Raw genomic sequence first — 144,179 nt, forward strand, 5'->3', positions numbered from 1 at the left:
CATCTCCTAACTCAGTGCAAAAGAAGGGAAGGAGAGGTTAAGTCATACCTCTAGTTGAGGTATGAAACAAGCATAGGTTATAATGATATTTATCTGCTGTTCTTGTTATTCTCCTATTCATACTGTGTGCTTCATAATACAGTACGTGATACAGTATGTTTACAATTATTTCAATGATTACAGTTTGAGTTCCCCTCTGCCTGACAGGACCCTGACTGCCTCAGCCCACTTCCCACACCAAACCCACTTGAATTACAGCAAACTTCTGCTGAAGTGTCTTCTCCTTTTTGGATACAAACGGCTGTTCAGTGTTTGGGGTCTTAATGGAAGTTTCCTTCAAGAAGAAAAATTAATGTTGAAGTCATCTTTTTTCTGACTGCATCTTTCTTCTGACTATTAAAACACAAGGACTAAAATAGAAGTCAAGAAATAAAGGCAAGCACTTTCTTCTCAATTTCAAAATTCTTTCACCAGAGATCTCACAGAAAGATATTTAGCTATAGACTTTTTTTACAAGGCCATGTGTCTTGTGCTTGGTCTGGTTTTCTCCTTGCTTTTCTGATGTCTCTCTTAGCTGCCATATGGGGTTTATATGGCAAGGTTTTGGTACTGAGGTGTCTGCAGAGGTGGCCTCTGTGAGCAGAGCCCAGCAGCTGTCCCATGTCAGATCAGAGCCAGCTCCAGATGGCTCCAAAAGGGACGTGCTGCTGGCCAGAGCCGAGCCAGTGAGTGACGCTGGTTGGGCCTCTGGGAGAGCAGATTGGAGAAATGGAGAAAAAACAAACAAACAAAAACTGCTGCACAACAGCACCTGGGAGAGAGGAGTGAGAAAACGTGAGAGAAGCAGCCCTGCAGCCCCCAAGGTCAGTGCAGCAGGAGGGCAGGAGGTGCTTCAAGCACGCAGCACAAGTTCCCCTGCGGCCTGTGGAGAGGCCCCTGGTGGAGCAGGCTGTCCCCCTGCAGCCCACGGGTCCCACACGGAGCAGATCTCCACGCTGCAGCCCGTGGAGGAGCCCCCGGTGGAGCAGGTGGATGTGGCCTGGAGGAGGCTGCGGCCCATGGAGAGCCCCCGCAGGAGCAGGCCCCGGGCCGGAGCTGCAGCCCGTGGAGAGGAGCCCACGCAGGAGCAGGGGGTCTGGGGGGAGCTGCCGCCCGTGGGGGACCCGTGCTGGAGCAGTTTGCTCCTGGGGGATGGACCCCGTGGTACGGAGCCAGGTGGGAGCAGTTCTTGAAGAGCTGCTGCCTGTGGGCAGCCCTCGCAGGCTCAGTTCGGGCAGGATGGCATCCCGTGGGAGGGACCCCGCGTGGAGCAGGGGCAGAGAGTGACCATGAAGGAGCTGAAGGAGCGGTGGAGATGAAGATTCAGGGACTGACTGCAGCCTCTATTCCCTGTTCCCCTGCATGGCTCAGGGGAGGAGGGAGAAGAGGGTAGATGGGGGAAAGGTGGTTTTAGTTTGTTTTTAGTTTCTCACTGCCCAAGTCTGTTAGTAATAGGCAATAAATTACTTTAATCTCCCTGCATTGAGTCTGTTTTGCCCATGACAGTAATTGGTGAGCAACCTCCCTGTACACATCTCAGCCTTTGAACCCTTTTTTATTGTATTTTCTCCCCCTATTCCTTTCAGGAGGGGGAGTGAGAGAGTGGTTGTGGTGGAGCTCAGCTGCCCATCAGGGTGGAACCACCACACCTGTGGTAGTTTTGCTGCTTCTCTTCCTGCTTAGCTCCACCAAACTGCCCAGACCTCTGCATTTATAATCAGCCCAAAGAAAACCTTCTCTTTTATCTGGGATCCTTGCAATGGTGTATATTTCTTTGTTCTTGGCAATAGCCGATTTTGTTTCAGCTATCTAATTCCATGAAGGAGCTTTACTGTTTCTTACATTTTGTCTCAAATGAAAAACAGCTGTTATAACTACAGCTGCAAGGATATTTTGTCCAAGCTCTAGGCTAATGCAACCTAACCCTCACTGAACCCATCTTTCAAAATGAAATTTTGACTTAGAGATTTGATCTTTACAAAGGTCTAAGGTTCCTAGAGAAAACTTCTTGTATGAACTGATTGTCAAAGTTGAAAGTTCAGACTATAGAGTCAGAAATGTTCTTCTTCTACAAAAGGAAATATAAAACCTGACCAAAATACAGCATCATGTTACTGAAAGGCAGAAGTTACGGCCTGCCTGGGAATTCAGGGCTTGTAGCTGGAGGTGGCTCAGCACCTCAGTTGGTTCACTTTGTCACCACAGGAGGCTCTTGTCTTACACGTGGCTCCTTCCACCACTGACCTACCCATCAGCACATCATTCTCAGCTCACAACTTGATGTGCCTGGTTGTGATTTTAAAGAGCGGTTCTGTCTAATGTGTCAGTGTGGCAGCACACTGATACACAGAGCATATCACAGAGCACCACTGCTCCTTCATCCCTAGAAGGCCACACCAGGAGGATCATCCCCAGAAACAACCCCAAAGGGCCCTTTGTGGGACTGGGAGAGGTGTATGTCAAAGGCCACAAGCACCAAAAATGTGTGGAGGGCCCTAAGCAGAGGGGCATGTTTGGAAGTGGGATGGCACCTCACTGCACCTGGAAGAGTAGGATGCTGGAGCCTGGCTTGGCCTGGATCTGAGATGCTTGGCCGGTGGGCACAGGTAGGTCTGTTCCCAAGTGAAAAGAAGCTGCTACAACACAAATGGTACAAAACAAACAGATTTACTTAAATCTTCCCCCAGCTAATGAAATTAAGCCAAGCCCAAACAAACCAAATCAAAATGAATTTTATGTATGCTGAGGTGAACTGAAGAAGGTGTAGAGGTTCAGAAGAAGATTCTTGCTGCAAACTGAAAGGGCAGATCACTGCCAAGACAGCCCTCTGTCCTCATGCCTGGCTAAAATGCTGTGCTTTTCTTCTCCAGTGCTTGACTTCGTGTTAAGAACTATTACCAACCGTTGTCAGCTCTGAAATTTGTACGAATCTGCTAAATCACAGCATAAATATGCACTGGCAAGTGCAAAGGAAGTTAACAGTGCTGCATCCACAGATAGCTGCAATATGTGTGCATTGATGAATAAGGCTCCTCAAGAATCACCAGTCGCATTTGGAAACACAAAACTCATCATGCAGATGCAACTGAATCCAGTGTGGAGCGAGACATCAATTTTCAGTGGCTGAGAATAAAAGTAGCTACAACATATTCTGTGGCATTTCAGTGGCCGAGGTCTATCACTCACGGAAACAATTAGGGAAATTATTTCATAGAAGTTTCCCTCTCTGTTGTAAATGATGCAAATGCTGTATGTATAATCTAAACCAGTTTGTATGACACACACAAAAAGAGTGGTGTTGAAAACATAAAAAGAAAAAAAAAAAAAAACCTTGGGATTTGTAAGATTAGGGATCTACAAGTTGGAAAAGTCCTTTGCAACCTACAATATGACCCAAATTGCAGTTACATTACAAAATGCTATTTTTTCCAAGGGACCTTTGCTTCATTCACTAGACAGAATGGGTGACCCACTCAGATAATAAACTGCTCAGTGCTTTGCTGCAGCCAAACTGTCATGCATGTACATTTTGGTGTTCAGGACTGGTTTTAACCTATTTTCTCATGGGCTCAGCTCTGACACTCCTTCTTTGAAGTGACTCTGCCAGGATCACTTATTGATACAGCTTCCCATTACAGGGCTGTAATGTTATCTTGTAGCTAGATGAGGCTCAATTCCTGAACACTAGTTATTATGTGGATTGGATAAGATTTATGGGGAAAAAGTAACATGTGATGCTGTTTTACGGGGAGTAAACTAAAGTACATTCTCACTGGGTAAACCCACTAAAGAAGTGCAGCCAGCCAACATTTTGGAATCTCCTAAATTCTTCTTAATTAATATCACAGCCATTTAATGTTGTTTAATTATTTTCAGAGTCATTTTACAAAGAGTGACAAATAGTTTAACATGCTACATTCCTACAGCCAAGCCAAGTTTCCCCTGGCTAAATAACTGCACCAGAAAATAGTGGAGTATTAAAAAGAAATTTACCAGAAACTTACTTTAACAGAATTAATATTAGTCTAGTCCAGTTAAGGGGGAAGGAGGTTAAAAGAAACAGATGTTTGCAGTTTAGGGATGGATAATTAGAAAGAAGGTAATCTTCCAGCAAAGAAGTAAGTAAAGGTTAGTCAGCCAGGCCCCATATCAGTCTCTGCTGAAACAGTGCAAGTACAGAAATTTGGAGTATATCACTCACCAAAAAAAGATCACTAAGAGTAACACAAACTCTTGGTGGGTCTGGAGGCACAGCCAATCCTCATGGCACCACATTCCTACTAAGGTGAAGGCAATGCTGCAGTATTTTCACAGAATTTACTGTACCAGTTTAGGAAATTAACTTCATAATTTATGCAATACTAAAGTATGCTGGTGAAATTCCAAAAAAGTAGGTCATAAAGGTGTAGATAGATATTTCTGAAGTGAACTGCAAGTTAATGTAAGCAAAGTTGATTTTTCCTCTTGCTAGTTAACAATAAAAGGCTGTTGCTCTGCAGGGTATGCACAAAATTGATCAATGCAGAGGTGAGCACTTCACTTGAGCTACAGTTACTGAACACCATCATCTGCTTTCAGGAGAAAGAAAGTTGCTGATGGCAGTACAAACACAGTAAAAGCATCCCGGGTGTCTTGTAGGGATATCACATAATGGGGAACCGACTGATCATTGAACAGCAGTTTCCACAGATGTGTTACTGTGAGAGTTAGCATGATTTAATGGGCTATCCAGTGTGGACGAAGCATGCCCCAAACAACCTGAATTCTATCACCTGAATGCAATGATCTAAACTGCTTTTGAAAGGGCTGCAGCAATTGTACAATTTAATTTCTGCATACTACAGTAAAAAGTGGAAAATAATATGCAGGGATATTTTGGGTTGCAAGGGCACATTGGCTTAGACAGTAATAGCAGTACATCAGGCATGCTACCATGTTTATATAGTTCCTGGACTGACTGACTGGCATCTAGTCAGCTCATAGCTTGGGCAAAATAAGCTTAAATCTGTTCACAGCCTTCTGTGCATTGGCAGTGATGTGTCTCCACTCACATCCCAGTACTGAAACATCAAATTTAACTAAAAATATTCTTGTGGTATTTGACTTTAGATTTACTGTTTAATAATTTTGCTTCAGAGTGGAAGGTTAAGAGAAGTAAAAATGAAGAAGCAGGAGTTGTACTGATTTGGTGCATCAGATCCACTTCTGAGGATGGTCAATGTAAATGTAAATGAGGAGGAAGATTTCTTACTCTGAGGCATTTGTTTCCAATTGCAATGAGCATAGTTACTGTTCACCAAGCAATCGCAATGGCTTCAAATTGCAGATCTGGAAAATTGCTGAAAAGTGTGAAATAGGCTTTCTAGTACTCTGCAGGATCACAATATGGCCTTGATCGTTTTGTGATCATTGGACTAGATGATCTTGGACGTCTCTTCCAACCTAGATGATTCTGTGATTCTGTGATCCACTGGTTCGTCAGTATCCTGGACAATATGGTTAGGCACCTTGTTTCTGCAAGGTGGTTATAGCACCGTTCAGAAGGAAACTAGCTTTGAGATGGAAGGGAAAAGGTCAGGCTACAGAAAAGTTTTATGGATTTGCTATATTTCTTCTGGCCCAAATACAATACCTGATGTGAGGATGCTTTTGCTGCAGTGTGTGTGGTGACAAAGAGGAGGAACTTCAGGGCTTCACACACCACTCTAAGAAACGTTTCTATTTTTTCTCAGAGGAAGTCACCAAGTTCCCCGTCTGGATTATTAGCCTTTGATCCCACAGTGCTTGAACCTGACTAGCTGATTTCAGGCACCTGGCAGTCAGGAAAAATGCTTGTGCTATTTCTTATTCTTTTCCCACAATGATCCCTGAGCCATTTCTAAATACAGGATACCGGCACAGTCACTCCTTTTGTTTGACCAGCTACTGCTGTTTTTGTGGTCTGGTGTGCTTTTCTCCTCAAACATCAGGTGAATGCCTTCTTATTCATGAAATTTTACCTGAGTTTGTGGGAGAACACGATTTCACATTATTCTTGTTTAGCTTACTCCTGAGTTTCTGCAGGTTGGTAGTATGTCAAAGGCAAGACGTTTGTAAGCCGTCATTTCACAATTCAGTTGTGGGCATATTAATGTAAAGCTATATCCTGCCCTTGTTTACACTCTGGAGCTCCACCGATTTCACCAGGGATTTCATAGAGGAAATAAGGTCAGGATTCAGCTCTCTGAGTCAAATCCTACTGAACTTACTCAGGTAAAAAGCTTGTGGATTTCCTCCTACTGATACACAATGCAATGGGAGGAAACATATGCTCTTCTAAGTGACCATGGTAACTGGTACTTGGGTTTCCTAGGTGATTTTCTGGCAAGTGGCCAAAGGAGGAAACTGTAACAAAATCAGATCCTAAGCACCAAAAAGCATTGAGGTTCCTGGCTGTACAGCAGCCTGTACGAGGAGCCTGAAGTGACAAGCTGTAGAAACAAACACACCAAAGTCCTCGCTTTAAAATCATAGTAGGTGTCAAACACAAGGAAAAAGGAAGGTTAAGTAAGTCTGTGGTCCCAGCTTCCTTGAGAAACTAGTAAGCCTGATATGTTTCCTCTCCTATATCTGTCTGGTAAATAATATGAACATGAGCCAGCAGTGTGCCCTTGCTGCTAAGGCTGAGGGTGTCCTGGGCTGCATGAGGTCCATGGGCTGCTATCTCCATCAGATGTAGGGAGGTGATCCTTCCCCTCTGCTGGTGAGGCTGCACCTCCAGTTCTGGAGCCTCCAGTCTGAGAGAGATGCGGACATACTGGAGAGACACCAGTGAAGGGCCACCAAGGTGATGAAGGGAGTGGAGCACTTCTCCTGTGAGGAGACTTTGGGAGAGCTGGGGCTGTTCGGCCTGACACAGGCTGCCCAGAGAGGCTGTGAGGTCTCCTCCTTGGAGATCTTCAGAAACCTGGACGTGGCCCTGGGCAGCCTGCTCTGGGTGTCCCTGCTTGGGCAGGAGCTGGAGTAGGTGGGCTCCTGAGGGCCTGCCAGCCCCAGCCATTCTGGGGTTCTGGGACATCAGTCTTATCCAACCAGCTTCTTAAGGTTCACATAAGCTACTTTTTTTTTTTATACAAACAAAAGATCAAAATGACACAGGGAAAGAAAAAAAGAAGCTGCTTAAAACTGACTCATACCTTGAAGTTAGGGAAGTCTCTCACAGTGTGTATATATATACAAATATATATACTTGAAATGCTTTATAGTAGTAAATAAGAATGTTTATCTACCTTACATTTTGATACATGAAAAAGTATCAATTTCTCTTTCAAGTGCAATACAGAGACTTTGCAGAGCACATCAGTATTCCCTCCTGGGGCTCCAAACCAGCATGAAGAAGTCCCCCTCCTTCCACCTCTTTAAGAATGATAAGGAGTCTCCTTATCTGCCTATCAAAATCCCTTCAGGAATAAAGATGAAATGCAGTGAAGTGCAACATGTCACAAGAGAGTGAAGAAGGAGGAAGGACTGGTGACAAGACCATTTCTTTCCACAGAACAGGGGAAGGAGAGTTCATATGCGTGTATAGACATATGCTCCTCCAGCTCTTGTGCAAGCATTAAAGCCCAGCTGTCACAGCAAGCTCTCACATCACGGATTGTGGAGTCTACTGATGTACACAACTACAGCAGAACAATCCAGCAACAGGGATGTTGCTGCAGATTAGATTAGAGACCATTGCAAATAAATAAAGACCTACCTCAGCAGGAGAACTACCCATACTGACACCAAAAAAAAAAAAATCGGATCTGGAAATAGCAGAAAGAAATTATTTGTCTTCTGTTGGAAAAGAGCCGAAGGAGTTTGAAGCATCCCTCTACAAAAGACCACCTGCTGCACCTGTTGTGAGGAACTGCTGAGTATCAAAACCACAAACATGAATCAAACAGTAGCTAAGTGTTTACTTGTGTGTTTATATTCGTGCTTTCAGCTATAAGTAAAGAGTTACGAAGCTTGATTGCTAGTTTTTTCATTAAAGCCAGAAGGTCCTATTCTATCCCTGCAGGCTACAGTTATTGACAAGTTATTTTAAGATCGTTTCACAGTCACAGTGTAGAACCAAATTGTCCTTAAAAGTACCGTGAAGTATTTCTGGAATTAACTCTTCACTTATCTAATCGCAGGGTTGATTTCAGAATTATTCTTTCTTCCCCTCTCTTCAACTTGTAATGGAAAATCTGTGCCTGCAAGTAGTAGGGGAGATGCGCAGTAGCAGCCACTGAAAGCACTTTGCTTAACCAAAAAGCACAGAGCCCTTCTGAAAACACACGTAGGGAGCACTTGCTTGCTGCGCCCTTGGAAGTGCAGCAAAAATGAACAACAGCTGCAGTGTGGATGCACCAGCCACCGCAGTGAGGGGAGATGGTGATGATGAGCAGAGGGGATGCAGCCTGTATTAGTTAGTCTGGCTGTGTCATAACTCCTCCTGACCTTAACACCTATCAAATCTGGACAAAAGTACAATATCTGTTTATAGTCTCACAAGCGTGGGGCATACCTCCTCCATCAGTCAAGCATGATGCCCAGATGCCTCAGCTCATTCTAAGCAGTCCACCCATGTGAAGGGCAGCACCGTGCAGAGGGACTCACACCAGCTTTAAAAAGAGTTGTTGTGTCAGTAACATACTGTACGTGAACTAATGAGCCAGAGCAGGTGACTTTGCCCTCCACAACATCTACCTATAGGAATTTTTCTGGTGTAGTAAAGGCTTGCACTGGATAACTGAGAATGTGCTCTCTCGGGGAATGAGTAAGATTTGCTAGAGTCATTTCCTGTAAATTCAGGATACCCAGACAGATAGGGGACTAAAATTCTTTTTGTAAGTGTAATTAAAACATCATAAAACTATTATGGTACACTACAAATGAAATGACTGTATGCAATTGTTCATAATTCACCTGATGAAATAACCCCATTAACTCCCTGAATTTTACATATTCTAAACTATTTGAATTGAGGCATTTACATTAGAAAAATAAAACTGCTTGAACTCTGAGTCTATTATTCTAAGATATACACAGGCCAAGTACAGACCTTCCCTAGGAATTAAAAGCTCTGTATTAAACATGTTAAAAATATCAGGCTGAAAGTTTGTCATAAAATAGCCATGTGTATATCCTATACTATGGGCAGATACTGAAAGAAGGTAAAACGAACACATAGGTAGGAGCCAGCAGAAGATTTGGCAGCACTTATGAGACTTCTACATAAAGTAATTACACACGCCAGTAGTCTGAGATCAATTATTCATATCCTCCTTTACATATTGTAACTCACATTTTATTGGCAATTGTTATTACCAATTCACTTCAATAGAGGGCAAGAGAGACTGAAGTTGTCATCTCAGACTGGAGGTTGCATGCAAGAGCGAGAATTAAGAAGTCTGGCAGGATTACGTACAATTGGAAACACGACCAAAATGAAAGAAAAATACTGCAGCTGTACAAGGTCTGAGTAATTTCAATTTCCCCTAATGTTTCATTGTTCTCCTTATCTGTGAATCATACTGAAATAAAGAAAAGTACTTGATGAAACAAAATGAACTCAAAACTCTTCACAGTGCTTTTTTTTTTTTTTTTTTTTTCTCTCTCTAGACTTGAGCAGATTGCAAGCACTAACTTAACAGGACCAGGAAACACTCGTGGTTTGGGGAACTGAAAGTACATTCTTCTACGCCTTCTTTTACTGACTTCTAATGCAGCAAAATTTATGAAAAGCTTGGTGCACCTATGGGAATTTCTTGTGGTGAATGAACATTTTATTTTTTTTATTATTTCTGTATCTTTTCTCTCTGAATTTATTTCTGCATTAGAACAGGAGCTTTGCAGGCTATCTAATATTGTATTTCAAACACCCTCTTTTCTTTTACTGAGTTTCGAACTGTTTCTGTAATGTTTTAAAATTCACCCACTATAGGGTACGATATCCCAGCAGTTATTAAAGAAGTGTAATGTCTTATGAAATAATAAACTTTGGTTTGGTCTCTGGGATAATTACTTCTTTCAGTCTACCTAAGAATGCAAAATAGGAAGACCACCATGTTCTCTGTTCTGCAATGAATCCCACAATGATGGACCACTTTGATCTTCATACACTTAAAGAGTACCTTATGGAATGATACTTGTCCACTGCTATTCTTCCTAAATTTTGTCTGTACTGATATGAGTTGCTATAGTGGCCTTAATACAGTATCTTTCGATGATTGAGAGCTTTCCCACAAAACTCTTTCTCTCCACGTTTTTTTAAGTACACTTGACCTACCAGACCTGCAAATCTGCTGACCGTATGCTTTTTTGCTGCTCCTGGTCTTTATTCTGCAATGACTGTGGTTTAAGCAGCATGCATTTTGTCCCTCAGCAGTTCACAAGCATGGTGAAAGACATTTGAATTCAATATTACCTTGACAAATGAGAAGGAGTTGATCAAAGGAGGAAATATAACAAAAGTAAGGGCAACAAATGCCCTTTCAGGAGCAAATCAAATACAGAAATACAAAATGGAAAATAGCCTGACAACAGAACTGCAGAAATTAATCTAAGATTTATGGCAGAGTGCAATATAAATATGAGTTGACAAGGTGATACTGCTGCAAAAAAAAAAGCAGTTGTTACTCTGGGACATATTAGAAGGAGCATCACATTCAAAATGATACAAAAATTGTATTCATTTTTTTTGGATGAGTTCTTACGTTGAATTCTGCAATTGCTGCTGGGCAGTGTATCTTTTGGGAAAGGGTCAGGTGATGAAGAAAGATATACAAAGATACAGGCTTGTAATAGGAATATTAAGATAGTAAGGAAATATATATATGTATATATATATATATATAAGTTCATAAAGAAGGACATAGTCCACAGCAGTAAAATTGAGGAATTTTGTATACAGGCTATGACCTGAAGGCAGACTTAGCTAAAGGTGGAAATAACCAAAACTCTCAAAACTCTGATCCAAAAGAATCATGCCATACTAATCTTTAGCTCTTGTGAGTTATGAGAGACCTGTCCAAAAATCAGTTTGTCATTGCCCAAGAGATGTGATGAGTGCTTGACACCTGGCATCCCTCTACAGAATGGTTGAGACTGGACCTCTGAAGGCCACCTGCCCCAGCCCCTGCCCAAGCAGGGACACCCAGAGCAGGCTGCCCAGGACCACGTCCAGGTGGCTTTGGAAGGGCTCCAAGGTGGGAGACTCCACAGCCACCTTGTCCTGTGTTGCACATAAGTGGCTGTGGACAGACGACCTAAACACATACATCTTGGCTCCTGTGAGTGTGTAGGAGTGGGAGTGTAAGTGAGGGAAATCATTGAGAAAATGACTGTGAGTGGGTAAAACCAATATGTTTACAGATTTTGTAAAGTAATGTCACCTTTTCCTTTCATAGAGTCTCACATGGGACTTGTACACTAATTTCTTACCAAGAGGAAGGCACATACAGTGATATATGTTGAAAGGCTGAAAGAAATGGGTTTTGTATTCTGGATGAGAAAAGCTCTGGGGAATTAAGGTGATAGTTTTCCATTTGGAATATGTTATTAAGAGGACAACAACCAGCTGTTCTCAATGGATGCTCGGAGAAGGACGAGAAAAAAGCTTCAACTGCAGGAAAATGATTTTGTGTGGCTATTGACAGAATACCCTGCAAAGAGCTCACCTTGGGGCATTACAGGATCCTTACATGACCAGCAAGTATTTGTCACTGACTGCTCGTATACATCCAAACCTGATGCAGTGCTGGCGGCCAGACTAACCCAGTGACTGACAGGATATTTCTGGTGCTTAGCGCCAAACTTATTGTCACTGTGACTCAGAGGCCCCGGTGCCAGCCCAAATCTATGTCAGTTATAGACCTGGTGTCTGTGCCAAAGTGTTGTCACCACCGGACTAAACAATCTCTTGAAGTCCCTTCCTGACCTCTGTTTTGCTGGTTGCCATGAAACCCCTGCTCATGGAGGCGATTTTTCCACTGGCTCCATGGGCTCCTGCGCTGTTTCTCACTACCAGGAATGTTCAAATGTTTTTATTGTTTTCCTATTTCTTTTTCAATAAAATTGAAAACAGCCATGCTTGAACTGGAAAAAAATTTTTACCCTAAATTTTTCATTTCAGCTAACTTTTGAAAAAATATACTTTTTTTTTTTTTTTTTTAGCTAAAAATTACATAACTGCATCTCTCTGAGCAGATCTTCTGCTATTATACATTTGACAAAGAGATGGCAGCAGGGTGGTGCTGTTGCGTTTTTCTCTTCATTTGCTTTTTTTTTTTTTATCTCTATTTTTCAGGAGTATCAAAACCAAGCTTCTGAAGCATTGGTACTTTGCCAAAAGTACACAAGTACACATGGAAATATTTGCATCAGTTATAAAATTTGAAAAAAAAAATAGCTATGCTTTTTCATAAAGTTTTATGGGAATTTTAGACACAGTACTCCCTTTTTCTTGTCAAGTAACTGCAATACTCTGCCTTAAAGTCATCTCTGAAACCCAGAGTTCAGGTTTTGAGAGCTGAATGAAACCTGCAAAATCTTTATGTTCTGTAATTGCTGGGGGATGCTTTGCAGTGAGAGTAGGACTGAGAGGGTAGATCCTCTACTTGTGTTTTTAGTAGGATCCAGTTAAAAAAATAATCTTGTGTGCAGCCTGTTTTTGAAATGCTCCTCTACCCTGCACATTTTTAAGCACTTTGCCTTTTAATTGCATTGACAAGTGGTTGTGATGATGTGTGAGGCACATGTTCAAGATTTTCAGAAGCAGACTTGCTGTGCCATGCCGTATTTCAAACCTGGGATACAAGAAAACTTGTGTCTTACTATGCAGCATCACCCATTCCTAGGACTGCCCTCTTGCCCCGGTCCATGTCCGTGATGCTTTTTTTATCTGTCCGACAGTGAGAAAAACAGGCAGGGCCAGGTGGTGCTGACAGTGCAGGTTTGCTGACACTGGTGCTTGCATTGAGAAGCTTGAGAGAGGTATTCACAGTTCTGCAGAATTCACGGATGTCCTTACAGACAACTTCTCTTTTCAAGGGATCGGTGTGGTAGGGCCTTTACTAAGCAGAGCTGCTCCAAAACTGAAGTTAAATATCTCATTCATTTTTGTCAGAAGGTCCTTGCACTTAGATTCACTGCAATGCCAGGCCCTGCTGTGACTCTGACTCACAGCCACTTGCCAACAGTTGATGACGAGAGGCAAGTTTATCTGACAAATGGCTTTGGTCCACCTCCTTGTTTGCACACTTTAAACATCCTGGGTACTGTGGTGTTTGTGTTCGTTTTTTTTTTTTTTTTTTGGTGTCAGCAGTAGAGATTGCAAACAGATTGCTTATAGGTTACTTAATGCAGACTAAGAAGATTATCTTGCTTGTTTCTCCTTTTCCTAAGCCAGACTTTCCTGTTCCTTCAATCCATTTTCCCAGTCTTTCTCAGCTAACATTTGCCCCTTCAGTTTTATTGTTTCCAATTCTTCCCACTGCTCACTTCTGGGCACTCCTCCAGACGCCTTCCAGTTTCAGCAAATCTCTGCTCTCCCCCGGAACCAGGACATGTGAGCAGGCTGGGATATTGCTGAGCACTTCAAATCCTCTCTTTGCGAGCACTTCTGCCCCTGAGGCATTTCTGCACAGTGACGGTTCTGCATGCCCTGTATTGCAAAATTCTCCTATTTCCTACCTGCAGACTGAGATGGCGATGAGGACAACGGCTCACCTGCAAAACAGCCAAGTGGGCTGAATACATCTGTAAAGCTCGAAAGATTGTCATTTTGTCTAGTTCAGTCCTTGAGCTTTCCTTCTCCAACTTCTGCAACTTTTTCCGAATAACCCTGCCAACGTGTGGATTATTATTATTTATTTATTTATTGCGTGCTTCACGTTTTATGAAGAATCGAGCAACGCTGACTTCTTCAATGACCGAGTGCATACTCTGACATCCTGGTTTTAAAGACCCTGGGGGTTAAACTCCTGGCACAATTTTCAAAGAGTAAACATAGGGGTGGAAGCAGAGTCAGCTGGGGCAAACCTTTGCTCTGGATCCTGTTAGGAAAAAGAAAAAAAATAATAAAATAAAACCGTTTCCTAATTAGTTTTAAGATGACGTTTGACCCACTTATGACACTTTGATGAACATGAATTGTCTGATATAGCCAAACGCAAAAAAAAATAGGGAGGGGGAGGGGTTGTCAAAAAACACATCGATTAACACGATGCTCTACCCACGTTCCCCTTGCAGTGGCTCGGGATGCTGCTGACGAGGTAGGTGAGGTTTCCAGCTCCCTCCGCCTCCACCCCGCGGGGGTCGCCCCCTGTTCTGTAAAGGACACTTGGGGAGGGGGCTGCGGGGGCCGAGGGGGGGCAGCCCCGGGACGCCGCCGGCCCCGGGGCGGCTGCCGGGAAGGTGCCGGGGCCGCCCCCTCCCCCCCCCCCCGCCCCTCCCCGCCCCGCAGCCCGGGGCCGCCGCCGCCGCCGGTCGGGCTCCGCCTGGGCTCCGCGCTCGGCGCCCGGGGCACGGGGCACGGGCAGGGGCCGGGGGAGCTCGGGGCCGGGGGCAGAGGGCACCAGGGGCGAGATGCAGGCGGCGAACGCGGACGTGCTGCTGGATCTGGAGGAGGAGGAGGAGGAGGAGGAAGAGGAAGAAGAGGATGGGGAGACCGGTGAGTACCGGGGAGACGCCGGCACGGAGGGGGAAAGTTCAGTGCTGCTGCGAGGGTCTGTGGGGGTGGCTTGTCCCCGGGCTGCCTTGTCCCAAAGCTCACCTTCAGCTTCGGCTGCTGGTCCCGGACCCAAGACCCGAGCGGTCTGTCCGGGCGGGTGGCGTTGGTCCCACCGGGAGGGTGGCCGAGGTCCTCCCCTCTGGCAGCACCGGCACCCGGCAGCCCTGCTGTTTCCCTGCCTGGGGAGGGAAGGGCACCGGGGGGCAGGGGGAAGGCTGCCGGAGCCGGGCACCCGAGGAGTGGCAGCGAGAGATGAGAGCAGCCTCCCCCCGAGCCTGGGTGCCTGGCATCTTTGGAAAACGGGAGGAATGCTCTTGTGCTGCTCCCCCCGTGCTCCGAGCATCCTCCCAGCCTGATCCCGTTGTTGGCGTCAGCCTCAAGGGCCAGCAGCTCGCCGACCCCGCACCGCCAGGCTTAGCTGGAGAGCCGAGAGAGGGAGGAGGGGGAAATGACGGGAAATAAAAGATAATGAAGGGAGAAAACTGGCAGAGCGCAGAAAGAAGGTCATTTCACTGGAAAAAATGTGTGTTGTGTCTGCCAGAGATGCAGACCGTAAAAAGACCAGAGGGTTTTCCGTGCAAAGACAGTGTCTGTTGGTCTTGTCCCGACAGAAGCAGTCCGGGACAATTACTGTTGTATTTGCTGGGGGAATGAATTCTGGTAAAGTATTTCCAGAAAAACAGCCCCGAAGGGGCTGGTGCTCGGCTGGTTCAAACTGAAGGGTCTATTCATTCCAGTAAAGGCACCCTGATTCACTTCAGTTCAAAAGCTGTTTTCAGCTGCAAGACCCAAGAAGTCTTTTATTTCTGCTTGTTAGGTCTAACAAACAAGGAATGCAGGCAAATGTCAGTTAGAAAAGCATGTAGAATACAGGTTTGTATATATGAATGTTATCGGATGGAAAGGGCTCCTGCTCATTATGGTTCAAAAAGTGCAGAATTTTGGTAAGTTTTGAATAGGGGGGCTGAATTTCTGCATGTCAAAAGTTCTGGTGACATGAACTCTCTGGTACTCGTGCTGCCTTCAAATAGTGATCCTCAGCCATGGCCAGCACAGCTTGCCTCAGTTATTCAGTTAGTTTAGTCCAAAAGTGTACAAAGGTTGAACCTCACCCAGTGCCTGTGGAAACCAGGGAATGGCTTTTCTCCGGCATCAATAGCCTTTGTTTCAGATGCTGTGGGAGTATCCATGGCTTTATAGTAACAGTCCAAAGATAAATTCAGTTTTCCATATGAAGTGAGGCAGAGGAATTGTTTGACTCCACACCCCTAATTAAAGAAAGGGTGGATCAGTGCTGCAATGAATTAATCAACACATGCCTTTTCCTTTCTATTCTTCACCCCAGAGAACAATTAAATTGTTTCCTACTCATGACTCAAATTTGGGGTTAGTTCAGCTCCTACAGCCAGCAAGTCATGAGCTGCATGTCCTGCTTGCAGGATGCAGCACTTTGGAAAACATAAAATGTGGTAAAATTAAATAAAAATCGATGATTTCGTAAGTTGCTATGCAAAGGAATTTCAGTGCACAGCTCATTTGTTATTCTGCCTTGTAAAATCTATGAGTAACAGTCTCGAGGTTTTTACATCAGGTATAATTAGAGGAGAGATAGTTTATTAGTCTGAGAAGCTTGTCGATCGCTCATTTGCCTCCAGTTTTATGGTAACACTTGCATCCGCATTTTTACCAAGAAGGTCATCCCTGCTTTAGTAAGTAAGCAGGACTTCTGAGCTCTTTCCAGTTCTACTCGAGATCAGCCCAAAGCGTGCACAGCTCATCAGGAAAGCATTACCATGGCATATCCAAGTTTGTAGTCATGGCACACAAAGGGAGTGCTCTGGCTTGTGCTGGCACACAGCTGGGTTTGGTTCTCCAGCAAACCACTCGTGCCAGAAGCAGACTTAGGCAGGAGTCCAGATGAAGAACTGGACTCAAGAGTCCAAATCTACTGCAGAGCACCATAACCACGCTGCCTGCCACACATAGCTTTGAAAACGATTGTCCAGGCAGACTTTTGTATAAGGAAGTAAGTTTTGTCCCAGAATTAGGCTTTCTTGAGAAGTTGAAAACCTTTTTTTTTTTTTTTTTTTTTCTGGCACTTAAGCTTTTTATTTTGGATTCAGACTGTTTTCAAGGAGAGTGTTACATTAGTGACACCAATTTGTTTCTGAGTTATCTTGTTACCGGGCAGAGATGGTGGGAAGCACATTGAGCTGTGGTTGCCGCAGAATTAAAATTCTCCAAACCCATTATTTTCTGCCTAGAAACTGTCAGACAGTTCCATAAACTGTAAAGTTTTTCTTTCCCTGGTGCCAAACCTCATACTACATCTAAATTAGTTTGCTTGTGTTTGGGGATTTACAGAGTATCTGAGTGTGCTTTCCAGAAAAACTGACTTCTGAGGACAATATCCAGGGGCATTTGCTCTGACTAACCATGGTGCACAAAATGCTTTTCTGTTTATTGGGATACGTTAACATCTTGCTCACACTTTTCTGCCTCTTTTTTTTTTTCTCATATATAACTTGTAGCTGTTCCTTAACCTCGCATGTACAGTATCTTTTCCTGCCTTTTGAAACTGCTGCAGTAACCAAGACACGTTGTATAGCTGGCCAAGAAATGGATGTTCATGTTAACCTTTTCCTTGTCACACAGCCTAGATGATGTGTTGATGAGGATTCCAGCTCTTCTTTCTGTAAAGTATTTCATGCTGTTTTCCAGCACACATTTTTTTTTACCAACTCCAGTGAAAATGTACAACAGTAGTGGCTTATCCAAGCAGCAGTATTTGTGGAATTACAGCCTCAGATCATCTGTGAGGAGGCATTCTTCTCCAGCTTCTTTTCTTCCAGTTTCGTGCAGCCTGCTGTACAATGGGAACCCTGTCCTAGGGGCTGATGTTGTAACACAGATGGTGAAGAGCAGGCACAGCTATTCTTCACCTCATTACTTTTGCTCACTCTTCTGTTCCCTGCTTGGTTCCTCATGGCATATACTGTATTTTATTATTTTGCCTGTTAGAGCTTCTAATTTTTCCTATTCAATAGCTTCATTAACTTGACCTGCATCTTATTTCCACCCTGCAAACATTATTGATATATACTCCAAAATGAATGCACTGACAGTGTTCTACAAATAAGTCCAATATTTTCCGTCATGATTCTGAAAAATGGTCAATTATATATTGAAGTGTCCGAAAGGCAACAGAAAGTCTGAATAGTTGGATTACTCAACTGAAAAATGTGGCATTGTCCTCCAACTTATTAATTGCAATCCTCGCACAGTGGGAAATCAAAAATTGGCGTGGGGGTAGATCTGATAATTTGTAGCATGTAAGCGGATTTTTTGAAATGATATTTCTGTTTCTGAAGGGAAAATACCTCCCCTTTTAATCTACCTAACGTATCAAGAAGGACTGCCCCAGTCCACTCTTTCATACCTGGTTTTCTTCTCTTTTTCGTCTCTGTTTTATAATCAAACTAAAAGTTACCAGGGCACTTTCAGTCTTCCACCATCCTAAAGAAGACTGTGGGTTGGATATGTCTCATGAGCTGAAAATCAGGAATTTCTGCTCCCCAATTCAGTGCTCTGTTTACAACACAGAAGAAGGTAGAAATGTGATGGCAGGCAACTCCGTATGCACAAGTTTGATTTCAGTCTTTTGTTTTGGTTTGGTTTGTACTGCTGCAAAGCAGAACATCTTGTACTTGTGCATCTAGGAGATGAAGAACATGAATAAGTAGGAACATCATCTCCATAGGGGTAGGCACATCAACACTCGGTCTACCATTTGCTGTCACTTGCTATTGAGGCAGTAAGAGGATCTTCATCGTGAACTGACACATCATTACACTACACCACGTAGAAATCAAGGAAATGCTAGCCTGTAATACTGGTCAAAATTTAAATTACTTTTCACGCCTCCCTGTCCTACCTCATCTTTCTGTTGCCCTAATGGTTTACATACATTTCATCCTCTCTTCATACTTCAGTCATTTTATTTTCTGACTTTCCACCCACTTCACTTTGCTGAAGCCCAGCTACACTGGAGCACAGCTGGGTCACAGAGTATGGCTGTATTTGAGCCATACACTGTGGGAACCACTCACTTTTAAATTTTGATGTAATGATTTTTCTACAAAACTCCTAAAAAAAACCACGTAAATATTTAACCACAATATAATTACTGCTTTGTAGCTATTTATAATTCATAAACTCTGGAGGAGATCAGAATATTTCAAGAAACAGGAAATTAGGGGTCAGATAAAATTCACAAACTCGCCAGATATTGCTCTTTTTCAAGTTTTTCTACCATAACAGCTTTGCCAGTTGCCCATTAGAAACTTCCTGTACATTGAGAGTATTTTTGTGAGATCCTGTATTTCAGATTTCTGCTGAACATATGAGTGCAGCTTACAGATAAGTCTGTAGTCTGTAGGACAGATTTGTTATCTGCCACTGAACCAACTAGTGCTATTTGCACAACTTTAAAAGTAGTAGGGTTTGTAAGGTTTGATGGTGCTTTTTATTTATTTGTTTGTTTTTTATCTCTTTCTATTTATTAAGACATTAAGATATATATCACAGGCAATTCCATAAAGTTTTCATAGAATCATAGAACAGTTTGGGTTGGAAGAGACCTTAAAGATCATGCAGTTCCAACCCCCCTGCCATGGCATGGATGCCACAAGCTAGATCAAAAGCAAAGTTTCACCTTTATTTACACAGCAGATCATGAATTCTTTTCAAAGTAAAAAATCATTAAAACTTATTTAATTGATATGTAAGGCTTGTGTTACATAGTGCAGGACTCTTGACCAGCAATTCCATAGTGTTATGGTTATTGGAAGTAATGTACTCAAAAATTCACAAAAAAAATGTACTAATATCATATGATTTGCAACTTATGCAGTACATCAAATTTTGCACCCCAGATTTCAATGCAGTTGTTATCATTTAAATCACTTCATCTTAGTATTTCTTGGTACCTGTCATTTCCTAAGAAACCCTGGGTTGCATGCTGTGGAATTAAGGTCTGCTTTGCCACTAGACGTGTGGTGAACACCAAGGGGAACTGATATTAAAGCTCTCTGTCATGGTAGAGAAGAAGAAAAAAAAAAAAGATGATTTTGCATGATAAAAATTACATGTAGTAAATTAAATAGTCTTTGTAATGCCTTCCAGTTCATCCCTTGAAAAGAAATATTTTTTTCTGTTTGTTTGTTTTTAGTTTGAGATGGCATATTCTTGTACCCAACTAAAGAAGTCAAATTTTTAAAAAAGCATTAGACTTGGGATTAACTAGGGAAGGTCAGGGAAAAGGGTTGCTTATTTTTTTAAGTTAGGTACAAGGCAAGACAACTGAATACCCTATGCCTATCCTCTTCCTACATGAGAAGAACTTTGAAAAAGAAAAGCTTGAGACCTTGAAGCATGTAGAGCCCTTGCAGGTATGTAAAAAGATAATACAATTAACAGGACATGAATGTCAAGGTGGAGAGACATGGAAGAATGGTGCTGTGGTTTTGGGTTGTTTATAGTTCTTATACTCAGAAAACAAATGTGGGACAGAAGTCATGCACAAGTGCTGAGCCCTGTATCCTAATGAATAGAAAAAATCATGTATTCTTCTACTGGGCTGTTGTTATTGCTTTTAGTGCTCATCCCTGGCATTCTCCTACATAACAATGTGTGAAGTATTTCCCTATGGAACAGATATGCTATTTAACTAATATTTGATTTATATTTTTAATCTAAAAGCAAACAAATAACAACAACAACAAAAATCATGGGCCTAATATCACTTGTAACTTTTTATTGGACTTTTGATTCAAATTCAGGCCTCACTGTGAATGTAGGTAGAGCAGTTTTCCCACTGGACAGAGCATGTGTTCGTCTGCTGAACCAGCTGAGATGCAAGCCCATAAGGACACCGTTAACATTTTGTGTTAGAATTCAGGTTTGATTAATCTGAAAGTTGAAATGGAAGCCTTAGGCTGTAAAGCCATAAACAAGTCAAGCCAGCATAAATTGGATTGGCTACCAAAAGAAGTATTTCCCTCTAAACTACCCGACAGTGCCGTCTTAAGTGTTCATGGCTTTTTGGCCTTCTAATTCACTGGGTGTATTATTGGCAGCATGGTGGCAATCCAAACCTGGAGACAAGTACACAGTACCCTTTAGTGTCTTATTGCCATGATCTTCTGTGAGAAATGAAAACTGGCAGTCATGCTAATTGCCATCAAACAATGAATTTCGTTTGATAATAAATCTAAGAAAGCAAACCTCTGAATGTATAATCCTTTGTCTTCTCTACCCTTCAAAAAACACTTTACTCAGGCATCCCACATCTATCTGAGGGCTTCATGAGGGGATGAGATTAAAAAAAAAACCAAAAAACTTATGTTTTTGTTAGCATCAGGCAACCTGGTACATATTCTTTAACTGCATGATACAATCAAATGGGAGAATGATCCCTTTCTCCCATTCATAGCCTGCAAACCTGTCAGAGCAGCTTCCTCTTCACAAGCCTTTCAGTTCCAAGCCTTATCAATACAGATGGCCCATTTCCTGTGCGGTGATTGATCTTGTGAAGGTCATAATATTACTGAATACAAATAGGCAGAGCCTTGTTATTTTTGTCAATGAAAATAGCCATATTAATAAAATATGTATGTTATGTTTGAAAAAGGGTAAGATTCAGACCAGCATGGACGCTGTGAGCAGGAAGAAACAAGAAGATCATATGGTTTTGGAAGGAGACCACATTTAAACTTCTTTAATTAATACCAGATTCAGACTGGAAAATTAACAAAAATATTTTAAAACACAAACCGACTGAACTTTAAGCAGTGCAGTTACAAGTCTGCTGGAGCATAAACATTCTTCTTTAATTGATTTTATGCCTCATGTGGTAGAAACTGCAGCTTAGTTTCAAAGTATCATGTAAAGACTAAATAAGACTGAACCGTTCACTTTGGTGTTTATATTAAATAACTTCCAGCTAAACCACTAATCATCAATATTCTTTAGACATGGCTGAAAATCAAAGTTTTGTAGTAACAGACACCAATTTTTGCTTTTCTTTTATAGCTTCCCTCACTTTTTTTTTTTTTTCTGTTGTTGATGTATTTCCCCTGACCCCATTAATCTAGTTAGTCAGGTTCTTCGGCATTTTTTAGATGTGATTTATCATGGGACATTAAATATTTGCATAGGAGTCTGCGTATAGTAAAGCCATCAGAAACAAGCACTGTGCCAGTGCACTTCTGCAGAAAGCAGCCACCTCTTTTCTGTTCAAGCTGGGGGCAGCTGCTGCAGCAGGTTTAATGTCTGACACCTGAAGTGTTCAGAGTGTTCCCATCCTGTAGGCTTGTAGCTTGGGTGGATCTTTTGCGAAGGCATTAGACATTCGGTGGCTACGGGGAGCCCTTGGGTTTTGTCCTACTGCTGCAGCAGAGACATATGACCCATGACCCCAGGTGCTACTGCTTGGGAAACTGCAGGAAGATCAATCTTCTCTGGGTGAGGAATAGGAGAAATAGAAAGAGGGGGAATAAGGAGCACTTGTGTTATTACTCACTCAGTCTCCTATGCTGTGGTGGGGCTAGAGAGTATGAATTTTGATCAGGGGAAGCGGATGAGATTAATGACTTCAGTGGGTGCAACGCTGAGGGTTCTTTCCTTCCTCTGTGGGCAGGATGTTTAACTGAGAACCTTTCATATGAATTATAAATCACAGTGGAAGGTACAAGAGATAATTATAAAATGTTGTCAGTGTAGCAGCCCTGCTAAGGATGCTAGGAACTGGTTCTAGGAGTAAAAGGACACACTTCTGTGGTCTGGCACAGTGGAAGAGCAGAAGAGCCACGTCCTGACTACAGAGAAGCTGGGGTGGGTTGCAGTCAATAGAGGGAGCCTCAGATAAACACCAAATACCAGAATTTATATCAATGGAAAGAATCCTGGAGCACAGACCAGGGTCTTGGCTGAAGAGTGCAGTAAAATAAGGAATGCTGAAGAGATGGGAGGAGGTAGTTCTGAGTAAAGAGATGGAAGTAAAGGCAAAACATCCACTGAGACCAAGGTATAGACTGAAGAGAAAAAAAAAAAAAAAAGTAAAAGGGAAAGAAGAAGAACTGGGTATTCCTAAGGGTAAAACCCACCAATACAACTATTCACCTACTTATCTGGTAAGGAACTCATGAGCAATGGCATAAAGATTTTTCCAAGTCAGTTCATCAGGAAAATAAACTACAGCATGGGGCTAAGGTAATGTACCTTTGTGTGTAGTGAATTGAAACAATTCATCTGTGGCATTTTCAAGCATATTTTTAATATATAGTAAAAATCACAATGTGTCTGTAGGTAATTTATCCAGCAGAGAAAATCCTATGTTTATACCATTAATTATTTACCAAAAAAAAAAAAAAAAAAGATAATCCACTGCTGTAGGCTTAGCACTGCAGTTAGAGATAATAACATTTAAGAAAACAAGACTGAGGTGATGATCCAGAGGGCTCTAGTGTTGCCAGAGAGTTTTATTAGTTTGCATGTAATATTACTAAAATTATTTGATCTCTCTATATGTTATTTTTCTTATGTTGTCTAATGGAGTTTTTATAGACATTAATGAGCAAGGATCAGGTCAAACAATGCACACTTTACCCTTGTGAGCTGTCCCATTGACTACAGTGGGAATAGCATTATTTTTGTAAATGCTGTTCTTAGCAGGGAATGCAGAACTAGTCCCTAATGAAGGAAATATCTTTATTAAATCTTTCATCATTTCAGTACCTACTGACCCATTCTAGGGAAAATAATTAAATTCATTTAATTATTCTACTGCCTATAAAAGACAAGTAGGAATTTGCACAAAAGGACAGCTTAATCTATAAACTGATGGCTATGCTTAAGACAAAGAGCCCAGCAAAAACTCCTTTAATATTTGGTAAAACTAAAACAAGTGGTGTATTTAAAAAAAAAAAAAAAAAAAAAGTGAAGAAATCAATATGACCTGAAGAATAAATGAGTCAGTGCTTAATTTTACATTTTGGTTGTTGGTATTTTTTCTTTGTTTTTAATATATTCATTACTGCTAAAAAAATTTACAAGAGAGGAAGCTTCAATGGCAATGCTGTTCAGCCAAATGGAACTCCAGGTGTTTTAGTAAGGTTATTTTATTGGTGTTTGCAACAAAAGCAAGTTCTCCTTTAGACCTCTCCTTCACAGAAGGTTTTAAGTGGAAGTTGGTTATTAAGCATGATGCAGTTGGTTACAAAAATAATCTGAGGAGTCCCTCAACTGGTAAGTTTACTCTTTTTATTTTTTTTTTATTTTATATCTTTTTTATTTTCTTTATTTTTCTGTATTTTCTTTTTTTATATATATATCTTTTTTATTTTCTGGTTAGGAAAACCAAAGTATGCAGTGTCTTTCTAAAGTCCATGTCCAATACTGGGAATGCTTACAGATGTGAGCCTGTGCAACTACACATGCAATGCTCAAAAATTCTCATAGGTTCAGCCTTTAAATGTAATATTTTCATGGTCAAATTAACTAAAAGTATCTTTTGGGGACTCTCCTGTATATACAGTGTATAACAGCTGAGTATAAGAAATACTTCAAAGCAAACACTGAGAAACTCGTTACAGAAATTCAAATATATCTCTTCTGAGACATGTAAATTTGAGAGCAAGGGATATGATTTTATAAATATACTTCAAATTCCTTGTTAGGCAATTCATTGATACACAGGCACTTAAGTCTAACCAAACAGCCATTTGCAATTACGATTTGGTTAATCATTTCACTTCCCAATGAGAAAGTCCCACAGCTGCCTGGAGGCTTGGCATTGGTGACAAACACCATGGGATCTTCTCTGCTGCTAAAAAGGCTGTGTTTGTAGCTTGGGACAACTCCTGTGCATGGGTCACCCTCCTGTAAAACACGCTGAAGGCAAGGTACACTAGTTTTCCATGTAGTTGGACGGTCATTTGACAGTATTCTTGGGGTTGATCTTGGCAAGTCTGTTGCATGGCAAAAGCAAAAGTGGCTTATTTGTTCTTATAAGCTTCCTGCCTAAGGACAGCTGGTTTGGTTTGGTTGCTCTGGAATTAAAAAAAAAAAAAAAAAAAAAAAAAACTCACATTATTTTAAGAAATGAAGAAAAAGTCTTCAGGCTATAGAAGGCAGTCTGAGACTGACAGAAATGCACATGCAGTTGTGGAATAATGTACTTCAGCTCTGGAGCAGGTGAAAAAATAACATCATACTGTTGACCAGAGGGTTAGTTATACTATCCCTGCTAGTCACAGTCCTTCAGCAAATCAGTGTTCAGAAATACATGTTTGTTAGGCCAGGTCCTCGGCACACGTGGTCTAGACAGGGAAGTCTTACCTGCTTACAACAGCTTACACCACTTCTTGTTTTTATCCTTTGTACCTCTTACAATATGTATATTTTAAATATACCTGTTTAAACCTGTACAAATGTCTGGTATATAAACCAATATTTTGGTTTAACAGAGCTGAGTTAAATTATATTTCACTAACTGCTCATCTGAAATGTCTTGGGCAAAGAAAACACACATAACCAGTAACAATTGATGATGTTTGGACCCAAGTCGTGTAGTGCTACTGGTAGGTGTTACATTGTCAAAATTTGCTTTACTCAGCCCATGGTAGGAATCCTGATTTTTTACAGGTTTCCCTGCAGTTTGCTCACACAACAGCATAAGCTTCTGGAGCAGCAGGCTGCTGTTCATCCCTGTGCACCAGCCTGTGTAGGGACATATGACAAGCCTGTTACACAAACAAGAGAACAACACTTTTGAGTTAAGTGGAACTGTCAACATCCATAAAGTTATTTAAGTGTGTAAATGCTGCAGTCTCAGCCCCCAGAGACTGTATATTACTATTCAGAGTGTTGGTTTTTATTTCAGTGGGTTTTTGGTGTTGCTTTTTTTTTTTTCTTCCAGTTTTTCCAAAGCTATTCATGATGGAAGTATAAATATCTGTCTAAACAACAGTACTCCATATTACAGTTGTGGTTGGTGTATCCTGTTCTTTCTTTTTGTTCCTTTCCTCTGAATGGAGGGGAGTTTAATTAAATGTTTTGGGGATAGATGTTTATCCTGTACTCTAAGACAAGACTGAAGGTGTCCATCAAGGCATTGCCATGTCTGTCACTGGGTATGGTTCACGGAACAAACCCAGTGACCCTTCTACTCATCAGGATTTTCCCGAGGAACATCTTGCATGCAGAAATAAACTCCAGAGAAATCCTCTTTCTTTTCAGGAGGAGTCCTTCAGTTCCTTTTCATCTCCTTCACTGTTCTTCACACCTTTTTATTCTGGCACCTTAGTGTCAGTGATTCTCTCTTGGCCTTTGGAGTGCCAAGCTCAACTCCACATGAACACCAAAGACAAATGTCCCTCAGACATAGGTCAGAAGTGGTATGAGGTGCCCTCAGTGTCCAGCCTGCACAGGCAAAGTGCCAGCCTGCAGCAAAGAGAGAGAGGAGAGTCACCCCGTGATTTTATGTTCTAGAACTTTTTTTTTTTTTGTGAATTATGTGCCTAGAATAAAGTGTAAATAGAAGATTTTTTTTTGTGTTAATTTACTGGATCCTAATTTGCTGTCAGTTTCTAGAGATCTCCTTCTTGATATCTTTCTACCAGTTTGCAATTCACTAAAAATATTTGGAATGGAGAAGTTTGTTCTCCTTCAGCCAGAAGCTGGAGTTGACACAAGAGATGGGAGGTGAACTGCTCTGGTTTGTGTTACAGGGATCAGATGGCCTCACTGCTACCTTCTTGCCTTACAGCCTATGAGCTGGATCCATACATTTCAAAAGGTCATTTTTATTCCCCTTCCACACAAAAAGTAGACCATGCAGTCAAGTCACTGTGATCTCTTTTTAAAAATAAAACAAAATTTAGCATAGTCACTATCAAGGGATTATGACTAGCCTCTTAACAGCCCAGCATGCTCACTTTTGGCCTACTGTTACAATAAGGTGTGTAAGCAGTCTTACCTAAGCTTAAATGAAAGGTAACCGTAGAGGCTGCTTTATGTTCCTCATCTGAAAAATGATTTTTTTTCTTTCACCCTCTTTCATGGTTCTAAATAATTAAAGTCTCAGTAGAAATTAGTTTGCTAAGAAAAGTATGGCTGGATCTCTCAGTACTGGTTGTAAGTTCATAAAAATCTGTAATGCTATACAAAAAGAGCAATCCCTATGGCTTTTACCTAGGTTACTGCCATCTGATCTATTCATACCATAATAAAACAGTTTAGCAGGACTCTTTAGACACCAAAGTAAATTCTTTCCATGCATTCCAAAGGGTTCCCCCTGTGTTCCCCCCCACACCCTTTCCTTTCCTTTCCTTTCCTTTCCTTTCCTTTCCTTTCCTTTCCTTTCCTTTCCTTTCCTTTCCTTTCCTTTCCTTTCCTTTCCTTTCCTTTCCTTTCCTTTCCTTTCCTTTCCTTTCCTTTCCTTTCCTTTCCTTTCCTTTCCTTTCCTTTCCTTTCCTTTCCTTTCCTTTCCTTTCCTTTCCTTTCCTTTCCTTTCCTTTCCTTTCCTTTCCTTTCCTTTCCTTTCCTTTCCTTTCCTTTCCTTTCCTTTCCTTTCCTTTCCTTTCCTTTCCTTTCCTTTCCTTTCCTTTCCTTTCCTTTCCTTTCCTTTCCTTTCCTTTCCTTTCCTTTCCTTTCCTTTCCTTTCCTTTCCTTTCCTTTCATTTTGTGGGATTACACTGTGGTGTAGATGAAAGTGTAGGAAAACAAAAGAATTTCTGTTTGGCTTTTTACTTCTTTTTATTCTTGCTGCTTGGTTTTGTTATAACTGAATAGTACCCAAGATTCAAAGCCACTTATTTTTCATCAGCATATTTAGTGTGTAGTCCTTACTTCTTTTTGCTTCCTCCTGAGATAAGCTACCAAAATACATATTTTCCATGTTTTTGTCCTACCTGCAAATCAAAAGGAGGCTTGCACTTTTAAATGCACTTGCCTTCTTTCCTGATGTGTTCTAAGACTGAATTTAATCACTCTATGATGGCCAATATTCTGGGAAGGTGCAACAAGTATTAAAGAAAAACTACAAAGGGCACTTTACACCAGACTATCATGTGTTTACTTTGGTGGGCCTAAAGCTGCCTCCACTGTTAGCTCTGAAACATTCGCAATGATTTTAGGTGCCCACATTGAAATCTGAATTATGACATTACCCAGGGAGTTATCCTACTATATGTGTTGCTTATAAATCAGCATAAATCTTAAGGTAAAATAATAAGTAGATATCTAATATATGATTAACATCATTGCACATCAAGCACTCACTCAAAAAGTGCTTGCTATCCCCTAGGAAGCACTGTTGATCTTTTTTCTCAGGTATCTATGGTGTCTGCCTCAGAGTGTGTAGCAACAGGTAATACATCTCAGATTTCTACTGAGGCACCTCATAGAGTGGAGGGGAATCAAAACTTATGGGTTCTTACTCTTCAAACTGCCAAGAAGTGTAAGAAATAGTTGCAGGTTCAAAAGACATAGAGAGAAATACATGAATTAAAAAGCCATGAGATCATTTAAAACAAAAAGGTATTGCTTCTCTCTGATCATGTACTTTGGGAGTTTGACTAAGCCAATGCCCTCATCTTACACTTTGGGACATGGAATGACTGTTTTGACCCAGAGTATCACTGGCCCCTCTTGGGGACTGGAAACTGGGCTAAGTAGACCTTTAAGATGATCTATAAGTACAGTCTAGTGTTCTTTTCTGTTCTTGTTATTCTTTGACTTCACAAACATTGTGTTTCTTAAAAAAACACTGATCTTGTACAAAACTAGTGGACAGCCTTATAGTCAAAAGGCAAGACAAGGCAAGAACATGGACAGACTGCAAGCTGCTGGCCAAAGGCTCCATTGTAAAATAAAGTTGAGAAATGGGGGCGTGGGCTGTGTCAAAGACACCCCCCCCTCCAAAAAAAAAAAAAAAAACAAACAGGAGCTAGCACTAAGATCTGTAGCTGAATTACCACAGGCAAGCAGTGAGTTTCCTTCTTATGGTAGATAGACAGGACAAATCACAAATCAGGCTCACAAGACAGGTCACAGATCAGTAGTCCCAACAAGGGCTGATAATGTTACAATGCCACCATCAGGCATCCTTCCCGTTAACACCTCCTTTCTCAGAAATTAATTTAGAAACCTCTGTATCTTCAAAGTCACAGCTGTTTAGCACATAGCTGTCAGACATCGCCTAGCTGTAGTTGTTGAGTATCATGAACTGAATTGTCAGCAGAATCCAGAGCTTCGTATTGATAGTGACTGCCATAAGCTAAAATCTACTGTTTTGTTTTTCCATCATGGTACTGAATTTACACTAATTACATTATTCTGAACTGATTTTTAAAACTTAATAAATTTGATACACAACTTGCTAAGGGAAAGTGTGCATAGTTATTATGATTACTTTTCTTACAGTACACTTTTGAAATTACTCATCAGCACTGCAGAGTGCTCCTACACAAGGACCACTAATCAAATTGTCTGATTAGGTGAAATTCTAGGCTTACAGCAGTTTCCTCGTGCCAAATTGCAGTGATAATTGTTCCGTCACTTCTGCTCAAGGGAATCTCTCAAATGCTTCAGATATAATTTCATTTCTAAACTGACTGTATAATTAAATAATACAGTATAGCCAGCAGTAATCTTTCTCCAAATTTAAATGTAAATATTATGGGTTACCAACAGGAGCCATAGCATCCCTAATTGGCTGTGGCTAATTATATATTATGTCTAAAAAATGTTAACATTAAGGTTGCAAAGTCGAGCACTTATAAGTTGGGCAATGTCAGAATTAACGTTGCCGAGGCAACTTCAATTTTCCTGCCATTTGTTTGCATGCATGTTACACTTTTTAATTACACAATCATGCTGTTCTTTTAGTCTTCTTAAGTCCCCTGCCTCATTCAGTAAACTGGTAGTAAGTGAAGATTTCTTTTTATCTTTCTCATTAAGAGCATGGCTCCAAGCCTTGTTTAACTCAGATTATCCAAGCCTTGCACAGCAAGTGTATTTGTATTCGTCTCTTCCTCTGTGTTTCTAGGATGCTTTTAGTGTATCTGAGCATTGTATCCAAAGAGATGTGAGTGTCAGGTTGCCTAACTTCCCATTTAGGGAGGGCTGGAGTTTCAGCAATCCAGATTGGTGATAGGAATGCAGGGTGCTTAAGTGATAAGAAGTGAGGAATGTGAAGCATTCACATGAATGAGATCTGCAACGGGGCACTAGACTAAGACCCACATGCCACCAGCAAGCCTCCCTGTGACACATCCATGCAGGTCCACATGAAAATAAATCATTTTCAAGCACTTCTATACAACCTAGTAGCGTCACCATTCTGTGTTTATGGCTGACAAACTTTCATACGAAGTTGCTAAATGCTGACCAATCACAAGTGCTTTGCGGTGATTTTTATGAAATTTCATTTCCAAGTCTTGTTATTCCAAGTATTCTTGCTCCGTACTTCTGCAACTGACTTAGTGACAAATGCTCAGCTCTGCTGCAACAGTGCTGAGCTTGCTGGTTGTAGCACCCTGGCCAGTTAGCTCAATAATTCTGCTGGGGAAAGCGAGGCAAAACATTGCTCAAGCAGCTTGCTCAGCATCATGTATACCAGATGCTGAAGCTGGGACATAGGCCATTTCTCCAAGGCTGCGAGCTCTGACAGTCTGATAATCCTTCTGCCTTTCCGTCTTCCTGCAGTCTCTATATCCCACCCAACTTATGCAAAAAGAAATCTCTAAACAGACAATTCCTCATCCTTGACCAAACCTGGACTTGCCCTCACTGCAACCCCATCTGGTATAAAAAGTGAGATATGGTCCTGAAGAAGAAAGTGTAGCAACTTGGGTTTTATAACAAAAAAATATTTCTTGTGCTTTAAAATTTAAATTTTAAAATCCATCTCATATCATGGATCAAGTGGTATGGTGCGCCTTTTACCTTTTATGTAGGAAGAAACATGTTTGAACTGGGAAGACCAGGATCTAGTTCCTTCCTGTGTCTTCCTTAATATAGGCATTACTGATGACAGTCTTGAACAAGTCTTGAACACCTTCAGTGTTTGTGAGTTTGAGTTTGGAGCTGTTAATCTTCTAACTTGACATATTAAGCTTTAAATTTCTACTTATTTTTATTTTTTTGAAAAACTGAAAACTGGATTTTGCCATGTCGTGTAGTATTAGCCAAAACAGAATGATTAAACTGAGTGACTTAATTTACTTTAGTTTAGACTTTTAGGTTGTAATAAGTAGGTAACCTGTGTACAGTTTTTAATCATGTTTTCAATTTATATTTAAAAATCTTCCTAAGAGAAAGAGGTTTGGTGTTTTTTGTTTTGGTTTGGTTTTGTGGATCAGTAGAGTAGCTCAGACAGTAAAAACAGTTGCATTCTGCTTAATAACAATGTTGTGAACTGAGAGGGCACAACCGGGGCTACACCCAGTCCGGTCCCTGGTGACCCAGCAGGGAAATGCCTGCAGTGCATTACAGTCACGTAGGAAGGCTCCTCTTAGCCTGCAGCTGCGGTTCATAGTTCTGGTCCTGACTGTTTTGGTTACTCCCAAATCCTGTTTGAGGCCCCTATATCCTTTATTTAATTCCAAAGACGCATGCTCGTTTCAGCAGGTATATAGCTCAATGCGCATTTTGATTTTTAATTTGCTGTTAAATGATTTCTTTCTTATCTAATAGATAATTACTGTTTACTCAGAATTTGTATTAAGATACATTTTGTTGGTAAGTAGAGTTAATAAACCATGGAGCAAAACAACATTTAAACATGTTTATTAGTTATATTAGATATGCTGTATACATAAGAAGAAAGTACATTTGTAAAACATTTTGCATTTAAATTAGTTAAGCAAGGGAAATATTAACTGTAGTTAATGAAATTGAAGGATTAGTTAATGAAATTGATGTATTGATTCTGGTCACTGAGAGCCACATGCTGTGTCTTGTATGTATTTGATATAATTAGGCATAAAACTGTCAGTGTGCTTGGACACTCTTGAGTAAATATCTCAGCAGGAATTTATCTGTAACTTTACATGCCCAACACCTTCTGCAAATCTGTCCATATGCCCTTTGCGTTTTTAGAATTAGTGGATCTCATTCTCTGCCACCTGGATTTCATTCACTGCAAGGGGAAAAAAAGAAAAAAGGAAAGAAAAAAAATCCCATTCCTCTTGATCACTTTTTTAGCCTTAAACAGATTATTCCAAGTAGAGAAGAATTTCTCTCAGAATTTACGAACACAACTAAAAACTAGAGTTGCCTTTAAGGTGTTGCCACTTCACTCAGTGACCCAGGTGATCCTTTATGTGTTATGTACTTAATGGGATTGAGGTAGTTATTTTTCTTAACCCTAGAGACTGGAAGAATTTGCAGTTTGGGCAGCAGGAATAATAACATTTGCAAAATTGTTAAAAATGAAGGAAATAAAGTATGTGCATATGGGTGTTTCAGTATATGACAATGTGACATAGTTGGAGTCCAGCATAAAATAGGCTCATTTAACAGCCAACATTACTGCAGTTTCCTACCTGACTCCCTATACAATTAAAACAAAAAGCTCCTAACTGAAAAAAAATAGGAAGAATCACATGTTGCATAATTTTAGTATAGTTAGTATAGTAAGTCATTTAATAGATTATTAAAAGGTGGAAGGTGGTAAGTGGAAGAAAGAGAAGGATTCAAGCCCATATTCCAACCTGAAAATAATGCATGGAAAGATTATCACTCTGAAGCATTCTGGCTTAGGCAGTTTATTCCATTACTTTATATTCTGACAAAGCTAGCTTGCTATTTGACATGTCTACAACCAGTACATGGAGAAAAAGTATACCAAATCTCATTGAAAATTATAGTTAGCTGTAATTCTAAAAACATTCTAAAATGAAAAATTATTTCTTTGTCTATATAGTGCCTATTGATAGATAAAAGCCAAAATAATTCTTATCAACAGCCATTTCAGATGGTGGTGGATAAACTGAAATTGTTTAGCTTCATTAAAAAAAATAGTCTAATTAAGTCTAATTAGCAACAATTCTGCACTGATTTACAGTCAGCTGTTTTTCGTTGTACTTGCAACTGAGGAATGTACATGGACTGTTGGGCTCTGGTGTTCTCTGCAGCAGTGAGAACCAGGAGCCAGCATTTGCATTTCAGTGGATTACTCTGGATTCACAGAATTGTAACTAAAAAGACATTAGCCCAGTGTTTGTTTTCTAAAGTGAAGCTGGGGCTAATCCAGGTCTCACAGAAATGTGGGATTTCTGCCACAGGTTTTGGGCAAGAGTCCCATTTTCAGTGGAAGGTGATCTTTTTGTCCATTTGAGCTCTGGATACATAAGAACTGATTGAAAATTTGGTTACTGAGCCCGTAAATCTTCCAACTCAATTCCTCTTAAATGTTTAGACACTGCTATCAACAAAAGACTTTCCACAAAGTCTAATTTGTTGTTCTGTAAGTGTCTGCTAATTACATAGGTTTTTCGGTGAGCTACCTCGACTCTGGGCTGGCTGCCTCAGGAAGCAGAGTGTTAGATTAGCAGTGCTCTTTCTATTATATTACCAAGTGAACACGCTTTCTCTTTAGGGTTAGTCATGGAATTGTATTTATTTTTGAAAGTCATACCACATGTTCCCAAAACTTTGTTTGCACAGCTGTAAGAAAAGATAACTGAATGGAAAGAATAGGCTTTCAAACAAGAAAGAATCATCTTCCAAGACAGCCACTTTACTTTCTTTGTAGTACAACAGTATATGTATAGCTTTGTATTGGACATACTTGTACATCAGAAATTAAAATCAATGTTTTTCTTATTATGTGGCATAGTTTAGGTTTCGGTTTGACAATACCTGTATATCTGCTCTGTGTGACTGCACAAAGAACATAATTTTTTGACAGCTTGGAAATTCATTTTGGCATTACTAATTGTCATCAGTTTTCTCATGTACTGTAAATCCATAGGCAACCATAGGACTTCCACACCGACAGCAGCTGTATAGATCTCTTATTAACTCTGAACAACAGGTTATAATGTATAGTTTGTTATGAAAATAATTCAATTTTACTTTAAATATATACTTTTTTAAGAAAAACTAAGAAATTTTAGTAGCATATATTCTTCAAATAAGGTCCACAAATATGAAATAAAACTAAAAAATATTCCAGTGAAATAACTGAATTTAAAAGAATGGATCCAACTAAGTGCAAGACAATGGTCTTTTGGTGAAATGAAGTGAAACCATTCATAACCTATGATCCTAATGGCTGCCCTCACACGTGAGTGGTGGAAAGCCTTTATCCCAGAGAACACCTGGTCTGCAACAGTCACTTCAACACAGACAGAGCTCTGATCATTGTTTCTTAAATTGTCAAGTGATTAAATTATACTATCTTATATGTGGGTTGGTATATAAGAATCAAGACCATCAGGAATAGTTTATGTTTAGGACCAATTTTTAAACAAGGGAAGTAGTTCAGAGAAGTTGGGTGCCTTGATTAATTCTGTTTTAGAACTCTAGATCTCATTGTCTCTCACTTTCTTTGATTCATGAGATTTTAAAAGGAAAATACATATTCCTGCTTTTTCAATACCTAGAGTTTCTTAGATCTGAAAGAACTCCTATAGATTGAACTGAACATTAAAAATAAAATACAATAAAGAAGTACTCTGCACTAGGAAAAGAGATTTTGGCTGTCAAAAAACAGCATATCAGTCCAACAGTTTCAGTTTCAGAAAAATTCCACTTTTGCAATGGTTTTACCTGAACTGCAAAAATAATTTATGCAAAGATCAGCCCTGAAAACAAATTGTGATCAGTTCTGAGAGGCTTTTTAATTAATAGCTATTAGATTAATGTATATGGGGAAAGATATACAATCTAATATAAATTAACAGGAAGGAAGGCAGTTTTTTGTCTAGTTTAAATACCACATAATCAAACCTTTCTTTGTTCATAGCCTGGGAGCTCATATTCAAGTTTAGAATATCTTCATTTTCTGGTTAAGCGTTAAGAATCAGAAAAGCAAAATCTTTCTTCAGCTGGGCAACTCCTTTTTAGTGTCTGTTCACCTCCTCTTTGATCTTCCAGAGCATTTGAAACAACATGACATAAATTTGTCTGTAGTCTTTCTTCCCCCTTCTCTCCTCAAAAGCCAGGACAGAATCTTCTACTTCAATACCATTATTTTACTACATTTGGACCAAGGGACAGAGAGCTGGATGTTCTTCTTAAGAAAGCTGACATCTACATTAAGTCCCTTTTGGGATGGTGGCTTCACTTCAGTTCCCTTCTGGGAGTCAGAGACTACTCCAGCTCTTTAGTCTCATTTACCTGCTAATGATGCTCTCCGCTCATTATTATTTCCACAGTTTTGATACAGACAGTGGCTGCCATTTCCTCATGTGGTACTCTGTCTTGGATATGTCAATAGGCGTCATTTTGAGAAGATGATTCTCTCTGAAACGTTAGTTTTATGCAAGACAGCAGGAGTTTGTTCTTTTTTGAGAAATAAGGTGAAAGCAAATTGACTTGATTAGAAATTGGGATTCAAAGCAGTTTTCATTCACTTCAGGACTCAGTTCATATCCAGGATTTTCCTTCATGCTTTCCTGTGGCTTCTGATGCAGGACCTGTGAGGTGGAGCTTCTTGCTTGCTTGCCTCTCAGGTTCCTATGAGTGATGGTATCACAAAACTGGTCTTCAGCTAACACAGCTGCAGAGTGCTGAGGTAAGGAGACCCTACCAGCATTTGTCCAGTTCTTAAGAAGCTGTATGGCGTAGCTCTGGCAGGACTCTAGACATTGCTTCCTGGCTTTGCAGGCATGGTTGCTCAAGAGGTACCGTATTCAGTGCCAGGGCTAAGATCTTGTCCTTTGCAATGTCTCACAGGTTTGTTGAGGGAAGTGAAGCAACAGGTGCTATGAGTTTGGTGTTGTAAAACCATTCTTGCTTCTCAGAACAATTGTCTATTAGATTGGCTTATGTAGTGATTTTCAAGCTTAGAGACTGCTGCTGCCCCTTTTCACCTTTGATTATTTCCATTAGAGAAGAAATCAATGATAGCCAAGAAGTTCTTTGGCACAAAAAGTTTGGCAGCCTCAGGCATGTTTGGCAATGTCTTTGCTTATAGAGCCAAGCCCAGCGGTCTTTTCAAACATCAGCCTATTCAGTATCTTTGTGGTTTTCTTGTCATTAATATTTTTTGGACAATGTCTTTCTTTTCCCTTCTGAGTATTGTTTTTTCCCTGTTCTCAGGCCTCTTAATTTGCACTCTCAAAAAACTTTTATCCCCATTGCTTGTGTCTTGAGTGGCTCTTATTATTTCACTATTCAGACTCCAAGGAAAGGTTTAATTCTTCTTTATATTTATTCAAAAGGGAGAGCAGCTTCCATGTCTATCAGTGTGTGATTGTCTCTCACCTCTGCCATATCAATAGGTAGAAATTGCTAGTAGTATTATTTGTGAAAGCCTTTGAAATTGAATTATTCAATTGGTACATTGCTGAACTTCCAGAACAATTCACAGTCAAAATCAAATTACTAAGGCAAAGACTAGACATTTTACTCTGCCTCTTAAGAAATTTTAGGGTCTTTATTCAATCTAGTCAGAAATGTTGGCCAACCTGTGAGAAAGCAAAGCCCATAAAGCTCATAAATTAAACCACTCATAGATTCAACAGAAGGATTCATTCCTTGGCCAGCCCCAAAGTGTGGAATGGACACAGGCTGTAAAGGAGAACATGAGATTAACACAGACTTGTTAGTACTTCTGTATGGGCACATTTGAGGTGAGGTGTGAAATGTTGGCAGTGCCGTTCAGTATCCTGGTTTGCGGATCAGTCTGTGGGCAGCTGGGAAAAGGTTGTGCCTTATCAGACAGCCTCTTGTATGTGAGGTCACAGTGTAGTGTTTGGCTGCTATCTCTTCAATTTGTTCCTTATCTTCACATGAATTGTTATAAAGCAGGCTCTAAATGAAAGCAGTTCCTAGGGCTACATAGTTTTATTATGGTTTGGTTTTTTTTTTTTTTTTCAACACCTGAGATTCTGCAAAAAGCAGGAACTCCATAAAATTAATTACTGGCCTCAACTGCTCTGTACAATGCCCTCCCAGTTTTATCTTTCAGAAGATGGAGTAAAAAATCTGGGCTTAGTTTCAATTTTCCAGACTATATTTCCAGCTTGTAGTGGGTTTCAGATACTACCGAGATCATAGAATCACAGAATGGTTTGGATAGGAAAGGACCTTAAAGATCATCTGATTCCACCCCCCTGCCACGGGCAGGGACACCTTTCACTAGACCAGGTTGCCCAAAGCCCCATCCAGCCTGGCCTTGAACACCTCCAGGGATGGGGCATCCACAGCTTCTCTGGGCAACCTTTTTCAGTGTCTCACCACCCTTATAGTAAAGAACTTCTTCATAATGTCTAATCTAAATCTACCCTCCTTTCTTTTAAAACCATTACCCCTTGTTCTATTGATGTTCTTGTAAAGTAGCATGCACAGATTTAGTACTTCAAATTTTTACAACAATCAGCATCCTGTGTAAGAACAAAGACTGACTATTGTCACTAAGCAGGAACTCAAAATCTATTATTACAATTGAAATAAATTAGATAAAATGTTCTGACAAAAGCATATGTTCCTATGATTGCTTGAAGGTAGAAAATGATGTATCAGTCAGTTAAAGTCAGAGTATGCCAGCACAAATCTGGTAGATTTCTTTGCTCCCTTACCCTTCCTTTGATTTACTGGCTAAGTGGTAGAATGTTATAAGCATCTGCACTTGATGAGCTCTGACCCAAATATTAACAGGAGTGATAATGCTTCCGAAGACGAAATATATCAGCAGAAATGCTTTTTAACATAAAATATTTTTTTGGCCACAACTATGAGAACACTATGAGGTCTGGAAAGGAGCTCAAAAGCTAATGCAGGCCATCCTCCTAAGGTACAAGCCAGGTTTAACTTGGCTCAGAATTTTCCAGCACATTTAATTAATCTGTGCTGAAGAATCTCTGATGTTGAAGATGTCACGTGACCCCACCTGCCTCTTTAGGCAGTCTGTTCTACTGTTTTCACTGTTAGAAAGTGTTTCATAATGTCCATCCCCAGACCTTCTTGGTGCAGTTTTCTTTCATGTCCTCTCTTCTTCAAACTGATCTTATTATAATGCTAGAACGGAGGTGGGAGAAATAAATGGAGTGAGTTTGGAGGTAGGGAAAAGCACTTTGTGTGGTTGCAGTCTTTTCCGACAAAGCTGAGTTTTTGCAGGTACCATTTCTATCTCTCTGAGACTGCAATCACCTCTTCCAGCCAAAACCACAACTGCCCAGATTGGAATTGCTGTCCTAGCAAACCACTGTCAGAATACATCTGACCTAAACACACATTCAGGCAGTGTCAAGGCACTTTATTTTTGGTTCCACACAGACATTTTTGCTTGTAAGTAGAGAAGGACTTGAGGGTGATGTGAAAACTGGAGGCTGTCTTGGGTATAGCGATCATGAATTAATAGAGGTTTTGATTCTTGGAAAAGTAAGGAGGGGGTTTAGCAGAACTGCCACCCTGGATTTCCAGAGGGCAGACTTTGGTCTGTTTAGAAGGCTGGTTGGCAGAGTCCCTTGGGAGGCAGTCCTGAAGGGCAAAGGAGTGCTGCACTGAATTTGAGAGAAGTCCTGGGCTAATTATCTTAGAAGAACTGAGAACAGCAAACCCCTTTTGCTTGAGTCCTTTCATTATACCAATGGCCCAGGGATTGTATTGGGCTGTATTTCATGTGAAAATGTGTTAAAATTAGAAATATTGATAAAATGATAAAGTATGCTTGACATTTACCATATTATGAGGAAGATATGCTGGCCATAGACACTGAGGCAGAAGCAAATTTTACTCACGTATAAATTTCTCTAGAGGATATTCCTTGCCAGTCCCAGATACATCAGGATTTGGGAGATCTGGAGTTATCCTTCCCGCTGTGAATGCCATGTTTCCCCCTTCCTTTCAGTTCTGGCTGAAGGAATTTCTAGACAGCACTGAGGAGGGTGTGTTTGCACACCACAGGGACTTCACGAACAGGCCATTTCAAAGCACGATTCTTGTCACTGTAGTTCAGTGGCTGACATAAGTCTTCATGTCTGGAGATGTTGCTGTCCACATCTGTTTGCCTTGTGTAATGGCATGCAGAGTTTCAGAACAGTCGCTTAGGTTTCAAAGCAACATGCTTATATATTTCTCCTTCACCCTACCCATTATGTGTGAGCAGAAATATTCCCTCTTCTGTGGGTTTTCAGAAGCACTTTGTATTTGGATGTCTTTGTGTCCAGATAGAGAATAAAGAATGCCAAAGGAAAGTAGGGTGATGCCCATTACACTGACATCAGGAGTATGTATTTTCCCTTCTCACGTTAGATTGAGTTGAACACATTAAAATGTAATGGTGTGCGGATACAGCAATCTTACAGCTGAGATGTGCCCATGTTTTCTTAGTTCTCACGTTATGGTCTCAGCATGTGATGTTTGTGTGCTGCTCTAGTCCACATTTCACTGCTTTCTTTTTAAATGCTGGCAAATGTTTCTAAAGATGCTAATGCTTTTGGGAGGTCACAGACTTTGGTTATTCAACTGGGCCACCCTTGAGATTATGACTCAGATGTTTCTGAAGCTATGTTGATGGAAAAAATCACGGAGCTCCTTTTTTCTCCTCCCCATATTATGCACTATCACCACAGTAGAGATCTGGAAACTGACAGTTCAACATCTGGAACAAAGTCCTTACCAAACTGTAAGAAATTGTACTTAAACCAGAGAATTTAGCCACTTAGAAACCATGAGGGAGTTCTGTTGACTTGTAGAGCTGAACAAACACAATCTTGTTGTGCTCTAAGTGTTTTGACATATCTTCAGCTGGTAAAAGCGAACATCATCAGTGAAAATATATATCTTTTTTAAATTCTTGAGTATTGTGTATTCTATATGTATTTTGCTACTTATCAATGAAGTTTTTAAGCCAAAAAAAGTTCAGGCATATAAGTGTTGTTGTTTCTAGCATTGTAACTAATGTGCATTTAATTATCCTTCTAAGTGTACTACAGATTAGATTATTTTCAAGTACTTTTTATTTATTTATGTTTTGAAGTATTGGAGTGGTTTTTTTAATTGGAGGCTATCCTTTCCAGACAACACTGGGTATCATTTACATCCATGACCTTTTCCTCAGTGCAGGACAGACTTGGCTAAAACACTTCAGAAGCTGTATTTTAAGCATCTAAAAATAGCATGAGGCCCATTTACCCACCAAGCATAGGCAAAAAGCAGTCTTCCCCTCAGCCACTTGATATTATCTTCAGCTTCAGGATGTTACCTGACCTCTACTTAAGGCCCCTCCCCACCCCCAAGTTGTTAAGAAACTAAAACCAAAATGTTGCAGAAATTGTAGACCTTCTAGTAATTTATTTCCAGGAGCTTTATTAGGATGAATTTGTATGGTATCCATCCAGTGCTGCATCTGGTAGTCAGTTTTCCCAGCATAATGTAGTCAGTTTTTTCAGCATAATTGACAATGGTATCACAAAGTAGCATACTTCACAAGATCATTTCTAATTTGTGCTTTATTTTCAGGAAAACAAGTTAGTTTTCAGGTGTTTCTTTTTTTGTTTGTTTGTTTTGTTTTGTTTTTCTTTGTTTTGTTTTGTTTTGTTTCCTAATAGGTATTACTAGGGAAATGGGTAAGAAGCCACTGGGGCACCAATACACATTGAACCTGTAGTTGTGACTTTATGTTATGTGAAAGGCGTTCCTGTTATGTAGTGACTTTTTTAAACATCACTACCTCTGTCACACTCATTGCTGGACTTCTGAAAAATTCCCTGGTACTGTTAATTAATGTTGCCTATGTACAGTCAGCATGAGCTAGGGTTATTTGTTCAGGTGGAGCCAGTTCTGGTCCTCTTATTCATGGAACGATACTACTCACTGCAGCTAGTCTACAGACAGAGTTTTCTGAAACACTAAATAACACATGTTAACGAAGAGGTGCATGACATTACTAGGTTGGTTGGCAGGATCACCAAACATTAACTTGTCATCATGGTGAAATCTGTTTTGCTCTCTTGCTACCTGTTGGTTACTACTGAAGTCTGAGGGACAACTATTCTTCTGAGACAGTAAGTGTAATAAAGTGGCTTCTCTGCAAAACATTAATTAAAAAAAAAAATGACTTTTTTTGTTTGTTTGTTTATTTTTAGTCTTGGAATTGAACCAGGTGATTATTCCCACTTACGGAACTGTGCCAGAGCAGCAAAACCTTCATACTCCAGAATGGGTGGGTACTTCTTTGTTTTAACTATGAGTAGCAATAATTTTTTCTTGTATACAACAGGTAGAGCTGTTCTAACAGATTATCATTCTGTTGCATTTGCAGCACACAGTTCATCTGCGTGACTGAATCTGAGTTTCTGTACCTACTTCCCTAAAGATACCTGAAGTCATTGGCTCAGGTGTGAGAGTACAGGTTGACACGGTCACCGAACTCAACTAAAAGTGACAGGTCACTAGATTAGTTACAAATACATATTCACTATAAACTGATATACACACATACACCTCCTTTCTATATATAAAATTTTGTGTATGCATGTATAGGATTTCTGTGTGTGTTCTTATATCTATGAATATATCTATTAATATAGGAACACACCCTACATATAAACATATATACCTTATAAATTCAAACACACCCAGGTATTCGTTGGCCAACAAGTGAGTTCAGGACTCTTTTTTCAAAGAAGGCTTGGAGGAAAAGAAATGCCTTGCTCCAGTCAGAGACTTAGGTGGCAAAAAAGGAAGAAGACCTAGAGGTCTCCATTCCCTTAGCCAAATTTAAAGTTCCCCAGCTCACCTAATGTTTTCTGCAGCTAACAGGCTTCTGGCTCTAGACGAAGATCTCCTGTCTCAGATCTCATTTTCTCTAAGGACTAGCTAGTTGACTCCAGCAAACCCGCCACTGGGTGTGCCATGGCACATGCTTTGCCAATCTGATGCCCAAATGGCATGCTGATGAGTCCAATTTCATTTTTCCCCTAGTGCAACAGAAGTGCAGCCTGCAGTTGCACAGGGAGCTATAAGCCTGGATTCAAAAAGGTATAAAGTCATATGCTTATCCTAAAGCTATTGGAAAAGCCCCACAGAAATCAAAAAAAGACATCTCTGTACTTCATTTCTCTAATGACAGAGGTCAGTGTCATTGGCTTTAGGTGTGTATTGCCTATTCAGGCTACATCTACAAGTGGGTCAGTGTTATGGGAGGACAAAGCTTAAAGGAACAGGTTAAACAGTGTCAAGAGTTACTTGCTGGGACAATTAATTTTGAGCACCTGAGCTGGTGATGGTTTTTGCATACAGGAATCTATTCAAGAAACTGCTGCAATGGTGCCACCAAGTAATGAGAGCTGGAGCTGGTTCCCAGACAGCCCTGTCCAAAACATTGACCTGTAAACTGACTATTTACAAGTAACTGAGATGGCTTGTGCATTTCTCTCACTGCTGTCTACTAAATACTACTCAAGGAATGACAGCCTGCTGCTGCTGATATTAGCTACCCCTTCAGTTTGCACAGAGGAGAACTGTATTATGTATGTGGAGATACAGGTCCTGCTGATTTATTTGTGTATGAGGAAGTATGCTGTTTTCTTCATACATCCAGAAGAGCATACCATACAAGAAAAAATGAGCTAAAAAGTTGTGAGATGGAAATCAAACATTCATATTCAGGCATTTGGATTAAGCCTGCCTTGTCTTATATGTAGATACTATGAATGGAGCTGTTTAGATCATTTATTTTTCATCCTGGCCACCAAAGAGAAAGCTCTTTTTCTTCACATCAAGCTGAAATTGGAAACAGAATCATAGAAGAAAGAAACAAAGAGTTTCCATAGTGATAGAGTTTGGAAAGCAGTGTAAATGAAGGGATAGATTTAGCCCAAAGTACACCAAGGTGCACCAGAGCTGTAGGGGAGCTGCTTCAGACCTTAGGTGGAAAAGTACTTGTCATAGTGAAGGGTTGTGGTGGTTTTGTTCCTGCCTCTGCTGTAGGAAACAAATGCTAAATCTACCAGAAATTGAGTTTCCTTCCGGGATCTGAATACCCACCTGACCCTGCCTCTGAGAATTGTGACAGAGTTTTCTTCATTTGATGCTGCTTTGGTCTCTGGAAAAAGTATTTAATCATTTTCTGGAGCATGCAGTGGAACCAAGACATTACATTTCCCTACTGAGGGCCCTGACTAACATGTTATAAAAATCCTCCTTAGACTCTTTTTGTGGTTCGATGAATTTTATTTTTTATGTATTTATATGAAATGAGGTAGCATCAGAACAAACAGAGTGTCGTATACCTTGTGGTTAGAGCAGTCTCCTGTAAGCAGTCATGGTAGAATTTATTTTTATTTCTACTAAAAATCAACTGTCAAAATCAATTTTTATTTTTGGTTACTCATGTTTACCAGCAGTTGTAATTTCTGCTCAGTTTTAGCAGCATCTTTTCCACACTGCTCCTTCCACGTCACAGCCTCCTTGTCTGCCACCAGTCACTTTCAGTGGCTAGAAAGCTTGAATAAAATTCGGTTCTACCAAGCCTGCCCATGAGATAGATGTGTGCTAATTCACTCAGGTGTAGCTAGAAATAGAAACTGCGCTTCCCGCTCTACTCTGCACTCCCGCTCTACTCTGTGCTGGTGCGGCCTCTCCTTGAGTACTGTGTGCAGTTCTGGGCACCACAGTACAAAAAGGACATTGAACTGTTGGAGAGTGTGCAGAGGAGGTCAACAAAGATGGTGAAGGGCCTAGAGGGGAAGACATACGAGGAGCGGCTGAAGTCATTGGGCCTGTTCAGCCTGGAGAAGAGGAGGCTGAGGGGGGACCTCATCTCAGTCTACAACTTCCTTGCGAGGGGCAGTGGAGGGGCAGGGGGTCTATTCTCCATAATCACCAGTGATAGGGCCCGCGGGAATGGTGTTAAGCTGAGGCAGGGGAAGTTTAGGCTGGACATCAGGAAGAGGTTCTTCACCGAGAGGGTGGTCGCACACTGGAACAGGCTCCCCAATGAAGCAGTCACTGCACCAAGCCTGTCTGAATTTAAGAAGCGTTTGGACTGTGCACTTAGTCACATGGTCTAAACTTTTGGGCAGACCTGTGCGGTGCCAGGAGTTGGACTTGATGATCCTTATGGGTCCCTTCCAACTCGGGATATTCTATGATTCTATGAATAGGAAATCTAACCTAAAACTGAATAGTTTGTAGATTTGAAGGAAGTGCTGTGCCAGTTCTCTAAACTTAAATTATGTTTTCCAGCTGAAAGTATGTTGTGAATTTAATATTGCAGTTCATCTTGGAGAAGGCAAAACTGAATAAGCTGTTGACTAATAACAATTGTCGTGTTCTTATTATGATGCTGTCTCAAATTACAGGATCACGTGCTAACTTTGTCACGGGATCCCTGCCCCATTCAGCATGAGTAGGACATTAATCTCCACAAAGTCCAGATTCTGTGAAGAAGAATGTTGTCTGTAGTACTTCAGCAAGGTGTAAATGTGGCAGAAAAATGCAGGAAAAGAATTAGAGGTCTTATGACTAGAGAAACTTAATGTGGTCCTAGATACTTGGATTTTACCCCTGACTGTAGTATAGGGCTTCTGTGCAAGGCTAACAAGTTTACATGCATCCAACTTTTTTTTTATTTGCCCAGTGTCAAAGGGGGACGTCTGTAACCTGTTTGCATTAGCACAAAGTAGTCACATATGGGCCTGAAGGTATTGCTCTCTGAAGAAAAGGACTTGCCAAGCCCTCTAGAAAAACTTGATGTCCCGGTTTCTCAAGCTGGAACTCCAGATCTGGGAGACAGGCAGCCATTTCTGGCATAAATCCTTAGGTGCCTCATGCAGTCACTGAGTTAGTGCTGCCCCTCATGTGCAATTTCTGTAGTAGGAAAGCTTCAGAGGATTCTGAAAGAGTGAACTTCCCGGCTTCTGTATCCAGAAAAGGGTGAGAGGTGCTGAAAAGAGGGTTTTCAGGGGAGTACTGTCTTCACCTTTGTTCAAAATTTAGGACGTTTGGTCTGTCTGTAATCAAGAGTAGCTGGAATTCCTCTTGCAGCCAGCAGTTGCACGCAGGCTCAGGCAGGAAGTCCAGTGGGTGTCTCATCTAAAGTTAGCTCCGGGGACGAGGCTTCCCAATGCCTGGCCAGTTCCCAACTGCTTTCTGCTGACAGAAATATATGACCGCAATGACACCCCGTGTATTTCCACTTTGCACAAAACCTTCAGTCTCGGTTTGCTTCGATTTACTACATGCCAAAAACGTCTTTGCATGTTGGGGTACAGAAAAAAACACTTCTGATTGTGATCTTGCTAATAATCTCATTGTTGCTAAAGACAGATCTGACACAGCCCTCTGTTTTTATTAGCAAATGTGAGTCACAAGGAAAAATGTTAAATGCACAACAGTTTTATTGCCCTATGGAGACACACCAACGTTAGTTTCTTGTGGTATGCAAATAAATTTATATCCTGAGGAAGCAAATACTTGTGTTGGTCTTGGTGTCAGAGCAGTTGTCTCTATTGGTCACTCAGAATGTAAAGTAATTACAGATCTTATGAAATAGCTGCTGCAATAAGAACTTTACATTTCTGTATCATTCCCAGACGAGCTCAACGCGCTTTACGAACAATGATGTTTCGTGATATCCTGGCAATATCATGTGTTTCCTTTTTAATTACTTGGTTGGAGGAGAAGGTTCCTGAGGCCTGTAGAAAGAAATAAACGTGTCCCTAAACAGGCACAGTGACGTTTTCATGGAGGTAAAACCCACAGCTGACAGGTAACCCATGGGTGCTCTGCCGGGCGGGCTCCGTGCTCGAGCATGAGGACTCTCCGCAGGTGCCGTCAACAGAGGTGATGTTACACAGGCTGTACTCAGCTCTCCTTTCCCAGCACTGATTTACCTCCTGCTATGTTGCGGGAACCTGCTTTGAGGCTATCTGAAAACTATGTGAGCTTGTAGACAAGTAGTTTATCCCTCCAGTAATGATTACATTTGCTGCTATTGACAGTCACACCAAAGGCTCATGCAGACAAAACAAAGCATGTCTTTTATCCTCCCTGTGGAAGAGATTCCTGTAGAATCTCTTGCTATTTAAAAAATCAATTTACAATACCATGCTTGTTCAGGATGTAGTAAGTAACAAATAACTGCAAATCCTATTCACATATATTTTTTTCATTCTTGCCTCTGTGCTGCCCTTCCCACCATTATTCCCACCATTTGTTTAACAATGTAATGCCCCGAGGAACCTGGAGAAGTGAAGGCTGTGTAACGCCACTGCTTCTCCTCCCCTGGAATGCAGCATTGCTGCTGCTGAAGGTAGCTTCAGGTCTACTTTCATCTTCTGCCGCAGCAAACGCGTGTAGCCATGGCTACGGGCGCAGTCTCCAGAGTCAGGCACGGCAACTCCCCTTCGATACCAGCAAGCCTGGTTACACGTGGAGAAGGGCAGGCAGCAGCCCCCCTCCTGAGAAGCTCTGAGGGTCTGAGGGTCAGCTCCACCACTGGTTTTTGGTCACTTAGTTTTGGATGCCAGACCTCTGGGGACCAGGGTCAGGGAATGCTTATTGCAGGCACCTCCCGAGGACATGTGCATCAGCAGCAGCGCAGGGTTTCCCAGCCTCGCTTCCCGCTATGTGCACAGCAGCTGCTTGCAAGGACCAGAGCTCCAGGTCTATAAAACCGCACTTTTGATGCTGAGGATGTAACGTCTGCATTATACACATTTCTGGGCTGTTTGTTAACAAAGACCACCACCGGTCTCATCCCCCGGAGCTAATATCCACTGATCTGGTCCCTGATGTGGCCTGAAACACAGGGGTGCACCCACACGAAGGTGGGTGCCCTGCCTCTGGGCTAGCTCAGGCAGAGGTACCCGAAGTGATCCAAACAACTGCAGGTTCCTCCTGCTAATAATACAGCTAATGGCTCCCTGTCTCACTGTGGCTGGCAAGCAATTGATGTACAGCACTTGGAGATTGTACAGCACTGCGGAGTATGTGCTAAATATCATTAGTATTTTACAGCTAAATGTATTTTTTTTATTCATTAATGATGTTAATCAATATTAACCTGCTATCCACTCAGGTATTATTATAACATTAAAGTGCAAAAATGATTGTCTCCCTTAGTACTTAAAATGTGATTATGCTGAAGCTAAGAAAATTAGAAAGTGCCATAAATAGACCCCATGTTTGTTTCTTCCATAACAAAGAGGTATCAATGGGCCTGTTCATTATTTTTGGTTGTAATGTGCTACTGATACTTAAGCAAAATTATGTATTGGAATTTCAGCCCTATTAATGTACGTGTGTGTGTGTGTATGCACACAAACTTGTATTCATTTGCCTGATAATAACATTTGTAATGTTGTCAAATAATATTGCATATTAACAAAGCAAACATTGTCTCCAAGGAATTATTAACTTCAGTGTACAGCACATGTTTTTTGTTTCCAGTCCTGTTTTTCCTCTGGTAATTACATTGAATAATATATGATTTTTCATTACAAACTATCCAGTGGGGATTATAAGACACATCACACATCTAAGTTAATGTGACTGTCAGAACTTTAACTATTACGTTCCCTTTCACATTTTACTTCTTACTTTTAATTAAGCAACATTAAATTTTATGTTACAATTGATCTGCGTGGGTCTTAATCTTGATCTCTTAAGTATTCAGGCTTAATGAGCCAACTCTTTATTACTTTATTGATATATAAAGTGTCTATTGATAGGTCAATAGGACATTGCCCTAGTAATTAAAAACAATGGAGATTACATCTAAGAAGTTACCTTCAGGAGTATGAAATTCTGTGTATCTGGGTTCAGGCAGTCCAATTCTGATTAATCTTTTGACTGTATTCAATTATATATATTCATAGTCTGATATGTATAAAAAGGTGCATGTATATGGTAACATGCATGTATTAATGTGTACAAAAACACATACATAAGTAAATTCGTGAGTCAGGATGCTGATTAATAGGCAGCATCAGCATCTGGTTATTGTCTATCCATTTAAGCCAGTTGCCACTAAGTTACACATAAGTTTTATATGCTTAAAGGAGACAAGGTTCAAAGGAAAAAAATACTTAGTGAAGTTATGTAATCACAAATTAGGAAAAGCTTGATCTTACATTTGCTGTTTGCTATTTCTTTCTTTTCTATCCTGTGCATAGGTCATATAGGGAAAATAACTAAAAGCTGTAGGAAAAAACACTTGAAAGCTCTTACTATTTTTACGCTTTCAAGTGCTTAAATTTCACAGCAAAACTCTTTCTCTTTAGACAAAATCATTAGGCTGCTGTTTCTAAGATTCAAAAGAAGAAGAGGCACAATTAAAAATCCTTCCATTTTAGGCACTGGTAACACTTCCCCTTGTTACTCATTATCACAAGGCTGGGTTCTGTGTTTCCAGCATTGCAACACAGGGCAATTTTAGCCAGGAACAGATTGCTGGGGCCCCAGAGGAGCACGGAGGCTGCAGGGGCTGTGCTCATGCTCAGGGTCTGGCTGCCCTCAGTTCTCCTTGCACCCTTGCGCTGCTGCGCCAGCACCTCCCAGGCAGGCCCTCAGCAGGGGCTGTAGATGCTAGTGAAAAGTGAGAAGAGGATGATGGTGACTTTTTAACTTGGTTCATACCACTTTCTGCTTCAGTGGTGCCTGGTGTCTGTGTATTTCTGGTGTGATGCACAGGCTTTCTCAGCCTCATCGTTGACCAGTCCCATCTGCAGCCCTGGAGCTAGGGAGAGGCATCAGCTGTGCAGCCAAGGGTTAGCAGCTCTGTGTGTAGCAGGGCTTCAGGACGTCACATTTTTCATGACTGCATCTCTGCTAAGCACAGCATGTGGTGCTCACACTCAAAACAACACCTAATGGCAGGCAGCTCATGGATGGAGACCATACACAAGCATCTATGTCTATGGCTAGTCCTCAGTAGGAAGAAATCTCATCAGGGTCAAGTCTGGTTGCTTGTTGGGACTTCTCCAGCTCTAGTTCTCAAGAATTTAGAAATTTGGGTCTGTGACTTGTTTTGTGTGATGGAGATGCTCACTGCCATTGTAGTCTGTTGATGCCATCTGAAAGCTTAAACCATTTTTCCTAAACCATTACTGTGTGCAGCTGTCTGTTGATTTGGTGACTGCTTAGGTGTTTCCCGAGGCCTAGGCCAGGCTGTGAAATAACATATGACATATCTGTATAGCAGCCGTATGTCACCATGTATATATATATATATATATATATATGTAAGTATGTCAGCAGCTGCTTGCTGTCAGGGTTGTCACAAATCTCTCAGCACATGTGGGATTCAAAGAGAACTGTTCTAACCAAGAATCTGTTTAAACTGTTGAAGCAAGTATGTTAACAGAACCTCCTTTGCAACAGTTTCTAGCCTTTGTACATACAACATAAAAAGTATTGAGTTTAAACTCCCCTCAGTTTATTTAAAATATGGAATTTTTGTCTTAATTATGGGGAGACACTTCTCAGTCAAGCCTTGTTTTGACCCAGCCAATAAGCAGTAACAAAACAGTCTACAGGGAGAGGTATAGAATAGAACTCATAGGGAAACTTTGTTTTGGAAACACTGATGTGTTATTCCTAAAATGTTGCCTGTCCCTTGGAACCGGGATGCTCCTGACTGACAGCTGCCATTCTCGCCAGTTTTATTACAGTTGAAGAATAACCTCTGCAGGTAGGGAGTCTCTGACACCAAAGCCACATTTCTCTGAACCCTCCTGTGGACCAGACATTCCCCAAACTCTACCCCATGTGGCCGGAATGCCTGGCAGCCCTCATGAGGCTTGGTCTGCACTGACAGGGAGATTTCAGGGAGATGACATCGGAGAATCTTTTCCATGAACCCAAAGGCACAGCATGTTCTAGAGATTACTCTGGGTCATTTTGCCTGGCCTGAGTCTGTACTAGGCCACCCTGCATGCCCAGATGTCTGGAAGCCAAAGCTCCTCTGCAGTTCTGTATGGGAATCTTGCTAGTTTTTGAGATCTTACTATCTGTAACGCAACACTGAGTCCTCTTGATATCCTCTAAACTCAGTGGCACTACCCTTATTAATCCCATGTAAAGATCCAGCCAAATAACTTAGTCTTTGGTACTCATTACATAACATGACATTTCTGATAGCATTACAATTATATATTAACTGAGAGGGGGGTTGTTACTTGTGACAGTGCCCACAGAGTATTCTAATAATCTACGAAAATGTTACTTGAAAATTCAGGCTACCCCATCATCAATGTGTCTGTGTTGTTACACACATGAAATAACACATTAAGATGTTATTAGTGGGTATGACAAACTTTTCTACTTTCCTCTGGGGACTAGATAATAGCTTATGGATATATTAATCCTTTTTATTTTGGCATATATTTTAACATGATGGATGTGTAGCATACAACAACGTTTTCTGCTTGCTAAGATTTTGCTAATAAAAAGAGAAATAAATAAATCTGTGTAGAATGTGTCCATTCTGAGAACTCATCTGCAGCCTGGCCATGTTCTTTATTCTCTGGGCAATGATTGTTCTGAATCAACGTGCATGAAACTGCTGCTTTTTTTTTTTTTTTTTTTTTTTTAATTGCAGAGATGCTGAAACTTCTGGCAGGTAAGAAGACAGATGGGTATGCTTTAATTCTGAGATTCCCATCAGGAGACAACATATCTTGTAGACAGAATATTGTATCATTACAGGATGTAAATTACTTGACAGATGCATTATTTAGAAATGGTGCTACAGCCCAATGCTCCTCCCATCGCCAAAAGCTAATGCACAATTTTTAAAGAAGAAAATTAGGTCAAAGTACTGCTGTCCTCATGTCGTGCAGAGACCTGCCAAACTCCTCTGGACAGATTTTTTCTGCAGCCTACTCCATGCTAATTTTCATGTCACTTTCGACTCCTTGTTATATGTCTAATATGTGCTGAATTTCTCTTTTCACTGATGTTCTGTGTAACATGAAGCAAGTAAGGAAGCAGTGAATAAAATCCTTCATGTTAACCTATCCTACCTGTCTTACAGGCTGATTTTGACAATAAGCCTGACTCCTTGTTCTTCAGTGATGGGCAGCGAAGAATTGACTTTGTTTTGGTGTACGAAGATGAAACCAAAAAAATGACTCATAAGAGGATTGATCGTAAAAAGCAAAAGGTAAGTTATTTTACTATAAATCTGGGTCATTTGTTGGGTGTTAGAGCAGTGTGCAGAAAAGATAGTGCCCTCACCCAGAGTGGCAATGGCATTGCCCTGCCTTAGGAGTGCTCCTAAGCCCATTGGACTGAGCAGTGAAGAGAGGGGAGTTCAAGCCAATAGACTTGTGTGAATGGGCAGAATAGTGCATATTGTGTCTGCCAGTGTGTGCTGGGTGACCTCAGGGCATGCTCCTGGGAAGGAACCCTTCAGGAGGTGTGGGCAGAAAAATGCTGGTGTCAGGATCCCAGTTAGAATTAGACAACAAGATCTTCAGACTAGGACAATTTTCTATATTTACAGTGTTTAAATTAGGCCCCTAGGGGACTTTGGTATTAAAATCAGGGTATTCAGGGGAAACCTTGGAAGGAGGCAGCTGACCAGGTGATCTAGATGAGAGTCATGTACATAGGTACATTCGGCCCAGTAAAGTATCTAAGTCTTTTATGGGAAACACCTGTATGTAACTTTGCTACCATGACTTCTCCAGGTATCACTCTTTCCCTTGACACTTTAACAACCTGGCCCTCCCTAAGGACCTTGCAAAAAAAAAAAAAAATTAACTCAGGCCAGTGACTGCTTGATGCTTCTTAGCAGCTGTGAACAACAAGCATGTATTATTTTTTAAAAATTATTTTTTAATTACTTTGGTAAGTCTATCAGTGGACTTTATTCCTTATGGCATCTGAAGCCACAAAAACAAGCTCAGTCATGCCACTGAACTTTTTAAATTGTGAACTGCCTGAGAAATGTGCATCCACTGGACTGTAGTCCCCTTGGAATCTGCGCTCTCCCACCCACCACTTCCTCCTCTGATTTAGCAATTCCCCATGTTCCAGCAGCCTCTGGTAGAGACAGGCAAGGACAAAGACACCACTGAAAGCAGCTCATATACAAACAATGATTTGCCGTTTGGAAAGAGGAGAGTAGGAGTAAAAAGGCCTGTAGCTTGCTGGTTGATATTCATTTCACAGCGTTATCATTGGCATTACCAGGGCAGCTATAAGGAATGTGGTTAGTAGGGTTTAAGAGAGTCCTGCAGTGGGTGGATGTTGCATTACACATGACCACAGGATCAGCGATAAAAATAAATTGAAAGAGGTCATTAGAAACAAGAAGCTGCCCCTTTAGAAACTTTATATATATATATATATATGTATATGTGCAACATTAATTTTAGGATATTAGTCAGAACTAAACCATGAATAATTAGACCAGAAAATCATGGGTAATGCACTTAGAGTTTGCTTTCAAAGGTCTAGGGCAAGTTCAGTGGTGGGAAACCATGATGGTCAGGAGCTGGAGCACTAGCCCTGTGAGGAAAGGCTGAGAGAGTTGTCCTTGTTCAGCCTGGAGAAGAGAAGGTTTTGGGGTGATCTAACAGCAGCTCCTGAGTAGCTACAAGGAGGTAACCAGGAAGACAATGCCAGGTTCTTCATAGTAGGGCATGGAAGAACAACAAAAAACAACAGGCACAAACTGAAACAAGAGGTTCAGACTGGATAAGGATAAACTTTGAAGATGGTGCAGCAGGTTGCCACAGCGAAGCTGTGCAGTCTCCATCCTTCGACTTTTCAAGACCTGAACAATTACTCCCTGACCAACATGGTCTGACCTCAGAGGTGACCCTGCTTTCAATTACCTAACAACTCTGCCATTACCACTCTCTGAGATTGCAAGGGATGGCGAAGATGTGTCAGCAGGAAGATGATTACAGAGGTGCCAGCAATTGTCACAGCTGGGATTTCCATGGACAGGGAGAATCTGAAGCCATAGGAGTACTGAGGAAGGCATGGGCAAGAATTTTGATATTGGGAACATATACAGCGCTGAAAGGGCAGAAGAAAGCAGAGTAGGAGACAGAGTAGGAGACTAGGATGAAGAGGATTTTCAAGGACGAGAACAATGGATACAAGTATGATGACATTGAGCTGGAGAACTAATGACCAAATCCAAAGCTGATCATGAAACAGACAAAATATTACACGAACAAAGGGTAAGGTACCAGAGGACACTGAACGGTAAAGGAAGGAGAAGAGGGAATGAAGAAAGGATTATGTTCAATGAGTCTGTAATATAAGCTGAAATGAGTCACCTGGTCATAACCAAGCTCTTGTGATACAGCTCAGAACTACTGACTCCCTCCTCCCAGTGCTTCACATACAGGCATCATTAGTTTAGAAATACATTTCCCTTATCTATTGTTGAGGGAACAATCTTTTAAGACTTAAATAGATTCAGATTTTCTAACTTTTTAGCGTGGGATCGGTGCAGGTCAGCTCCAAGCATGAAAGCACTTCAGTCACCTCAGAAATAGAGAGTTGCACACTCTCTCTTGAGGTCACTTTCTATGCAAGTAGAGGAAGCTGTATTCCTATGACAGAATTAACATTTTGGTCTACCACAATTCCCAGAAAGATTTGGAGATGCTGCTGCCCAAGATGTATATAGATATCATTACTGTAAGCATAAAACCTAATTGATAACTTGTCTTCAATGACAAGGTTGTTTATTTGGTTATATATTTAGGGGGGGCAAATAAGTTCTGCTCCTGTGATGAAATACAAGGTACCAAACTGAGGAGTGTTGTCATTTACAATCATCTTTAACTACTGCATATGTCACTGTCTCTGATCAATGACAAACTAAAAATGACAAATTTTATAAACAGTATCTCTTGTAATTCAAGGTGCTTTAGGCCTGAATAGGTCCCTTGCTCATACTACTCTTTCTTTGACTCCCCTGATGGATTTATATGGGGTTTACTGTTCACAGACTTTTGAAACTCCAACTTATTAAGGATTAGCAGATCCAGTGAAGTCTGTTCTCACAGGGTGAAATCCTCACCTCACTGAGGCTGCCATCAAAGTCTTCATTGCCAAGCACGCCATTACAGGTCTGTGCAAGGTAGGGACCAGGAAATGTAGTCACTGGGATGAATTCTGTCTGACTCGCGCTACACCCCACCTGACTGCATGATGTAGATGTCAGGGCAGAACTGAAATTGCCAGAGGACATCTGTAGATTCCCTTTTCTGAAATGAAAAATTTGGGGAGTTGCCCTTGGCTGTTTTGTTAATAGTAAAAGTAGAGGAGTCCTCAAATGCCTACTGAAGTTAGGGGAAAGATTTGAAAATGTGACCTCAACCTAGGTATCCAGCTTACTGGGTTCACAGAAATGGGATACAGATCCGTGTATTCCTCAGTAGCAAGAGGAGAATCAGATCCTAATACCATCATTATATTAAATGGCTTTCTGTCCTTTTTAAAAAGAAGTGCATAAGTGTAATTGAGAAAATGGCCTAGTGTTAATTTATATTAATTAATAACATCATTTGGAAAATGGTTCAGAGGAGACAAAGGAAAAAATTATCTAAAAACACAAGGGTAGTTTGAATAGAAGGAACAAAAATGTGGTGTTCTGAAGCACTCAGAGATGTTCAGTGGTGTTGTGCTTCCCTCATTCTCATGTGCTTCTGAAATCTGGTTTAAAGGAGACAAAACCAAACTACCAAAATCACATCTTCATGGGAGTTTCTAACATAATTTACAGATACAAAAGTTACCAGATAAAGTTCATGTAGGTAACTCGATTTGAACTCCAAACCTTTCTAAGTTGGTATACAATTACTTTTGCAAGCACAAGCAAAAATCAGACTGTCAGGAGCAGATTTCAGAAACTCTGCCTTGTAAGTAATTGAAATCCCTGCCCAAAGCATGTTTTTTAAACTTAACAATTTATGTACACTATTTGTCTGGATAGGATGCCATCAGAATAGAAATTAAATATCACCATCCTTTCTCAGAATGCTCCAAAATGCCAGTTTTATCTTTCAGGATCCTCAAGTAGCTCATTGTTGAAAGTTAAAGGGTCAATGCCAGTCAGACATATTCAAAATAAATCAATGTGGAGTGTCATTCTAGTCCATCTGCTTCTCCCCAGCAGAAATAAACTGAAAGGCTGTCTAACTTAAGAAGGAATGTGGGCAAAACCTTCATTTCCAGCCATGAAGTAATCTGTGCTTTGTAGAAATAGCCAAATTTTCTTTGCAAATTAAATGAAAACCTGAGATTCACAGACAGTGTTATATACTCGTCTTTTTTTATTTTTATTTTTATTTTTTTATTTTTATTTTTATTTTTATTTAATGTACAGTTGTACAGGGAACTTCAGCAAAGCTGGAGAAGTTTGCCTTCATAAGCAAACAGTTCCTGCCTCTAGACTTATTTAGATTAGATAGCCAAAAACAAAAAGCTTGAATAGCTCAATGAATCAATTGTACATCTCGTGTTGTCTCACATGTGACACACCCATGGAGAAAGAACAATATTTGGGGTTACAGAACGAGCAATAGCTCAGTGCCATTTCATGCTGTAATTTGACACAGTAGAGGATGGCAGGCTCTATATGCCTGTGGTGTTCCCAGCCAACCTACCCAGGAAGTTTGATAACAAAGATGAAAGAGACCTTTGAAACTGAAGGACGTCAACCACACCTGCTCTGATCTCTGCTGGTTGGATAGGTTTTGAAGCAGGAACTCACCAAAATTAAATCTCTGTTCCTGAGTTAACCCCAGACCAAAACTGCTTGGTGGATGGAAGGACAAATGGAAGGAGGGAATTACTCTGAAGTTACTGCATACGTTCATGGGACCAGAAATGAGTCTTTCCAAACAGGGTGGCTAGGACACACTGTTGAGAGTAAGTATAGGCTGGAATATTGACATTTCTGTGTGGCCGTGAGCCAGGTTTCAAACAACTGTGAGGCTGGCTTAAAATCATAGGGTATCTCAGAAAATACGCATTTGGAGTTCTCTGGGTTTACTCTTCTGCATCAGAGCCTTTATAGCATATTCTGCTTCACGTTTTTATGATTACCCTCAAATACAAGGGAAAGAAGCTGACTTTAAAAACACAAGAGAAGTAGAGCTTCTCAATCAATTAATTTCCTGATGCTGGCAGTTAGGACTGGCAGAAAAGCCTCCAAATATCATTAAATAAACTCTGAGAGTTAGCATCTAATATTGATACAGTGATCCTCTCTACTCCCTTTAGCTGATTTCCATGGGGGAGTCTGTGGGCCCGGCGTTCTTTCTGTTGCTGTTTTATCTGTTGCCTGCCAGGTAAGGCACAGGTGGCTATTCAAACACTCCTTTCTTGTTAGGATTGTTCCCCTGAAGCCACACTGATACTGTTACAGGGAACTTTTCTCTTTGCTCAAAAGAAACTAAACAAAAATATGAGTTGGCATTCTTCTATTGCTGTAATCAAAGCAAGTGCTCCCTACCATTTATGAAACACAGAGAAAAAACTGCTAGTGATCTACTACCAATTTCCAGACTCTGACAAGACAATGGTGAAACATTGGAAGCACTGTGGTGAAAAAGGAGCTCCCAAGAGCTAACCCTTCTGTATGCCTGTAACACTTGGTATTTATTTACATTAAGCTTTCCATTTCATAAGACTGTGTATGATTATATGTCATAGTGTCTCAGCCTATTGGCTAGCTATTCAATTATCAAAATCAATGTCAGTTTTAGATCAGCAACATTACCATGGTTACGTTATTATTACAACTTAACCTTGCAGGTGGCTGAGCAAAATGCTGTATACCAAAATAAACTTGGAACAGTCCCACAATCCAGCCAAATAAGCCATCACATCTTTACACAGTATTCCCCACTCAATGCAAAACCACTATAGACTCCTTTGGGTAAAAGACTAGTTTCTCCATAGACTATCATACACATAATTCAATCATTTATATAAAATAGCAAAGCCCCTAATTAGCAAAGGTTCCCAGGGGCTTTGTTTCTCACTACTTGCATTAATGCATTATTAGAAACCTTAATATTGTCAACATTCCTCTAAGATTTTGAGGGCATAATTAATTTAGGGAACTCCTTGCCATAATAAATTATTAAAGCAATCTGAACAGTAAGATTAAAAAAAAAAAAAAAAAAAAGCATTAGACTTATACAAATGAGAATTGCCCAGCATCCGTCTCTGTGTTATTTTGTAAGAAACGAAACGGGTATTTAGACCTGTGCCTTTTTTATTAATTGAAACAAAGCAGAACTCATGTTGAAATGTTTTCGTAATTCATTATTATTCACCTTACAAAAAAACACATGTATAGGGAAGATGCAAAGAGGTAGGATGAAATTAATAATTTTCATCATGGTGGAAGAATTAATAGTGGAATAACAAACAACTCCTGTGCACTACATTTTTTAATGATCTGGTAAGGGGATTGAGTTATGATATAGCAAAAATCACAGAGGAAATAGTTATGTAGTTTACTCGGAAGCCAAAACAACATGAACATTTAGCTTTGAAGGAGAATGGAGAATGCTATTACACATGAAATGTTAACAAATGCAAAGAAATATATTGCTGTGAGGAAAAACCTCATTCTCATTTGGGATTCTAAGTTGGTACTCTCAGTAAAAGGAGAAGACTTAGATTTCATGGGAAACACCTATGCTAAGTGTCCTCATCAAGGTACAGTTACCTTGATTCTAGGTAACAACATAGTATATATATTATATTATAAATATGCATTGTATAGGTGCAATTTTATATATACATAGAAAAAAAAACATGAAGAACATTATGAGGTCATCAAAAAACAAATAAATTAGTAGGACATGGAGAGATATCTCTGTGAAGAGTGCTTTGAAAGTTTGGGATTGTGTTTTTATCCTGAGAAAGGAGACAAATAAGCAGAAATGTGGTAGGTATTGATGAAAGAAGAATACAGATTGAAATATTTGGATCTCCCTGTCCCTAACCCAAGAAGAAGATGATATTAAGTGGAACAAAAAGGCAGAAAAATTTAAAAGATATCAAAGAAATATCTTTTTACAAAATATGAAATGAGTCCATCATGACCATTGCTACATGCAGATGGTGCTGTTAAGAACTAACAAGATATAAATTATTAATTCCAAGAATTGCTAGAGAACCCCTGAAGACTTTTGCTCTTTTTGCCTCCTAGAGTGGGTGGGTCTTGAATGTGGTCCTGAAGACCAGTTTCCATGTACCTATCAAAGTTTCTAAGACTTCATCTAATGGATCATTCATTGACTGTGATCCTTCACAGTAACAAGAAGACTGGATCTTAAGCACTGATCTTAAGACAGTTATCCTGGTTGAAGAGAACCAGGCTACAGAAACCATTGGACTGCTCCCTCTTAAAAACTCAAAGTTGTTGTACAGGAGGCACAGAATCCCTTAAGCACAGAATATATAAACACAAAAAACAATGTCCGAATGGCATAAAAACAGTCAGGGAGTAAAAAAGTAGTATCGCCAAGTCACTTTGAGAACTGCGCTGCATGCCTAGCTTTTATTCATGAATAAAGAAATGAGTTCCAATTTGTTAATGTTATCTCCTTCTGGCAATTCTATTCTTCTGTGCATATGTATTCAGAACAGATGCTTTACAATTTTCAATACCTTTTAACAGAGGAAGAGACAAGTATATGAATCAAACCTGATAAACAACGGCTTGCAACTCGAAGCAACAAGATCGGTGAGTGCTCTTTTCTTTGCCTGCACTCCTTTGTCTGTGCCTGAGAGCAGAAGCTTCCTCTATATGGATAAGGAATTGGATAGATAAATTGAACTTAACAGTTTTCTACTCTAAGGAATAACAAAAAATTAGTGTTTTTTTGTTTTGTTTTGTTTTGTTTTGTTTTCTGTCAGTAGTATCTCTCTGACCTGATGCAAAGTCATGTAAACCTTGCATCTGTTTCTCCCTCTACAAAATAAAAGCTGGGAAGTGGGGATGTGGGGTTGTTAGTTGGTGTTTACTTGTGACTCAGAAGATAAATAGGGCTGGCCATGCTCCAAGGAGGGTCTCCGCTTCCAGAAAGACAGTGCAGGGCTCCTGTAAGTGACCCAGCTCCTCGTGAGCCATGGCACAGTAAGAGTAGTTGTAACTGCCACAGTCTGTGTATTTTGGGCTACAACACTGTCTGTGGGCAGCTCAGGAGACCGCTACGATGTATGGCAGCTGTCAGAGCTGCTGTCTGCACTGTGAGGGCTGCTCAACCCGCAGGGCAGTGCAGAATCCAGGCAGAATAAAAATGTCATGAAGCCACCTTTCCTTCCTCTCCTGCAGGGCCACAGCTTTAGGCCTGAGTCTGTCAGGAGACGAGCAAGACAGCCACTTCCAGTGTTCATTTACTGTTGCTTGGTAATCTAGTGGGCACCTGAAAAGGTCCTTTTGCCCCTTCCTCCCAAGTTGGACCCAAGAGTCCATGACCTCACGGTGTTTGTTTGATTTATGCCGTGAGAGCTCTTGCTGCACGTACAAGGAACCAGTCTGGCTGTTCACATTCATGAGGAAGTAAACCATTTCCTGACAGCCTGACATGGCTCTGTTGCCGTACTAACTTTTGTAATTCCATAATTCAGCAGTCTGGTCTGACTCCCTTCTCTCTCCACCCATTCTCCCTACAAAACTGGGGGTTCGTATTGCCCATCAGCATCCATAGCTGCATGGCCATTCTCTCTGGCATGCTCCCACCTCATATCAGTGTCTTTTCATAAGCTAATGGTATATTTGCTAAGATGGACAGTAAATGCATCTTCAAATAGATCATTTGTGAGCCATTGCTAGCTAGCTATGAGCTAGCTATTAGGTCAAGAGAAAGAAAGGTCTGGATAGTTTAAGAAGTGTTATGAAAAATGCTTTCATTTTCTTATGCATATATTTTTAATATTCTTGCATTTAGGTTTTGGATGAAAAACTTATTTTTGTGAAAGTGCACGCACCTTGGGAAGTGCTATGCACATATGCAGAGGTTATGCACATTAAATTGCCGTTGCAGCCCGATGACCTGAAAACCCGAGAGTCAGCATTCAACTGGTTTACTAGTCTCTTCAGAGTGGATGAAAATATCATCAAGCCTGAGCAAGAGTTTTTCACTGCCCCCTTTGAAAAGGAACATTTGTCCAACTTTTATATTCAAGACAAAGACACATTCTTCAATCCTGCAACTAGAAGCCGAATTGTAAGTCTACAAATATTTCTAGCTTTTAATCTTTTAAAGGCAAAAAATATTTTAATCAAATTGGTGCAATTACCCTCATGAAAACTTCCTGAAAAATTATAAATATGTGGGACATTATGGTCCTGTGTTATTTATGAAACGGTCTGTACATCTGTTCCACCAGAATTTAAATGGGGAAATTTGAATTTGGTTCGTCTAGCCAGTGCAATCAAAGGTGTCTACACTGCTTACCTTTTCATAACTCACTTACATCTTGAAACAGGTATTGTTGTGCATGATTACTTTCACATTGCAAGAGACAAAAAGTATTTTGTAAATTTCAGGTTCATTTCATCCTGTCCCGTGTGGAATACGCAACCAAAAACAATGTGAAGAAGTTTGGCATTAACAAATTACTGGACTCTGGAATCTACAAAGCAGCATTTCCCCTTCATGATGTAAGTCCAGTTTTGTCACAATGATGTATTTAGAAATAGAAGTCTGCAGCTCAAGAGTTTATGTGTGTTCTTCATAGCAAAAAATACAAGCACGATTGACTGTCTTACTGCTCGACTGTTTTTTCTCTCCACATAGTAGAATATGACAGTTTGGCTTAAGAGGTTTTTCTCCAAAACACTGCTGGTTAAAAATGTATCTCCATAACTGAAACATGATATATTTTATTTAGGAGATGTTAATCTTGTATTCTCTGGAAGATGTAGGTCAGTAAAGTGTCTGGCCAAAAGAGGAACCTGGGAGCACTCGAGTGATGCTTTCCCATGATGCACTGTGTCATCACTTCTAAATCAGTTTTAGCAATTTTATTGGTATTCTGTTTTTCAGCATTAAAATCCCTATCAAATAACATTTTAATAAAGATGTAGAATACAAGTCTCATTTTAGGATGTATGACAGTCTTACACAGTGAGAAACATTCCCACAGTTCCCAAACATCACAATCACTGCCGTGAAACCCACATTTTTGCAAGAATCCCAGTACAACACCTCAGTAAATGATGTCAGTCAAATGTTTCACTGGATTGGATTTCACCTTGCAATAATATGAATTCTGACTTTTGTAGCTACACTTCTAAAGCTTTTTTATTTTTAAAGTATACCATTTAAGCACAAGTAAGCAAATTGTACTGAAAATTGTTTTGCATATAAAGACTAGCAATACCACAGAAAAGAAAATGAAGGAGGAAAAAAAATCAGATCAGGGTATTTGACAACAAAAACTCAGTGTGAGGCTGCAAATGGGATACAGTGAGCAAAGACAGATCTGATTTTGTGCGTTGTATCTACACCTCCAATCCCCATCGGAACCACTCTTCTGTGTCTGAGGTGTGTTCTGCTGAGAAGAAATGGAGAAAGTGGGAGGTCAGGAATGGGAACTACTCGAGATGTTTCGACTCTACTTAAAATATTCAGGAGGCCTTAAAGGATTTCAAGAAAATCTTTAAGTCAGAATCAAGACAAATCATGTTTCTTGGAAGTAACCCAAAGCTTTACAGGACAGAATTAATAGCATTCGTGACTATCCATTTTTAAGGTTGTCTTTTAAAGATTTAAAACCTGCCTTGCAAGCTATTTCTATCATGGCGTGGGGAATTTGGACTCAATATGCCTTATAATTAATGACTGTCTTTTTATACAATTAAAATTATATATCACGGCTACTCTGAAAATCAAGAGTAACTTATATATTTCTAGAAAAGTGACTTTTCTTGCCACATCACAGATACAGAATGGAAAATTCCACCAAATAAAACAGCCTTTATTGAAATAGATTTTCCAATAACCTGGTAAAAAACACAAGGATTACCTCTGTGTCAACTCTCTTTTAAATATAAATATAAAACAGAGACTAGACTCCCTGTATGTATCCCTTGGACTTTCCAGCCTTCATTCCAGAACAATATTGTTTTAAAGCAAATTACATTAACATGTTAGAGCTACTTAAAATCCATTTTAATGAAGTTCTGTTCTCTAATTAGACTGGATCCTTTTCTGTTTTCTATTGCTGAGTGCCAAGACACTGACATGGGCTTAGATTTAAGTTCATGGAGAGTGTCTGTTACTTTCAACCCACATATGTAAAGCTCTTGCTTTAGTATTCAGTGTCTTTCTGAAAACCTTCCATCCTGAATCCTGATGCATTCTTAGAGATGCTTACTGATCCTTTTCCTGGCTTGCAGTGACAAAAAGGCTATTCCAGGCTTTGGGTTCGTGGCACTGGGTCTGAGGAGATGAGAACTGATCCATGCTGTTTAGATTAATGGTGTCTTCTTCCCATGGTCCTTCTGTTTTGCAGTCTAGTTTTCGGCACCCATCAACAGATCCTGCCTGCCCAAGTGAACGATACCTCCTGTACAGAGAATGGGCTCACCCTAAAAACATTTTCAAGCTGCAACCCCTGGATTTTATCAGGTTAGTGCACATGAGGCAATGGCATGGAGCTGGGACAGGGGAGGGTCAGGCTGAAAGGGACTGTGTTAGGGAAAGGTTCTGCACCCAGAAGGTGGTCGGGCACTGGGACAGGCTGCCCAGGGAAGTGGTCACAGCACTGAGCCTGCTGGAGTTCAAGAAACATTTGTACAACGCTCTCAGACATACAGTCTGATTTTTGGGTGATCCTGTGCAGAGCCAGGAGCTGGACTCAATGATCCTTGTGGGTACCTTCCAGCTCAGGATATTCTGTGATTCAGTGACCCTGTGGTGTGACTAGGGCTTGACTAATGCAGAGGGAGCTAGGAATTTACATGACAGGTCTGGGTTTCGGGTGTCAGAAAGACACAGGCAGGTACATATACCTGTATCAGCTCATGCATGGAAGTATGCTTTGAACTTAGTTTCATGATAATTGGTTTCCAATTCATGAAAAGTCATCCATTTAAATTTTTTCTCTGCAAGGTATGATCTTTCTCTCTTTTTCCTTTTCTTTCCCTTCTTACCCTCTTATACAAGCATAAAAGTGGTGGTAGAAACACCATACTTCTGCAATACCAGTGTTCTGACCAGAGGAATGTGACAATAAGAGTTGGCACAAAATGTATGAAATGAAGAGTCATTTGAAATTTACTTGCATTTCATTTAAAAAACAAACAAATAAACAAAACCGTAAACCTTTCTCCTCCACAGGAAATACTACGGAGAGAAAATTGGAATCTATTTTGCTTGGCTGGGCTTTTACACTAATATGCTGATAGTAGCTGCAGTTGTAGGAGTTGGCTGCTTTCTGTATGGATGCCTGACAAAAGACAACTGCACATGGAGGTATTTGATCAGGCCTATTTTAATATTACACACAGTTTTGATCCATCCCCTACTGTACAAAGTTTGCAAGACATGGCATAATAAAAGAGACAAAATAAAAGAGCCTGAGAACAACAATGGTTATGGATTTGCAAGTCAAGGTATAAAATATGAGATAGAAGAGTAATAGATGTCCATGAACCATTAGAGTGCTAGACATCTGAGTTTATTATTTCTGGATTGTCTTCATATTTTGCTCTAGGTTACCACACCTAGTGTAGAAATAAAAAGAAAAGAACGATCATCAGAAGCCAATACAAATTTCTGTAACATCATTTTCAATGTGGGAATCCTTAAAGAATGTATCCAAAGACCATGATAAAACCCCTGAACTTTCTTTGCTCTGTTCTGAGAGAAGAAAACAGGAAGAGCAACAGCACAGGGGGCTTCAGCTGCCCAGGATACATTGGGAACAGAATCATAGTCATGACACAGATTTCCTCATCAGAATATGGTGAGATTGAGTCACGGCACAATGACCAAGGAAAAAACACTTGGGTCATTGTGCCAAATCACATATAGGACATCACACTGTACAGCCCCACTCAGGAATGGAGTTTACTTTTATAAATCATGCAGAAAAGCTCTTCCAGAGCTCCATTCCAGTGGCCACTTTATACTAATTTAGCCTTATTATCATTTAGTTAAATGGTTCATCTACCTCCCTGGTGTTTGTGTTGCTGATGTATTTACAGAAAGCAATTACATCACCTTTTAGCTTCCACCATACTGCATTAAAGGAGCCAAACTCTTTTGCCACCTCTTAGGAGACAGATCTACCATACCCATTTTCCAATTTGAGCCTCTTTACAGGACCACAGGGACTAGGTAGCCATTTCGGTTCTGCCATTTCGGTCCTTGCTCCAGAAGGCAGCCTTACTTTTCCTTCTCCTCTCGGGCTTGCCATGATAGCCCACCTGAGTGTGCAGCTGTGGGTTTCCTACTGAAGAGCATGAGATCTTTGAAGAGTTGTTTTGTTTTTAGTGTGAAAAATCCTGAGAAATACTACCATGTATAAGGGATGGAAGTTATTTTCCCTCCAGGTCATCCACTTTTGAGATGAGGGCTAAAAATGGAAACTGGGATACATTTGTGGGAGCGGGAAGGAGGGGAATTCTTGAGAGCAGATCCCTGGTTACTTATTTCTCACTTCCCTGACATTATTGCACTGTCCTTATGTGCACATAAGGACTAAAGAATTTAGAGTGACTGACTAGTTTTGTTTTTAGCCAAGAAGTATGTGATCCCAACATAGGAGGTAATATCATAATGTGCCCTCAGTGTGATAAAGTATGTACCTACTGGAACCTCACCAGCACTTGTGAATCATCCAAGGTAACTACATTTGCAGCTTATAGGCATGCTATTGAACTTTAGTTGCACTTTCCCTAGTACTACATCTAAAACAATGTTGTTCTTCACTAATCCCCTGCATAACTACTAGAGCTGTGCAAATACTTGTGCCTTTTGATACAGCAACTGAACTGAAAAAAAGTTAAAACAACAACTAAAAAAAAGGTCCACTTCGATCTAAAATGAAAAAAGTTGCTCCTTTTTTTTTATGTCACATAGCCCCCAAATATTTGATATGGGTCTAAAATATTTTTGATTGAAAATGAAATACCGTGGCTTCATTTTGAGTTTCTTCTTTCTTTTTTGCAAAGCAAAACAGAACAAAACAAACATTCAATCACTAAAGTCTTGATTCAGTAACTGAGTTTATTTTGCCTAGGAAATGTTTAAAGCATGTTTTGACATTTCTAAATACTCCTTCCTCCCTCCCCAAAGAAGTTAGCTGAAGCTGTGCCTTGAATTTGACCTGAGTTGTCAAGGAGGATATCAGTACCTGGAGAGGCTGATGTTAGCCATGACAGGAGTTGTGACTTAGTCGTGTCCTGTTAGCCATGACATGGCCAGGATTTTCCTCTAAATTTCTGTCTGGGGACTTGCCTTTCTTTCCCCATTAACTTGTGTCACAAGGCCAGTGTTAGCCTTTTGTCATTCCTTCCATAGATTCTGTCATTCCAAAGTGGCAATTTTTCAGCTGTTCATTAAAAATATTTTGCCCAGCTATACTGAATAGCATTGCTTGAGCACACTCAAAGGACAAAAGAAAGAAAACATGGAAAAAGATACGATGGAAATAAAAGGCAAATTGTCACCACTGAGGTATCTCATCAGAATGTGTTTTTACTAACTAGCTTGATTTGTTGTCATCTCACTCATGCAAAGCAGATGTGTCCATTGCCTTTTTGTGTCTGTATTAAAAATACATAGCTGTATACTGATCTCCCAAACCAGAAGCATTGTTTCCCTCTTCCTATGCAACAGATGGAAGGAAGTTTGATAGTACACTATTTTACTATCCTCTTGCTGTATATTTGGCTTATACTTTTAATTCCAGGCTTTGCATTTAATTTCCTTACTTTACTGGAGAGTATATTGAAAGAAATTGAGGAAACACTATCAATAAAGATTGTTTATTAAACTACACAAAAGCTAAAAATCAACTCGTTCAGTAAGCAGCTTCAGTTCTGGGTCAGTGTAGAAGTAAATACTAGTCAACTATATTTCAAGCCTTTTTTTTCTGTTCTCTTTTTTTTTTTTTTTTCCAGAAACTCTGTATATTTGATAGCTTTGGAACCCTGGTGTTTGCAGTATTTATGGGAATATGGGGTAAGTCAATTTCAACAACAGTGGTTTGTCATCTAATTTTGGCCAAGCCTACAGCATCAGCCAAGAAAATGTAGATAAATTTACAACTACTTCATTTTCTAACACTCAGCAATTCACCAGTAGGTAGTTCAGCAAAAGATATATATGTTCACAATACCTCTTTTTAGCATCACAAGAAAACAACAAATTGTAGAACTTAAATATTGGTCTTCTGAGTCTGTTTTGTTTGGTTTGACTTGGAGAACAGTCTGAGAGAAGTGAGTAGATGTTCATCCAGCAGGAGCCACATGCTTAAGTACATCTGGCAAAGGAGCTGTTTTTCTCCAAAGAGACTTGGAGCTGCCTATGCCTATTAAACTGCTCCGAAAAATAGTCTTTTATTGTATTTCCCAGACATTTTCCTCCTGTCTTCATTTAAGAAACTGATTTTGTAAAAATGTAGTAGTTGCAAGCACTAGAGATACCTTTTATCTGAGAAAATGTATCTGAAACCAGGATATCTCCTGCGAGTGAAACCACTTGGTACTGCATTTAAGGGATTAGGCAAGGTTTATTTTCACATACTGGGTTTTGTTTGTTCATATCAGCAACCTTGTTAACTGCCTTTTATTGCACTGTCTTATCCAGAAATTGCCAAAGTAAGCTAATGTTATGTGTGTATATGTTAGGTGTGTGTTTTCTTTGTAAAACACATTATATCTTTATTTTCCTATGATGACCTAACATTCTTTAAAATGGCTACATCTTTAAATAATTTTAAAATGAAAGGTATCACTTCAAGAAGATTTCTTTCAAAATACATGTAAAAATCAACTTTCACCTAAATTAAAAAAAAAAAAAGAACTAAAATGTAATCTTCTGTCTATTGTGGTCTTCTTCTGTCATCAGAGCAGTTGATTTATTTGTAATTTGCTTTTTAATTAAAAATTGTGTTTCCTGTTTTGAAGAATAGCTCCAAGAGTAATAATTGCAAAGCTAAGCTGCTTGGTTATAGTGATGGCTGCAAGGTCTATTAGTATTCTCATCCCAAGTCCACTGTACAAAGAGGTGAATTGTATTACAGTAATTTGGTCAAAGCTGTACTGAATCCAAATGACCCAGGGTCCTGGTGCAATTCCAGCTGTAATTTCCATTGCTCTAATACATTTGTAGACCTCCTGGTCCAAAATAATTAAAAGACTATTAGATTTTGAGATATATTATTGCATCATTAACACCAATGCACTTTTTAAGAAGTTGATTTTTTTTTTTTTTGGTATAATCCCTTCAAAGATGTTAAAGCACCATAAAACATCAGGGAATTTGGCCTCAGGAATTAACCCCCTGTACATTAAAGCTCTGGATGAGCGCTTCTGACAGCTCTCCCATGATAGCTCGAGCAGGTTGGCAAAGCTCCTGAACAAGGAGCAGCTTCCACTTCACTTGCTGCCATCACTGGAGACCCTTCCTGAGTGAGATCAGTTACACAAACACGTGTTCTCCAAAACAGCGATTCAAAATAAAAGAAAAAGCATCAAATACAGCAGCAGCTCCTTCCCTGTTCAGAAAGATGCAACTTGGCTACTGGGGTACTTTGGCCAGTAGAAGGTGTTTTTGTACTGGGGCTGTGGGAGCTGCCCCTGTGTTATGAGCCCTCCTTTTGCTGTTACCACAGGTGGGGGCCCTGCACCCCTGCCCTCCCCAGCAGCAGCTGGATTTACAGCTGGAGCAAATCAGGGCAGCACGAAGTTTCCTGTGAGTGGGCTGGGGCCCCAGCTGGCACTCATAAGTTCCTATAAGAAGCTCTGCTTGCTCTGCAGGCAGAGGCAGATGTGATCTTCTGGCCAACTGCTTGGAGCAGTCTTTGTGCTTGTAAGCATGAGGTAGCAGAGAAATCCTTGTGAAAGAGGCTCCTGAGTAATCAGGGTGGGAGGATTTCCTGAGGTTTGGCCTGTATGCAGATGGCAAGGTCATCTCACAGCTCAGCCCGTGGAGGTTACTGATTTTTAAATGCTTCAGTCTGGGATTTATTGACCACACCTGATTTTCGAATCGACCTTTAATGTTCGGACATGTAACTGCATGCCATCGATGTTTCATCATTCGGGATGAGGTGCCAAACTTTTGGAAAAAGAAACAACAATAAAAAAATTAGGGGTTAATTACTCCCAGATAATGGGAGAAATGAGAGAAGTGGTGAAGGGATGCTCACTCCTCCTGGAGGCAGTGCTGCAGAGCCGTTAAATCTGAGGATGTGCTGTTGTCAGTAGTAAAGCATCCCCTTGCTCTGGGGAGCATTGCCCTGACACCCATGTCCTGAGCCTCCAGCCTTCTCAGCCGGGTCTGTCATTGCCACTGATGCCAGGCCTGTCTGTATCACATCTCAGGCTGAGATAATGAGTTTGGCTGGACTGATGTCTTTTGAGCACCGCTTAGGCATCTGTGTACCTGATCCCCCTAGTGCTTGCAGCCCCATCTGTGTATCCGATCCCCTTAGTGCTTCCAGCCCCAGGAGCACAGTCCAGGGAAACTCCTGCCCCAGCCCAAAGGGTTTCAAAGCTCCATGCCATGCAAAAAGATCTGCAGCTGCCTCAGATTCATGCTAGCAGAGGAAGAAAGTTGTGTTTAAGCAGTTTTGCCTGAGCTAGCATCATTGGTTCACATAGTCTGTGAGCTGATCATTTGTCCACACAAAAATTGCAGATTGAACAAATACAAGCTTTTACCTGTGGCAATTTTTGGCATACTGAGGTTTTCTTTTTGAGAAATCCAGCATTCTCCAGCATTTTGTCTTCATCTATCCAAACAGCTTGCTTTCTTATGTATCCCATGATAAACTTTTTCAAAAATAGTCAGTAATATGAAATCCAAAGTGTTTATATTTCAGCTTTAGGCAGAAAGAAAATAAATGTACGTGAGTTCTTTAGCATGTGCTTGCAACAGCACTTGTCCCAGGTTTCTCTTATTAGAGTACCTAAACATCCAAAGCAGTAATTCCATAAAGAAGCAGGTCCAGTTATTTTCTCCCCCACAGGTACTTGGCACCATCACGCCAGTCAATAAGGGTTTAACTCCATGTCTGTCGAAAATTGTATGGAAAACTGAGCCACATGTTATAGCCCAGAGGTTCAGTGTCCAGCAACCACATGATATTGCTCTCTTTGTTTGTCTCCTGGACAGTTACTTTGTTTTTGGAGTTTTGGAAACGAAGGCAGGCTGAACTGGAGTATGAATGGGACACGGTTGAGTATTTAGAGCAAGAAGAACAAGTGCGCCCCGAATATGAAGCTCAATGTACTCATGTGGTAATGAATGAAATCACACAGGTAAGGAATAATTTGGTAACCGGTCACAGCTACTGCAATAGGCATGTTTTGAGAGTGTGCTATGAAAATGATGAATCTGGACTGGAGCTGTATAAGGTGATTCAGGGAGAGCTGATAAGCTGGCCTGAGAATAGTGAGCTTATAAATTCCAGATGTGTGGAAAGGAATTAGTACCTGATTCTAGGCACCTTGTAGGTGCTTGTTGGAGGAGCTACTGAGGCTCCTGTGTCATTAATGAAGAGAAGTAGGCGTTGTACCTAGCTTAGGAGACTAAGTCTACCTTATTGAATGCCCAAATCAAAGATTCTGTGCTGCTGCAAGAGACCAAGATCACAGAGCACTTGCTATCTTTAACTAAGAATACATCAGGAAAAAGAGTGAAATGGAGCAAAGGATGTTACACTATGTATAAAGACAAGACTTACTTTTTTTAACCAAAAATATTTCTGTTTGAAACATGTATAAATAGTTATTGTTGCCAAGTGCATGTGGATGCAACTACAATTAATAACAGTAAACTCACGAGGACAAGGGTAATCCTCAATTCAATGAAGTAGGATTCATATCTATGAGGATCTTAGTTTAAATCTCTATTTATTATACATTTTGAGTAGCTTCAACTTCTGTAGCTCACTCCAGCTCAGCTTCACTTTTTATTGTTCTCTGTCAATATATTACTCTGGTATTTATCAGATCATTTGCATTGCTTTCACATTCCATCCATATTACACTAATGTTTATTAGACAGCACTTGAAAAGTTTCAAAATTAACTGGCATAGTTGAAACTATCCAATATAGCTCTTCTTTTTATATCTTGTACTACAAAAAAAGAAAAAAATTATTCTATTTAAAAGCTTATAAACCTATGCCACTTTTAATATATAAAGTCTTAGCTAGAAAGTTCCTTTCAGACAATTCAAAGAGTGATGAATATGTTAAAAGATAATGGTTTTGCTCTTCAGAGATCCTATAGAGACTCATTGATTTTTCACACCACCACATTGAAGTAGACATTTTCCCTTTGAGAAATATAAAGATCGAGAAGCAAAATTTTAGTGAATGCTAATTTCAGCCCATGAAGTTTGAAAGCCAATGGTGTGGATACCATGGCCAGCCAAGAAGGATGGGTCCATTCAAAAGGACTATGCAGCCAGGCATAGCTGAAGTCAGTACGAGCTGAGCACACACAGCCACTGTGGAAGTCATTTTTATCTTAGAATGGACAGTAAAAAGAGACACCTGTAATCAGATAGGACTTTTGAAATCATGAATAAATGTGGGTTCCATGGATAACAAAGCAGGAAAGAAAAAAAAGGCAGGGATTTCTTTTCTCTTCTTTTTTTCTACCCTCAGTATCACAAAGGGCTAATTAGAGTAAAAAAGAAAATACGAAGAAAAGATCGGGTGCATCCTTGATCTGTTTCTGAATCTTTTACAGCAAGAAGAACATGTGCCATACACTGCCTGTGGGAAGTGCATACGTATGACTTTCTGTGCAAGTGCAGTCTTCTTCTGGGTAAAGTTCCTTTATTCTTTCACCTCATGAATTCACTTCTTCAGTAAATGTCTTAAAAAAAAAAAAAACTTAACCTGAACAAAAGGTATCAAAAGAATAGGATCAGCTGGATTTCCATCTGATGCATAAGACAAGACCATAAAGTATGGACCCACATGGACAAGGTAGTTTTAGTCACCATTAGAATACAGTCAATAGAAAATATGTATCAAAATATCCCACAGCTGTAGCTTGTGAATGTGGTCCATTGTTTTTTCCCTCATTACTTTAAGATAAATGTCTTTACTTTCGTGGGGGAAGTAGTGGCAAGGGGTTTTTTTATATGCTGTCCTCCCTGCCGGTGTCCGTCCTACTTGCTCCAGCCATTTGGTTCAGTATTGTGTCTCACAGCACTGAACCTCTTTCAGGTTTTTTGTTTCACTTAGAAGAGCAAAGCTGGGAGCTCTTTAATCTTCCAGAGCTGCTGCTTTAATTAAAACTAAAACTTGAAAGAAATCCAGTCACCCATGAAACAATAGATAACACGGTGAGCATGTCCAGAGAAGTTGTTGCCTTGAAAAGCTCAGTGTTTTAGCATGCTGCTTGTTCTCCTCGCCTGTAGCACAAGCAGCAGCTGGGAAAGAACTCGTCCTAGATAACACAAGACAGGGCAGCACCAAGGCAGTGGTGGCTGGCAGCCTGGGGGAGCCTCAGTTAACACAACTGAAACACAAAGAGAAGAAGACTGGCTTGCTGTTGGGTTTAAATAAACTTCAGGACTTCAGACTGAAAGGAAGAGATTTGATCTACTTTTGTCATTGTGTTACTGTACTCTCTTATTATGTGCTGGGAGTGTGGAAGTAGGCAAATTTATGGCATTTTGCAGCAAGGATAGTAAGTAAAAGATTCCCAGCTCCTAGGATCTTAATCTGAATGAGAACTAGCAAGAAAGAGAAGCAGAAAGAAAAGAGATGGCAAGTAATATGGGGTGTCTGGATTACAACTCTTGCATGTCACATCACTTGGCTTAAAATGTGTCTGTTTCTTCAACGGGTCTGTAGTCTGCAATATTATCAGGTGTAAGAGCATCTACAGCCCCCTCCATGGTCAGGGCAGACCTAGCACATTTGCCGCCCTGCTAGCACATTTGCAGTCCTGACAATTGCCTGGTGTCAAGAGAGGGAGGTTTCTTCCTAACTCCTGGAGCCATTGCATGCCTCGAGGCATTAGATTTGATTACGCATCTCATTATCTTAGCTCGCATGGCAACAAGGCTTGTTATTAGTCATAAAACAGACCATCTCTTTTTGTTACTGCAGATTGACTGTGATACATGAAAAATGCTTCTTTTATGGATTCTAGATTTATTGCCTTCTATTTTATTTGAGACTCCTCTTGCACTCATCTTGTGTGATGGAATAAAAGGCACACAATCACTTTCTTTTGCCTATTGTAAAATGCATTTCAGACTAACTTTTCCCCAAAGCCAGTGGTTCAACATTAACATATTTCTTACATTCTCTTGGCAGATTCTTTTGATTATTGCTTCAGTTATTGGAATCATTGTCTACAGGCTCTCCGTTTTCCTGGTGTTTTCTGCCACATTGTCACGGCACATTAATGGCACACAAGCAATCCACAAGTACCTGACTCCACAGACAGCCACCTCAGTAACTGCTTCACTCATCAGCTTTGTAGTCATTATGGTTCTCAACATCATCTATGAAAAAGTAGCAATCCTGATTACTGACTTCGGTATGTCTCTTCTATGCCTCAGATTGAAATTTTGGCTTAAATAACAAGCAAAAAGAACATTTATATCTAAAGGAAGAATGCCAGTGAATGAATACCTCTACCACGTATTTCAGAATTTTCCCACCAAATTATACAATGCCATACAGAATTTTTCAAATACAGATTTTTCTCAGTATCAAAGGAATATGATATTCTGCTCTTTGCCTGAAAACTCCTTGTATAGCCAGCATGGAAGATGAAAGATGCTTGTAAAACAGACAAAGCAAAGAAAATTACTATAATAACCAAGCTTTATGAAAACAGATCAGTAACGCATAACACATTCGATTACATTAGCTTTTGTTTATGAGGAGAATAGCTATTTTCTTGTAAATAAATGAAATAGGGTCACTGTTCCAAAGCTAGATACTATTCCCTTGTTATTAAATAGATAAACAGTAACAAATATTATTATTCTTTATATCCAGGCCATCAGCATTAAAGTAGGTATTTACTTCAGATGTGTGTGGTGTTTTAATATAGTTTCATTTAATACTGTTTCATCAGTTCAAAGTGTTACACTTGCATCTCTCCCAAGTGTGCTGGATTTGGAAGAGTCTTTTCCTGAGTTATTAGTATTTTTGCTTGCTCTTTTTCTTTATCATCAGAGAACAAATTCTTTCCTTTTTACAACCCATATAGTTTTAGAATTAGCATAATAGGTACGGTATACATAGGGATTATATACAATCTAATTCATAATGCTCTCAGTCATATTAAGGAATACAAGGCACACACATACTTTTCCAGCTGAGGCTCCAAAGCAGCTTGTAGGTAACTTGTAGGTTGGGCTTTTTTTTTTTCTTTTAATTATTTGTTGTGGTTTTTTAATTGCAGAGCTTCCAAGGACACAAACCGATTATGAAAACAGTCTGACCACAAAGATGTTCTTGTTCCAGTTTGTCAACTACTATTCTTCGTGCTTCTACATAGCCTTCTTTAAGGGTAAATTCGTAGGTCACCCTGGAAATCCTGTCTATTGGCTAGGAAAGTATCGCAATGAAGAGGTAAGAATATATCCTACTGCTTGCTTTTAAAAACAAGAGCCATTAGTCCAGGTATTCTTCTGCACTTTGGGTTGTATAATGTGGTAGTATGTATTTAACATGAGGGTTCAAAAAGTGACTGCTTCCCAAGCCACTTGCCTCCTTAGTATAAATGAAAATGATGCAAGACCAGCTGGGCTTAGAAACGTATTATTTGTACCCAGAGAAGCTCATTTTCCTCTGGTCCAACTATCTGTAAATCAGCACACAGGGGAACAGGAGCACATGCAGGAACATCAGTAGATGCACTCCTGTTCTGATCCTCACCTGATGACAGTGCAGTACAAAGCTGCATGGCTTCACCTGGTATTTCATGCTTTTAGTAGTGTCCTGTCAACCTATCACATGTGATCATATTTGGCCTGCAATTGGCTCTTGTATTAATTGCTGGAAAGGTTTGCCTAAATAGCCTTCCTGTATAGCTTAAAGAAATGTTATCACAATAAACCAGGAATTCATTATTTTAAATGCTTCATTCATGCCTGAAAAGTTTCCCAACTTCTTTTTTTTTTTCATGTTTCTCCCAACCTTTAGTGTGATCCAGGTGGATGTCTCCTTGAACTCACAACTCAGCTTGCCATCATAGTAGGAGGTAAAGCAATCTGGAACAACATTCAAGAAGTGCTTCTTCCGTAAGTTCAAACTATTAAGGAATCTGCTCTTTCATATTTGAAAGATGCTGCTTTTACTTGACGTGTTCGGGCATTTGGCCACTAAATTTGAAGTGAGCATATTGTATTCTGAAAGAACAAGACTAGTCTTTTGGGGCCTTTTTAGACAGTTTGGATATTTTCGCTCTGGTAGTTTTGAGCTCCTGTCTCTGTCATTTTGACTGATTTTAGTTCTAATCAGAAGTGTTTCCCTTGTCTGCAGATCAGATTTAACGTGTTTCAGGCTGTATACTTAAAAATGAGGCAACAGAAGTGCTGAAAATATTGAACTAAGTACGGTTGCTTAATATTGAATGGAATGACTGGTTATACATTTAAAAATTATGCATACTTTACTAATTTAACTCATTTAGTTTTATGGTTAGTTTTGAATTTCATAGTCCATAAATATTCTCTTTTAGAGTCGCAGATCTTTGGAAGGTCATGTTTAATGTAAACAAGAAGCAAAGATGCAAAGATCTTCTCTAGATGAAGATACTATCCAGGGCTCTGTTCCAGCTCCCAGGACTTGCTGTTTATTTTATGCTGATCAGTGACTATTTATATCACTTGGAGTAGGGAACTCCCAGTTTGCTTATGCCCTCCTGAATGCCATAAACACCAGACCACAACATCATATTCCCTCTGGTTGCAGTTCTTCCAAGCCCTTTTGCTGCACAGCAAAGGGACTTCAAAGCATATCATAAATACTGTGTAGGGTTGAGACTAGGGTGCTTTGCTGAGTTATGGTTCCTCCATACCCAAATGCTCTGTATATGCTTATATTTTTTTGATTGTAGTCTATTGACTACTGAAAATACCTACATCCAGTTCACCAGTTTTCTTAAATTTGCATGTAAGCCTTTCAGTCACAAATATCAATCCCAGAGAAAGTGACGGAGCAGCTAATCCAGGCACAAGAAAGTCATCGGGAGTAGCCTTTGACACTGTCACCTGTAAGATCCTCACAGACAAACTGTTGATGTACGGGATGAACAGACAGTGAGGTGGATCACGTCTAACTAGAGGTCTACATTTAGCTTCATTTTCTGCTACCCTGAATTTTTTGTGGTCATTCACTTGTACAACATAAGTATAAACCACTACAATTCTGATTTGTTACCCTTTTACATTGTGGTTACATATAACTACTTTCAGGGTAAGACAACAGAAAATTATACTCATGTTTGAAGGAAGTTTTCAGTAATTCAAGAAAGAATAACTGAAAATCACTGTTCAAAGCTATAACAGCACAAAAGCCTTTTTTTTTTCCTTTTTTTTTCTCTTTTTTTTGCATTTACTGAACTTTGTAGGCTATTTTACCAATTTTAGTGGTCTTTTTCCCTCTGACTGACAGTTGGGTTAAGAATCTAATTGGAAGATACTGTGCAGATGCTAGATCAGAAAAGATTGTTCCACGCTGGGAACACGACTACCACCTGCAGCCCATTGGAAAACTTGGATTGTTTTATGAGTATCTCGAAATGGGTAAGTACTCACTTAGTTCCAATTTTCTTATCTGTGCTAGATACAAATATGCTCTGAAGAAAATTTTCATGCAAGCAATGCTTAATACGTTTAAAGACACAGATGATATGAAGTTTTTAGAGAGCAAGTTTTGATTTGTCATTGTAGTTTGCAAGTTTTTATTAAGCAGCTATGGCTCAATTTGACTTATAGCTAAGAAACAGAGCAAGTGATTGTATAAGGAGGTGTACTGCTGCTCCTTTGCCCCATTCTCCAAGAAGCATGTCCAGAAGCCAGAACACTGCTGCATGCTAACAACATAGCAGCAGATTCCTGTATCGACCTGCTGGGTCTTCAGTCACTTACATATTGCTGGCAGTACTCCGGTTTGTTTGCCACCATCCGTCCTGCAACAGAACTGCAGCACACTTGTCACAGCACCCAGACACCCATAACATCATTTGTTAGCACAGGCTGTGCAACACAGCACTGAGACACCTAGTCATTAGATTTCCAAGTCTACACGGTGAAGACATGGGAAAGTAATGGCTGTTTAAATTCCCCTGACAGTTCCTCTTATGTGTTGTGAGTTTTAACATTTTCCTGTCCCCTCCACCTAGCAGGTTTTCCAGTACTATTGTGCTCATATATTCTCATGCACACGTTGGCTGAACATAAGATTCGCTAGGAACTCTGCTACTCTTTCTCACAGTTTGAGTAAATAAGTATATATGCTCATATATGTTTATCTCCTGTAAATGAAAGCATCCGTGTTTGTGACCTCTCCCTTTGACAGTCATACAGTTTGGCTTTGTCACCCTGTTTGTGGCATCATTTCCCCTGGCTCCTCTTCTGGCTCTTTTTAACAACATGCTGGAAATCCGGCTGGATGCATGGAAGCTGACGACCCAGTTCAGACGCATGGTGCCACAGAAGGCACAAGACATCGGCGCATGGCAGCCCATCATGCAAGGCATAGCCATTCTGGCCGTGGTGACCAACGTAAGTACGGTGCCAGCAGTTACCAAAGGTAAAATGCCTTCACTGCAAGTGTTACATCCAGATGTGGGAATGCCACGTGTATCCATGTGTGTCATGCCAAACTGGCTACAGGTGAAGCACATAAATTATCCCAAATGAATTACAAGCTTCAGAGTTTAGTTCCTGTGAATTAGGCTTTTAGTTATTTTTCAGATGTTTTGGAAATATAGCTACTGTATAAAATATTAGGCCTAAATAAAAGAAATATTTGGAGTAGCTAAAACATTCGTAAAAAAAATATTGCATATGAAGATGCACATCTTTCCTAAAATTATAGCACATAATAGGTACTTTTGGAGAGTCTACAACTAAATGCATTAATTTTGAAAAACAAAATGTTGGAGTTTAGCTAAGTTATGACTGACAGTTGTTTCCAACTGTTACAATTCTTATGGTCATGCCTTTGTAGTTGAGTTTGGCTTTGAGAAATTTTGCACAGAAAGCAGCAATTCAGCTTCTTCTTGATGTATTTAAAAATATGATGTATGCTCAAAATTGCAGCACTTACTTTTTGAGATGGGAATGAATTTTCTGAGAATTTGCAAATGAATCCATTTTTTATTTGCAGTTAAAATTAATTTTGATAAGAATTTCTTTAAAATATTTAGAAAACTTTAATTCTTCATGAATATGCTATTAACAATGAAATTCAGATATTTTAAAGTTCCCACATTGCTAATTCACAAAGATCTTGTACAGGAGGCTGCATTATGGGAAGAAAATAATCCAAATAACCCATTGGATTTTTCCACTCTGAGTTGTTGAATTATTTATTATTAAGGAGTAGCTAATATGTATTGTGTTTCTAAATTTCCACTGTTACCCTCAAAAGAGCAGTGACCACTCTTTTCCTCTGCCAGTAATTGTCCGTAGTTAGCAGCCTTTTCCAACAAGGCCACCATTTTCTACTCTTGCCACTGAGATTAAGGATTCATTCTGACACACCTAGAGATGGCCACTTCCCCCAGGACCTTCTCCTTGCAGTAACAGCACCTTATTGCGCTCACTAGGAGTTTCTGGAGAAACCAGTAGAGTCTGAAGATGGAGTTCGCCTCCACCTAAGCTGCCACAGGAGTCTCTGCCTGTTTTGAGGATGGTGGAATTTGGGTAAGAGGAAGGAGATGGAAATGAACGCTCTACCATAGATAGTTAGGTGATTCATTTCACGTAAAAGAGCAGGTACTCAGGTATTTGAAGACTTCCCAAAATGGCTATAATTCCTTTCTAGAATTTTATCTCACACTACAGAAATTTAGTAGGTATTGTAAACACAAATAGGATGCAGAGTGGAGACTCAGGACAACATAGAAGCAGAGAAATAAACATGGAGAAGTGTTGGAAGTAAAAAAGAAAGGAAGGGAAAATGGAGGATTTACATGAGGTTGGAAAATTTACAAGAGAATCTGGGAGACAGACAACAAACCAGAGTATATGCTCCATTGGTTTCACACAGATCTACTGAGGAAAATCAAACATAAATCCAGCTGTTGTGTAGGCATGTGAAATACCCAAGGCCTACCAGTAACTTTGATGTTAAAATCTAAAATAAAAACGGTGCAACTTTGCTGACACATGTTCAGATTAATAGAAATGTCAGGTTATACCAGAGATACTTTGGGTCTCTTATGTGTTAGTGCTTGTGTGAAAAAAAAAAATGTAAATGACAGCTTTCCTGGCAAATTAGGGAGATTGTGTAAATTCCCAGAAGAAGTATAGTTGTAGCGATGTAGAGGCAAAATTACTGGTGCATTAATGTCCTCTTTTGAACTACGCTGCTATAAAACTTGTAAAATAAAAGACGAAAGAAGTCTCTGCTGCCCTAGAAGAAAAACAACTATGTTATGCTATTGGATAAGCCAACTGTCTTTTCCTCATCAATCCACCTGGGGCTTGTAATACCACTATGAAATAAAAAGTTGGGTATACAACTTAAAATTATTCTAAAATATTGTAATGTGTACCTTAGTCATAGTCCTTATGATATTCAGGGTAGAGTTAAAGTTGCCTTGGTGACCTCACAGTGGCCCAGGTGTGTAGGCTTCTGTTAGGAACGTACACATGCCCCTGCTGCAGCTTCTGCAGAAAAGTGGCCCGACAATAGTTCTAGGTGTCTGTCACTACCCATTCACAGCCCGTCTGAGCCTAACTGGAGCTTTACAACTTTTTCACTCCAAATTCCCCCTTATGTGCTACACCCCTCAAGAGACATCTGAAAACTCAAAGTCCTCGATGAGCAAAAGTGCATTTACAGCTCGGTTTTGCTCTTTGTCCTCCTTGCCTGGCACTCAATCCCAACGCGTATGTGGCAGCTAACAGTATGCATGCTTCTTTTCGTAACCCTGTTTGGAGATCTCATGTGTCAGATGCAGTTAATCTTAGTAGGAGTATAGTGCCTCGGCCACTGACATCAGGCAGGTTGGTAGCATCCAGAGGTGGCATGCTCAGAAGTCCCTGTTACAGGCACTGTAAGGAGCTCAAAGAGATCAGTATTTCTTTCGAGCGAAGTGTGGGCTATACAGCCAAATACTAGAAGCAGTTTTCTTCCTTTAAGTATGTTTTTTTCTTGTTTGACATCCGGGATGTAGTGTAGGCCATCAGTCTTGCCTGTGCCATCTCTTTGCCATCCCCATTTTTTCTTAGTACTGTTTCTTTTCTACGTGACTGTTACAGATTATTAGACTTGGGTATTGTATCATCGTCTCCTTCATGCATTGCCTTTGTAACACCTGTGAGCAGCCTGCAAGAAAGTTTTGCACAAAACTGTCTGTTTTGAGACTTGCCACTCAGGCACTGGACTTGCTATTGCATGATATCAAAGCATGTGTTCTTGATTTGTAGACTGATTTTAATTAGCTATGGTATAAATGGAAAACTGTGCATGCTATAGCTTGGGAAGTAGAGAATGTGCTATTTGTTTGTAGTTCTCCGGTACAATACTCTACAATGCAGCCCATAATTCAGGAGGAAAAAAGCTTTTCCTTTGAGACGATGCCGTAGGATTAGCTTTCGTATTTCTGTCCATGTAGCACTCTGCAACACATCTGGAGATCATTCTGGGAGAGGGAGGAGAATGAGACAGGGCTCAGATTTATGGTGATGAGAGACCTGGAGCCTTGAAAAAAAAAAAAAACAGTAAGAGCAAACATTAAGTTATATAAATACTGTGTTCCGGAATCCTGTTGAATGATACATAGAAGCAGCATCAAACCCATTCAGTACAAACAGAAAAGGATGGGTTTTGCCTTATTGTTCAGTTGCTTTTAGTTCTTTCATGGTATGACTGGATGTAAATCTTACGGGATAATGAACAATAAGAAAATATATTTAACTAAAACTTTCTGTGCTTATACTTCAGTTAAAAACAATGTAATTTAGGTGTGAGGTCTTCTTCCTGAAACTGCAAGACACAGTAATATATATTTCTTGTCAGCCAAAACCACCTACACTGCATGTAAATATAAACAACACATAATTTTCACTTCATTGCACACTGCCATGTATTGCTTAAAAGCAGTTTTTAAAAGTGTATGCCACCTACATTTGATTCAAGTTAGAGCACAGTACAAAAAATCTTTTTAAAGTACTGATCCTTGAGAAATTAAACTCTTTTCTTCCTCATCAGCCAAATTAACTTTCTCTCAACTGAACTAAATTACAACAATATTCTAGAGATGAAAAGGGAGATTTTGGACCACAGTCTCATGCTTAAGCCTTGTTTCCGCAACTTTTGCCTTAACTGCAGTTTTGCTTGGCAGGTGCCTCACAGTAGGCCAGCTGGCAAGGTAAGGCAGTAGGACAGCCCTGAGCATTTGGCTGTGGGGCTGTGGGAGGTGAGGCAGGTCCTGCACCCCGTCCAACTCCTTGCCCTACCTCTTCTTTTCCCCTTGCTGCTGTCTCCTGGCGCTGGCACAAACTGATGGTGAAGCAGATTGGGGGACGGATCCAGCCAGGATCCCCAGCCAGCCTGTGCCACACTTCACAGCTGCCCAAACACGGGGCGTGAGCGACCTGCTAGGGGCAGAGGCAGGAGGGGTGGCAGAAGCTCTGGCTAGCACTGCCACCAGAGCACTCTCTGAGGAACGGTGGGAGAGCTGTCTGCAGGTATTTTCACCCTTTACCCTCTCCCCACCCCGCACTGATTCTCGCCATTCACATTGTCAGGTATTTTTGCCCCTGCCGTAGGACTGAAGACTGTTCCCCCAGCCACAGCACGCGAACATCACTAGCTCTCGGCGCTGGGCACGGCAGGCGCCTCTCATGCTGACTTGGCTGGGCAGCCTCATGCTCAGCTGCTGCTCTTGCCAGTGGAAAGTCTTCCTCACAGGGAAGCCTTTTCAACTTGCAATAGCGGAGGAGGATGTTGGATTAAAGATAGTTAACCTGCCCTCCAGAATAGGATGTTTTGGGAACTTCGTGAGTTTAGAAAAGACTTCCCACAACAAACCCACAGATCCCATTTCCTAACCATTTTGTGCCTAGCAGACTGAGTAGGACAGGGACTCTCTTGGGAGCAAGATAAAAACAAATGGTCACGTCATATGTAAAACAGCACTGTGCAGCTGCTACTAAAAAAATGATCTTGGCACCAAGAGCAGTTTCCACATGTACTGACACTGAAACTTATGAGGCAACAACTGCCAAGACAAATTTGGACTGGCTGTCACCTCGAAAAGTGCAGGATGTTTCTAGGGTCAGAGATGGATCAGCTATATATGCAATTTAGTTCATTCTTTTAGTCAGTCCTCAGGCTTTCTGGGGAAATTTAATTTTGAAGTGCTGAAGGACTCCGCTGCGGTTTACTTAAGTTTCACCAGGCAGGATTTCTTGAAGCATCTCACAAGCAGCTCTGGCAGCAAGCACGTTTGCTGGAGGTTACCTTAGAGCAGTGTAAGGTGAGTTTAGTTGCTGACCTCCCCCGCATGCTGATGAGGATAAACATGTATCATAGTACAACTTTTCTGAGGCATCCAGCAGAGCCAGCGTAATTTAAAAACTATACAGAGTGCACACTGCAGAAGGAGATTGTTTTATGCCTGTGAGTGTCTACATGCTCCCTTACAGAGGGAACCACTGACTGGAAATGCACATATTTTCTTTTTTTTTTTTTTTTTTATCTTGTAATGTAAACTTTTAGATACTCAGTATATGTCAAAGCTTATTTGGGTTTTGCCATATATTATGGCTTATTACTTATATGTCACTCTGCTTTTTTGTCTCCTCTTTCTGAAATGCAGGCCATGATAATTGCTTTCACATCTGACATGATTCCTCGTCTGGTTTATTACTGGTCCTTCTCAGTCCCTCCTTATGGGAGTCACAGCAGTCACACTATGAAAGGGTATATAAACAACACACTCTCTGTCTTCAATATATCAGACTTCAGGAATGCAAGCAAGCCATCTTCCCCTTGGTTTGGGAACCAAACGACGTGCAGGCAAGTGTCAAATAACCTTTTTTTCTTTTCAAATGACAAGGGTAAATATCATTTTTTTTCAATATCTAATATAACTCAGTTTAAAATATCCAGGAAGAAATGTTAAAACACAGTGAAAGTCAGCATACTTTGAACGGCAGAAGAGAGTGGAATTATTCACCTATATGTCTCTCCTACTCAGAAACTCAAAAAATACTTCTTTAATTTTTGTTTTCCTCATAACTGAAACAGTCTCAAAAAAAAAAGGCTTTAAAGGCAATTTAAGAAATTCTCAATGCAGTGGCAAAAAAGGACATTTCAGCCAAATACAGCTTATTCTGCACACACGAAGTTTACCCATTGCTGTAGCTCCATTCAGCAGACTGTTCCGGGATGCACTAAGCAGGGACATGTCTTGCTCCATCCTCTGGCCACAGTGCCTTACTGCAGAGATTCCCGAGACTAGTCCTTGACTTTCCTGCATTGCCTTCAGATACCGCGATTTCCGCTACCCTCCTGGTCACCAGCATCAGTATGAGCATAACATATACTACTGGCACGTCATCGCAGCCAAGCTGGCTTTCATCATTGTCATGGAGGTAAGCGTGTGGGGTTTTGAGCATCAGTTATTGTGAGCATCATCTTCCCTCCATGCAGAAAATCCTTCAAAGTCATTCTGTCCCAGCACAGCTACCAGAGCTTTTGGTGTGCAACATGTGCTGGCATGGCCAAGAGCTTGGGAGATGTAAATTAGGTGTAGCACCATTAGAAAAAGAAGTCTCTGAAGTCATGACATCTGCTGAGGATTGTCCCACGTGTCCGCGGTTTCTTTTCTCAAGAACTGTAAAGTGATTTCTAGTATCAGAAATAGAAGGGACAGTTGCACCAAAATATTTTTACATGTTCATAGAGGAGGTCTGTGCACCGCCTCATGACTACTTGCCCATAGTACACGTGCACTAACACACACTAACCTGTGTAAAGACAGTCACGTGAGAGGTGAGTTTTTAGATGAGCCACTTCAGTAAAAAAGCAATCACTCCCCCCTGTGCAGCAACTCTCTGGGCTTAGGAAAGCAAGAAGTCCATTCAAGATCAAGGGAGAGGAATACCAGGTATTCTTTCATTATAAAATGTACTTAAGGCCTGATCCAGGGACTACTGAAGTCACCAGAAACGTTCAACTTGCTAGAGCAGAGATCCCATAGCAGAGGAATGACGATAGCCCCAGAGGCATTTGGACAAACCTGAAACAATTTCAGAAGAATCTGTAACCAATACAGTCAGGGGAGGCAAGGGGAGGGATTGGGCACCAGGGTTCCCTGAAAGCAAGCAGAGAAGTCGTTAGTAACATCAGGATTAGGAAATCAGAAATTCTTCATTGGACAATTAATCTTTTAAGATACTGTTCCACTGTGGTAGATGCTGGTACAAAGCCTGTTCAAATCTGTAAGAGATATTGGGACATTTCAATAATAATAATAATAATAATAATAATAATAATAATAAATAATAATAATAATATCTTGTTTGACCCAACTGACATTTTTTTTTTCATCTTCACCTTCCCTAGCATGTCATATACTTTGTGAAGTTTATTATTTCGTACATAATCCCGGATGTATCACAGAAGACCAAGAGCAAGGTCAAGCGAGAGAAATACCTAACACAGAAACTCTTGCATGAGAATGATCTCAAAGTTGTGAAAAAAAACATGGGGAAAATTGCTGACAAAATTATCAAAGGAGTAGACAGCACTTTCCGACCTAAGTCTGAATAAGTACTTTTTTGTATGGAGTAACAGTATTTAGCCAGCTAACACCTGTCCAGATATTACCAATAGTTAATCAAACACTTTGGATTAATTCCCTTTACTAAACATTGTTTCTTGCAACTGTCACCTGCTCCTTATCTGTTTCCCTTTGGCAAAAGCAACCATTGAGACTTGGTTTACAGCTAGCAATTTTTTAAAACAGCTTTAGTAAGATGTATTTTTTAACATGTGAACGTAAAAAAAAATGATCATCTTAAGACAATGCAGATTAATTCTCAAATACATACAGTGCTTTCCACTTTATTTAGGTGTAGGCTATTAAATCTGTTCAACTTGGATAAAACCTTATGAACAAGAATAATTTGTTGTAAGAACAACACCACTTCCTCTGAAGGAGTTTTGATTACTTGACAATGCAAACCCCAACTATAAAATGAAATGGAAAAGCCAAAACATGAAGGCAAGAGAAGGAAAAGACAACACAAAATCATGTTGTTAAGCTGTTGCAATTGACGTACTAAGCACTGTTGTGTGCTACACTGAATTAGATGAACATACTGAGACTTAAATGGATAACAAGATATTTCAATTAATCATGGTCTTGGATCACAAGGAGCAGCAGGACTGTAAGCCCATCCTGTTCATCAATCTCTGTGTAAACAGGAGAACTGCCTTTGCAATCAATGCATACAAACTGACTTTACAGCACTCGGAGCGAGAGGAAAACTCAGACATTTTATCTTTCTCTGGTCAATGTACTTTCATTAGCTCACTTGGCCGTTCTGTTCTGAATGAACACAGCCTTGAAGGTCTCCCACCTGTAACAGTAATGAGTGTTAAAATTCTTTTCACGTACTAAATCAATATTTGCTGAGGGCTGTATTTTGCATTTCTCCCACACCAGAGGCACCATTCTTTTCCCTGATAGATTTCGACATAGGAAGAATGTGCAGCTGGACCTGCTGTGGTACAATACTGCATGACAAATTGAATTTGGACTAGACCATGAATCTATTGAAACTGAAGATGGGAATAAACAATTTAATATGCCTTAACCATATTATGAAACTTTAAACAACTAGGAAGATGTTACAAGTGTGGATGAATTTGTTGGAGCTATCAGTCATCTTCAAATTAGGCTGCAGATCTGCTTGGCAATTTTGGCTCCAGTTATAACCTGGGAGTTAGGGAATTACAGGGTAAGCATGTATGTAGGGCTCCACTTTGTGTCTGCAGCAGTGATGTTCCAGTTTATTAACTTGCTTTCTCTTTTAATGGTTCTAGTGGACCAATTCCTATGAAATCTGAAAACCAAAATCTTGTTAAAAAGGCAAAAGTATGTCTGCACTCCCTAAACCAGGTGATTACTGTTGGGTTTGTAATTTTATACTCTTAAATGTAATTCATATGTACAATTCTTAGGAAGATTATTTGTATGGATTTCTCAATATAAAGAAGTTTGTTTGCAGAAACTAAGTAGCACTGATAAGATATATTTTATCCTGTTAATAATCAGAAGGAATCAAACATTTGAATCTTGTAGAAAAACTTCCAAATACTACTCTGTGTACCTCAAGCCTATCCTATGAAATGGCAACATCTAAACCAGAAGAGGCAGCACATGAGGGGAGTTCTTTCAGCAGTTGTGATACACAAGCTTTCGCTCAGCTTGACTATGCAGAATGATTGCATAGGAGAGAGGAACATGAGAGGAAAGCTTGGTTCAAAATTGGGATAAGGTTGAAAGATGGAAGACAGAAACATGGAGGTTCCAGAGAACACATTTCTGGCATTGAAGAACTGGAGCTTGCTTACTATAATGCCCAGAAAACTTGTTGTACACATCACCTGAAGATGAAAATGACACAGGATACAACAATAAGACAGACCATAATTATAAGTGACTGTGTACCAGAGCATTGATAGAACCGGTGCTTTTTTTCACAGGAAATTCTACTCTTGCCATTTCTTTTTGTTTCCAGACAGAATCATAAAAAGTCTTTAAATTTACAAGGAATCAAATATAAATTTGGCAGATGGATAGGCATACACTCAGAAGCTTCTAAACAAGACAGAATATATTATCAAAATGTACCACCCCAATACTGATTTGACCTTTTCCCAGAATCCCAGAACCCTGAGGAGCCCACCTGCCCCAGCCCCTGCCCAAGCAGGGACACCCAGAGCAGGCTGCTCAGGACCACGTCCAGGTGGCTTTGGAGGATCCCCCAGGAGGAGACCCCACGGCCTCTCTGGGCAGCCTGTGCCAGGGCTCAGGCATCCTCACAGTAAAACAGTATTTTCTTACATTCAGATTGCATTTCTTGTGTTTCAGCATGTGCCTCTTGCCTCTTGTCCTGTCACTGGGCAGTATAATGAAGTACTCAGGGTTTTCCTGTGTTATATGAGTTTTGTTAGAAAGGCCAGTCAGCTCTGTGCAAGCCTGGAGCTTCTGATTTTGGCTTTGGGCTGGCATTTCCCTGTCAACAGTAGTGTTCAGCTGAGAGATGCCATTTTCATCTCCCCATCGGGGATCGCAGTTTCAAAGTGCCTTAAACACCCTCTCAGGTGCAGTGTTGGAGGGCAAGGGCAAACAAGGAGGTATCACATGATAATGGAAAAAAAATAAAAATAAAATGTCATGAAATGGGCCATTTCAGATAATTGTTTGATCTTAAGGAAACTTTGATTGCCTGCTTTGACAGCTAAAGAGACAGGGAAACAAAAGAATTAAGTGCCTTGCCTGGGGTCACACTGAACAGTGGCAGAGTTTAAGACTGATTTTCAGGAGTGCCTGGTTTTCTGGTCCTTTTCCTGTCCTTGTGGCCTCTCTCAATTGCCGCTTCTTACATCACGCATTTCCTGAAGGAGGAGTTGGTCCTCAACATCACTGAGAGTTTATACTCCAGCCTTTAAAATAATTTTTATAAAAAAAAAAAAGCACGCTACACTGGCAAAGTATGTGTACCTATCGCTTGGGCTCCTCTTGCAATAAAGTCATAACCACCTAGAATCATAGAATCACAGAATACCCTGAGCTGGAAGAGACCCTCAAGGATCATCAAATCCAACCCCTGGCCACAACCAAAAATCAGACCATATTTCTGACAGCATAGTCCAAACACTTCTTTCACTCCAGCAGGCTCAGTGCCGTGACCTGGGGAGCCTTGGGTGGGTTTCTACATTATCATTTTGTTCAGCTCAGGGGTATGCTTTGAAACTCGTCTTCCACTTGCCCCCACTTTCTGAGTGGTGGTTCACATCTGGTCTTGGAGCTCATGAACTGGATTCCTTTTGTCTTAAACCAATCCAGAAGACAGGTCTTAGATATGCATATCACAGTCTCTGGCAGGCATTTTAGTTCACAGCTCTAAAACCAGAGCTAGCCTGAAGAAAGCCCAGAGTACTAGGTGGGCATCAGCTTCAACTGATGTCAGCATCTGTGTTTTGCTTCCCAAGTGCCATGCTACTTGCTAACGTAGCCATAACATTCACTTTCAGAAAGCATTATATCAGGAATTCACTTCATTTCGCCATGTGCAGTGTTACTCCCAGCACAGAGTGCCCAAACCTCTAAAGCTATGCAATGTATGTAGCCTCTACCTCCGTCTGCTGAAATGTGCACTGCCCGTACACAGCGAGCTCTGCCGAGGCATAGGAATGAAGTGCTTCAGGGGGTGGGGACAGCTGCCAACATAATACTATTTGTAACTTTTTTTTCAAGACTGGGTCACTTTAATAATGTTTAAAGATGTTTGAAGGGAAAATTAACATTACTGTTAACCTATGAATCAATTTTGCTCTTTTTACACTTTGTATGTAGGCCAGATTCTTACCTTGTACAGATGAATCCGTGTCAGTGAACATTTCATTGCCTTAAAGTAAGATGTGAGCACCATAAATCGCAGACCATCGCCACTGTTTTAAATTCTTTGTATGTTGAAAAAATTCAGAATGTAAGAATGTATTTTTTGTATTTTTTCTAAGAATGTTTGCTATTAGTTTCTGAACATTAAGATTTCTTTATATTTATTGTTATTAAATAAAGTCTATTTTAAAAGGATAATACATTTGTTGTTGATTAGCCTTGTTTGTTTTTACACGAACAATGCTGCTGCTGCCAAATGCCACATTTAAATTCGTAGAACGTCATCGCTGTCTAATTTCCATATTCCTCCTCTTTTTCAATCTTTTGCCATTAAGCTGTTACTGCTACTGAAATTTATCTCCTGTTTTTCCTGCATCCTCTAGATGGAAGTCATTCCTTTCAACATCACGTCGATGACAAGGACCATTATGTTCTCCTACAAATACACAGTTTAGGTCTTTATACCTTTTCACTCCTGTCATGATAAGCCCCGTGTTTTGTTTCCAAGTCATCATTTATTTCTTAATCTGAATCAAGTCTGGAAGGTGCTCCCACCTCCAGGCAGTCCAGCTTTTGTGTTCCTCCTTAAGGCTCATGCAGCCCAAGCAGCAGGCGGTGGGTACAGGAGAGGCAGCAGCTTCATTTTGACTCAAATAGAGGAGAACAGCAGAGTGCAAGCCTCAGATCGCTCTCCATTTCTCACTCTGTCTCCCTGTTTGAAAAGATGTGTATGTAGTTAGTCCTAAATAACCTCCACATGGCTTGGAGCAGTATTTTGGTCATAAGAAAATAATGTATCTTAATAGCCTTATAACAGTAACGAACTTTCCAGGAAAGCTGACAAAAGTGGTTTTTATTTACAACCTGGAAGTGCATCAAAAGAAGAGCCTTTAAAAGTTGTGGGTTTCTTTTTTCTCTGCCATGCCTATTACATTCTCTGATACAGTTATCCTGTAAAAAGCAATGCTAATCACTGGGATTAAAGCTGTTTTGTCAGTTAGCAATGATGCAAAGAAATTAAATCACTTCTCTTGCTTTTAGAACATAGTAATCAATTCCCTAATTATTTCCAGCAGCCCTAGCACTATAGGGTTACAGAAGTGCATGTGTGAACACGTACCCTCTGTCCTCTTTGCAGAACACACATACGTGCACACACTGACGGCTGCTCTGCCAGCTATGAAGACCACAACTCCTGACCTGCCACATAATGCAAGATGCTCTTTTCCAGTAATGAAAAAGTCTTCCATCCAGTTGTATCAAGATATATCATTCTTTGTAAATATGTAAGATAAAGTAATCCCCTAAATGCTGAAGAGGAATAAAAAGCACGCAACACAGACCACGCAGAAAATCTCACTGAGTTCCTTCTTTCAGCAAGCACAAGCCAGGACACCAAAAATCCACTTCTAACATATGAAGAGAGAGTTTACAAGGGAAAACAAAAACAAAAAGAAACTGAAATCCTTAAATTGTGCAAGACGAAGGAAGTTACAGCCACCTCTGATAGCATTAACAACACACTATCAGGGATTTTATGTTTTTTAGGTACTCATTTAGTGTCCATGTAACCCTCTTGCATCATTTCTCTGCTCCCAGGTGGAGGTCACACGGTGAGCGGATAAATAAGCTGCACTCCCAGCCACAGGCACCTGCCAGCTATTGTCTTGCCTCCCCATTCTTCTGAGATCCTCTTTGGACCCGAGTAAGGAGTCTCCTCTTACAGCCACATTGTGCTCATTCATGCAGTCATTTTCTAAACCAGTCTGGCTGCTCTGGTCGAGCACAATTACACTTAAGCCTCTGTGACCAGGGCACTGCAGGATCTTTGCTGTGGTCTGCTCCCTGCTGGAGTGGGAAGCGGTGACCAATCTCTCTGGCTCACTGCTCAAGCCCCGAAGTCCATCCACTCCACCACGGGTCCCTGGCTTTGGAGGTTTGTCAGGTTCTTGGGTTTTACGGAGCTGAAAGCTCACCAAGAGGTGAGCCAGGGGTTAAGGTTACTTGTCCTGTGATAAGTCTGCTCCTTATCCCTTAATTATTGTAATGACTTTTCCTGTAAAAAAAAAATAAAATAAAAAAAAAGAGGGGAACGGGCCATGCTGTGCCTTTAAGAGTCGTCTGCACGACTGCAAACACACAGGGCTGGTCTTGGCACCTGGGCTTAGTCTTCTGAATATCGCTATTCAGGGAGAGCCATTGTGCCTTGAATTTGTGTTTCACCTTAATCCAAAGGAGTTTTCAAGTTCAGACATGCCCTCTGGTTGTTCTTAACTTTAACTGCACAGGACGTTATACCGGCAGCTAAAAATTGGCAGAATCGGGCCCTTCGCTATTGTCCTAAGTATGGTCTTGAACAGAATACGTCACTGTTGTTTCTTGGCTTGCCAACACAAACTGTGACCTTGCATCTGAAAACAGCAGGGAGACCAGGACGTGTGGGGACGGCAGAAGCCTGTCGTGCAGCCGGGGGCACGAATGTCAGACGGGAGACCTGCAGGAGGCTTGGGTGAGGCTGAGGCTGCAGGGTGAGGGCCAGGGAGCCCCCATTTTGGTGCTGACAGAGGGTCCGGAGCAACAGCAGAGAAATTCTTTCCATATCTGTTGTTAATTAGTAACTGCTCATTTAGATCTGGGAAAGGCAAACACTGGCCTGCCTCTCCTGGAGTGTGGTGCCTCCGGATTAGCGACAAAGAGACCTGTTGCAACTCAGCGTTTACCTGCAGAGACTCCATTTTCTTCTCTTTAAGAAGTACACATGCTAAAGCACATTGTGTATGATATCACTGTTTTCACACCCTACTACAAATTAATAATAAAGAAAAAAAGGCTGCATTTGTGCTTTTCATAGCTTCAGGCTTTAACTGGAAGGCATATATATAAAAAATTATCTGTTTTCTTTCCTTGTCACTCTGCTCCCATATTTTTTCCCCAATGATCTATAAGGGGGGGAAAACATGTTACCATCTCCAAGAGGCGCCATTAACAAATCTTTTCTTATCTTGCAGCCAAAGTAATGACATCTTAGTGACAGCACAGCAGAGCAAACAATGTCTTATTGAAAGCTTCAGTGCTGGAGGATTTGGGCTGTCCTCAGGACTTGAGACAAAGTAATGAAAACAGGTTTTGCTACTAAATCAAAGACAATGACTGCTCTAGTTCTCCAGTGGCCTTTAGCGCTCCCAGACACACAGGAGGTGTGTATAGCTCGCCGGGGTATCACCCACACCACAAATTCAATCAAGTACGGGGACCTTGCTGCGAGAAGGATGCCCAGAGTAGCAGGCAGTTAAAGTATGAGCTACAGCACACATGAGAGCAGCGATGAAACTTTTCCTCACAACTGCACATGATGTATGGTTTCCTACAACTTGTTTTAGCCTTAAACGAGTTTGTAAGTTATTTGCTAATTTTTGTACCTCATCAAATTAATTGGGCCAGCTACAGACATTTTTGAGGACTGAACTAAGATGGTGATTTGGGTTTTTGTTTTTAATGACTGTGTAAGATCTTATTAAAATTATTAATGTACCTTTGTTCTTTAGGTAGTGTCTTTCTTGCAGGCTCCTCTCAGCATCCTGTGGGTAACAGGAGAGTTTTGCAAACCAGGTATCAGAATTAAGTCCACTGTATACATATGACTTTTTCAAGCCTGTTCTGAAGATGTTGCAATGCACGAACACAGCAGAAAACTACCTAATTTTTCACCTATTCAGCCTAATTCTGGATCAGTGAGTCAAACTGGCTTATTATAGAATCAGCCAGCAATATAGCATCAGTGCCGGTGTGAGAGAGCATGCAGCCAGAAGCTGGGGGTCAGAGCTTCCCTTTCAGGGGTAAAGCAGAGTCAGATCAGCTGAGCCTCCCTGAGTCTGGCACAGGATGAACTGCAGCTCAGCTCTCACAGCTCCATTACTTCACAGAGAAGTAACCCGGTTTGCACATGCTTTTTTTTTTTTTTTTTTTTCTCTCTAGAGGGAAGAAGTTAATTCCTTTTGTTTATTTGTGTGTTTACAAAGCCAATGCATCACATTTGTACAATGCATATATAACAGACTGAGACAGAATGTGAACATACATTAAGGAAGCGCTCGATTTATCAGTGTTAAATTTAAAAGATCTTAGATTAAATACAACTCTTACTGTTGAGCAAACAAAGATTAATATTAAATCCTGCCTTTGCTAGAGAAGGAGTGAGCAATATGTGATGTCTTAACTTGTGAGTATGCATCTTCAAAATGCAGAGGCAGAGTCAGAAGGAAAGTGGAAGGGGGCCGAATTCAAACCCCCTGAGGAAGCTCCAGAAAGATACTGGAGGGCTTGCTAAGGAGCGAGGCGTGTTCTCAGAAATGGCTTTACGCAGAAATGCTAACAACACTGGCAAACAGCTGACTCAGGAAGACCACTTCCATTGTCCAGATATCCCACTTTGATGAAAGTTGAATTCTTAGGGTAAGAAAAAATTACTAAATAGTGTTTTATAGTGTTTTTCTTTCCCTCTTTGCTACTGTAGCTCGTACACAGGTGTTAGATGCTCTACACAATGCACTCCTAGGAGATCATTTTTCTTTTAATGAGCAACAGACAAGTTGTATATCAGACAGGCAGACCCAAAGAGACAAAATTCAACATGAGGTACAACAGGCTTTCCAACTTCCAACTTCTTCATCCAGAAAGGAGATACAAGTGTGCCTCAGCTTTAAGGTGGATTGCTTTTTCCTCCACCAGCCTCAGGACTACATGATTTGTGCACATGAGCACACCTCATGAACCACCTGCTTCACCCACTTCTAAATCCCTGAATGAGACAACTAGGAAAAAATACTAAAACCTCTGCTTTCTCTATTGCTTCTGGTTTTCACTTGGTCTTGCAAAGAGGACTGACTGTACTCGTACTTTGTAGCTAATGCTCACAGTAACATCATGGAAGTTCTTCGCTGCCCCACTCTGGTGGCATCTCTCAAGCCTGACATCCTACAACAGCAGCAAACTTGTAAGAATACTGCACCTCCACATCAGTGGGATTGCAACTTGAAAGGTCATGGTATCATACAGATAAACTTTTTGATTGTACATTATTGGAAGGATTAGAAAGTTGCAACCACGTAGTCTGAAAAAGCATTTCCCAAGAATCTCCATCATTCAGCTGACAGAAACCTTAAATCCAGGTTACCTCATTATTTATCCCCTGTCACACTTCTAATATGTAAATGAAAACATTACATTTGGTCAGTTTGTAAAACTGTTCCAGGTAAGATAAATCTAATCAAATCTTTTCAACAATTCTAACTGCAGGAGCCTAAAGTACATCCCATCTATTCTCGATGCAGCTTTCTCAAGAGGAGTTCTCATGCTCTGCACAACCAAGTATGATGAACCACCCCCCACACCCCTTTTGCTTCAGCTAAACCACTGGAGATGTTTGCACTCTACGTTTCCAAAGCATCTTCCTAACTGATGGGGCACTTCCATGATGCACAGAAACTCTCCAAAAGTCTCTGGAAATATTTTGGTTGGTTGGTTGGTTTGGTTTTGTTCTGAAAGATTAGAAAGGCCACCTTCGGTTTCTTTTCCTTTTTGGATTTGATTGACACAAAGGAACCAGGGCTGTTCCAGGTCAGGAAGGCACACCTCTATTCAGCCATGGTGAAGCAGGACATTGGAGTGGATTTTTATTTTCATGACATAAAAACTGCACTCAACCCTTCTAAATAGGGAAGATCATCACAACTATTAATGATTTGCAGATATATTAAATATAAAAATGAAATATCAATTATATTTATTTTTCAAATGCTCATAAATAAAGAAACACCACAGGACACCAGTGATCTGAAGAACAGTCCTGGGCCTTGCCCTTCTCTACATGGCCTTGTCTCTAAGGTGACACTTAAATACCTAGTGTAAGATATATTTTTTTTTCCTTTTTATTGTAAAATGTATACTTCTGAATGTCTTAAAATAATGGCCAAGATGACTTCCAGGCCGAAGCTCATCGCCCGGTAAGCAGGAGCCACGCTGGCCCCTGAGCAAGCCCAGACGGCATGGCCCGGGGCCTAACGGGGCAGGAGGAGAGGCAAGCCACAGGGCCAAGTTTCACCTAAATCAGCATGATAATCACATTGCTTTGCAGAACATTGTCCTTAACAGAGGTTGTTCTTAGCCTGATCCTTAATAAAGGGGATAATAGCTCATGAGAACAACAGTCACAGGAGATATTTCTAGTCAGCTTTTGTTCTTGTACTTGGCCAGTTTGCGTGCTGCCTAAGGGTATAAATAGAGAGACTATAGAGGGGATTAGCAGACTTTCTTTCCAGCAGGGCTCATGTGCCAAAGCGATGACTCTATTAGCATTGTTTCCCCTGAAAGGTTTGTTTCACTCCGGCTTTCAGAAACCAGCACAAAGTCACCAGACCCTTTCCTGAGGCCCCATTTTCTCCTCCGAAGAAGAGCAAGGCCTGGCTTCTCGCAGCAATCGCAGACCTGAACACCAGGGAGTGTACCCTTCCATCAGAGCCAGCCCAACCAGACTCTCCACCTCGCATTTGCATCAAGGACAAGGTTTCTGTAGGGGTTTTATTCACCTATGAGCGGCACATCAACACGGCAGAGTCACTTTTTAACGACAGCATTTAACACCGCATGTTTGTTGGTGAACAGGAAGTTAGTGATGACTCCGGGCCTTTCACTTACCTGAAAGACAGAGCACATAAAACGTATCCCGTGTACTGTCCCCTCAACACCATGTGTTAGAGAGCAGGAAAATCAGGGTCTGAAAGGCTGTGCCTCATCTGCCCGTGTTTTAGAGGTCTGGAGCATGGACATCAATATCTGAGAAAGCTACCCTGGGGTTCCTGTGTAATTAACAGAGACGACTGGGCACTTTTCAGGTGTGATCCACCTGATCCGTTTTGATTGACATCAGTATGTGGTGAATCACCTGGAGGTAAACAGGCACAGGCTCTGTTGTCTGTAGGTGACCATGCAAGTTTGTATTTCTGCTTCAGTTCTCTGCCAATCACACAAGCAATTTAATTTACTGAGTGGCCAGCTTCTCTTTTTTTTTCCCACCTTTTTTCCTTCCTTCCTTCCTTCCTTCCTTCCTTCCTTCCTTCCTTCCTTCCTTCCTTCTTTCCCTCCTTCCTTCCTTCCTTCCTTCCTTCCTTCCTTCCTTCCTTCCTTCCTTCCTTCCTTCCTTCCTTCCTTCCTTCCTTCCTTCCTTCCTTCCTTCCTTCCTTCCTTCCTTCCTTCTTTCCCTCCTTCCTTCCTTCCTTCCTTCCTTCCTTCCTTCCTTCCTTCCTTCTTTCCCTCCTTCCTTCCTTCCTTCCTTCCTTCCTTTCTCTTTTCTCTTTTCTCTTTTCTTTTCTTTTCTTTTCTTTTCTTTTCTTTTCTTTTCTTTTCTTTTCTTTTCTTTTCTTTTCTTTTCTTTTCTTTTCTTTTCTTTTCTTTTCTTTTTCTCTTTTCTTTTCTTTCTTTTCTTTTTCTTTTCTTTTCTTTTCTTTTCTTTTCTTTTCTTTTCTTTTCTTTCTTTTCTTTTCTTTTCTTTTCTTTTCTTTTCTTTTCTTTTCTTTTCTTTTCTTTTCTTTTCTTTTCTTTTCTTTTCTTTCTTTTCTTTTCTTTTCTTTTCTTTTCTTTTCTTTTCTTTTCTTTCTTTTCTTTTTCTTTTCTTTTCTTTTCTTTTCTTTTCTTTTCTTTTCTTTTCTTTTCTTTTCTTTTCTTTCTTTTCTTTTCTTTTCTTTTCTTTTCTTTTCTTTCTTTCTTTTCTTTTCTTTTCTTTTCTTTTCTTTCTTTTCTTTTCTTTTCTTTTCTTTTCTTTTCTTTTTTTTTCTTTTCTTTTCTTTTCTTTTCTTTTCTTTTCTTTTCTTTTCTTTTCTTTTCTTTTCTTTTCTTTTCTTTTCTTTTCTTTTCTTTTCTTTTCTTTTCTTTTCTTTTCTTTTCTTTTCTTTTCTTTTCTTTTCTTTTCTTTTCTTTTCTTTTCTTTTCTTTTCTTTTCTTTTCTTTTCTCTTTTCTTTTCTTTTCTTTTCTTTTCTTTTCTTTTCTTTTCTTTTCTTTTCTTTTCTTTTCTTTTCTTTTCTTTTCTTTTCTTTTCTTTTCTTTTCTTTTCTTTTCTTTTCTTTTCTTTTCTTTTCTTTTCTTTTCTTTTCTTTTCTTTTCTTTTCTTTTCTTTTCTTTTCTTTTCTTTTCTTTTCTTTTCTTTTCTTTTCTTTTCTTTTCTTTTCTTTTCTTTTCTTTTCTTTTCTTTTCTTTTCTTTTCTTTTCTTTTCTTTTCTTTTCTTTTCTTTTCTTTTCTTTTCTTTTCTTTTCTTTTCTTTTCTTTTCTTTTCTTTCTTTTCCTTTTCCTTCTTTAACAAAATCTCATCTTACGTGAAAGTACTGGATAGAACCTGAAGTAGCATGTTCAGTTTTTGGGCCCCCAGCACAAGAAGGACATGAAAGTATTAAAACAAGTCCAGAGGAGGGCCACAAAGATTATCAAGGAGATGGAGCACCTCTCCTGCAAAGACAGGCTGAGGGAGTTGGATTTGTTCAGCCTGGAAAAGAGAAAGCTCCAGGGAGACCTTATAGCAGCCTTCCAATACCTAAAGGGGGCCTACAGGAAAGGTGGGGAGGGACTCTTTGTCAGGAAGTGTAGAGATAAGACAAGCAGTAATGGCTTCAAATTAAAAGAGGCTAGATTTAGATTAGATATTTGGAAGAAATTCTTTACTCAGAGAGTGGTGAGGCACTGGCACAGGTTGCCCAGAGAAGCTGTGGATGCCCCATCCCTGGAAGGCCAGGCTTGATGGGGCTTTGGGCAACCTGGTCTGGTGGGAGGTGTCCCTGCCCATGGCATGGGGGTTGGAATTAGATAATTCTTAAGCTCTGTCCTTCTCATGGCTAGAGCTCACACAAACACGATGTCACCAAAAGAAATGAGAGGCACAGCAGAAAGTGACATGACTTCCCGATGAAGCAAGCATCTGGAAAAAGATAACGTGGCTGCATCTGTCCCAGGAGGAGCATCAGGATCTCACTCTGCACTAGGCACTTCATAGGGTCCTCCAAAATGTCCACATGTGTTTTTTAATATGTTTAAACACCTCTTTGGACCAGCTCTAGATGGCTAGCATGCCAAAAGACTAAGCTCTTTCAGTGCATGGCCAACAGCATTTCCAGAGCAGTGCCACACTGACCAATTTGAAAAATCAATCATTTTGATTTTGTCCATCCATGCAGTGTGCAAAGTCTCTGGCATGCCATAATCAGCTCTGTGATCCAGTCCAATATGTGCGGTGCTAAAATTAAGGAACTAGAAACAACAATCTGAATTCCAGTGTAATCATTCATCCTGGGCGCATAATGCAACGCCAGGATGAAGGCTGAGAGCCAACAAAACAGCTAAGTGTGAATTACTACACCATAACTCAAAGGCGGTGGTATATTTTATTAATCATTTATAGAGCTGCATATTATTAATATATGCAGAAACAGCTGTCTCTCTCTCTGGTGGATTTTGCTTTTGTGAGCAACCTGGGGGAGACCAAGGAGATTAAGAAGCAGAAACCCAGCAGAGCCTTCCTGAACAAGAAGGAGATCTGCAGAAGTAGGTCATGAAACCTCTCAGTACGTAGATGGGTCCTTTCTTCATTAATCTATTTTTAAACACGCAAGACCAGATCTTTAGCTGGTATAAAGTAGTTTGGTCCCACAGACTTGTATGCAGCCAACCAGACATATTGACACCCCTTGAAAATCTGGCCTGTGCTTATTTAAGTGTAAAGAAATGCCCCAGCACATACCAATTACAAGTCCAGAAGATATTTTGAGTGTGCAGTAACACAAAGCAGGACACACAACGTACAGCAATAACAGTAAAAGCTTGAATATTCTTCATGACAGGGGGCCAAAGTGCTGCTGTATGAGTGCTGTACTGCTGCATGATGAATACATTGCAGACATAAAGCTGTCTCTATATATTTGTAAAACAGATATTACCTTCTTAATCACTGGTCCTTGTGCTTTGCTTACTGACACATTAGAGCTGCCCTCTAGGTCTTCTTCCACTTGAGGACTGGATCTCCAAACTACTCTGGAAGACTAAAAAGCATTCTTGGTTTTACATAAATCAGTTCCTCCTATTTAAGCACTTAAACACATTTAATTTCATGGCAGGTATTTCCCATCATCTTTTTTCCTTTCCAGTCTATTTACAGGCCTGCTATCTGCGGCACTTTCCAATATAGCAAGACCCGTTTGTTTAATCTGCTAACATTTGTACGTCAATTACTCCATGAAAATACAACTTTCAGGATTGAATAATCAATCTCTTAGCTACCTTTAAAACAAAAGTAAAAGTAAATAAATAAATAAGTGTTAGGTCTGGATGGGAAATATTTTGCCTCCCCAGAGAGTTTTTAAGAGTCCAAAATGTTTTATATTCTACAATCAGACAAACACAAGACCTTGGGAATGTTCCCATGAACAGATATAAAAGCCTGGAAAAAGCTGAAGGAAAGCATTATCACCTGGGACTCAGGGAAAGCAGAGTGAGGTCCCAATGCCAACGCATAATTCTCTCAAATGACAGTATAGGATAATATCACTAGAAGAAATTCATAGTCCTTCCCAGCTAACATCCAGTATTTGGGTGCACTCCTGACAAGTTTGATGACAGGAATGTCTGGTTTGAGTCAAGATCGTCATCATCTCAAGATGGGTAGTGGATGTTCACCCACTACAGGAGGAAGAGGAGGGATATTCCTCCTTGCTCCTTTTTTTCCTCCTCTTCATCTTTCCTCCCAGGTTGGACCAGAAATTCTGTACTTTAGCCAAGAAACTTTCTGAGAGGATTTGTGCATGGAAATACCAATACATATATTTTACATGAACAGATTCCATTTAAATTACTCAGTTTATGAAAAATAAGAATGAAAAGAGTCTGAATAGGTAAGATATTATCTCCCATAGAAATGTGTGAACAAATATATGTATATGTTCATATTGGTCTATGGATTTTCACAGTATGAAAATTAACATAATTCTACAAAACCCTAGTACTGAAATACCACTGCTGAAGTGCTGAAGTCCATAACACACAGCAGGTAACACCAGAATCCTGACTTTTAACAGCTTTGTCATGCAATTTGACTGGAAGAAAAAAGTACAGTAGTAAAAATACAGATGTTATGGGACCCTTTCCCATTAGTGACATTATCATATGATTTGAGACCATTCGTAGTCTAAAGGTGGTACTGTCTGGGACTGAAACTTTTAATTGTCAAAGAGAGTTGATTTTAAGATTGTTTTCATTTCCCTTTTAGGCTGATTTTTGGTGTTCTGTATCTGTCAAGAATGTGTCTTTGGTTTTTATTTTTTTGCTGGGAGGTTTGAGGAAAACCTGATCCGTGCTTTATACTTTTTTTTTTTTGTAACTTATAAAAGGGTGGGAAAAGATCCATCACTTTTGTATCAACCAGTAAAAGAGCTACATAGATACTAGGTCCCATAGATACTAGGTGTTTTTTGAGACTCATGCTTATAAACTTAAGTGTTTAGAAGGATTTTTAGTTAAAACGACTGAGTGTGTTTGGATCTGGATCAAAAAAAAATACCAAATGTGATTGAACAAATCTTCAAGATTGTAAATTAAAAATAAACACAAGTACAATACAAAAAGCATATTGCCTTAAAAAGCAAGCAAACAAACAAACAACTTGGATACTTACTTCAGATAATTACTTCGCTTACAAGGTATGCAATATGAGGTGAAGCACTATCTTGCACTGCTTTGCATTTATTCTCAAAGCTCCTTTCCTGATTGTAAAACCAGACTGGTTTTAATTGCTCAAGCACAAGTGCTCGCAGTGCCTCCACAAGCCCCAGGGAGAAGTGTGCTCCTGCTGCAGGGAAAAGCTCAGAGCTGCCCACTCCCGGCGCAGTGGGAGCCCTCCAGCGCTGCAGCGCCCACACCGCGCTGCCTCCAAAGGCATCTTCCAGTCCTGGAGGGACACCACTGCAGGCTGGTTTTCTAACCCCACGCTGTGCCGCTACCACAACCGTCTCTTTGGGAAGTTTTTAAATCATCCTGGGTACTGGGAATTTCCAGCTGACTGGGAAGTTTTCAACAACGCGTATTTTTCTTCAGAAAAAAATGCCGGTTCGTCGAAAGGGGAACTTTGAGTAGAACTCTGTTGAAAGCAGAATGGGAGAAATGGAAAAATAATAAAAACAACAACAAAAACACCACCTTCTTTTCTCCTGAGAAGATGGAATTTCTGCCAAAGTCCAGGGAGACTGAGAGCCCTGGACCCTGGGAGCAGCACCCTCACGTGCAATAACCTTTGCCTTCACAGCTGTGCAGCTCATCCAGCAGACTCAGCCTGGGGTTGCGTTCCCACCCCGCACAGAATCCAAATGAGCTCTTTTTTTCCTACAGCCAGAGAAGAAGGCGATGCTGCTACAATGGCCTGCCGCACCACTGATCTCAGTGCTGCTGTTTCCCCAGACGTGCGTGGATTCCGGTGGTGAAAGAGCACTGCAGTGCTGTGAGATTTGTCCTCGTTCCACAGTTTCTCTTGCATTGATGTATTGGAAGTAACTATCCTGGGGAAAACTAGCCGTTTCCAAGAGCTCGTTTTCAGTAATAGCTTTTGAACATATTTTGGTACTACAAAATCATACCATTGCAGCTGTTCTCATAAAACTGATGCCACCAGTCTGCAAACTCTCTCTGCAAAGGCCATTTGGGAATATGAGGAGGTCACAAACACTGCAAGGGACCCTTGCAGAGCTGGCAGCTGCAGGGCTGGGGTTGTCTTTCCCTGCAAAGGAAGCTCGGAGCTGCCAGCCTGGCTCCAGCCCCAACACCACACCTGGCCCGAGGTCTTCACTGAGCTTTGAAGTGGCCCCACTGCCTCACCAAGCCTCTGCTAGGACTTCAAACACTTGCAAAAAAAAAGACGTGGAAATAAAGGATGGACAACACTGCTTTATGCCCAGGGCCAGTATAAAGGGGTGGACAACTGTCTAATTCTATGTCCTTGGGTCTAACCCCACCTACCAGGATACATTTTTGAGGTTCAGCTGAGAAAAAGCCTCCTACAGCATCCACAATACCACTGGTATGCAGCACATGTCACATGTGCATCACACCTGTGTAGCAATGAATGAGAAGATTTTAAAGAGACTTTTCTAAGCTTCGTGACTCACCCGGAGTCGGGCGCTTTTGTCTTCCTTACAAACTGAAAATCGGGAGTTGATAAAAGACTTGCCTTTTTCCTCACACTTTTGTGATCTATTTCTTTGGGAATGTCTCTCTTAGACTAGCAAATGGTAATTTAATGGGCTGTTTCCTCCAATATCCAGCTTGTGCTGGTTAAATGCAATACAATTTACCTGTCTGATGGATCAGGAGAGCAATTGCTCTGGGCATAAAGTGAAGCCCATAAGTCCCATACCTCTGCTCTTCCCTTAAAGGTGCAATATAGAGTTTCAGGCATTTTCAAAGGGCGGGGTGAATGGGAACAAGGCAGGAACTGAATTGCTTTGCTTTGTTTTGTTTTTCTGTATTCATTTAGTTATCTGTTGCACTCCTGCTTCTTGGTGCTTTGTTTTTGCTGGTGCTATGGGGAAGTTAGCGTGCACGCACACACGCACACTTCTCCCATTTCCTTGTCCCTGCAGCTTCGGTGAAAGCCAGCCTTAATAAAGTTCAGAACTGCCTGTACGTCAGAGGCAAACCAGCTGGCAGCCACCAGCGCCTGCCCGAACGATGCAGCGCTGGCAGCAGCAGCACGGATCCTGCTGGCACCTGCACGGGGCAGCAAGGAAAGCTGCAGGCAGCAGAGGCCCCAAACCTGGGAGAAGGCAGTGCTGGAGCTGCACGGACAGGTGCTCACCGAGGCAATAGCGAAGTTATTTAAGCGACTCGTTCTGCCCCCTGGGATACTCGCAGCTGTGATGTAATCTAATGCAGGGTCCATTTCTGAATTGCGCTGCGTGCTGAAAACGGGCTGCAAAATAATGCTGTTAGCAAGCATGTTGAAGGGAAACAGTTATTAGCAGCGTCTTTCAGCTGAGTGCTAAACTGTACAGAATGCAATAAGGAGGAGAACGTTTCACAGCTGAGACAGCACAAGTTGTGTTATAAATTTCAATACCAGGCTACACAAGTTACATTTAATTATTTTGCCTATATTTTAACTTATCAGCTGTTCACTCTGCCTTTAAACAGGATATTCTCCCATGCAAAATCATTAAAGCCCTATTAACATGAAAATGCAAACCACTTTGAATGTTAATAAAATATAAATGCATATTGTTACACTAGTATTTTTTTCTTTTGTTTGGGCCAGACACATTTCTAGAGATTGGCTGGTATCACAGGAGGGTAGCATAGCTGTCCCTCTGCAGTTTCAGCAAGGCAGGGCAGTTTTCTGATGGCATTATAAATATAGTTTGCCAGATACCTTTATAGATTAACCATTGCATCCATATGCTGAAGAGCAGTTTAGGAGTCTTTCAGCTGGGGAAATCTCACAAGATACAAAAATGATTATGCTGTGAGTTCTGTCTTTTTCCTGTTCAAGCCCACTCAAGACAATTTTGCTCAGTCTGAAAGCAGGGTACTTTTTTTCTGGAAAATAAAAACATGGAAGTCATCAGCTCAATAGATGTGAAACGGAAGTTAGGATGGAAAACATAAAGGGAACACAGAGTACATAATTTTCTAAATATAATACATATTTTTAATATTTTAGTATTATATATATAGATATAAACACTAAATTTCAGTAGTTCACCTGAAAAAATCTTACAACTCTTACATGACACTATTACTTTTGCACTTGACTGTGCAAATGATCTTACACTTCCACATCTATATTGAAATTGAAAAAGCTGGCAACCTGATATTTGGGGCCTAAATAAGCATTCCTACACTCATTCACCGGAGAGCTCACTCTGTGTGCTCTAGAATACACAAACCTGCTATTTCTGCCTGGAAGTCAGAAAGGTGATTCCTTTACACGGTCTCCTATTCTACTATTATTTTTGTCCGCTTATGTACTCAATCTTCACGTAAGCATCCCGAAATGCACCCAACCCCCCATAAGCTGAGATATATATGACTGTCTAAATTCCTTAGATGAACTCAACTGAGTCAGGTTAGCACATGCAAAGGCCTCTGAGAAGACAAAGAGGAGCAGTCACAGAGGGCTATCAGATAAAACCATCCCAACACCTACTTTACAGCGGGTATCTCTCTCCCCAGATCTCCTCTAACAGCTGTACAAAACGTTTCAAGTGAAACGACGTTAATTGGGTGAGAAAAATAGAAGAAAAGTAGAATTAAAATAATACAGCAACAAGTACAGCAAAGGGAATTTAAGAACTAACCAAAGGAATCGTGTTTGTGGAGCGCGTCCCATCCAGTTCCAGCTGCTTCCCTTTGAACTTGGGGGTGCCCCAGTTTTTTTGGGGCCTCTGCCATTGCTGGATTCAGGAGGAAGCAGCCGGGGAATGGCTGCAGCTGAGCTTTTTGATATGAAAAGTAAAGACTCTCTGCAGGAGGAAAAGAGGGAGTCCCTCACACACCTACAGTCTGTTCTATTTTGGGGGAGGTTGTTGATGTCTTGTTTGAAGTGATAAGCATCATAAAGCTCTGTGGCTAGGGCTCCACAGCTACACACTTAAGCTAAAAATAATTTTAAAAAGCTAATCAGGGAAGGCTGTATAACATCAGCTAGGTGGTGTGGAAGCTAGTCTGGTGGTTTTTTCTTCCTGTCAATGCTTACAAGTTTGAGATTTCTTTAAAAACTAAATGGTACTTCAAAACATGGGAGATTTAAGAATAAAATTCCCATTAGCAGCTGTTAGCAGGAATTATCAGGGCAAATCCCTTCATACTAAGGCAAGAACAAACTTCTGAAATTCAAGACTTCAAGGAAGAAAGAGGAGTTAAAAAGAAAAGCCCCACGTATGCAGACCCCCAGCTCAAGTGCCCATCTCCAGGACTCAGCCCCTCTGCCAGTGGGTCCCAATGCCCAGCACCTGTCTTGGGCCCTTCTCATGTCCCAAATGCCCCTGTATCTCCCTACATCTCTGTGGGGGATTGTTGGGCACCAAGAGCAGCATTTTTGCCACTTTCTGAGCTTTTCCAGGCTGCAGATCCCCATGCACTGTGAGCAAACAGCGAAGAGAAAGGCAAGGACATGGCACTCTCCTTCCCTCCTGCTGCTGAAACTGAGCGGCAAAAAATGAAAAATTCATAGAAGGGAGTACACTGACATGAAATTGAATTTACTGAAAAAGTATGGCACTGCAATCTACCAGTCAGGTAACTTGTTTTGAGTCCTCAGAGAGTGTTCGGATGGTTGTTTCCTATGAAACACAGGGGCAGGAGGCGACATGCTTTTAGGATGCAGTCTCATGATATCTCATCATCACCCACAAAGTTATCAAATACTGACTGAACTACGGTCACAGATAATGCAGGTGTGTTGCTAGTCCTCTGCAAATGTGTTATAACACATGTTCACTCTGACCCACTTTCACCACCTCGCAAGCTATTGTTTTTCACGGTGACCACTGGGTGCGTACACACGCTGGGCTGATTATTGTGGCTCAGATGATGCACGATAAGGGCTCGACTCACACAACTGACTCCCTGGTGTGGCTGAAGCCTGGATACTCAAGCCTGGCCTTTCCCAGGGGTGCACATTAGCCCTTTCTCCTTGTGCTTTCCCCTTCCTGCCCACAGCACAGTCTGTCCCACAGGAGCAGCAAGGCAGTTCCCGTGTGGCGCCCCAGCCTCCGGCATGTTGCTGCACACACTCCTGGTAAGTGAGAAGCAATAAAGGGAAGTGAACCCTTCAGGAAGAAAAAAGAAATGAAAGGAAAGGAAAAGAAAGGATAAGAAAAGAAAGGAAAAGAAAGGAAAAGAGAAGAAATGAAAGGAAAAGAGAAGAAAAGGAAAAGAGAAGAAAAGAGGAGGAAGAGGAAGAGGAAGAGGAAGAGGAAGAGGAAGAGGAAGAGGAAGAGGAAGAGGAAGAGGAAGAGGAAGAGGAAGAGGAAGAGGAAGAGGAAGAGGAAGAGGAAGAGGAAGAGGAAGAGGAAGAGGAAGAGGGAGGGGAGGGGAGGGGAGGGGAGGGGAGGGGAGGGGAGGGGAGGGGAGGGGAGGGGAGGGGAGGGGAGGGGAGGGGAGGGGAGGGGAGGGGAGGGGAGGGGAGGGGAGGGAAGGGAAGGGAAGGGAAGGGAAGGGAAGGGAAGGGAAGGGAAGGGAAGGGAAGGGAAGGGAAGGGAAGGGAAGGGAAGGGAAGGAAGGAAGGGAAGGGAAGGGAAGGGAAGGGAAGGGAAGGGAAGGGAAGGGAAGGGAAGGGAAGGGAAGGGAAGGGAAGGGAAGGGAAGGGAAGGGAAGGGAAAGGGAAGGAGGAAGGAAGGGAAGAGAAGAAAAGAAAAGAAAAGAAAAGAAAAGAAAAGAAAAGAAAAGAAAAGAAAAGAAAAGAAAAGAAAAGAAAAGAAAAGAAAGAAAAGAAAAGAAAAGAAAAGAAAAGAAAAGAAAAGAAAAGAAAAGAAAAGAAAAGAAAAGAAAAGAAAAGAAAAGAAAAGAAAGAAAGAAAAGAAAAGAAAAGAAAAGAAAAGAAAAGAAAAGAAAAGAAAAGAAAAGAAAAGAAAAGAAAAGAAAAGAAAAGAAAAGAAAAGAAAAGAAAAGAAAAGAAAAGAAAAGAAAAGAAAAGAAAAGAAAAGAAAAGAAAAGAAAAGAAGAAAAGAAAAGAGAAGAAAAGAAAAGAGAAGAAAAGAAAAGAGAAGAAAAGAAAAGAGAAGAAAAGAAAAGAGAAGAAAAGAAAAGAGAAGAAAAGAAAAGAGAAGAAAAGAAAAGAGAAGAAAAGAAAAGAGAAGAAAAGAAAAGAGAAGAAAAGAAAAGAGAAGAAAAGAAAAGAGAAGAAAAGAAAAGAAAGAAAAGAAAAGAAAAGAAAAGAAAAGAAAAGAAAAGAAAAGAAAAGAAAAGAAAAGAAAAGAAAAGAAAAGAAAAGAAAAGAAAAGAAAAGAAAAGAAAAGAAAAGAAAAGAAAAGAAAAGAAAAGAAAAGAAAAGAGAAGAAAAGAAAAGAGAAGAAAAGAAAAGAGAAGAAAAGAAAAGAGAAGAAAAGAAAAGAGAAGAAAAGAAAAGAGAAGAAAAGAAAAGAGAAGAAAAGAAAAGAGAAGAAAAGAAAAGAGAAGAAAAGAAAAGAAAAGAAAAGAAAAGAAAAGAAAAGAAAAGAAAAGAAAAGAAAAGAAAAGAAAAGAAAAGAAAAGAAAAGAAAAGAAAAGAAAAGAAAAGAAAAGAAAAGAAAAGAAAAGAAAAGAAAAGAAAAGAAAAGAAAAGAAAAGAAAAGAAAAAAGAAAAGAAAAGAAAAGAAAAGAAAAGAAAAGAAAAGAAAAGAAAAGAAAAGAAAAGAAAAGAAAAGAAAAGAAAAGAAAAGAAAAGAAAAGAAAAGAAAAGAAAAGAAAAGAAAAGAAAAGAAAAGAAAAGAAAAGAAAAGAAAAGAAAAGAAAAGAAAAGAAAAGAAAAGAAAAGAAAAGAAAAGAAAGGAAAAGAAAGGAAAAGAAAAGAAAAGAGGAAAGAAAAAAGAAGGAAAGGAAAAAGCATCTAAAAGTAGCACCCAAGCATCACTTGTTCCAGCTGCAGTCAGACAGTTCAGGTCACCATCCTAGCAGATGGCTATTCTTGTTTTTTTGTTTGTTTGTTTGTTTGTCTTTATTATAGAATCATCTAGGTTGGAAAAGATGTTCAGGATGATCATGTTAGGTTTTTGACTGCACATCAGTTCAACAGAGTCCAGGGCAAGTACCAGTGCATCCCACCCTGTCCATCCCAAACCATTAGACATAATAAACTCTCCTGCTTTAAGCATCTCCCTTTCCTCTGGCTTGGAGTCCTCCTGTGACTCTCCACTTGCTGTGACTATCCCTGTCTTCATAGGTAGGAAATGTGGACAACAGCTGCTCCTGCGCTACCTTCCTTTTAATTCTGCTTTCCAGTCGTTGTACCTCAACAGGTAAAAGAGATGCAAGGCAGAGAGCCCAACTGTGCAGCCAGACAGAGGGAAGAGGCAGGTAGCAAGGCCTTAATTTGATTAGATTGCCATGGACCTCCAAAGGTCCTTTAGCAGATCACGAGGGGTGTGTGGATGAGTCCTTCTAGACTATTTATTATTTTGTCTCTTTTTCTATGTCTCATTTTTATTTGTCTCATTCCTAAGGGAAACAACTCCAACCTTATCAATCTCCCTTGATATGAGAGCTTTCCTCTGCTCCAGTCATGTTTGTCACCCTTCCCTGAACCCTTTTTAATTCTCTTGTTATTACTTTGAACAAAGATGGATGGAACAGCAGAAGCAGTTCTCCAGCCGCACAACTTGCGAACTGTAGAAAAACAGGTCAAGGCTACGCTGAACTCTGGAGCAGCTCTAGCGAGGTCAGTGGAGTCACCTCAGGAATGAATGTACTCCTCTTCAGTTCAGTTTCCAGCCAAGTTCAGTTTCCTTAGTATTGCTCAGGCTGTGAAAAACAGTAGTTACTGACAACAGGTTGTCCATACTGCATGCAGCTGAAGTTTTGTCAAATATATTTTAGCTGGAAATGTGGATACACATGAGCTGGACCGAGCATTTTAGCAAAATCATGCCTAAACCTGTCCTTACAGAATTGCAACACCTGACCAGAGAAATGATCTGGCCATCTCAGGCTCTTGTTCAGATCACTGCCGAAATGAAGGGACAAGAAACCTACTACAAATTAATTAGGGGCATGCCTTTTATTCCCATGGCTTGTGTCACACAGTGTTGTCTAAAACAGTTTAGATCCTCTCATTCTCCATACAAACACATTTCCTTGCTTTTACTTTTACTAAATCCTTCATTTTGATGCATTAATCAATACCATAAATTAATAATGCACTACTCAGGATGTGCTGCTTTTCACTTCCATTTAATATTGTCTCGCTTTGGCATTATGTGGAAGAATAAATAAGAGACCTTGATTTTCTGTAACATTTATTAATTTGTGCCTCTTCCAACCCATATAGACTCTATTCATACATTTACTTTTTCATCTGCTTTCTGAATCAAGCAGCTGTGGTCCCTCCATCTCTAACAGAAGTATTTCCAGGCTTTTAGCTGACGTACCTTGGTGTGGCAAGGCTCTGCTTTGTCCAGCTACTCAGTAATATAAAGGAACCCCAGTGCAATACAGCCAACCTCCCATTAAGTATAACAATCTTTGTGTATGTTCTTGGGCCTTAGTGACTTTCAACCAGAGAGACAAATTTAGACCAGTATCTTGGGTGGTGCCATCTTTCCTACCACCCCATAGTCCTTGCTCTGCTCAGTCTGAACCCAGGACAGCTGACAGTGGCTGTTCCCACTTCTTCTCAGCTCCAGGGACCCCTTTCATCCACCAGTTTAAGGGCACTGTGCAAAAAGAGTAGGACGGAGGCACAATCAGGTGAAGTGAACTGAACCAAGCTATGTAGCCAGGGTGTGTTGGAATAACTCCTTGCTGGTCTATCTCACAGCTATACTTTCATACCCTGGGCCTGCAAGGTCTTCCCTCAGGCAGATGTTTTCAACTTGGCAGTGACTGTAACTGTTTTTGTGTTAGGGTTACATGGTGCAATGGAGTGATTTGCATTCTGAAGACGCCTGCAGAGTCAACATTAATAGCGAAGTAACCAGCAAAAGGCAAAGCAGATGGCTAGTGATATGTGTGTTAGTGCTGAGCTCAGAGAGGTTTCCACTATCTTGAGTTTCTTCATCAAGAACCAAGCCAAAAGGCTGAGACTCGTCCAGTTTCATGGAACAGGGCCAGGTTTTAGGAACCCCTGCAGACATCCTGCTCTCCAGTCACAGGCACAGCCTTCCCTGGCCCCCTCTACCTGCATCGTTCATGCTGGAGCAGCCTCACCTTCCCCACCATCGAGCTGGGCTGGGCTCATGGCCACTGCTTTGAGTTCTGCCCTCCTTCTCCAGTGAGGCAGAGATCAAAGGCTGTGCAGACACAACCTGCGCGTCCCCAGCTGGACTGGGATGAAGAGGAGCATGCCACAGATCTCTGCAAGGTTTGCAGTCATGTCCAGCGAAAGGGATATTCATGAATTCTCACTTTAAATCCCATTCCATTTCAATAATGCTGTCCCCTTGAGATTTTTTTTTCAGTACCTGCAAACCTGCCAGGTTTTTTAACGTATAAATAGGAGCATTTAGTAAGAAAACAGGGACATGGTTTTAACTCTATCGAAATACATCTGATAGAAAGAGCTTTTAGGAGAAAGAGAATTGAAAAGATTCACTGCTTTTAAAGAATGGTTAAAACCTATCTTTCATTACAGCAAGACCTAGGAGGAATGGCTTTGATCTCTCAATATTATCCGAGCAAAGCCAGTTAATACCTGCTTCTAGAGTAGCAGCATTTGCTTTTGTACAGAATTCTTTAAATGACTTCCAGGGCCATTAGAGTCAATTGTAAAACACCACTGCGTTTACCTAACCAGAATTTCCCCAGCAGATCAGGCCACAAAAGGCTTTAGATGTTGCAACACTGAGTGTTGCAATTCTGAACTTTTAGCACTTGTAGCCAGCTCCATCCCACTAACTTTGAGAACCTGAGCCAGGAATGTAATCTTGCTACACTGCTCTGAAGTCAGTGGAGAACTCCAGAGAACAGTTTCTGGCTGACTGTTACACAGGATGAACCCAAGATCTTGGCGCCTGCTGAAATACCCAGCCCTGGGTATGTATCTGGGCTCCCCATTGAATACATGGAGACACCCACATGCCTCTGGATGGGATGTAGGAAAGCCACCGGAAGGAATGGGAAACCCTCTCACCTAGCTGGCACTGAGGGGCTGGGGATGAAAGCCTCTTCCCAGCCCCAGGAGGCTGCTGATTCTACCTTTTTGCTTTCCTTCCTTCTCAGGAGCCATGAGGGCATCACCTGGGTCTGTGAGAGCCTTGTCTCCACTCTCTTCCCCTCTCAAGGCAAGTTTAACTTAGATCTTGTTGTGGCCAACAGACTATAACTGGGTGGTGCTCTCACAGTTTCTCCAGATAATTTGTTACTACTTTTTCCATCTCTCTCTACAACATGAATCTTACAGGAAAGTCCAGTGATTGCAAATAAAGAGAATACCCTGGACTCATTTAATCTTGATCTCTCCCATACATGTCAATGGAGGCATGCATGTAGTCCACTGTAATGAATAATTCAAAGTTATATGAATAACTGTGTCATTTTTGAGTGACTTAAGAAATGAGTTGGCCTGCTACCTACATAGTACTCACTATGGAATATTGACATAATGTGTTTGCCAAATAAAATAAATGAATAGTATTTTACCTGGTGGTTTGAGAGACACAGCCTACAATGAGCAGATCTGTTCTAAAAACATAAACAGATTATTAGGAGACAAGAGGGTACCACCTATGAGATTACTAAGGTTTGGTGAAAGACTGGGTAGAGGCAAGAGAAAATATGAAGACCACCACCCAAAGGAATGGAAAATCATTTATTTTAAACAAGGAAACTGCCCAAGGAAAATGAAACATCAACATAAAATATTGATTTTTTTTAAATGGACAGGAAAAAAAATAAAAAGGGGAAAAGATAAACAATACAAGAACTCGGAAAACAGAAAAATTATAGAAAATGAGAAGAGCCATCAAGGCCATCAACTAACAAAAGAAGCTTCTGAAAAGCATTTTCATGTATTTGTGTACTGGGAATGAACAGTATTCTGTTCATTTACATGTAGTGTATTTTTCTGTTTGCAGAGCAATATAAAATGCTTTTGCGCAATGGATTATTTATTTTGTAAAGCTCTCATAGAAACTCCACACACACACTTAACATATATATAAACATTTTTCATAATAGGATAACTTATTCCTTAATTTCATAGTGAAAATGATCTGGCTTTCAATAATGCAGAGGAGAATCAGATTCAGGTTAATGAGAACATTTGTCTGATTAACCTTCTCCATAGCCAAAGACTTGTAATGGTCCATCAGTCATCCATGCTTAAGTAGTGTTGCCAAATGAATTTAATCCATGCCCAAAAATGTATTTACAGAAATAACCATGGGCCACTAAATAAAATCTGGAATCACATGTTAGTGAACATCAGGAAAACCTTGCTTAGAGCTTTCAAACACTTAAAGATGTGTTCTGCAAGACCAAATTATTAGAGTTTACAGTCATACTGGTATTAAATACCCAAGTGAAAACTGAATCATGTGAGGGAAAAGGGCCACAGGCAATTAAAAATCCCTGAAGACTTTAACTTGTTAATGGAAACAATTTTGATGGTAGTGGCTGAAAGATAATAGCACTTAGCAATAGCAGATGACATTCCTGTCCATAAAATTACTTGTTGGTCTTAATCTAGTTAGTAACAGCAAGAAGGTAGTTGTGTTATTAAACACTATTGTGCTCGTGGAATAAGGGCTGAAATCTGAGAAGGCAAAATGAAGAGGTAAAATGGACTTCATTCCCTCTGTTAATGCCACAGCTAAACTGCCCCTACAGAACAGTGTGGGAAAATTCCCTTTTCACTGCCTTTCCAGTACTTGTTACAGAGATAAATACAAATGTCCTTTTTCTAAGCTACCAAGTAAATACCTGAAATGCCATTAGCTCTTCTTTAAAAAACAAGACCAAAACTAAAAACACAATGTGCAGGTGGAACCCAGATGCTGGTCTGCAGTCTGTTAGGTACTCAAAGGTCATTCTTGGAGAAGACGTGAAACCACTTGGTGTTTTCGGTGCTGTGATTGAGGATATAAATCAGGCATCAGCTGCCTGAAGTTAAGAACTGCTCCTGTGAGTGGGTTACTACATAATATTTTTCACAGGTTTTGTAGAACCTTTCTTTGAAACATATGGTGTACCAGCCACTGTGCATGAAATGGTAATGGACTCATTAGTCTAGTGGTCTGATAAAATATGGCAATTCTTTTGTTCCTGCGGTACTTAATAGAGCAAAGACAACAAATCTTCACCAATAATTCACTTGATAACTGTTGATTTTTCTCCTTATGAACTGTCACAGACAGAGATCTAAACTTTCAAAAATGGCTATTATTCCAAATTAGCTGTGATTTCCTCTATAAAAACCTCCCAGAGATAAGAGCCTTCATTAAGATTAAAAAATAATAATATTAATAATTGAGAGTGTACACTGAATTAGTAGGCTATATGTTATTTCAGGCTTCAGACAGGCTCGTATCTGCCAATAAATATCAAAGTACAAATTGAAAACATTGAATATTACAAATGAATATATAATGAAAAATTAACTTTTGAAGCAAAGAACATAAATTATGCCTTTTGTGCACACTTGTCACGCAAAGTTGCAAAAGATCAAATGCTTAAAAAAACAAATGTAGGATGTGCTGAATTTCAAATGTGAGTAATTCAACCCTGAGAGCTTTTTTTTGGCCAAATTCTCTCTTTTCCACATACCAAATGGATGGACAAACCCTTCCTCTCACCCCCCAGCATTGTGCCCACTAGAGGCAGATTTTGGCTTTTGGGGTTAACAGCGCACCCACCTCACCCATAGCCCCCCCAGTCCCACCAGTGGTACTGAGGGAAGCATCTGGCCAGTAACTTGATTCTTCAGCAGCACTTTCTTAATTATGTTTTGCTAATTATGTTATTGACCTTCCTCTGAGGAAGTTCCTCTCTTGAGAGAACAGTATTAACTCAATTAATTTAAAAATGGAAGGTGTTTTTTTATTTTATTTTATTTTTTATTTTTTGTAACAGAGCAGAGAACCGTCTAAAAATGACATAGAAAGCAAGGCTGCCAGAGCACAAATACCTGTACTACTGCCTATATTCAACCATTTCAGACTCATGGAAATTATTCTCTTTCTGTGTGCTGAACCTAGGTCATGGGTTCACTTACTCTAATCCACTGTGAACTGAATATTGTTCTTTTATGACACAAAAAGAAAGATAAATATTTGATCGATATAAACAACATACAGGATAAATCACTGGGAGACCTGCAGAGAGTAAGTTCTGGTAAGAAAAAAGTAAAACCGTGAGGAGACAGGTCAGAAAAACATTTTGAGAGGCAGCTGGCTGAAGGAATCAAAAGAAGTCGTCAAACCTTTCCCAAAGCTGCTGGAAGCCCGCCGCTTGCCGGCTGATCGATAAGGCCCGTGGGGTTTTCAGAAAGAGAAAAGCTAAGTGGACTCTAACCACTAAAGAGCATCTCGGGGAGATTCCCATAGCGTGGGCTTTCCTGGTGAGAAAAAAAATAGGAGTGACTCAAATTTAGTAGAGGAAGATTTAGGACAGACCAATAAAATAAGTAGTAATGAATCAGCAGGACCATACTGTATTTCCCCAGGGTTGTAAAAGACCTGCTAACTGCAGTGCACAAGCTACCACTTAAGAGGGAATAAAAGGAGGCAAAAGTGATCCCCGCTTTGGAGAGGAAAATCAGAAAAGGTCCAGAAATCTACAGACCTGTAACTGCAACCTGGGAACACTAGCCTGGGAAATTTATGGTGAAGACTAGAACTAAAAGATAGAAAAGAAAAAAAAAAACTAAAGAACTAAAGAAAAAAATACTATGGCTTCTGTGGGGAGAAAATCTTACCTCATAAATCCATTGAGCTCCTTTGAAGGAGTCAGTGAGAGCACAGGTTGTGGTGGTGCTGGTGATACAGCATACTTGTGCTTCCAAAAAGGTTTTGACAAGGCCCATCCCAAGAGGATGAATAAATAAAGATCTCATAGTGAGTCAAAAAGAAAGGGTAGAAATACAGGGTCATAAAAAGAGAAAATACAGGGAGATTTCCAGGGGAGTCCCACCAGCATCTACAAAGCTGTGTGCTCCATTTACCAGTAAATCACCTGAGAAAAGTGAATAGCAGCAAAGCAGAGTTTGTTGATGATACAAAATAGTTTAGGGCAATATAAACTAAAGCTGACTGCCGAGTGTCACAGAAACAGCTCACAATATAACAGAGAGGATTGATCTTACCTAACCATGGACATCTACAACATAGCTGTTAGAGAAACTGAGAATCACCTGAGGCTCCTTTCGTACTCAGTGGAGAGAAACAGGCACTTTTAAGGCTTGACTCCTCTGATCTGTTAGATAGATAGTTATATATTAGAATTTGAGGAATCACAACCCTAGAAATGTCTCTGTCTCTCACTGACTACAAAGAGAGCACGAAGTTACTGGCTCAGATGCCATTCATCTCCATTTAGCCTGATGAACCCACTCTGAGTATGTAGGCAGTAAAATAGCAGGCAAAATTCAATGTCAATAAATATAAAGCAATGAACATGGAGGGAAACAACCTTAACTAGACATATATAATTTAATGGATTTTAAATTGGCTATTACCGTTTAGAAAAGAGAGCTAGGAGTCACTGTTGATAGGTCTACATGGAAAGCTCTCAGTTCACTGTTAACGATGGTCAGAAAGACACATGGCATTGTCAAGGTACTAGAAAAGGAGTAAAAACAAACCAGAAATTAAATGGTGGCTCTGTGTAGATGGTGTGTATTTACCATGTCTCACTGGGGACAGTTCGGGTCCCATCATTTCAAAAAGCGTGGTAGAAATGGTACAGGTGTAGGAGAAAGGCAAGAGGAATGGTCCAAAGGTTGGAACACCTTCTGAATGGGGAAAAGTTAAACCAGCAGGGCTCCTTGTGTGGAAAAGAGACATCCAGGGTCAATAAAATCATGGGTGGTGTGGAGACAAGGAACAGGGCATGCTTACTCACTCTTTGTTGTAATTCTACTGACATGAACGGAAGGAAGAAAAACTTAGTCTCAGAACTGGCTTGTTGTCACAGGCACGTTGACAAGAGCATCAGTCTGAACTTAAGGCAGAGAAAGCAGTGAGATGCCGTGCTGTACCGTGCTACCGCCAGCTCCCAGGGGCCGTGCGGGATGGGAACAGTAGATGGAAGGTCTGCAAGGGCAGCCCTTTAGGGGAAGGTATAGATGAAAGAACAAACAAACTGCAAAAAGAAGTGTCGGCACACACCATGCTACAAGCAGCTGGGGAGGCAGGGGACTGCCAAGAGAGGCTGTGGAGAGTAAAGGATTCTGAGACACATAAAGCTAGGAGAACCCCTCTGAATAATGGAAGATAAGTCAAATAAATGTGTGGTTACTTCAACCTTTCTTAATCCTCTAGCAGCATATTGTCTAAGTAGCAAGATGCCATATTTGCTATGCTGTCATCTGTGAATCACAGGGAAGATGTTCCCTTGCTTTAGGTAGATTATTCAGAGCTGCCTCTGTCTAGCACAAGGCTGGTGGGTGATCTGCCAAGTTTCCATTTAATGGACAAAGTTTAAAAGGGTCCCAATAAGGCACAATGAAACAGAGAACAGTGGCAGAGGGTAGGACACACTGAAGACCAGGTGGATCTGTCAGATTGGTCAGGGACCTCAGCAAGGTACCTCAGAAGAATCCTGCAAAAACTGATCTGTATGTCTTTATATTTGATACATAACACGCGTTATATAAATATATAATATTTTTAAAAGTCTGCATATAGGCATTTGGAAAAACATCTAAGCTGCTGATTGAAGATTGATTCTTGAGAACTGCCAAAACTGCAAATCCAATAACGTGCAACAAAAATTGTGAATTAGCAGTTTCAGTCTTGGAGAACTTCCAAACCCAGAGATAAGACTATGAAAAACAACAGAAGACAAATGAAAAAAGAAATAGAAATCTTCACCCATGTCCTTCACAGTGGGTATGCAACAAATCCATGCAGGAAAGAGAGTAGATCTGTCTCCAGGAGTTGCAACCCCTTAGAAATGCATGAAATTATCTTCTGTCCTGCCTGAAAATAAATAACTAAATAAAGTAAAACAAAATAAAATAAATATAAAATATAAAATATAAAATATAAAATATAAAATATAAAATATAAAATATAAAATATAAAATAAAATAATATAAAATATAAAATATAAAATATAAAATAAAATAAAATAAAATAAAATAAAATAAAATAAAATAAAATAAAATAAAATAAAATAAAATAAAAGAGCCAATTCAATAATCAACAGGCTTGCACTGATTTGGAGTTAAACAGAGCATTTAAAGCACAAGCTTTACAGACTTTGGAGAAACGCAGAGGTCAACTTTTTTGTTGGAAAGAGGCACAAACTCAGTTTTCCTTACAGGCCTCTCCCATGCAGCAGTGCTTGTGCTCAGGGCAGGGGCAGCAGTGGTGGGACAGCCCCGCGCCCCCCTGGATCCCACCGTGCCACCGCTGGCACCAAAACCTGAGTCATGCTGGTGGGAGCCTGCCCAGACCCTCCTCGGGATGCACAGCACAAGGCCTCTGCAACTTCTTGTTTGGTCTCTCCCTTGTTGAAAAACTTGTGCTGGATGATCTAAACCTTTGTGGTTAACAGCTTATTTAATAAAACATTGATTTTTTTTCCTCATGCTTTAGGAAATAAGATCTTCAAGAACTTTGATGAAGTACTGTAGTTTCCTTAAACTCTTTCCAAGGTCCAACTGAAAGTCTAAGTCCTAAACTGAATGTTTCCTATTAAATTATGCCCACATTTCCTGACAGTCGTATAAAAATAAAGTATGCCCACCAAGATAGACGATGAAGGAGAACATCATGACTTTTCTGATTTCTCCAGAGGTAGAGGTCCATTGACAGCTGCACATGGAAAAATATCTGAGTGTGTTTCTGACAGGAAAATACACTCACAAAAAAGCACGGGGGTAAAGCAATAAAATCTGTGATAGTTACTTGCTAACTGAAACTAAACAAAGTGAGGAAAATAAATGGTATGTATATCTTGAAAACAAAACAAAACAAAACAAAACAAAACACCAACAACTTAGTTTGTGTGATTTGGATAGTATAAAGGAAGTGGAATTAAATAGTATATAAAAGAAATGTGTACATTATTTACTTCTAATTAATGATTTATAAAGTTAGAGATGAAGATGTACTATAAGCTGAGATATGCAAATTCAATTTATCTCTAAAATAAAAATTTTGAAAACAGAAACCATCAATTTTCTAAATCATAAATGAAAAAAAAGAAAGAGTATCTGTAGGGTTCTGAAACAGAATTTAACTGAAGACCTAATTTCATAAAATATAGGAAAAAGACATTATAAAGACATTTAAAAAAATACACATGGTATTCCTACAAGCGTTCATTATATTAAAATAGAATATTTTAATATTAAAATTATATTAAAATAGAATCGTATTAAGGAGTAACAGTACATTTTGCTGATGATACATAGGAGTTGTAACTCCATACTGATAAGTTCTGAAATAAAGTATCATCATCTGAAATACTGTCTATGGAAAGCACATTTTAGATACTTCTCTAAAATGCATTTCACTGCTAAGTTTGTAATTTACTGTTTCAAAAATAAAATGTTTTAGATATCTATTTTTTTTTCCATAGAGCTCTCTGGAATAAATAGGGAAAAATATTTTAGTCCTGGAAAATTCTGGATCTTTTCTATACCATCTTAACTCTTTTTATGGAGTATCAAAAAGACCTAACATATTCTGGAAGCCTTTCTGAGCCAGGATTTTCAGCTTGCCCAGTGAAAAACATCTGGCTGCATAACTTTTAACTAGCTTTCACATTTCTATCACTCACGTAGGAATAAATGGACTCTTGGTTAGGAGAGCTTGTGATCTTTGGCCATCTTTGTTTAAATTCGAGATAAACACAAGTCCAGTGCACAGAACTGAGACCATTTAAAAGTGTAGCCTATGCACTAATGCCAACTTAAATCAGCTGAGGATGGAGTCAGAAATATTGTCCAGAACACCCACACAAACCTTGCACAGATTGCATGTCTGCATATTTTCAGTATGCTCTGTAAGAGATTATGCTGAAGAAAGTCATAGGTAAATGCTGTTATTATCTCCTGTACGTTATCTGCTCTGGCAAAACTAATGCTTTACGTTTTTCTCCTTTTAACTTTATACGATTAAGGTTTGCAGCTATTAGCAAAGAACTCTGGGCAGATAAGAGGAAAAGGCCTAGCACTGCATAATGGTACTAAACAAAACTAAAACAAGTGTGTTAAATACTTAAACCAAAGTGAACAGTCTTCAGAATATGAACACTACTGCCAGAGGAAATGCCCATCAACTTCAATAATTACCTCCGGGCTACTCCTGTTACTGTGATGTGAAAATAGTTAGAAAAAGAACTGTCCATCCGCACGGTGTGCTGTAGCAGCTGAGCTGGTAGAAAATAAAATGCTTTACTCATGGAAGCAAAAACATGAGGCATGAGTGTTGATTTACTTTACTAAATTTCTTGTAAGAAAGGTTAAACAATGCGTGATTTTTTTTTTTAACTGGAAATTCAGAGGTTGGAAGTTCTCTTTCAGTTCCTTCTCTCTACAAAGTACAAATGCATGTCTGGCAGCCAAGACTTCAGACATTCAAAACTGAGAAGAAAGGTAATTAGAGATCAAATATGATAAACATGAAGAAACTTCTCTAGATCTTCCAAAGCCTAAACTAAAACCAAGCTTCACCAAGGAAAAAAATCAATAGCCTTGTTTTGTTTTCTCTTTTAATCTTGATCACCACTGTTGGCCATTACAAAGAAAATAAAAGATGTTTTTCCATCCCAGCTATATTTAGAATAGTGTCTTTGGTTGGTGTTTTTTGTGCTTATGGGAGGGAGGGTGAGAGGCAGGGGAAGGAGTTTGTTTCAGAAGGACAACACGTATGACGCTTAACTGAATGACCAGAAAAGGTATTCCCAAAGTAAGATGTCCCATGAAGACTGAAATTATTAGTGGACCTGGTTGACTAACAAAAGGGTAAACTGCAGCCTGACTAGCTCCATAAGGAAAAAAAAAAATGGGAAGGAGGTGCTGTGCCACTTATTAAATCACAAAGCCTCACATGTCAGAGCAGAGAGTTGTGAGGGGACTTGGGTGCATGGCATGCTTCACTCCAGCATCCTCATCCTGCCTCTCGCTCACAATCTCCAATTCCCCCTCCCAAGTCTCCTGCCTGAGTTCTCCAGTGACAGGGACAACCTCCACAGGGCATTCGCCTTGACATGAGATGCGGGGAGCCTTTTGCGTCCATAAAATCATAAAACTTAAAAGTTCGTGGTGAAGGCCATTCCTGACATTTCTCCCACTCCCATTTCCAAACACCGCATCAGAATCCCTCCTTTCTTTCCATCTGATGAAATATAGCTGTTGTAAAATGCTGGCTAACCACGTTTAGCAAATGGAGATAATCAAATAAAAATGAAGCTAATACTTACCAAAGAAGCTCAGTTTCCAAAACACAGACTTTGGCTAGGGACTGTGTTTTGCTTAAGAGTCTGCCAGGAGATCTGTGGACTGTTTTGTAAACACTTCCAAACTGGTGTTTGTGGGAGAGACACATGGGGAGGGGATAAGAGACAGATGGACGCATGAAACATATCACAATGGAAGTTCACCAGGAAAGAAAGAACTGCTTTGATGGAGGCCTATGAGGTCTGCAAATGCTGGAAAGAGGGTGAATGGGGAATCACTGTGCATTGTTTCCCTTGTGTCCAGTTTCACAGGAGCAAGGGGACAGCCTAGACTCTACGTTTAAAACAAAAAAAAATGTTTTTCCCACATAGCACATTTTATTTGTGTACTTTATCATTACCAAAGTTATAAATGAACTTTAAAGGAAAATAAAAGGGTTTGGAAAGGATGAGATTACCAGGACCGTTCAGCACTATGGTTTAGGTGCAGTTTGCAGCCCTGCCAGCCTCAAATCAATGACTGCTGAAGCTGTGTCCTAAGGTACCAGATGGTGTTCCAGAAAAGAGCATCTTTAAGTGGTCTTCTTCCTTATACTCAAACCCTGAGGTCCCTTCCAGCCCAAATCATAAACTATTATGATTTAACTCATAATAAGTAAATCATTATGAGCCTATGATGCTGTGATAATGGTGCCACAACTTCTTTTCCTTCAGATTTCATTACTTCTTCTATCCTGGTGATTTTGGATTAATTACTTTAGTTTCTCAAGGCAATACATTTTGCTGCATGCTTTTGTCTGAATGATGATTACTCTAACTGTCCTAACTTTTGAGCCATTAAACTTGAAGCCATACTATGCAGTACTGCCAGTATCAAGTTCCCCTGCTCCTCCAGTTACAGCAGTGTCCCCTGTTACCGGAGGCTGCTGCCAAGGCAGGAGAAGGCACTGTCCTCTGCTTTTGTAAGACAGGGCAGAGACACAGCAATTCAGGCTGCAGGGCCAGCGCTCAGCATCACGAGCCTTCTGCCTCTCAGACACCCCATTCCCCCTCCTTGGCTTCTCCAGTCCTGTGGGGAGAGTTACAACATACAGTCAGGCACTGTGCACCTCAAAGTCCCTTTCCAGGAGGCTTTTAGGGACAGCAGGGGAAGGATGCTTGTCTGGGAGAGTCCTGTCTCTGCTCAGGCTCAAGAGCCGCATACCGTCTTTCAGACCTCAGCCTGGAAAGAAACACGTACATGAGCTTACTGTGTCAACTTCCCTACACAAGTTTTTCTCAAGCAGGTAAACATGTAAGCCTTATGTTATTCACAGAGTTAATTGCTTCTTCTGTCATATTGCTCAGGCAATTTTATCTTTTTTGAATTCTATAGAAATAAGAGCAATTAGCTTTCTGACTATCGATCCTTTCATTTGTTTCAGCTGCCCATTTCCCATTCTTCTTTGTAGGGCAGCTAACAGTAGACATTTTGCTCAGACAGCTTTTAAGAACTGGAATTGAAAGAATACAAAAATGTATTGTCCCTTTGCATTTCTCCATATCTCAGAAGGCTGTGTAGCACACATTTCATACTGTACCTGGTTCATTTCTTTCACACTCTTAGAGCTGTGTGCATGGGATTGGTTTCTAAAACATGTAATTGTTGGGCAGGCAGATAACGGGTTGTTGCATCATGGATGCGGGATGCTAGCTTTGTTTTCAAATTCTTGAGATTTGTGACTGGGGACACTGCCAATGACGTTTTCCTGTTGCACTGAGCAACCTGTTAAAGGCTGACCTCAGCTACATGCAAGTTTCCATTTTCTTGCATAGGAGGAGCACAAGCTGGCTGTAAGAAGCTGAGCTGCTTTCTCCCTGCAGGCCCTGCGCCCAGCTGCCTGGCAGCTTGCAAGCCCCAGGCTCATTTCTATAGGGAAAATGCAGCCTATGTCTTCCACATCTCAAGCAACATCTCTGCCCTGCCACCTTCTGCATGGACGTCTGCCCAGGCAAAGCCAAAGCTCAGGAATCCCTGTCCCCCTCTTCCATGCACAGCACAAACGTATTTTGTCTCCAGACAGCGTGGAGATGTGGTCTGCAGAGCTATGAGCACCATCCTCCCCTCCACTGCAGCCCAACAACCTCATGAACCTCATGGTTCTGCACTTCTCCAAGGTGCCAGGTGGGAAATGGGTCTCCTGGACACCAGAAAGCCAAGGATTAGGAGGTACAGCCAGGCAGTGCAGAGATCTTAACAGTAAGCTTTTTTCAAAGTGAAGGATCATGGAAAAATCATTAACAAATGTCACGTCAACACATACATTTAGCTGCAAACTTGGGCCAGAAGGAGGACAGGAAGGGAGATTATTGCAAGATGTTTAAATAAATTAATGTTGTCTTAAAATTAAAAGATCACTGCTGTGGAAATTAATGCCATTGTCTTGGAATCCATGGGGGTCTTGTACATAAGGAAAAGCTACCGTACATTTCTCCATAGTAAGTCTGAATTTATTTAGGCTAGCATACAAAGAATATTGCACCTCTGTTCAGTTAAAAATATCTATAATTTCAGAAGAGAGAGACTGAGAAGGATTATTGCTGACTACACATTAAAGCACCTTCCTCATGCTGAACACATCCCTGTGCAGAACCGTGACTGTGCGGAGCCCATGGGGTGCTGGTGGACAGCCTGAACTGCGGTGTGGGTTTCTGAAATGAGATCCAGACTCGGAGGATGATTGCTTTAGAAACATGAATTTACCTGGTGTGCGCCCTTCTCCTTTTCCCCACCGGTCCCCCGAGGTCCTGTGTTATAGCCAAATGGCGTTTTCCAGTTTATTTGTATCCCCTGGCTTCCTGCTTGCCAAGTGCAGCCACGACCTCTTGTACTACGCCTACTCTGCCCTGTGGGATTCCTGGCACGTCTCTCATCCAAGTACTAGGCAAGATCCATGCTGCTTGCCTTGTGTGGAGAAGTTTACCAAAAGTAGAGTCATTTGTGCCGGAAAGCAAAACACAATTTTAACTTTATTATTAGCTTTGGTCTTCCTTGATGTCAGGAGAAAGTAACTTTCTTAGGGAGAACTTCCACTGAAGCCATAAAGCATTATTAGTGCCAGCAACTTTCTGGAAAACTCCTTAAGGACTTCTTTTCTGTGGCACAGGGTAGGCCTTCTGCGTACTGCCAAGTCAAGACCAGAGTTATGATCTGTGCTACATGAGATTTCTGAATGCATGAAACTTGTTATTTTCTCCTTTGTTTTCAAAGCAGTAGAATGGAGCTATGGTATTTTGGACACCAATCCAATTGTATCTGGTATTTAATAATCTCAGCACCACGTAGCTTTTTTTAAATGATAGAGGAGGTTTGCTGATGGCTTATTGTGTGCTCCTGGTATTAGAGTGCTTGTATCCTCTCATTTCAAACAATTTTTCATAATAATATGAAAACAGCTTTAGATGCATTTTAGGTAACAGCCAAGATGTACCCAAGGGGTGCAATTATGACTTGCTGTATTAAAGCAAAACGAGAAGGTGTTGCACTGAAAATATCCTGAGAAAAACAATGGTTCTAGAGAAATGGATTGCTTTAAATTTTCTTTTATTTTTCCGGAAATAGATACTCACTAAACAATGTGAGGTGGGTTTTTTTGTTTGTTTGTTTGTTTTGTTTTTTTCTGCATGGTATTTATTTATTATGTATTTATTTTGGAGATATGATCAGCAAATATTAGATGTGTCAGACCAAGAGGGATGGATTTAAAATGTCGAATGATTCGAGATATCTGCCTTTAATGGATAACTTGCAGTAAAAGCAGCTAATGCACGGGGCAGAGTGGCTTTCAGTGCCACCAGGCTCTCGCAGCCTGCAGGTGTAGCCTGACATGAGCTCCAGGTGCACGGAGCCCTCAGCCCACCCAGCACGGATTAAGCCATCAGGGTCTAAAAATAAATAGCATAGGCAAAATGCTACAGGAAAAAACACCTGAGGCATTAATGCTGGTTGACAGTACATCAGAAACTGCTGTAAATTTTCTGATCACCACTCACCTTCTTCAGTTAAGTCGTCCTGCAAAGTATTACACAGTCCCTTGATGGGAAGGATCCAGCCCATGAGGGAGCTGAAACACTTCTGGGTGTTTCCTCCTGTAACCAGCAGCTAATCACGAGACTTCCCATCTACCTTAGATCTGCAAGAATACATTTACGTATGAAAGACAAAGGCTTTAAATTACTCAATGTAAGCCATGAATAACTCGATTAGAATCAATGTCTTCAGCCAGCACAGTTTAGATAAGGCTGAGCCCAAACTCAGCTCTGTAATCAGGTCTCAGTGTGGCATTGCATGATGAATCATAGCCTTATTGGCTTTAGATGGAGCACAGATTTTAGATTGACAGATTGCTGATAGGTTAGTGGATATCCTATTTTCTTGATACTTTTCTTCACGTTAAGAGTTGGAGAAAAACTTCAGGAGGAAGGACTGATTGTGTGCTGTTGTTTTGTAAAGGTGACATGGGCGATAGGGTGTGCTATACGGGTAAGCACACCGGGACCTCCGCTTGGATCCACTCTGCTCGCCGCAGCTTGGAAGAGTGGTGAAGGAACAGAAACCATGCACAGAGAAAACAATACTAAAAGGTATCCAGTGAGTTAGGTTAGACAGAACGAACTCAGTTCCTAGAGTCTGCCAAAGAGAAGACTCAGGGGAGACAAGATCACAGAACATAAATACCTCCAAAAGAAGAGGATTATTCGCATTACCAGAAAATGACAAAACAAAAACTAGTGGCTTCAAACTAGGGAACACCAAGCGCAGCTGAGTAATTACACCCTGAACAGAGCACGGTGCCGGTGAGAGAGGGGCAGGAGGGAGGAAAGAGGTGAGAAGAGAAAACTTAGACCGATAAAGAAGAGAGGATTACAAACATAATTAATGGTTTGGGAAGCAGCGGGATTAGGAGTAGGCACAAGCAACATCCTTTCTCTCTTCACAGGAGAGGTCTGGGGTCTGCTGCAAGCTGCCCACCACAGCAAAACTTCCTCGTCTCCAGGGGTCTTTTCTGTGCAGGCATTTCTTGTCCGGGAGGAACAAAGCAACAAGCTCAGGGCTGCCAGGAGCCCGTGCCCTGTGCCCAACCTCCATGGAAGCCTGCATCCACTGAGCTGCCTGGAGGGCAAAGAGTCCGGGTCCCACAGGGCATCTCGCTTGCCCCAGGCAGGCCTCAGGGCAGGAACCCCAAATCTTTCTCTAACTTGCCACCTCAGCTGGGGAACATTCAGACCAATAAGGCAGCAGGATTTAGGCTAGCCTGGGCTGTGGATTGCATGCATGTGGATCCCCTGCATGGACAGCTTGCTGTCTTTGTCATTAATCCACGAATACTTTTCATTGCCCCAGGGAGGAAAGGCCTGCCCCTGCCCCTGAGGGTCCCCTGAGGTGGGCAGATACTTGGGGTTCACACAAGAGACTGTGCCTTTTAGATAGACAATAAAAAAGCGGTCTTCCGGTTTAGGATTTTTTTTAATTAGGTCATTCCTTCTAAAACAGACATAAGCTTAAAATATTGCCATGAATTAAAATATGCACTTGTATTTGGAGTAAATAAAGCAAATTATGGAAGATGGCAAATTACCATATTCCAGATCTATTTCCAGAAAAGCAGTGTCTGATTAGCCCATAGTTTAATCAGGTAAACAGAGGACAACCAATTCTAAAAATAATATTGGGTTTCATGTCAGTAAAAATTAGCAGGATGAGATCTTTACTCTCTCAGTTGTTTTCAGATTAATTGGAATACATAATGAAAGTAATTACGCTCTGATATTTTGGTGCATGTCTCAGTGTATCTTGGAAGGAGTCCAGTGAGTTGTCTGTCTGTAACTGACTTATAGAATGGTGATTTGTCTTCTGAAATTGCTCCTTATGAGCAATAAGCGAGGAGTGTTTGTATAAATAGTAAACATCTCTTGATTTTTACCAAACTGACTTGCCTTTCTGTGCCCCCCAAAAGATGTCATTAGGAATAAATTACTAAAAAAAATCCCATGTGATTCTCCCACACACACCCAAAAAGTCCCTCTTAAAGCTAAAAATTGAAATTTGGCCTGATATTCAACATGCTTGTATATACTACAGACTGTGTGTGTACAAATCATGATACATTCATGGAAATATTTTTGTGTATGGGGAAAACAGTCTCTGCTATGCCAGGGAAGCAAGTCATCTTTTTTTTCTCCAAAATGTAGCAGAGCTGATAAAGAAGTGTGGGAAAGGCTGGTTAAAAGTCACTGAGTGAAAGCAGGGCATGGCCTGGTGCAGAGGTCAGTTCTTCACAGTATTTCGGGTTTTCATGCAGAATGCAGAGTCCCTTCCACTGTGGTCATTTAAAAAAATGGTGCAGGATAAAAGATGAAATTGGAGATACATTTGGGGAACCAAAAGGCTCTTGAGGTCAGTATCTCCGGTGTCTGTCAGTCCTGCAGCGGTGAGTGCAGTTCCTGTGTTGTGCAATCAGCTCCCTCTCTTCCCAGGTCGCACAAGGTCCCCACAAGGCTTCTCATCACTCCCACTGCTGGTTTTCCTCCCACCCTGCAGGACCTGGGCCTGGCCCCACCAGCACATCCCAGCCCCTCCAGTCCCACACCAGCCAGGTTCCTCGGGTGTTTACGGGACGTGCTCAAAGAGCAGACTCGGTTACAAAATACCTGGTGGTCCCAAAGATCGCATCGTAGCATGTGCCATAGGCTCTGCCCTTCTCTCAAGGCCTGCCACACTTCTCCAGCCTTTTAGGTTCTTTGCGGGTAAGATAAGCAACAAGTACCACTGCAGATCACCATCAGCATGTTGGTGGTGCTTCCGCTGCCAGCAGATCCCAGCGTTACCCCCAGTATACCTTCCCAAACCTCACCCAGACAAAGGGGATGCTGTGCAGGTCTGGAGAAACCCTTCCCCGCTGCAGCCTCCTCTGGGCTGGCTGTGTATTCATGTGTATATTTATGGTGCATAATAGTGACAGGCACATTTTTTGTGATAATTGTTGTCTTTAATTTTTTACAAGCAGAGCTCAGGTGAAAGTTAGGACTAAAATTTTAAGAACGCACAAAAAGAACTTGTTGAAATAGTTTCTGCAGGTAACATCAGTGACCTTTTATCTGCTGTTTACACACACACAAACCCATGAGTTTTTAAATTATGCTTTGAATTTAAAATTAATTTATTATACAAAAGACATATCGATTCTAGTTAGTGAACTGACAGATTGTTTCTGGTCTTCATGGGCTTGATTTCCAAAGGTGTTTGGTGCCTAACAAAGCAGTTCATTACCTTCTGGGGTTTCGGAAAGGCTGCAGCAGGCTGGCTGTTTTGCCTCCACTGAAATCAGTGTGAGTAGGATGCTGAGGCACTTCTGAAAAGCACTTATCTGCATCTCTATGTGCAAGAAGGTCTTTGTAAACACATCCAGATATTCTTTAACTTTTCAGATTCAGATGCAGTTTTTCTTGTCCATTTGGAGGTGTGTTTGTAAGCCAGAAGACAGGAACATTTTCAACTTTTTTTCAGATAAAGTAATGCAAATGAAGAAAATATTCTGTTTGCATCCCACAGCTAAAAACTCAACTGAAAGTAATTCAGGAAAACTTCTTTCATATAGCAGGAACCGAAAAATCTATGTAATAATAATAATAAACAAAAGAAGAATTGTTCCCCATTGTAAAGATTGATACAACGTAATATGTAATATTAGAGCAAAATGATTTAACTCAGGTTGATCAAAGTGATGCAGTACATACGTTTCATATTGAATAAAAAAGCACTTCTGAATTCATTAACATCTGAGGAAAGTTCATTTCTGTGGCACGTTTTTATTTACTTACATAATCAGAGAAAATTTAGGCCTTAGAACAGGTTGTTACTGCAATGAATTTAGATAGCATTTTCAAAGACAAATGTATTAATTTTAAACTAAAACTTCAAATTTAAAGCAAAAAGAATGGCTCTTTTTTTGTTGGTAAACATAAACACTAAATCTGATGTTTCTGTGTTGTACCTCAAGTATGGAAAAATCTTTTAACCGCGTGTGATAATATCCACAAATCTGTAGTATATCCAGTAGATACATGTTGTCCTGAGTATATGACATTACACAGCAGACCCCAATAATGTACTTACAGATATAGCCACAATAGCAACAGACCTCTAACAGCCGCTATTATTACCTTAAGCAATAAAGGACATGACAATTCTAAATCGGAGCAGCAGCTAGCATTTATAAGATTTCAGCGTTCAGACAGACAAGCTACCAAACATCATTTAGATAATGTGTTGGGGCATAAGTGATACTAAACTAATGTGGGTTCGTTATGATGACTCAGAGAAACAACATCGCATTATAAATCCCAGGTAATACGTTTCTGTTCAGAGTGGATGTGGTCTTGCTATGAAAAATAGATATCTTAAAAGTTGTTCCTTTGGGCTAAAAAAGCTGTTTGAATTCCTAAAGGTGACTGAAATACAGTGCAAAGACCTCTAAAAGGCTTAAAAACAAAGAAAGAGAAAGGGGAATAATGAGATTTTATTTTAATATGCAAGTTACTTCGTTGTTATCCTATCACAAGAACCTTGTTATGATCTAATTTGGGGATTGCAAGTTGGTAAAACTTGCCTCAGGGTGCTGGCCCTTCTAGTTTGGTCACATCCAATCAATTTTGTATTATCATAAAAATCTGCCTTTTTTTTTTTTATTTATTTCACCATGACACTCACAGTCCAGGCATGACTGTGCTCAGAGTGCAAATCTGCTTTCTGCAATGCACAGGCGTAATCTTTGCAGTCACGAGAAGTTCACTGGGTCATGCCTAGAAAGTGAAATGAAAAATGTCCTGTTTGCGCTGCTCTCCCCTGCCCCCTCCCAAAGACCCGCCAACTCTTCTGATGATACCCCGGTATGTAATAATGCCTTCTGTGCTGTATTTTCCAACTTCTATTGCCAGGTTTCCTAGCAGCAGGTTGTAATTGGAATCTGACTGTGAAATAAACAGGTACAAAATGACTGACAATCCCCAAAGATGTAAAAATACGTACATTTTAACCCCATGCTGGTAAAAGAGTTCCTGCAATTCTACCAAGTATTCTTTTCCTGAAGATGAAGAAACACTTCCAAACACTAGGCTCTTTGACTTTTTTTTTGAAAATCCTATCAGAATAACAAGCTTATAAAATAAATTTATTTTTATTTTTTCATCATGTGCTTCGGTATGTGTTTTTAGCAGTGTTGTCTTCATACCAGTACCATAGACCAGAGCTACTCAAACTTTTTACCCCCGTGTTTCTTTTCAAAAAATGGGTGTTACACCAAGAATGGTGATTCTTGCAAGAGACTGAGGGGAAGAGGTGATTTGCAGCTAACAATCTGAGAAAAGCAATTATGAATCAAATGGCCAAGGCTCTTTTCCATGAATGCTGCCAGACTCTTCCCTTTACAAACCCTTCATTTCAATTGTTAATAACTCTTCCAAAATTTAACTGTTAGGGCTGAAATTTTTCATGTCTGGCTTCCAAAAGAGTGTCAGCATAAATTGTCCACTTGTTTCCAATAATAAAGTCAGCAGAAAATATATTATTTGCCAATCATACTGTTTACCAGTGATTACTACAACAGTTTTGTCAATAATTTCTGGCAGTATGTTGACTTGAGGCAAGGAAGTGAAATTTGGCACTGAATAATCTGTGTGTGACGGATAAGCCTTTTGTTGTGCATTTATGTCTGCAGTGGGGTATAATGCTCAAATGTAGCCAAGTTACAAATAATTGAAAAAAAATCTGATTGCATATGCTTAACAGCAGCTGATAAACAGCATTTCCAAGGATTCTGTCCATGCTAAGCTGATTTTCTTCCTGACCCCAGGATAAAGGAGGATAAAACGAGACTTTCCCTACAACTACTGGTCCCAGATGCTCTGGCTCTGGAGCTGGACATAAAACTGAGGCTGAGGCTGCGTGGATCTGACCCCTCCCCGTGGCAGAAAAGCGGGGAGGGAGGCGTCAGTCTCCTTTACAGGAGGAAACCACACGGCAGCACCGCTTTGATGAACATTTCTCATTGCCCAGTGGCAGGGGCATAAGACAGACCTGAACACAGGGAATGCCTTAATGTCTTATTCACACAAAACAGAGATGCTCCAGCAGGCCAGACGGAGTGAAAGCAGGTTGTCAAAGGCAGCGGCAGATGAGAAGTTGAGGTCCAGAAGCCCAACAACCCTGTGCCTCCTCCCCAAGCTCTGCTGAGCAGCCCTGGTTCTCCCAGAACATCCTTTAAGGGTTTCAGCAAGTGTACCACTGTGGGGCTGGGCTGGTACCAAAATCCTGAAAATGTTCAAGGAACTGGAAAGCAATTTCCTACCTAACTCTAGGTGGAATGCACATAATGCTCGAGAAAACGAACTGCAGGGAAATAAAAATTGATTTCATAGTTAAGACAGCCGAATGCTGCCCTGGAGACCTGAAATCTGCCACTGACTCACAGAGCGGTTGCGTGAGGCTGCGTGGGGCAAGGCACTTAAAGCTTCACGGATTTGCATCACTTATGCTTTCTTCATTTTCTGAGTTCTTGAATCAAGACCCTGCATTTGTCCTGCAGGAGCACTTCATCCTCACACCTGACACCAGTGAGGGTTGCACTGCACGGAAAAACAAAGTGCCCCAGAGTCTGGTGAATAGTTGTCTCTTGTTTTCTTACTCAGTGTCCAATTTTTGTAGTTAAAGTCATTATTTATAGGCCTCTACTTCAGCTTATTATCTGCAAAATCATACTAATAATACTCTTCATTGAGGCAAAGTAGTTTGACAGTAAGTTCATTACTGTTTGTGAAACAGCTGGATACTCTAATGATGACCATAAAAGAGATGGTCATAAGGAAACAAATAATGCTGCATTGGAGCAAGTTTGCACAATGTGAAATTTATAAGGCATTGGACACTCAATGAACACAAGGATAAAATCAAATACTGAGCTCATTAATGGGCCATCTACATGAAGCAAGTTTTCGTGCCAGGTGTCTTACTTTAAAGAGTTTCAGCAGAAGAGGTCCATCAGCAAGGACAAAAACATAGTATGTGTTCTCTTAATTAAAGACTGATTATAAAGCACAAACCCAAAGGAAGCAAGTTAAAATCTCACAGACTAAAGCCAGAAAACACCAGAATTATGTTTTACTGTTTGACTTCCAAAGCTTTGCGTCTTCTTAATGTTTCTTTTAATACATGATGTTAACACATGCAAATAATAATAACAAAAAAATATAAACAAATAGCAAAGTGCAGGATGGCTAAACTGAAAATTATAAACTTACAGCTTTAAATGCTGATATGCTTTCCTGGGAGCATCATTCAGACCATATGATTTTGCAGTATGTAAATGTAATATTGGCAACACCAAGACTTGATTTAGTACCTAGCAATATATCCCCAAAACCTAGAAGAGACAAGAACAAGATCAACCTCAGAACTCCTACAGAAATGAGAGCTTTAATGTAAAGAAATGTAAACAAAACTTGGGATGACAGCAGTGACACATTTTCCATTTTTTTCCTGACATCTTTCTGCAGCTGATGTGATTTAGCACTGAAATTGAATCCAATGACAAACGGTAAAAATCCCTCTTTGATACAACTTCTCAAAGCAGCCCTCTCTCACAGCATGTGTTCCATGAACACAGGCTGACAATTGGAAAGCAAAAAACAAATGAAAAAATAAAATTAAATAAAAAAAAGAAAAAGGCTAAACCTTTACTCTAGGCAGTCACCTTGTTTTCTCCAGCCTGGTAAATCGGAGGGTCAGGGTAACAAACTAGAGACCAGGGGCACCAAGAAGAGAGGCAGGGCCAAGAGGACATGGGCAGCCCCTGGGTCTGGTTTTGTGGAGCAGTGCAGGGTGGCCCAAGGCACCCGTCCCATCTGAGAGACCAACCAGCCTGCCCTGCTGAAGGCTTCCTTGCTCCTCTCCTCAACTTCGTGCCTCTCACTCAGCAAACCAGCACCCTTAAGCTCAAAGTCCAGAAGGATTTCATCCACTTCACCAACATGGCCCTCAACAAAAAGGAGGCTTCTGGCAGCTTCCCCTCTGTCTTGTGGCCTTTGTAATCAGGAGGTTCCCAGGCACGACGCACCTCTGCATGCCTGTGCTTGAAGAGCCTCAGCTTGGAATGGGGATTTGGAGCCCATACTTAACAAATTAATCCTGTGACTTACAATAAGAAGATTTCATACAGTCCTGCTCAATGTTTTTAAAAAAAATTCCTTATCATACATTAGCATAAAATTAAAAATATGCTCTGTGCTATGCAGGTGATATTTATGCACTGCACTGGGCTCTGGACAGTGACTTATGCATGTCATACACCCCCCTGCCACATGCGTCTGAGGCTTCATGTACAAGATAACCTGGTTATCACAAAAGCTGTGGTATAATTTGGACTTGCCAGTAAAGTTAAAAGCCATTTATAATCTTGAGGAAAATGAAAATACTGTGTATTCCTGACTGTAATATAGCAAATGAGTACTAACCATCATTCTACATTTTTATATCACTTAGAAATTTTTTTCACAGAATATCTGAAGAACCTTTTGGATATTAAATTTGCTATCATGATTGATCTTAATGCATCAGTCATATATTTCTCTTCCTCTTTCAAATTACACTTACTGAAGAAATAGAAATGTACTGAACAAGGAACAAAAATATGTACTCAAAGTGAAAAGAAATGTGCTCTCAATTTTGAAGTTGCAATGAACTGATATTTTTAATTTACAAATACTATAAATATTTCTTATAATTTTCAGGTCAGTCATGTGCAATGGGCTTCCAATGAGACTGCTATATTTATTAAGAATATTTAATCCTTATTTTTTTAGCTAGTCATCGAGTAGACTGCACTGGTGCTCTGCCTCAGGTCCCAGGAATGTGTAATCAGCCTTGAAGTACTGGTGGGCCAATCCTGCAAGGTACAAAACAACTTCATCTTTCATTTCAGTAGAAGATGAGAATGTTTTGCATCCCTTAGGAAGAAGCACATGAAAGAATCTGCTCTAAATTAGCTGAGAAACAGCTTCATGTGAAATTTTGCATTTGTTTCTAATGAGAAAAGTAATTTCCAACAGAAGAGTACAGCTATGCCAGCAGAACGTTTGACCCACTGATTTCAGGATTTCTTTCCATTTCTGAGAAATTTCCCATTCAGAAAGAGACTGACATGTTGTACACTGTCCAATTTTGTTTTGTTTCTTAAGTTTTTAATAAGTGTTTCTTAAGAACACTTCCAGAAGTGTTCTGAGTGCTTACAAAATCACTGTGAAGTACTTTATTCTAAGGATACTACCCACAAACAACTAATGTAACCTTATTCTGTACACATTCATTGAAATATTTATTAATGAGGCAGAATTGTTGATCGTAATCCTGAAGTGATGCACTAAAAAGGAGACCTGTTATAACAAAGTTCTTAGTAGGGTACGCTGGATCAGCTAACTCGAGTGAGCTGCACATGCTGCAACAGTCAGCGCTGATGTAGAGAGAGAATTTTTGCATCAGAGCAGGTAAACAAAATACTTTTGTCAAAAAATCTACCAGGTTCAACGGAGCTGGACTTTATTAGAGCAAAAGGTGACAAAGGAGAAAAGAATGATGTTTTGTTTATCCCTTCTGCAAGCAAGACTTTTTGAAATTCTTTTGAGCGTATGCATTGGTCGAAGCACATTTTTCAAATGAAAACTGCTTTTTGTGCTTTGTAGATATATACATTTTCAAATTTTCCTTAAAACCTGACATTTTGAACAGTCAGCTTTTCAGCAGTCATGGCCTGAGCCACTGAAAGCAGGCTTTGGTACAGGTCTTACATGTGTTATGTACAGTGCCTTAGTTCATTCTGTGTTATAAGTAAATTCATTTTTAGGAGATATATCAACATTCTCTACTTTTAAATGTTATTTTAAAAAATCTTAAACTTTTTTATCTCAGCATCTTTTTTAAAGTTTGTTTAGTACAAACATTCAAAGCATTTATTTATTTCATTCTGTTTCTTTCTTTATATTTGTTCTTAAGATTCATAGCAAATCAAAAATATCTGTTCATCATAGGAACAAAAATTACAAGGTCAGTGATGCTCTGTTTGCTTGTCATTGATTGTTGTTTTTTTCAACTCGGTTATCAAAGGAGGTTATTGAATATGAGAGGATAAATTAAATGGAAGGTCTGGCTTGTACAAATTAGCTGATCACATCAGACCAGCTGCCTAGTTTACTGCCCTGCTAGTTCACACAAAGTGAAGAATATATCCTAGCTGTGGAGAAAAAAAAAAAAAAAGAAAAAAAAAAAGTGTATTTATCCTTCTGCACCCATTCATACGGGCTGCAAATCTACCATCTGCCAGGGATAAAAGGTGGATCGAGCTGCACCATTTCACGAGCAGAGTAGGAAAAACCGCACTGCAATCCAATCATCGTAACCACCGCAATTACCCAGCCCCACAGCAGCGCTGGGGAAGTGGTCAATACGTTCCTTCAGCTCATGAAGGGAGGGGAGGACAGGGCCAGCTGCCATCCCCCGAACCTCTGTGGAACATCGTGTGCCATTTCATGTTGCAGTGGCATCCTGGTTTAGGTGATTTCAGAACAACGCTGATTGCTGGAGCACCTATGTGTATACTTTACTCAGTTGGAAGACAGCTAACTTCCGATTATCAGACCAAAACATAACATGTTTGAGCTTGTTCCTGTCAGCCAGTTTGAGCAAGTGGTTCCCTTTGCCTGAGAGCATCACCCAGTTTATGATGCTTTGCTGTGGACTACCTCATGATCAGTCCCTAAATTTATTTGGAGTTGTGCGTGTGGTTACTTGCAAGCAGTGCAGGTATATTCCACAGCGGGCAGGGTATTTATTGTTCACAACATCCAGTATGTAGCCAAGCTGCAGAGTAAGCTATAGCAGTATCAGTGCCTGATATCTCCTCATGCTCTGCATGCCTGTGGTTGCATGCATTGACTTGCGGCATGAGTCACATAATGATGGGTTACCTCCGCGACACCGTATCGTATGAGCATGGCACAACAGCGGTGGGAAGGGTGAAAATACAAATACACCTCCAAATAAATGCCATGGAAGCGATTATACGATGCAGTTGCCCACTGCAGCTGAGGAGTGGGCTCTGGCCCTGGGAGCTCCTCTCGGTCGCACAGACCTGTGGCTGAAAACAAAATTGTCTTTGGAACAAAAGAGCCCTCTTTTACAACCGGAGCAGTGAATTCCAGCTGGGTACTGACTCAGCACAGTACTCAGCACAGACACACGAAAAATCAGAAATCATAAAAGTCCTAGTAAAGATAAAGGTCTCTACTGGCACCAGGGCAGTCTGACCACATTTCTCCCAGCCCTTGCTTTTGGTCCTACTTCAGTGTTGTCCCACATCACCTCATAATGTCATACTTGACATTAATAAATGACTTTTACCACTTACCAGGACAGAGTTGACAGGGGAGAGATGTCCTGCCTTTGCTGTTTGCAGGGCTGGATGTTCTCCTGCTCAGAGCCGCGTTTCCTGAGCTGGCCGAGGCATGGAGAGCAGGTTCATCCTCACACTGGGGGGGCTGGCCCCACATGGAGATACGGCATTGCTCAGCAGAAGTTGTTTACCATGAAAATAGCAATGTCTTCTCCCAGATAAATTATTTTGTGTCCGTTGAGGTTACCTTATGGCCCAGATGTATCAGAGCAGAGAGCCTGGAAGGGCCTGCAGGGGCAAACAACACTCGAGGGCACAGAGAGCAAAGGGGAAACGTTGCAGCTCCCTCTGCCCTGCACAGCTCTGGGGACCTCTTGGTTTTGGTTTTTATGAGAGGCGTAAAAGCAGAGGTAAATCAGATAGGTAGGAAGAGCAGATAATCCAGGAAGTTCAAGAGTTAAATTGTCTCCAAAGTTTGTTCTCCCATGGAGATGAAAGGAGCAGCTCACACGTGGCCCAGCTGTAGCCTCGGCCGTGCAGCTGTGCACTCATGTTCCCTCTCCACCAGGGATTTTATCAGCTGCACCTCCTCACACTCAGCATAACTTTAAAAGGATACAGTTCCATGTGCAGCTACGTCTACATGATGTGTACAGCTCTGCTTCTTCCACAAATTGCACTTCATTTCTTCCAGACGTTTTGTACTTCTGCTTCTATTAAATAAAACAAATAATAATAATAATAATAATAAAAACACTTTTCTCAAACATCTCGACCAAAGAGTAGCCTTGAGAGAAAGTGGCAGATGTCCAGGAGACTTGAAGCACTCGAAGGTTTTCTGAAGAGCATGCGGGGACACTCTGGCACTCCTGGAGATTGGGTTCTTGCCCCGGTGTTTCACAGGCCACAAATCAGGAGCTTTTCTCTGCATGATAGTTTGAGGTACTGATAAGCAGATGCCCTAACCCAGGTAGAGCATTCCTGCTTGAGGGGAAAGAGACAACAACCAAAATACTAGCAGTAACAGCTATCAAGATGCGTGTGTTTACAAGTCAGATTTCTGCGTATCCTTTTGTTCTGTTATCTACATACATTCGCCTTTCATGCTGTCTGCTGACAGCGTTTGATACATTTTTCCTCCTGTGTCTATTTTTAGTTGCCATAGGAACTTTCTTATTTCCTGTCAGCTGATGTCGGTATTTAATACTATTAATTGTATAAAAGAGTGTTGATTCTGGGACTCTAGATGCTGAAGGAAAGCCTTAGGAAGGCAGAACACACATTGCAGCTTACCCAATCTTTTATTCATTTATTTCTATCAATATTTAATTCAAAAAGCCAGATACTGTAATAACAGCTGTTACCACATCAGTGGAATCCAGAGCAGATCCTCTCCAGCCGTTTCTTCTTGTTTGGTCTAAGTTTCCCTCCCACTACAAGAAATACACTCATTTGAAAAAGTATCTTTTGTCTGTTTAGTTTGTAGTTTCATTCTTCCTCGCTCCCCACACATCCCATTCTTTTTTATTTTTTTCCAAAATAAAAATTAAAATCTGCTGTTAGAATGAATGGGAGTGAAAAGAGAAATTTCCAGCATATAAAGAAATACTGTCTGGTAAAACACTGGGATCTGAGGAGGGTTTCTTTATGGCAAAGCCCAATTCTTCTTCTCTTAAATATAATAAGTTTTTTGCAAGTGACTATTTTTTTCTATTAAATTTGTTCTGTGACCAGAAAGAAATAAAGAATGACCGCAATAAACTGTAAAATGCTATAGCTTAATCTGGTGCTTTCTTTATCCACATCAGCTTTAAAATCTCCACAGTCTTTCCCATGAACTGATCACACACATGGAGAAAATACGTGATCAACACATACTAGTGTTGCTTTTGAACTAGCATTATACAGAATGCCTACACAAGTTTAGTCCTGTCCTGATCTGGAAAAACTGAGAAAAATAGCAGCATTTCAAACCCTTCTATTCCTTTTTCCATTCCACATCACTACTCTTCATAAGATGAAGGAAAACGGGTAGCTGGGAATAACGAAACCAGCAAATAAACTAACATTTATGGCTTGAGAAAATAATTCCACTGGTGTAACTTAAATCACGCAATCCAAGGTGTGGTTCAAAGCATCCTAAAGACAACTTCACCGACATCGGGGGCCTTCAGGTTGGTCCCACTGAACGGAGTAACGGGAGCGCTAACGAGCTTGCTGGAGCGCTGTGAGGATCATATCCTGCTGGGGAACGTTCCCGAAGCTTAAGGTGTGCACTGCTGCTGAGACAGGCACTGGTGAGCGTTTCAGTGGCTATAACTCAACAGACCCGGCATCCAAGCCGATGGGTTTTCAGCCTGAACCTCAAAGCCCCTCGACAGAGGGCCCCTTCTGTGGACGTCCTTCCCAGCCACTCCATCGGCAATGCCGCCAGTGCCCTGGCTCACCTCGACGGGGAGGGAGCATCCCCGGCCAACTGCCCTGCAGAGGGTGACTACACTTCATTTAGGCCCCTCTAAATTAAAGGAGAGCAGTTGGGCAACAGCACATGCTTTTATTGTTTTTAGCAAAAGCAAAATGTGTTAAACGTTGGCTTTTCATCCAAACAAGAGGAACTGAAGGTTTTAGGAACTGGATATTTATTCTTTTGACATTTTTTTTTCTTGTTGTTGTTGGTTTGGTTTAGTTTGGTTTGGTTTGGTTTGGTTTTTTGTTTGTTTGTTTAAGAAGGGGTTTAAAACAACAACTTCTTTGGAAGAGAAAGTGTACATGCACATAAAAGTAGTTTTTATTTATTAAAGGTATCCATAGAGAAGATAACTATGCAGATTATTTCACTGTAGGATTGCTTGGGACCATGAAAGACTTTGAATTTTATTTTATAAATCTAGAAATCAAAATATAAAACTGAGTGCAGAAAAAAAAATCTTAACTAGATTTTTTTCTATAATGTTTTTCCAAAAATGAGTCTCCTGGTTAAACCAGTAGTCAAATGCTTACCATTTTTATAAACTAAAAAATTCCCCCCAACAACTCATAATTTTCTATTCGTTTTCAGGAATACGTTATCACACTGATCTATATTGAACAACTGGTGCATAGATCTGTAAGTGCAGCCAAGCTAAGATGAAAATCACTCCCAGTTCAACGTCAGTAGTATGCAAGACATTTATAATATTGCATTAAATTGCAAGGAAACTACCAAGGTACCAAACAGTATCCAACTTTCCTGGCAAAACTGAGGCACAAGCTCTGGAGCAGCTCAGAGAGGCAGCTCTGAGGTGGATGTTTGGTTTCCATCCCCTTCTCATACGATGGCAGAGAGGAGCAGGGAGGCTGCAGGACCAGGCAGCAGTGTCCCGTGGGAGGGGAGCCGAGGGGCTGCGCAGGGCCAGGCAGCTCCAGGCCATGGGGAGGACCAGGCAGGTCCCCCAGGTGGGCAGGAGAGCAGAAGGAAGCCAGGCACACCATCTGAAAGCAGTGGGAGGGAGATGAGCAGGAGAATAAGCCCAAAAAACTGTGTAAGGTCAAAGGCAGCAAACACCAAAATCACTTCTAGAAACAAATCTGGAGCATTGCTCTTCCTCCTCTTTGGGTCACTGCAGCAGCAAAGGGAAAGGAGCAAGCTGTTGCCTGCCTTGCATTGAGAGTGTGAGCATGCTTGCTTATCCACTGAGCAAATGCGGCCCAGCAGTGACTTTGTGAGGTTCAGCAAAGGATGAAACGAGTTATGAGAACCACACTACTGAGACTCTAATAACATCATGCGGACATCTGAGGACACTGTTGTACTTACCAGAGCATGAGAATCAACATCATCCTCTCTAAGTTATACAAATGAAAGAAGGTTATTTAGTGTCCATCTGTTTTTGTTCAAGAGATAGTAAATAACTGTTCTTCAAATATCCACGGAGGGGTTTCAATTGCTCTTAGCTGCCAGATAGCTGGATTTTTCCTAGCCTACAACTGTCACCTTCCATGTCATCCGAGACCAAAGTGAGGCATTCCCGCTTTTTATACCTCTTTCATTAAGACAGCATGATTGCTTTGTTTATACAACACAGATATTACTACAGCTCAGGGAATAAAAAATTAATAGGTACTATCCAGCAGAGGGAGCACAATAACATAAAAACCCTTCAGCTGTAAGGTGGAGAACTTTTTCTATTAAAATCCACGGTATTTGGCAATCTGATTTTACTGTTTTAACATATGGAGTGGAAAAGACAGAATTGAGAGAGAGAAAGAGGGAGAGAGAGAGAGAAAAGAGACGAGAAGGTACCAAACAAATACAAGTAGCAAAATAATTGATTTCTTGGCATTTTCATTGATAATAATGGAGAGGTAACATACTGCTGGAAAAATTAAGGTTTAATAAGAAAAAGATTACAGACAATCTTCAGAAGAGTAATAACATTTGTTTTAAAGTCCTGATTTTAATTTAAGTAGGAGTGGCAGCTCTGGCTGAAAGATTCAAGTGCTGCTTTCAGTTTGACTGTGCACTTCCTCTTGTTTTTAATGAAGTTATATATCAGGAATAACTGATGTACTCATTCATTCGGTTTGTGCGTAATTTTTAGAGTCCGATATGACAGAAATCTTACTAGATACGTTCTCTGTTCTGTGACTGTTACACTTTCTAACCCGATCATGCTGAAATAATTGTGAATTAAAAAAAAATAAAAAATAAATCAGGAACTGAGCACCTATTTTATAAGAAATGGTCATATAGGGGAGAAAGAATTACAACATTTTGATGTGACTTACATGCATTACAGTAATTAAAGAAACAATGTAATAGTGTAAAAGTGTTGCCATCTTAAATGCAAACATTTCTCAGGGTGCATTTCATTAATATATTTATACCACGAGATTTTTTAATTAGGACATCTAAATTCTAAGCTCTGCCACTGACTGTTATTTGACCTTTGGCAATTCACAGTCTTTCTAAGAGAGTTTCTGTTATCTTTGTAATGAAAATCATATTGATTTCACAGCTGGGTAGAGTGTAACAGCAGCTTTGCCTGCTGGTAGAAAGTACCGTTGAAATAAAAACATAATTTTAAAAGGAAAGAGAGAAGAAAGAACTGGATGTTCTGATCAGAAATGCTAACTACAGCCAACATGAGGTAGAATATATTTGGCTTAACTTTTATATGTTTACTAAACAAAAAGCCACACTTGATGAAGACTGATTAGTATTTTTCTGTTAAGCAAACTGAAAATTTTCTCCACAAACTGGCAGTAACATTAACAACTGAAACAAAATAGCTATACTGCTAGCTACTGAAGATGCCCACATCCAGCAGGCTCTTCATTTTGTTGTATAATGTCCTAAGGAAACGAGGCTTATGCCGTCTCACTATCAATTCACTCAACTGTTACTCCGCTTTTCCTGGCAATTTTTCAACCTGTTGGACAATTTCAACCAAATCTAGAGAAACAGTGAAGCTGTTGGAGATACTAAAGACTTTTGACCACCAGCTTCAGCTGAGATTGGATGAAGTTTGATGGACACCTGCTACCTTTGCTAGTCTCACATTTGACTGGTCATACCAAAAATAACACCCAAAGCAAGATACTGCTAGAGGTTTCTTATCTCTGTTACAGACACAGAATCTTTCCCCTCGCAGGACAAGTGGACCCACAGGAAGCAAAGTTGTCATGTTGAGAAAAGGTCTGAAGAATTATTTCTTAAGCACACCAAAACTCAAACGGTTTAACTTATAGTTCTATATTAGTCATGTCTGAAGGTCACAGCAAACTTGCAAATATGCTATAATATCCTTTTTAGAATTATGATGACTTCACTAAGGTTATTAAGATGGTAGTCAAAACTGCATAAATTCAAAAATGTATTATTAGAAGTTTCTTATTGTTTATCACCGAAGCATTCTCCCGATCCTCTGTAGATATGCAAATCCAAGAAATTAATGTTTACAAGGTTTTATTGCCGTTTCTCCAATTAACAAATGCAAATACCTTTTGCTGGGCCAAGACAGCCCCTCGTTATCTCACAACAGCCAACAAAATGTCTGGTGCAGGCAGCTTCCCAACAGCCCCACTCACTCTCACGTACACGATGGCTGCTACCAGCACCTGCTGTGTGGTTAGCAGGGATCAGTAGTGACTGGTAAGTAGTAGAGAGAAAAGAAAGAATTACCCTGGCCAAATACTGCTGCACACACAGTGAATTACCTATGATTCAGCCTTTCACTCCTTTTGGCGGCAGCTGGACAGTCGGCACCCGGAACTTGTCCCCACAGATGACATACATGTAGCTCCAAACCCGTTTCTTTCCCAGGCAAGCAGATAAACGTGTGTGTGAGAAGATATGTGAAATACTGGTGAGAAGAACCCTGTGTGAGAAGGAGCTTAAGTGTGGTGCGAGCTATCTGAAAGGATCCAGGGTTCATCAGTTCCACTGCCCAGAAGTGATCTATTTAGGCTAATGCAAAGTCCCTCAGACCTATAGGAGCTGTGTGGAAAAGAAACCCCAAAGGAAGAAGATTCTGAAATCCACAGACTTTACAGTATTTTTGAAGTCATAAATAACTCCTGAGGTCAGGAGGCCTTGCGTCAGCAGACAAGAGGACTAACAGACTGGAGTTCAAACCACCTCTTCCATTATTTTTTTTTTTCTGTAAAGGTTGTATGTCAAGTACCTAACAGAGAACAGAATAGCCTTTTTCCTGTCCTGTGCATTTAGTAAAGCTGGAACTGGCATTGCAGTGCCCCATCTTTGTGAACATAGCAAACACTGCTGTTCATCAAGGGTGCTGTACAGAAGTTTGCACACAGGCCTTTGGGTTTCCACCAGTGCAGGATTATCAGCCCAGGCACAGCTGGGCCAAAACACACAGCGAACCCTGATCCTGAGCTTTGGGCAAGGCCTGTGCTGGCTTTTGAAATCTGTCATTTTAATGTATGTACTTCCAGGAATTGCTGCTATGCAAATACATCGGTGATAACGCACATTAGATATATGAGTTTAGCTTTAAATTTTAGTCATTTTAAACATCCACTCAAAGTTATTTGTCTCAGACTCAAGACTTGATTAAAATTTAAAGGCTTTAAGTGTGGAGAATTAAGCCTTTTAATCCAATTTTCTTAAAAACTTGCCTCATATTTTTGTCAGTCTCATTAACGTTCGTGCCAATATGCCCCACATGCAAACAGACCAAGATACCGTGCAGCACTCCGCAGTGTAGTAAAGCGGTATTTTCAAAACACAGGGTTATGCTACTGCTTAGCAAACCCCAGGAGGGCCTGGGGGACGGACTTAAGCCCACGCATACGCCGCAAGGCTCTTCTTACACGCCTGTGTCGTGTGAGGCACACGTGTGTGGCAGGGAAAATGTCGAGCCCCAGCACCCATGCTGTGCTGACACAACTGCTCTGCTGCTTTTGTCTCCGTGAGCCGGGTGGGTGAGGTACTTTTGCCAAACTTGTGTCACTAGGAGAAGTGGCGTAACTCCCTCCAAGATTTATTGTTTTCCTCCAGCAGCCGGTGCCGCACCTCCGCTAGGAGTCTCTGCCGGCACAGCCGCTCCGGCGCCGCACGGCCCGCGGCTGAGGCGACAGCACCCCGGCACTAATCCTTCCGTCCCAGCTTCCCTGAGCGCTTGGGCCCTGCCCTTCCCGGGCCTTGGCACCTGCTCCATCCATCGGGTGCCGCAGTGCTCTCCTCCTCTGCCCTGGCAGTAGCAGTACTTCGTGGGCAGGGAGCTCTCCTGGCAGAAGCGATACGGTATGTCCCAGCAGCACGAAGGAACTGTGTACGAGAAACCAAACATCAGGCCGTCCCTCTGAAATCCGGCTAATCGGTTTCAACAGGTACGGGAAGAGTCTGATAAAAATCTTCATTATTTAAGGACGCGTTTTTAGCTGGCATCAAGGTATACGTTCAACTTTTTTTAAAAAAAGTTTTGATTACCTGATAGAATATGCTTATGGGTGCTATGTTCCAGAGAAACATAAATCTCTTTTGTGGTAAACGCTTTTACCATAACGCCCTTGTTTTTCACTTTTTTTTCTCCCCTGTATGCAAAAATTCACAAGAACCTGCTTTGCAAAACAAAATCTTGAAAAAAAAAAACACAACACTCTTAGGAACAGATGAAGAGAAAGAGTTTTTTACCCACAGACCATTATGGACCATTAAGGATGCACCAAACTGATACTCACTTATCTAGGTTAATGGCCATCATGAACCATCCGTTGCTATGAAACTGTTTAAAATCCATTGTGTCTATTCAATGTAAGGAAATGTACCTGTAAAACCATTTTGAATATGTGCCTGATCTCCGTTAGAGAATATGAATGCTCAGAACAGAGGTGCTGGTTTTAAAAATGCCACAGAAATGTCAGGACTCTTCCTTCTTACAACTATTTCATTTTGAGCTTCTCAATTAAACACTCGACTGTTTATTAACCTTGTTGTCATTTTCATGTGTCTTTCATGTGAACATACTTTCTTAAGAGCTAGATCCACATGGAATTTAAGTCCGTCAACAAGCTGCTAAATGGCGCGGATTCCCAGTATGCAGAGCCACTGTTCACGCTATTTTATGGACATGCAGGAACTCCTGTCTTGTTAAACTCTTAGTGTTTTAACATGTTATAGGGAACTTGCTGCAGGTTGCGGTTTGAAAAATACCAGTGGCAAGGTGCTAGTGAGCTCTCTTTAAGTAATCAACCTCAGGCAGTAGAAGTGACATGGGTTTGAGAGGCTGGAGCATTTTGCTAATAAATTTAATGGACAGAGCTTCTTATTACGGAGGCCAGACTGCTCGCAGTAGTTGACCAGTCTTATTTACAGTTAACTTCAGATAACCTTATAATGTGCTGACATCTATGGGACCTGTATGCCTGCAAGAGCATAGGATTTCAAGTCCTGTGTTTACACATGTGGTACTTCCAAACAGTGTTTCTGCCCCCTGTTTAGTTTGCCTTCAGCCCCAGCTGAACCACCTTTCCCAACAAGCAGGACATGTCGGGTAAGATACCTGTTCCCTAACTGCATCTTTCCTTGATTTGGGGTAGCATTGAACCAAAGTCTCCCATCTGTCCCTTCCTATGCTCCAGGCAATGTTTCTAAGCCTTACCTGCTGAGAAGGCCCCACAGCTACTTTTAGCAGCGGAAGAGGATTACACATCATATACATATATCCATGCTACATATCTGGTCCCATTGCATGCACATACACCGATGAAAGGAAGTGAAAGGGAGAACAGAGGTTTGAAGTAAGTCTTGGGTTTAGTGAGGCATCCCGGGCAGGCACCTTCAGGCCACGTGCCATAAATCTGGAGCATGTAGGGCCAGGGGTCTCCCAGGGTCTCCGTCGGAGAAACCAGGGGAAGGGCAGTGCTTCCCAGGAGCCTGGGCCCCAGGGCCCAGCCCAGCAT

The 144,179-nt window shown here is 40.6% G+C and overlaps 2 protein-coding genes and 1 long non-coding RNA gene across 8 annotated transcripts in view; 1 reads left to right on the plus strand and 2 right to left on the minus strand.

The window, feature by feature from the left end:
* Nucleotides 1-14,435: 14,435 nt before the first annotated feature.
* On the plus strand, nucleotides 14,436-91,544 carry ANO6 (anoctamin 6). Of its 3 annotated transcripts, none has more exons than XR_014587232.1 (21): nucleotides 14,436-14,722; nucleotides 41,107-41,183; nucleotides 51,003-51,131; nucleotides 58,641-58,706; nucleotides 59,914-60,192; nucleotides 60,516-60,629; nucleotides 62,486-62,601; nucleotides 63,313-63,447; nucleotides 64,716-64,821; nucleotides 66,102-66,162; nucleotides 69,322-69,467; nucleotides 70,907-70,984; nucleotides 72,493-72,718; nucleotides 73,595-73,764; nucleotides 74,338-74,435; nucleotides 75,811-75,941; nucleotides 76,717-76,922; nucleotides 82,196-82,395; nucleotides 82,868-82,973; nucleotides 83,947-90,524; nucleotides 91,024-91,544. XR_014587232.1 is itself a non-coding variant. In XM_083845545.1 (20 exons), the coding sequence occupies exons 1-20, from the start codon at nucleotides 14,638-14,640 to the stop codon at nucleotides 84,151-84,153; spliced, it is 2,736 nt and encodes a 911-aa protein (XP_083701671.1). In that variant the 5' UTR covers nucleotides 14,436-14,637; the 3' UTR covers nucleotides 84,154-91,544. The 3 variants fall into 3 exon arrangements, 1 of the variants encoding a protein (XP_083701671.1); XR_014587233.1 differs by having other exon boundaries at nucleotides 83,947-89,997; XM_083845545.1 differs by having other exon boundaries at nucleotides 83,947-91,544.
* On the minus strand, nucleotides 75,917-104,773 carry LOC310903126. 2 transcript variants are annotated; one of them, XR_014587286.1, is made up of 6 exons: nucleotides 103,392-104,773; nucleotides 97,992-102,630; nucleotides 88,571-88,727; nucleotides 82,732-83,695; nucleotides 78,923-80,073; nucleotides 75,917-76,327 (listed from the first exon to the last, which is right to left on the minus strand). It is a non-coding gene; the product is annotated as an uncharacterized lncRNA (long non-coding RNA). The 2 variants fall into 2 exon arrangements; XR_014587287.1 differs by lacking the exons at nucleotides 75,917-76,327; nucleotides 78,923-80,073 and having other exon boundaries at nucleotides 82,444-83,620; nucleotides 88,481-88,727; nucleotides 97,992-98,093; nucleotides 99,722-104,773.
* A 22,341-nt stretch (nucleotides 104,774-127,114) lies between these two features.
* The window catches only part of LOC310903034 (uncharacterized protein), a gene marked incomplete at its 5' end in the record, with an annotated part of 45,538 nt that continues 28,473 nt past the window's right edge, over nucleotides 127,115-144,179 (minus strand). For 2 of the 3 annotated variants that reach the window (XM_083845582.1, XM_083845581.1), the window contains one exon: nucleotides 127,115-135,484. The remainder of the gene's footprint in view (nucleotides 135,485-144,179) is intronic. The other variant, XM_083845584.1, reaches the window with a different exon arrangement.

This window comes from Anser anser, assembly GCF_964211835.1.
Source record: "Anser anser genome assembly, chromosome: 1".
Lineage (NCBI taxonomy): Eukaryota > Metazoa > Chordata > Aves > Anseriformes > Anatidae > Anser > Anser anser.

Excerpts from the sequence above, each read along its gene's own strand:
- ANO6 (XM_083845545.1), top strand. The coding sequence starts at position 14,638 with ATGCAGGCGGCGAACGCGGACGTGCTGCTGGATCTGGAGGAGGAGGAG. Across the intron at positions 66,163-69,321 it reads AGTATTTATGGGAATATGGG|TTACTTTGTTTTTGGAGTTT; the intron begins GTAAGTCAATTT and ends TCTCCTGGACAG. Across the intron at positions 72,719-73,594 it reads AATCCTGATTACTGACTTCG|AGCTTCCAAGGACACAAACC; the intron begins GTATGTCTCTTC and ends TTTTAATTGCAG.